At 48.0% G+C, this 142,097-nt stretch overlaps 9 protein-coding genes, 2 long non-coding RNA genes and 4 pseudogenes across 12 annotated transcripts; 5 read left to right on the top strand and 10 right to left on the bottom strand.

Annotated features, from left to right (window-relative positions):
• Positions 1-33,230: 33,230 nt before the first annotated feature.
• On the bottom strand, positions 33,231-34,933 carry LOC100825638 (F-box protein SKIP23). Its single transcript, XM_003575863.4, has one exon. The coding sequence runs from the start codon at positions 34,719-34,721 to the stop codon at positions 33,444-33,446; it is 1,278 nt and encodes a 425-aa protein (XP_003575911.1). The 5' UTR covers positions 34,722-34,933; the 3' UTR covers positions 33,231-33,443.
• Positions 34,934-38,933: 4,000 nt separating this feature from the next.
• LOC104584952 lies at positions 38,934-39,659 on the top strand. The gene has a single exon (XM_010240803.1). It carries the CDS (start codon positions 38,934-38,936, stop codon positions 39,657-39,659), a length of 726 nt encoding a protein of 241 aa, XP_010239105.1.
• Positions 39,660-43,032: 3,373 nt separating this feature from the next.
• Positions 43,033-44,509, top strand: LOC106866685. The gene has a single exon (XM_014902314.2). The coding sequence runs from the start codon at positions 43,068-43,070 to the stop codon at positions 44,379-44,381; it is 1,314 nt and encodes a 437-aa protein (XP_014757800.1). The 5' UTR covers positions 43,033-43,067; the 3' UTR covers positions 44,382-44,509.
• Positions 44,510-51,843: 7,334 nt separating this feature from the next.
• On the bottom strand, positions 51,844-54,733 carry LOC112272527. The gene is made up of 5 exons (XM_024463622.1): positions 54,640-54,733; positions 53,606-53,724; positions 53,325-53,534; positions 52,397-52,672; positions 51,844-52,277 (listed from the first exon to the last, which is right to left on the bottom strand). Exons 2-5 carry the CDS (start codon positions 53,696-53,698, stop codon positions 52,143-52,145), a joined length of 714 nt encoding a protein of 237 aa, XP_024319390.1. The 5' UTR covers positions 53,699-53,724; positions 54,640-54,733; the 3' UTR covers positions 51,844-52,142.
• Positions 54,734-64,624: 9,891 nt separating this feature from the next.
• LOC100825333 lies at positions 64,625-65,546 on the top strand (annotated as a pseudogene).
• A 9,034-nt stretch (positions 65,547-74,580) lies between these two features.
• LOC112272526 lies at positions 74,581-75,695 on the bottom strand. Its single transcript, XR_002966515.1, has 2 exons — positions 75,242-75,695; positions 74,581-75,094 (listed from the first exon to the last, which is right to left on the bottom strand). It is a non-coding gene; the product is annotated as an uncharacterized LOC112272526 (long non-coding RNA).
• Positions 75,696-75,996: 301 nt separating this feature from the next.
• On the top strand, positions 75,997-83,836 carry LOC104584951 (annotated as a pseudogene).
• A 2,450-nt stretch (positions 83,837-86,286) lies between these two features.
• Positions 86,287-87,446, bottom strand: LOC100825028 (annotated as a pseudogene).
• A 3,322-nt stretch (positions 87,447-90,768) lies between these two features.
• On the bottom strand, positions 90,769-93,550 carry LOC100824724 (putative F-box protein At5g55150). The gene is made up of 3 exons (XM_024454558.1): positions 93,481-93,550; positions 93,120-93,211; positions 90,769-92,371 (listed from the first exon to the last, which is right to left on the bottom strand). The coding sequence occupies exons 1-3, from the start codon at positions 93,548-93,550 to the stop codon at positions 91,310-91,312; spliced, it is 1,224 nt and encodes a 407-aa protein (XP_024310326.1). The 3' UTR covers positions 90,769-91,309.
• A 1,195-nt stretch (positions 93,551-94,745) lies between these two features.
• On the bottom strand, positions 94,746-96,837 carry LOC112272525. The gene is made up of 2 exons (XR_002966514.1): positions 96,015-96,837; positions 94,746-95,169 (listed from the first exon to the last, which is right to left on the bottom strand). It is a non-coding gene; the product is annotated as an uncharacterized LOC112272525 (long non-coding RNA).
• A 12,227-nt stretch (positions 96,838-109,064) lies between these two features.
• On the bottom strand, positions 109,065-116,253 carry LOC112268645. The gene is made up of 5 exons (XM_024454557.1): positions 116,069-116,253; positions 115,619-115,980; positions 115,308-115,385; positions 109,350-109,502; positions 109,065-109,091 (listed from the first exon to the last, which is right to left on the bottom strand). Exons 1-5 carry the CDS (start codon positions 116,220-116,222, stop codon positions 109,065-109,067), a joined length of 774 nt encoding a protein of 257 aa, XP_024310325.1. The 5' UTR covers positions 116,223-116,253.
• A 1,619-nt stretch (positions 116,254-117,872) lies between these two features.
• LOC112268644 lies at positions 117,873-119,420 on the bottom strand. Its single transcript, XM_024454556.1, has one exon. It carries the CDS (start codon positions 119,418-119,420, stop codon positions 117,873-117,875), a length of 1,548 nt encoding a protein of 515 aa, XP_024310324.1.
• Positions 119,421-119,914: 494 nt separating this feature from the next.
• Positions 119,915-121,893, top strand: LOC100820842 (hexose carrier protein HEX6). Its single transcript, XM_003577349.4, has one exon. The coding sequence runs from the start codon at positions 120,126-120,128 to the stop codon at positions 121,683-121,685; it is 1,560 nt and encodes a 519-aa protein (XP_003577397.1). The 5' UTR covers positions 119,915-120,125; the 3' UTR covers positions 121,686-121,893.
• A 5,201-nt stretch (positions 121,894-127,094) lies between these two features.
• Positions 127,095-133,253, bottom strand: LOC104584507 (disease resistance protein RPM1). 2 transcript variants are annotated; one of them, XM_024463621.1, is made up of 2 exons: positions 130,503-133,253; positions 127,095-127,441 (listed from the first exon to the last, which is right to left on the bottom strand). In XM_024463621.1, exons 1-2 carry the CDS (start codon positions 132,804-132,806, stop codon positions 127,433-127,435), a joined length of 2,313 nt encoding a protein of 770 aa, XP_024319389.1. In that variant the 5' UTR covers positions 132,807-133,253; the 3' UTR covers positions 127,095-127,432. The 2 variants fall into 2 exon arrangements, with proteins under 2 accessions (XP_024319389.1, XP_010237584.1); XM_010239282.3 differs by lacking the exon at positions 127,095-127,441 and having other exon boundaries at positions 129,979-133,253.
• Positions 133,254-133,306: 53 nt separating this feature from the next.
• Positions 133,307-134,070, bottom strand: LOC100823802 (annotated as a pseudogene).
• Between the last annotated feature and the right edge of the window lie 8,027 nt (positions 134,071-142,097).

The following is a 142,097-nucleotide window of genomic DNA, read 5'->3' as shown; positions in this document are numbered from 1 at the left end:
GTATAATTTTTAAATCAAACCGGTACCGACGAATAGGGAGCCGCCACGTGTCTCGGATTAAAATTAAAAGTTAAATCCTGGTTAGAATAAATGGCACTTTTGCAGAAAAGCCCCTAGAACTTCAAATGCTTGCATCTTTTAAACCCTTTGGCCAAATTTGACAAATTTTACCTTTTTGGAAAGCTCTCAACCTATTGAATCTTTTAGCACTGTCCAATTTCGAATTTGAATAATTTAACCACAGTCAATTACAGAAAGGCTTTTAATGCCATTTAATTCATAACTAATTATTTAGAAATCATTTTTAAGTGAAACCACTGCCCAATATTTTGAAATAAATTAATTGGCTGATGCCAATAAAACCTTGTTTTAGGGTTTAATCCCTAGTTTTTGCATTATGTTTTTTTAAAAAAACCTAATGCATTTGTTTTCATTACCAAGACTTAGGACTAGTTGATCACCGAAATAAAATCAACCCAATCATGTCACATGTTTTGCATTGCATCATGGCATATATCCTCTTTTGATTGTATTGTATGTTTATGTATGCATTGTTTGTATTTGTTTAGTTTTCTCGGAGAGCGAACTGTGTGAGTGCGAAGAGTGTTTGAATATCAACTGCTATCAAGGCAACTTCACTTTGACCATCATCCTATTATTTTATTATGCACTAGCTTTATTAGTTGCATTGTTATGATTATTATTGTATCTATGCTAGCTATGATCTCTTCTAGTAGTATATGATACCCTTGCCATGTCCTTACCACCAATTGCCATCGTAGTAGTAAAATGCTTTGCTATGATATTATACAAGGGTGTTATTATTACAATGTGATATTATTGAATTAAAGTATTGTTTACCTAGTGTATGGCAAAACAAGTAATTCAATGAACCGTCCTGGGTGGGCTGCTTTGAGTATTTGAGATGTATGCGACGTCAGGTCCATTTCTGTGGGTCCATTTCTATGAGTCGTCTCGCCATTCCTATGGGACCGCCTGCGTCGCAAATGTGGGATGCCACCCGGGTTAACCAGAGACTGGACTAGTTTTCTGTTTAGTAGCTTCCAGTACAACCACATGGTATTATGGGCTCTGCCAGGATGGACGTAAGAAATATGAACCTGGATCCGAGGTGACATCGGTATGTAGCCGTGTAGGTTGGAACGCGTCCCTCAGGTGATTTGGGGGAATATGTTTTGAAAATTCCTGTAATCGATGCCGTTGCTACTCTACCCTGAGGACAGCAAGGGATTAACACGTCGGTTTCTTGTGGGTAATGTGTACCACCTCTCGAGAGTGTCAAACTAAGTACTTAGCCGTGTCCCCGGTTATGGACAATTATGAGCCACTAGATATGGGGGCTGTAAGGAAGGTCTCACTCATTCCAATTTCCTAAGAAAATGAATGGTTTGAACTGGGTAGGAGCATTAATGTGTCTACTCAATGTGCTTTAGGTTAATAGGAGCATGGGTGTTTCTACCGCGTGTCCAATAGAATTCAAAACTATTTTTTCAAAATGATAGAATTGAACAATGATGCTTTTATGCAAATAGCCAAACCCCTCTTAGCCAAAATATGCATGTACTTGGTAGGTCCTTTATAACTCTGGTAAACTTGCCAATACATTCAAATGTATTGACCACGTAGTGGCTGCAATTAACAATGCAGGTGGATCCGACGATGAGTGAGGTTCGTCGTTATGTTGTGGGTCATGTGCTTACATTCCAACATGCTCTCACCTTGGAGTAGTTGTGGCCCTTTTATTCTACCCTTTCCGTTGCAGTTTTGAAAACAATGTTTTATGATGTTGAAACAGTATTTGTTTATGCTGGCCAAGGGGTCATGCGAGGTTGTAAGTAATATTTAAATCCTGGATGATGCGATGTAATAAAGTACTTTTGACCTTTGTTTCTGTATATTTCATCATGAAACTGTGTGTGCTAGTGAGTCGATGCAGGGACTAACACAGTAGCACAAAGATCGAACCCTGTATGGGGGCGGTCGCTTCAGATGGTATCAGAGCAATGTGTTGCTTGTAGGAACGTGACCCGGAACTGTGAGTATCGAAAAGAAGAAGAATACAAAGACACTAATCAGGCAAGTTCACTTTGACCATCATCCCATTATTTTATTATGCACTAGTTTTTATTAGTTGCATTGTTAGGATTATTATTGTATCTATACTAGCTATGATCTCTTCTAGTAGTATATGATACCCTTGCCATGTCCTTACCACCAATTGCCATCGTAGTAGTAAAATGCTATGCTATGATAGTATACGAGGGTGGTATTATTACAATGTGATGCTATTGAATTAAAGTATTGTTTTCCTAGTGTATGGCAAAACAAGTAATTCAATGAACCATCCTAGGTGGGCTGCTTTGAGTATTTCAGATGTATGCGACGTCAGGTCCATTTCTATGGGTCCATTTCTATGCGTCGTCTCGCCATTCCTATGGGAGCGCCTGCGTCGCAAATGTGGGATGCCACCCGGGTTAACCAGAGACTAGACTAGTTTTCTGTTTAGTAGCTTCCAGTACAACCACATGGTATTATGGGCTCTGCCAGGATGGACGTAAGAAATATGAACCTGGATCCGAGGTGACATCGGTATGTAGCCGTGTAGGTTGGAACGCGTCCCTCAGGTGATTTGGGGGAATATGTTTTGAAAATTCCTGTAATCGATGCCGTTGCTACTCTACCCTGAGGACAGCAAGGGATTAACACGTCGGTTTCTTGTGGGTAATGTGTACCACCTCTCGAGAGTGTCAAACTAAGTACTTAGCCGTGTCCCCGGTGACGGACAATTATGAGCGAATAGATCTGGGGGGCTGTAAGGAAGGTCTCACTCATTCCAACTTCCTAATAAAATAAATGGTTTGAACTGGGTAGCAGCATTGATGTGTCTACTCAATGTGCCTAGGTTAATAGGAGCATGGGTGTTTCTATCCCGTGTCCAATAGAAATAAAAATATTTGGTTAAAAATGATAGAATGAAAGAATGATGCTTTTATGCAAATAGGCAAACCCCACATTGCCAAATACTGCATATACTTGTTAGGTCTGTTATAACCCTTTAGTGAACTTGCCAATACATTAAATGTATTGACCCCCTAGTGGCTGCAATGTTTAAATGTTGCAGGTGAACTAGGTGAAGAGTGAGGTACGAATTGTTAGGGTTGCGAGTTTACATTCCAACATGTTTCGACCGTGGAGTTGTTATGAGACTCCTGTATCTTCTGCCTTCCGCTGCAAGACTTTATTTTCTTATGAGATAACCATGAGGTTATGCAATATGTAAGCTACTATTAAATTCTGAATCAATGCGATGTAATATACTTTTGACCTTTGTATCTTGATATTACATATAGTCACACCGCCACGTCCGCGCCGCCATCCCCGGCCAAATCTTCGCCGCCCCGTCTGCTCCGTGCATCCCGCAGCCTGCCGCTGGCGTCCCTACAAAGCCCGAGGCCTGTGCATCCTTTTCCCCCTCCCCTCTCCGTCGATTACGCGCCCACGCTGCCCCGATTTCTCACCAAAGTTCGCCGCTGCCGCCGCCGCATTCGCACTCGTCTCTGACGCACCCATGAGTCATTCTCGCTGCCGTTTGCCTCTCCCTATTCCTCTTTTGCTTGCGGTCATTTTGACGCACTCCAACTCCGTTTGGTACACCACAGCTCACCGACGATGTCAACCTGAAGCTCCGCCGCCGCCGCCGCATCTCCGCCGTCCTAGCCGTCACCTCCGGCTGCCCCGAAGCGAACTGACGCCGTCATCCACTCCGCCTCGTCGAGCCGCGCCTCCCTCACGCTTCCCCGAGCCGAAACCCCGCCGGAAAAGCCCACCGCCGCGTCCCTGAGCTCGCCGGAACCCTCGTCGGACACCTAGCGCCGCAGGTAAGCCCCATGATCGATCTCGTCCATCCGATCTTCATCAACGGTTAGGATTAGATCCTTTAAATCGAAGGGGTATGGCTAGATCTCAGCCGTCCGATCCGTTTAAGTGAGATCCAATGGTTGTGTTTTATTTTAAATCCCGAACCGGTACCGGCCAATCACAGCGCAACACGTGTCCCCTATTAAAATGAAAACTTAATCCCGGTTTAAATTAAATGGCAGTTTTGCAGAAAAGCTCCTAGAACTTCAAATGCTCATATCTTTGAAACCACTGGGCCAAATTTGATAAATTTTACCTTTCTGGAAAGCTCTCAACCTGTAGAATCTTTTGGCACTATTTAAATTCAAATTTGATAAATTGTTTCTGCAGCTATTTACAGAATAGGGTTTAATACGATTTAATTCATAACTAATGATTTAAAAATCATTGTGACTTGAAACCAGTGCCCAAATTTTTTTTTAATGCCCTCTGTTCAATTGGGACAGAGACTTAAATTTTTGATTTAATCCTCTGGCTATTTCTTTTAAAAGCCTTGTTTTAAGCTTTGTTTTAGCTTTAATTTGAAAACCCTAACTTGGCTTTTCTTTTTGGTTTAATTTTGATTAGACCTTTTGACCAGAGAATTAAATATTGTATGCCTAAGAAACTGAAACCCTTACTCGACAAATAAAATAAACCAAATCATGTCACATGCTTGCATTGCATCATAGCATACCTTCTTTTGTCGTGATGTGAATTGTGTGTTTATGTATGTGTATGCTTGTCTATTTTAGTTTACTCGGAGAGCGAACTTGTGACTGTGACGAGTGTTTAAACCCCAACTGCTACCAAGGCAAGTTCACTTTGATCATATATTCCCATTACATTTCTTATTTTAAATACTTATGCACTAGTGTTGTGTAGTTTGCATTGATAGGGATATTATTCATATCTATGCTAGCTATATTTTGTCCTAGTAGAGTAGGATACCCGTGCCATTACCCTTCCACCAATTGCCATCATAAGTAGTTGATTTGCTACGCTTTGTTAGTATACGTGGGAGAGAATCTCAATTACCATGAAACTGATATTGTGGAGTATTTTGGAAACCCGGCAAAAACAACTTTAATGAATCATCTTGGGTGGGCGGCTTTGAGTATTTTAGATGTTATGCGACGTCAGGTCCATTTCTATGGGTCCCTCTGAGTCGAGTCCCCGTGGATTCGGGGATGGATCGGCCATGGACGTCTCCTCGTGGATTCGGGGAGCGCTTGCGTCGCAAATGTGGAATGCCACCCGAGGTATCCAGAGACTGGACTAGTTTCCTGTTTAGTAGCTTCCAGTACAACCACATGCTAAATTGGCTCTGGCTTGATGGAGTAAGACATATGATCCTGGATCCGAGGGATTGTGCAGATGTAGCCGTGTAGGTGGAACATAGGTCCCTCAGGTGGTCCGGGTGATTATGGTCTGAAAATTCTCGTAATCGACGTCGTTGCTACTCTACCCTGAGGACAGCAAGGGATTAACCCGTCAGTTTCTTGTGGGGAATGTGTACAACCTCTCGAGAGTGTCAAACTAAGTACTTAGCCGTGCCCCCGGTTACGGACAATTATGAGCAATTAGATTTGGGAGATGTCAGGAAGGTCTCACTCATTCCAATTTCTAAATAAAATGAATGGTTTGAACTTGGGATAGGAGCATTGATGTGTCTACTCAATGTCCTTAGATTAATAGGAGCATCGGTGTCTCTACCCGGTGTCCATTAGTTAACATTATCGTAACGTTCATTTGTAGTAGGGTAAATTATGTTCTGCTTCCATGCAAAAAGCCTGAACTCCACCTTGCCAAATACTACATGTACTTGTTAGGATTGTTATAACTTCCAGGTGAACTTGCTAATACATTCAACGTATTGACCACGTAGTGGCTGCAATTAACAATGCAGGTGAATCAGACGAAGAGTGAGGTTCGTCGTTGTTTGTTTGGGTCACGAGCTTACATTCCAACATGCTCTCACCTTGGAGTAGTTGTGGCTCAATTGCTTCTACCTTTCCGCTGCTTAGTTTTTGAAACTCTATTTTGTAATGCTGACCCAAGAGGTCATGCAAGGTTGTAAGTATAATTAAATTCTGGATGATGCGTTGTAATAAAGTACTTTAACCTTTGTATCTCGATATTTCATCTTGAAACTGTGTGTGCTAGTAAGTCGATCCAGGGACTAGCACGGTAAGCACAGAGATCGAACCCTGTACGGCGGCGGTCACTTCAGCTTTCCAATAAGCGAAAGGCGGAGATCATCCGTTTGGAAAGGGAGCGCCCAATGCCCAAAGTTGCAAGATCCAAGGCTGCTGCTCTTAAAGGAAGGCCCGCCAAGCCTATTCCTCTCAAGAAATGGCCCAAGGAAGTGTTTGCGGATGAAAGGAGAAGGAATCCTTACACCGTTCCTCAAGAAGAGGGTATTGACAACAACTTTCACAACACCTTTCAGACTCGTCTCTTTGAGGAGGTGTACATGGCTCCTGTCAACAAATTCGTGCCTCAATGCATCATCAATGTGCAAGCTATGGAAGAAGACACGGATTACTTTGGAGATGCTCTTGCTATTTGCAACACTTTGAACCTTCTCCCTATCATGAAAGTGAATCCGAAGTTCAATGAGTATCTCGTGGCTCAATTCTATTCCACAGTACACTTAGAAGAGAATGAAGAAGAGAATGTGAGGAGATTGACATGGATGACCCTTGAGTGTCAAGTGAGTGCCACATGGGCGGAGTTTGCTACTCTCCTTGGGTATGATGGTGCTGGACATTGCACTCCTTCCGGTTTTTGTGTCCATGATGCCATCAAACCGGCGGACAAGAAGGTCTTGAAGCCACTCTACATTGAAGGTAGGGTCGTCCCAGGGTCTACAAAGTATTTGAAGCCCACATATGACATCTTGCAACGTATCTATCGTGAGACCATTGCATGCAAGACAGGTAATTCAGATGAGATTCATGGATATGGGGTGGATCTTATGATTCAATCCCATTTGAGAAAGCATGGTGATGAACATTTGGATGTGATGGACTATCTTTGGCATGAGCTCAACTTTGCCATTGTTTCGAGGAGAGTGCCTCCCTATGCTCCATACTTTATGAAGCTGATCCTTGCTAAATCCCGGCCTATGACTGATTTGGAGTACAAGCCTCACCACATCAAAAAATTGAAGAAGAAACATCACCTTGCACTGCGTTTTGGCAGTACGGCTGACACTGATGATGAGGAGGAGGATGACCCCGCTGATTTCGACTATGCTCCCTCCTCTAGTACCTCTCGCCCTCGCAATAAGGAAGGTTGGATGGCCAAGATTCGCAAAGTCTTTTGCATGTGGAAGTCAGTTGAGCAGAAGGTGTACAAGAACTACAAGGACAATCGTCGCATCCTTCACAAGCAAAATGCCATCTTGGAGAAACTTGGAGCCGAGGATGTTTCGTCTGTGTCTGAAGACGACGATTTTGTGACATGGGAGTCAACCCATGGGGATTGGGATAGAGACGATGGTCATATTCTTCGCCGGTTGAAGATGAGTTACCGGCTGGTAGTGAAGAAGAAGAAGATGTTGCTTCCGACGAGGAAGAAGAAGAAGAAGAAGACGACTCCGAGTGATTGTGTTTGCTTCTCTCTCTTGGGACGTTCCTCCCTTTTTGGTGTCTTGATGCCAAAGGGGGAGAGTGTAGTTGAGGGAGTTTACTAGGAGCGTTGGATTTGCATGGGTTTGATAGTCACAAGCTTGCTTATTTGTTGCTTTTGGTTTTATGCTTGTGAACTCGTTTAGTTTTATGTGTGTGGAACATATTGTGAACTACCTTATTTTGGTTTGTGTAAGACTTGATAACTATTCGTGAGTGATGTGATGTAATAGCTAGTCATATGGAATTATGCTTCATGCCTACTTGCTATGGTTGATGGTTTATTTGATATACATCTTGTCTTACTAATCATGTGTGAAGTTTTTATTTGTGCCCTTGTAGCATATGCTCCATCATGTGATCTCATTGCAAAAGGTAAAATCAATTGTTGGGATTTATCTAATGTTATATGCTTCTTGGAAGCATTGCTTTGTGTTGTTGTGGATAAATCCTTGTACGTTCATTCACATCTGTTATGCCTCTATGAGGTATTGCTCTAAATCTTTGAATGAATGAAGCTATATACTCTTTAGAAAGCTTATTGTTATATCTCTAATCCTTTGCAATTGAGTTGTTGGGTTATAAAATTTAGGGGGAGTGTTGATCCTAGTGTATGTGCACTTTGCATGTCAAAAGCAAATTCATTTGGTGCATACACCTAGGGGGAGCCCGTCTATATTTTATATCCCTCTTTGCATCTAGTTTATTGCTTATCTTTATGAAAATCTTTGTGTTGTCATCATTCACCAAAAAGGGGGAGATTGAAAAGGCATTTCTCTCCTAGGTAATTTTGGTGGTGATGACAACGTGTGTTGTGGACTAATCGTGTGTCAAGTATTTCAGATTTGATATCAAATGGCGCAAAACGATTCGATGCCCTCAAGTTGGAAAACGAAGAGTAGTTGACTTTTGGCGGCTTTTTCAGTTATTGAGTCGTCGGAACTCCGTACTATTAAAAGGGAGTCCACATGCGAATGTAATGGGTGAATCGCTTTTCACGTACACAAACAAAACATCTTGCACCCACATAAAGCCTACCTAAAAGTGAGAGAGAACCAACTCTGAATCTAGCTGCTGTGCAGTTGGCTGCCCAGGTCCGGAAGTTCCGGTGGGGTTCCGGTACACCGGAACTTCTGCCCAACCTCTGGACCAGGTCCGCGACGCTACTGGAATCCATTGTGGATTTCCGGAAGTTGAGCCGGAACAGGGCAGGAACTTCCGGTGACCAGCGGAAGTGCCGCCCCTGGAACTCGCAGTGCATAACGGTTAGATTTTGGGGAGTCCAAATAAATACCCCTTCGTCCCCAACGGGTTTCTTACCCGAGCACGAAGCCAAGAACAGCCCCCTCTCTCCCAAGAACTCCAAAAGCTTCATTCTACTAGATCTCTCTTCATAAAGCTTCCCCCTTGTTGATTCTTTGAGGATTGGAGGAGTAGACCTAGATCTAGGGAACCAAGTCACAAAGTTGATTCCCCTTGTTTCTCTTGTGGATTTCATTTCTCTTGGGCATTTGGGAGCCCTAGACAGAAGTGGTTGCCTTGAGCTCCTCCCTTAGGGATTGTGGAGCTTGAGGATTGCATTGGGAGCCTCCAATTGAGTTGTGGAGCTAACCCCGGTCAAGTTTGTAAAGGTTCGGTCTTCACCTTCAAGGAAGCCATTAGTGGAGCTCACTCACCTTTGTGGTGCCGTGAGAGGAGAATAGAGTGAGCTTTTATGGCGCCTCTACCTTGTGTGGTAGAGCACTCCTCCAAATGGAGACGTACACCTACCCCAATCGGTGGAACTCCAGTGAAATCTTCGTCTCTCGTGTGGTATCCTTCTTACCCTTTCCATTCTTGTTATCTAGTTGCTTCGGCTATTGCACTTCATCCTAGGGTTGCATTACCTTTAGAGAATCTAGTAAACCCTAGGTTAACTGTTTGTATCTTTCTAGAAAAGAAAAAGAAAAAGGTTAAAATTTGTTAGTCACCTATTCACCCCCCCCCTCTAGCCGACCATACCGATCTTTCAAATACCCAGCAAGCCCAAGAAAACTGTGTATCTCTGGAATATTCTTCGGTTGTTTCGAATTAAGCACAGACTCAACCTTGGATGGATCCATGGCTACGCCTTCAGCTGAGATAACATGTCCCAAGAAATCCACTTTCTCCAGCCAGAACTCGCACTTATTAAACTTGGCATAAAGCTGATGTGCTCTTAGCCTTTCCAATACCACTCGAAGGTGCTTCTCATGCTCTTCTTCATTTCGTGAGTAGATTAACACATCATCGATGAATACCACTACAAACTTATCTAGGCAGTCCATGAATACTTTGTTCATAAGATTCATGAAGTATGCAGGTGCATTCGTCAACCCAAAGGACATCACCAAGAGCTCGTACAGACCATAGCGGGTAATAAAAGCTGTTTTTGGCACATCTTTTGGTCTAATCTTTAACTGATGGTATCCTGATCTGAGATCTATCTTTGAAAATATAGTCGCTCCCTTCAGTTGATCGAACAAATCATCAATCCTTGGCAAAGGATATTTATTCTTGATAGTCACCTGGTTTAGAGCACGATAATCCACACACATGTGCATGCTTCCATCTTTCTTCTTCACAAACAACACCGGCGCTCCCCAAGGTGAGGTGCTCGGTCTAATGTAGCCCTTTTCTTCTAGTTCTTGGATTTGTTTCTTCATCTCAGCTAGCTCATTAGCCGGCATTCTGTAAGGTCTCTTTGCAATAGGAGCGGTGCCTGGCACTAACTCAATGGCAAACTCAATCTCACGGTCTGGTGGTAGACCGGGCAATTCTTCTGGAAAGACGTCTGGGTACTCATTCACCAGATGAACATCTCCGACCTCTAACTCCTTCATACTATGCAGCGTCGCTTTTGTCTCAGGATGAGATGGGGTATTGGGCTTGAATTCCACCATGGCCCCTATATCATCAGTCAATAATACAGACCCAGCGCCACAGTCTATCTTAGCCTTGTGCTTACTCAGCCAATTCATTCCCAAGATGACATCCAAACCTTTAGAGTCTAACAAGATGAGATTTGCTAGAAATTCTACTCCTTCAATCACTAGGATCACTTTTGGACATCTCAACCCAGCCCTTATAACTCCCCCAAGTGTTTGTACCAATAGTTGCGAACTCATAACCTCAATATGAAAGTTGTGGTTTTTAGCAAAAGACCTTGAAATAAACGAATGGGAAGCTCTAGAATCAAAAAGTACTGAACCATAACATGAGTTGATTGGGAACATACCAATAACGACATCTGGTGCCTCCTGAGCTTCCTCAATAGTAACATGGTTGACTCGACCACGTCCTGCCTGAATTGGTATACGCGATCCACTCCCCGATGTCTGGAGTATACCGCGTCCTCGGCCTGTGGCTGGAGTCTTTGTGGCAGAATCCAAGTTGAACTTCACTGGCGTCAGCCCGGCCTTCCCGTTAGGACATTCCCTCGCGAAGTGCCCTTCTGCCCCACATTTGTAGCAAACACTCGCAGCGGTGTTAGCATGCTGTCCTCCCACTTCAGCTCTAGGAGTCTTGTACATGTTGTGAGGTGCTGAGTTGTTGCTTGGCCTTGAAGGTTTTTGCACACGATAGCCTGGATGCTGGCTTGTTTTCTGGCGAGAGCTACCTGCCCCAGAATAACCTTGTGGTGCACGGCGCTTGCGATGCTCCTCAAGTTCTCTCCTAGAGTTTTCCTGCAGGATAGCTTTGTTGACAAGATGCTGAAAAGTGGGAAAGTCATGGGAGACTAGCCTGTCCTTCAGCCCTGGGTTCAACCCCTTCAAAAACCTTGCTGTCCTATCTGCCTCGGTTGGAATATCAGCCCTTCCATAGCAAGCCAACTGTGTGAACTTGCTCAAATATTCTGTCACAGACATTTTTCCTTGAACCAAAGCTCTAAATTCATCTCTCTTCAACTCCATAATGCCCGCAGGGATGTGAGCAATACGGAAAGCTTCAGAGATGAAGCGACCGCCCCTGTACAGGGTTCGATCTCTGTGCTTACTGTGCTAGTCCCTGGATCGACTCACTAGCACACATAGTTTCATGATGAAATATACAGAAACAAAGGTCAAAAGTACTTTATTACATCGCATCATCCAAGATTTAAATAGTACTTACAACCTCGCATGACCCCTTGGGACAGCATAAACAAATATTGTTTCAACATCATAAAACATTGTTTTCAAAACTGCAGCGGAAAGGGTAGAATAAAAGGGCACAAGTACTCCAAGGTGAGAGCATGTTGGAATGTAAGCACATGACCCACAACATAACGACGAACCTCACTCATCAACGGATCCACCTGCATTGTTAATTGCAGCCACTACGTGGTCAATACATTTGAATGTATTGGCAAGTTCACCAGAGTTATAAAGGACCTACCAAGTACATGCATAATTTGGCTAGGAGAGGTTTGGCTATTTGCATAAAAGCATCATTGTTCAATCCTATCATTTTTAATCAAATAGTTTTGAATTCTATTGGACACGGGGTAGAAACACCCATGCTCCTATTAACCTAGAGCACATTGAGTAGACACATCAATGCTCCTACCCAGTTCAAACCATTCATTTTATTAGGAAATTGGAATGAGTGAGACCTTCCTTACAGCCCCCAGATCTAGTCTCTCATAATTGTCCGTAACCGGGGACACAGCTAAGTACTTATTTTGACACTCTCGAGAGGTTGTACACATTTCCCACAAAAGATCGACGTGTTAATCCCTTGTTGTCCTCAAGGTAGAGTAGCAACGGCATCAACTACAAGAATTTTCAGAACATAATTTCCCAGACCACCCGAGGGACGCGCCCCCACCTACACTGCTACATACCGATGTCACCTCGGATCCGGATTCATATTTCTTACATCCATCCTGGCAGAGCCCATAATACCATGTGGTTGTACTGGAAGTTACTAAACAGGAAACTAGTCCAATCTCTGGTTACCTCGGGTGGCATCCCACATTTGCGACGCAGGCGCTCCCATTGAAATGGCGAGACGACTCGTAGAAATAGACCCATAGAAATGGACTTGACGTCGCATACATCTCAAATACTCAAAGCAGCCCACCTAGGACGGTTCATTAAATTACTTGTTTTGCCATAAACTTGGAAAACCATACTTTAATTCAATAACATCACATTGTAATAATACCAACCCTTTTATACTAACATAGCATAGCATTTTACTACTACGATGGCAATTGGCGGTAAGGACATGGCAAGGGTATCCTATACTACTAGGAGAATCATAGCTAGCATAGATACAATAATAGTCCTAAGAATGCAAGTAATAAAATCTAGTGCATAATAAAATAATAGGACAATGGTCAAAGTGAACTTGCCTTGGTAGCAGTTGGAGTTTAAACACTCGTCACAATCACAAGGTTCGCTCTCCGAGAAAACTATACGAACAAACAAACATACACATACATAAACACACAACTCACATCACGACAAAATAAGATATGCTTTGATGCAATGCAACATGTGACATGATTTGGTTCATTTTGTTTGGGTGATCAACTGATCCAAAGCATTAGCAATTAAAACAAATGCATTAGGTTTAAGAACAAAAAGCAAAAACTAGGGATTAAACCCTAAAACAAGGTTTTATTGGCATCAGCCAATTAATTTAATTTAAAATATTTATTTCTCTGTCCCAATGGACAGAGGACACCAAAACAAAATTTTGGACACTGGTTTCAATTAAAAAGGATTTCTAAATAATTAGTCATGAATTAAAAGGCATTAAACCCTATTCTATAAATTGACTGTGATTCAAATATTCAAATTTAAACAGTGCCAAAAGATTCTATAGGTTGAGAGCTTTCCAGAAAGGTAAAGTTTGTCAAATTGGCCAAAGGGTTTAAAAGATATGATCATTTGAAGTTACATGGGCTTTTCTGCAAAAGTGCCATTTAATTAAACCGGAGATTTATATTTTGATTTTTTCTTTTATTAAACAGTGCCACGTGTCACTATCCTATTGGTGCGTACCGGTTCGCTTAAAACAAAACGTGAGATCTAATCTCAACCGATGGATCTGGATCGGACGGGCGAGGGGAGAGCTAGGGTTTACCGGTGGCGGCGGCGTTCGCCGGAGTTGGAGGAGACGGCGGCGCGGGCACGGGAGCGGCGGCGTGGGGTGATTCCGGCGATGGCTAGGCTCGGGGAAGGGCGGAGACGAAGCGGCACGGCACGGCGAAGACGGTGACGGGGTCAGCGAGGCTCGGGGGCGACGGGACGCTTGCCTAGGACGACGTGAAGGCAGCGGCGGGCGGCAGAGCTTCGGGCGGCGACGGGCACGGGCGGCGGTGCACCAAAGAGGAAACGGCACGCGTCACGATGTGTGAGAGAGAGAGAGAGGAGAAGAGAGGGGTATGCGGCTGTGAGAAAAACTCACCGAGCACGTCAGCGGCGACCCAAAGACGCGGCGGCGTCCGAGCTTCTCTTGCGAGAAATCAGGCAGCCTGGCGGCGAAAATCGAGAGGGAGGGCCGAGGGGAAAGAAGGAGGAGGACGCGGGCTTTAAAAAGACGCGCTCGGGCTGAGGTTTAGGGGACGGAGCAAGGAGATCCCGGCGGGGATGGCGCGGGCGGCACGTATGGAAGGCGCGGGCGTCGTGGTGGCATCTTGGCGGAGACAACCGGCTCGATCGGTCGGGCTAAGCGGGCCGGCCCAGTGGGTCAGTCCGTTCCTTTTTTTTTTTCCTTTTAGCCTTTTCTCTTTTTCTTTTTCTGATTTCTTTGATATCTTTTGATTTTGAACTCCAAATTGATCCAAATAAATTCCAGAAAATTTGTAAAATCATGTTCTATCATGATTCAACTTTTGGGAGTAATTTCCCCTCAAAATAAATTATATAAAAATACATTTGCCCTATAAATGCCTTTAGGGCTATATAACTATTTAAATAAAATAGTTTTTCAACTCCAAATAAATAACCAAAAATTATGGGATAGCTTATTTATGCAATAAACCCCATTTATAGATAAACCTTATTGGTTTTAAGATCCAAAGCTCAAATGGGTGAAACCCTAGGGTTTAAAATGAAATAAAACCTTTTTAAAACCTTTTGAGATTCAAATTTGAATTCAAATATGCAATGTGGCATGATACTCATGGATGCAATGCATATGAAAGGTTTTGGAATTTTGGGATGTTACAAGAGAACTCATTCCACGTGATATTTTGGGCATCCACATGTGCATCACAGTAGTTCTCCCACCAATCTGCAGCCACACCTTTGAGCTGGTGCGCCGCGAACTTGACTCGATCAGCCCCATTGCAATTTGCCAAGTTGAGCTTCCTTTGTATGTCCTTCAACCAGTCATCAGCATCAAGAGGGTCCGCTGAACCTTCAAAGGTAGGTGGCTGCGTCCTCATGAATTCAGCAAGCCTAGACTTATTGCTGTTGTGCCCCTGATTCTGATTACCAACATTGGCTGCCAACTGCTGCAGGATCTGAGTTTGCATCAACATCATTTGCTGCCAGTTAGGTGGTGGTGGTGGTGGTGCGTCTTCTCCTCCATTAGGTTCTGGTTCTTGTTCTTGTTCATGTTCCTCTTCATTCTCAAAGTCCTCCTCAAAGTTTGGATCCTAAAAAGCTGGTCCTCTACCACGACCACGGCCACGGCCACGGCCTCCGCGACCTCGGCCTCGGCCTCCACGTCCTCCGCGGTTGGGATTCATCCTGTGGATCGCTTCAAGGATTAAAATAGACAAGAGGGAAAAAATTCTTAACCCTTAAACAAAGCATAAACAACAAGCGATTGGAAAATCCATAAAACATTTCATTAACTCCAAATAAACCGATGCATACAATTGTAAGATAAAGTAGGAGCTATAACACAAGGGGTCGGTATAGTCTGCTACGACACATAACCATCCAAGAAAATAACTAAAGTTTATTTTTAGCATAGCTCTCTCAAGAGTGGGACACTACAGGCTCTTACTCCTCCAGAAACTGTCACATCTCTAAGGGTAAGGGTAGTCCATGGCTGACACAAAGTGCAGCTCAAAACGGGGCTCCGGTGTCTCCGGTGTGGCTGGTATCACCTCCTCTGGCTCAATCTCCTCCTCCTGGGAGTCCTCCACGGTTGGTGGCTGCACTGCAAGTGGTGTTGGTGGAGCTGGCAATGCAAGGGGCGGTGAAACAATCGCCCGGAGAGTGAGGCGGCGTCTCCTTGGCACAGGAGCACTCCTCGCGGTGCTGCGTCTCCTGTGCTCTAGGTAGTAGTTCCTCCGACGTCGCGCTATAACGCGATCCCTTTCCCTCTGTGCTGCTGCAGTGGCATGAGCTTCTATGGCATGTTGAGCCTGTTCTTGGGCAGCATGAACAGCCACCTCCGCCATGGTATTGTTGGCTTCGATCGCTGCCTGAGCCTGATCGTTGGTGTTGTTGATGGCCTCCTCGGCAGCAGCCTCTGCGTTGTGTGCCGCTGCTTGGGCAGCAACCAAGGCCGTGTTTGCCTCAACAAGCCTCTCCTCCAGAATCTCCATGCGACGACGGTTGTGCTGAAGGCGAGCATGCATGTCACGCAACATACCGGAGGTGGTGAGTAGCCGTCGCTCCAATCCATATGAGTACCTAGTCATGTGAAGGACCATCGAATTGGCGGATCGATGTGCCACGCAGCTCGTCCTGGTATAATCCACCGAGCCTGTGTAGCATCTGATGGATGGCGTTGATGCTAGCATCCTCGAAGTCCTCCCCAGCGGCAATGCTTCGGTGGGGCCCTCTGGGTGGCTCTCGGCGTGGAAACACCCAGATGGTGACTCTGACAAATGCGTCACCCTCCACCGTCCATCGGTCCTCTGCGTGGATCTCAGGGTCTCGGTCGAAGTGCAGGTAGTACAGCATGTCCCGCAACTCTTGACCAAGGAAACCAAGGCTTGCTAAGTCCGTCATCGAGGGATCCATCTACACACATTTGAAATAGGTAAGGAAATCAACAACATTTTTAAAATAACTAAATGACTGGGAAGTAACGGCAAAGAAGCTTAATATTTTTTTTATAAATAGAGTTTTCCCAAAATAAGTCCTTAAGGCTTTTCCATTCTATCTAAGGCCACGATGCTAGGTCGACGTCGGCTCTGATACCACTTCTGTGAGAACCGGGAAACAAACTGCCAGACCTCATGTAACACTAGCCCAGGAATGCTAATGTACATGCGAAATGTATCTCATTGCACGACAGTTCAAAAGTTAATACAAAGTTTGAATAGTAAAATGGCCTCAGCTTACATAAAGCAATGTCTTGGGGCATTATTATTACAAGTCTGAAATAGCAGTGGAAAACAATAAACGACGCGTGGTGCCTCCATCTCAACCACAGGCAGTCGATGTAGCACACGAGGCCTCACTCCTCAGGTTCACCGTAGTAGTCGCCGTCAACGTCGTCTTCTTCATAGTACTCTGTACAACAATGACAACAACAAACCATTGCCATGAGTACATTACGTACTCAGCGTGCCCCCTCTGGGAACCCTGATAACTGCATGTTGGCTTCAAAGGACTATATGGTTCTTTTGAATACAAGCGGTTTTGTTTGAAATACAACTATACTTTTGATGAAGGCGGTTTTGATAAAAACAAGTTTATCTCAAAAGCATTATCCAACAACGTGAGGGTCCTCGACCACTAACCCAAATCCTCAGTTCCAGCAAGAAGTTAGAGAGGGAGGAAGGAAGGGAAAGAAGACAGGTCCCGTATGTCAAGAAAGAATCATGTGCCGTCCATGACCGTGGACACGGCTATTCGAATAGTTTTACACTCTGCAGAGGTTGTACGCTATACCCACACGAGACGATCTCGCCTTGTGCCTAACCAGTTGCGCTACTGGTGAACACACCCCTCAGTGTATCGACAGCGAGACCGTGACGAGGTCTTTTAGCTACCTCCCCCAAAGATGTGACGAGCCCACCGGGTCTGGCGCACGGAATGAGAGTACGTCCCCATCTCCGGTCCCCCCATCTGTGCCGAGGGTTCTCCCATCTCAGGTGACACCCCATTTGCGGTACGGCATCATCGGCACCTAAGGCTGACTAGCTTACTTGACCAAGCCAGAGCCCATATAGCATGTGGTCGCACTATTGTCACAATCTTCAGATTCAAGACTTATTAGGCCTCATCCGCTACGGGCGGCTAATTGCTCCGACACAGGCTAACAATTGCTCCTTCAACCAATGATCCAACTGTCGCCCGCACCAGTTGTATGGTAAGTTTCACCCAGAGTAGGTAGAGAGAGTAGAAGGGGATTCCAAGAAGAGGGAACAACATCCAGCTCAGCGAGCTCAACAACTTTCAACAATGTATCATCGATCCGAAGATCATATAGAATCCTCGAAGAGGCAAAAGAGTGATTCCTAATGAATAATATGAGCAAGGCTAAGCATTTCTACTCTACAAGAATACTATATAAACTACTCCAGGTATCAAAGGAATGCGACAAGCAGATCATGGCCAAGTGTCAATCGACATACTAGCTACAAGAAATAAGTAGCATGCATGTTTATAAAACAATAAAATAACTAACTAATGCCCATTTGAAAACATAGGATAAATATGATCAAAGAGAGGGGGGCATGCCTTCGTTGTCGGGGTAATATTCTTCTCCTTCGTGGCCCTGGTTGTGGTCGTTCCCGTCACTCCCTATTCGTCGTAAAAATAAATCGCCGCCAAATAAATAAACAACTCCAATAAAGAATCCAAAAAAAGAGTCCGAAAGAAAGTGAGATAAACACATGAACCAATTTGGAATGAATAGGGTGATACACGGAGTGTGTCTCCGAGTCGTGGAATAGCAAGAGAGTGTGGAACTAGAGAATCCTTTATGCTGGCTTCCTAGTGTCCTTAACCATAGTATATATAATGATACCCTCCCATATAACCTTAATACACAAGCTTGTATGCTCCAATTTAATCTAAGCACTCGAGAGTACAGCAAGCATGATCTTACCATAAGGAAAAGAGAGTAGAATAGCTACTGCTGTAAGCATGTGAAGCATCCAACAATTTAAACACTAGTTTCTTTCTCAGCTAAGCAAGATGCAAACAGTATGCAAAACTCAATAATTGACACACAGCTCTAAGCATGGAAGAACAGGGTTTCTCTAATATAATTTAAACAGCAGAAAGATGATTTTGAAGCTACAAACACAATTATGCCTTTCTAGCACAAGCACTAGTATAGCAGAATCTATATGGCAAACTGGGCAAGCATGTAACTAAAAGAATAACAACACTGCATTTCTACTACCACAGGAGGTACAGTGACATGTATCAGATTGAGTACAGTAGAGTAAAACTGAATTTGCTAGCACCAAAGCACATACAACCTGCTAACTGTATTAGTCACTGAAAAGCTCATGTATGTGAAACAACAATAGTGCAGCAACTGAACAATTATGCATGCTAGATGAAACAGTGCATCAACTAAACAATTAGTCAACAATTAGTTGATATACAGCAGGGAGAGAGACAAAATATACGACCGAACTAATCCTCAATATGGTATTCGCTGCATAGGAGATAAACTGAGACTGTACAACCACTGTAACAGATTCACAAACAGCCGTATACATCCACTGGATATGAAGGAAAAATCCATACATACATGTAGAAATTCATGCTAATGAAACAAATCAGCTTGCAGCTTCTAACCTGATATGTGCTACTGAACTAGAAACATTAGTATGCTGAAACCTACAGTGAAGTATCTACCAACTACACAAATCTGAAACTTGACGGTAAATAATTACAGAATATGCATTGATGGAAGCATTGAGCAATAGCAAAACAGTTGAGACCAAATTTGGAATAAACTACATGTGCAGGTGCTCCACCATACAATCTGAACTTCATGCTGTAGGTACAGACTGAAAAAAAACTACCAATAAACACACCTGCAGATTTAGAGCTGCCCAATAATCTTGGTGAACAAAACAAGTACGGCTACACAAGGGCCCTAAGTGCTTCTGTAGCCTATCCTAAACAGGTCCAGGGACTAAACCTTCTAAACTAACCCAGTCGCTGACTACAAAAGAAGAGAGGTGAGTTCAGGTGTAGGTGTTCGCCGGAGATAGAATAATCGTGTGTGTAGGGTGATGACAAAAATGAAACGGGAGCACTGCAGCGATCCAGAGGACGGTGATTACCTGTCCAGCGACGGACGGAAGGACTGGCGTCGACGGTGCCCTAGGTTGTGGCAGGATCTGCTTGTAGAGGGGAGGAGAAAAGAACTAGCTGCAGGGCGAGAGGAGATTTAAATAGGGGGAAATGCAGGGGATTGAAGTAGAGCCCTTGATTGGGGAAAAACGGAAGGGGCAGGGATGGAGTCATGGCGCCTGGAGTGATTGCGGTGGCGTTACTGTGCGTGGAGTGGAGGAGGAAGAAGAAGCGTTCAGTTTGCAGTGGTCGTTGGGAAAAAAAATGGAAAGGGGCAAGGCCCAGGAAAGAGGAAAGGAAGAAAAAAAGAGATGGGCTAGAGGATTTCAGCCCATAGTGCAAGAGTTGAGCTTTAATTTGCATAATTCTCAAAATCAATTCCAATGAAAATCTGAATTCAAACTGAAGGCAAAAATCTAAGAAAACGAGTTTGCATCTCCAGTTAGACATGATGAAACTGACAAAATTAATTCAAAGCCCAAAAGACAAAGTAGGGTATTAAGGAATCATATTTCCACCTTTTTTTATGCCAAATTAATTCCCAAACACTTTTGGGATTAATTTCTGCAACTCCAACCAAAGTACTTTATTTACATAGAGTATGATGTAACATCCCTTGCTTATGAAAAAGAAAAAAAAATTGACTCAAAATCAGGATGTTACACAATGCTTTGGATCATAAACCCTAAAAGCTACAAGGTAACTCGTATAATTAAGAATTACAATGAAATTTCTTGAAGACATTTTCTCTGTGATATCATACTTTGCAAAATGAAGTTCTGCTGAGGCTTCAACATAAAGACTGCAATTGGATTGTAGCAGCAACATTGTTACTGGTATCCCTGCACGAACTTGAGTACCTTTAAATTTTTCGAAAAGCTCCTTCAATCGCTAAGCAAAAAGATGAGAAATCATGAGCATTGAATGTATTTGGGCCGGAGATGATCCCCTAAACATGCAGGTCGTCGAACCGCGAGATCTTCATCAGAACGCTAGAGAAATATTCCAAAATTTCAAAAGATAGAACCAACAAAAGCACCATGACATACTAACAGAAACTCAACAGATACGTATAAACGGATCTGCGAGTACATAAACTCAAGATTCACAAAATCTCCAATACATAAACCCAACACTAATCTCACGGGGATTAAAAATCTCTGGCTGCACAGCAATGCCCGTTGAGACACTACCACAACAGAGGAAGAAGCTGAGTACCTTTATTCGTGACGGCATCGCAACCTCCTGATGTGTCAGTGGCCCGATCTTTCGATGAGAGTGGAGATAACTATCGATTTGGGGGATTTTGACCTTGACGATCCGACTATACCGTACTCAACGATACACTCAAGCAATCGTTAAACTAATCTCCGATGGTTATTGATCTTGCCGTAGGCACGATCAACCTGAACAACGAGGTTGGAGTTCCTGCAGTCAATTGAAGCACGATAGGTTCCACTGATGATCTGAACAAGACGGTAAACCTACACGTCTCGCAGATGTATATTGTAGCAAAGTTAAACAATTCAACAAAAACCAATCAAAACCTGACTGAAGGTAGCTATTTATTGTAGGCAAGGAGGAAGACGTGTGCCGCCTCCATGTTTCTTGGCTGTTACGTTGTGTTGGACACCAAGCAGATTGATGCAGATTGATGCTCTCGTTATGGCCTAGAGCCCTAGACCTGGACGCGAGCAAGTCCTCGTATGCATCGCATGCATAGCTTATGGGCCTAGGGCCCACTTAGCCACTTCGTTGGTCTTGTACTAATTGGCCCACCCGCTGGACGCAGCCCATGCCAGCAAGCACACGCCCACACGAAAGCGCTGCAGCCCGTGCAAGCAAGCGCACAGGTCTGATCGATGGCCACGCCCACGCTTGCTAGCTTTTGATTTGAAGCATCGAGAAGTCCAGCTGCTTGCATTTCCAGTACTACCACTTCTGCATGCGTGTACACATACAAGCGTATACGGTGTTCATATGCAAGGTAGACCGTTCCTCTTATTTTCACGCGCGGCTTGTATAGGTCTTCGGTGATACTGCGTATGAAAATTGGAGGTGTCGTATTTTTTTTCCGGATATAAAAATAAAATATTATAAAATTATTAATAAAAACCACCTGAGAATTATATCTACGTGTAGTAAATTCGGTCGTATCCGAGGTATTATGTCCATATCACCTCCGCCATTGCGTTGGTGATCGGAACCAACAATCAGAATCCGTTACTCTTTGGAAGCTCCTCGCTGATGCTAAACTAAAATGCGTCAGCGTCGATTCTTAACTCTAACGCTTCTTATAAGGCTGTCACAGGTAGCATCGGAAGGACACGTCAAGAAGATATTGCTGACATATACCTAGACGCGCTAGACCACACTTCTGACGCTTGGTTTCTACTGACACATCGTTGTTCAGAACGCGTCAGAAGGGAGTTTAGTTGTTGTGACAGTTTGCTTTGCGGAAGCGTCAAGTTTGTTCATGAGGAATTCTCTGACTCGATGTTGTGTCGTTATGTCAGTATACTTCTTGATGCTCACTCACTTCTTGTTCTAGCGCACGTAAGAGAATTGATGGAACTCACATTTTTTTACATGCACGACGCGTAGTGGTTAATTAATTCAAAATAAAGTGACGCTGCAGTTAAGAAAAAACACAAATCAAAACATCAGCTAATACCGTTGCAATGCTAATACATCCCACACAGAAGCTGGTCTGCTCTTGTAGCTGAACTTTGAGATCTTCAATCAGTTTCTTCGCTTCTTGTATCTCCGTTTCGAGATCTTCTATCACCCCGTCCTGGGCAGCAAGATCAAACTCTAGTTTGAGCTTCTCAGCGAACAATCTGTTGTTCAGCTTCTTTACTTCTTCTAGCATGGCTTGCGGCTTCGACTCCACCATCCTACCTTCCTCAATGCATAGGAGGTACTCGAGGAAGATGATCTAGGTCTTGGACGGAGAAGGTGGCGCAGGAAACGGAGTTCCTAAGCCACGACATCATTGATTCAGCACCATCCTTGGTGTATCCACTACGACCCACGAAGGAGAGATTCAAGGAAGAGATTTCGCGAGAGTTTTTTTTTTGCCTTTTCAGTCGCTCTGGCAATTTTATTTCCGTAAGTAGAGGATCAGGCAAATATATAGGTTGCTAGGCAGCCGACGCATTTTAACCCAACAAGAGTCAATGGTGCAAGCTTTTGATGCTCCATAATCTTCTGACCCTTGCAGTAGAAACAGGTGTCAAAGAACAATCGTCACATGAGGTCATTGACTCTTAAGATGACCAATGCTTGCTATTCTGGTTTTTCTTGATAAATTATCACAGAGCTGCAAAGTATCATAATTAAATTTATGGAATATTTTTAGGTAAGATTTCCTAGTGACAGATTCAAGAATGTTTGGCCAATGTTTATGCTCAATCCTGCATCTGCATTTGACAGATGAAAAAATTCACTTTGTCAATGCAATGTTATTCTTAATTTTCTTCAGGGAAGTAAACTTATTCTTATTATTATAGGACCGTACAATTTGAGCATGCTTTTGCGGGTATAGTTACATATTATAGAAAATTATGGTAGATTGCCACCGAACATGAACCTCAAATTGTACTAAATTTAGTAGTCCTTCCGATCCAGAATAAACGTGGCTGATTTAGTACACTTTAGTACAAAGTTGTACTAAAGGAGCGACACTTATTATGTATCGGTTTTGTTCTTTGGAATACTGGTGCATCATAGTTCAGTAAGGTTCAGGTGCAAAATCATGATCAATCGAGAACAGCGGCAAATGCTCGGGCAATCTCGATAGTGACTTGTTGCCTACCCCTTTGATCTCAAAACTGAACAATGTCATCCCCAGGCCTTCTCTATTTCAAAAGCTTTACTGAACAATACATGCTTTGACCACATAACTGAACTAGTCACTGATTTTGTTTCCAACACACACATATCTCAACAATTCACTGAATGTTAATTTTTGCCTAAATGCTCAAAAGTGCATATGCACTTATCGGTGGAGACGGGCGCACAGGCTTCCAAGCCATTCGTTTCCTCCTGGCCCAGCAAAGCCGTGCGATGCGTTTCGGACAGGCCTCTCTGGTCCATGGGATGGGACCCACGGCCAGCCGTTTCCGTTTTCCTAGCGTTCTCTATGACTCTACTCCCATTGGGCTCGATCCCTACCCATTTCCCCACCTCGTCCCGATACCACGCCGCCGCCTCCTCTCTCCCCGGTGTTTCTCGGCGGCGTAGGTTCACGCAGAAGAGAGCGCGAGGGCTTCCCCACGCGGCCGGCCCAGCTAACTCCATTGGCGATTTGATGTGGGGTCGAGGGTTTCCCCGCGCGCCTGCCCGCCAGACAGTCCCAACTACTCCACGGCTTGACCGGCGAGTTGATACGGGGGCGAGGGCTTCCCTGCCCGCGCGCCCACCGGCCCTTGCTAACTGGAACACGCATATGGGGGCAGCACCGCCGCGGCTCGCATATCAAGGCAGGCGCGGCTGCCGTGTAGCAGGCAAAGATGGACTGGTCTAGGTTGGGGGAGAAGTAGAGCACGCAGGCGATGGGGGCATCGGCGAAGGACCGGAGATCAACGCTGTTTGTCCGCGGGCGTCGACGACCTCTGACGTCGTGGTGAGTTCGATTGGCGCGAGGTCACAACCTGCATATTGTTTACGTTGTTCGTAGATGTTCGGGCATCGTGTTTGCTTGTTTTTGAGATGTGTTCGAAAGCCGCATCAAGCTCCACGGGACGGATCCGAGTAGGATGCCGAAATCGAGCGCGGCAACCTGAGAAAGTTTAGTCAGAGTTCATGGTTAGGTTTCTCCTCTCTGCAACGGATTTTCCGTGCAGTTTTAGCTGGTTTATTGGTGGCGATCTAGATCATTGCTCCTGAAGTAGGTTCTCCAGTTATGCGCCTTCTGCAGCAGGTTTTTTTTTGTGTCGTTTTAGCTGGTTTTTTAGGGGCGATCCGTACGTTGCTTCCGAAATAGTCCCCCTCACCCATAGTATGTGCTTGTTGCACGTGATAGGAGTGGGTGGGGGTAGGGGCATGGGGAGTGCAATTAGATGTTGCTTTCTTCAGCAAAACCAGTCCCGCTAAGAGCACATCTAGGTGTGTGTGCGTGTGTGTGCGCGCACGCGCGCGCGTGGGTGCATGTGCCCCGAGTTGTCCATAAGTAGCTGATGCAGATTTAGAACCAGTATGCATTCTTTACACAGCATTTGTTTTCAATCAATTTTTGTTTTCTGTGATTGCCAACTATGTGTGAGAGCTACTGTGTTTCAACATTTTTTTTACACAGCAATCCCTTTTGATGCAGAAATTTTTCGTTAACTAGGTGTCCTAATGTGTACGTGTTTACCTGTCCATGTGTTTATGTCTCTTACACATCAATCCCATTTTTTGCCCCCCGTGTGGCTGTGTATGTGTTTATGCAGCAGAGAGCATGAATTCATTTGAGGATGAGGCAGCCGGGGAAGTGGTTGAAGAAGATAAATCCGGAGATCTAATTCATCGTTGTCGCCGTAGTAGACGGAAATCATTTAAGTTTCAAATTCCGGAGCTTGATAATGTACTAGACGGACAGGTCCATAGTTAATCCCCCACCTTTTCATTTTTTTCATCACAATATGGTTGCCTGAATATAGATGCGTGTATGGTAACCTGGTTTATAGTTTCTTTTGCCCTATATAGTCTCACAGTTGCCTATAAGCTCACACAGTTGCTTTTCGCACTGTAGTTGCATTTTTTTTCCAAAAAAACAATTAAGCTGAAATAGTTGCTTTTTCCAATAGCATGTATAGTTGCTTGATATCGGTGCATAATAGTCGATATAGTTCTTTTTCCTCTGATACATGTGCCCAAAATATAGTTTGCTTTTCCAATAGCTATATAGTTGCTTGATATAGGGGTTCGTAGTAGACGAAATAGTTGCTTTTTATTTTTTTCCCGATTCATGTGCCCACAATATAGGTGTTTTTGTTGTAGCCATATAGGATATAGTTTGCTTTGTTTACTGATATGGTTGCGGATATAGATGTGTCGCCTAGCCTAGATGTTTTCTGCGTCAGGAATCCCCCTCCAAAACACGCATGCAGTTGTTGTTGTCCAACATGAGCTGAACTAAGACGTATCATATTTTGGAGATCCTAGATTATACATGGTATAGAGCTAATGTCAGCGCAGCGGTTCCATGTGGGGGAACATATGTGTTTCAGCAGAGTATTTTGTTGCTTGTGTTTTGTAGATGTTATAGGACCTGTTGTATATTATGGATCTAGTAACCTCCAGGAATAGCAAGCATGTATGATGTATTTTTAGAAAACTGCAGCTGTATTTTTCCTCTTTTTTAGTAGATCTTCCAGTGGAAGTGCAAAGCATATGTCCCTCTAGTTTTATTACGACACTCCTACAAGGTGCATGTCGGCTATGTGCTGCTGGCTAAATCACAACAATTTGTGGATGTTATAGATGTTGCCGGCATGTTGTAGGTCTGGATTTGAGGCAAATTTTGAGCCACTGTCATCGTAGATGCCTAGCCTTTTTTAGATGTTGCTTGCCTAGTGTCGTTCTAGTGGCCCACGGGGTCCCACTGATACGGCACGCGTGGGTCGCCAGTGACAAAGCCCCGCCATGTTGGCCTCCCGGGAAAGGTAGGCCGGGAAGCCTGCCCCAAGGAGACGGTTCTTGGTGAAGACAAACCCAAGGGCTGAAATAGAAGAAGCGTTCGAGAACTCTGGTCCGGGAAGTGAAGGGAACGCCTCCCCGGCAACTAGCCGGGTGCGCTAGTCAGGAAGGGGCTCACCAGCAACCCGCGCTCGAGCATGCAGGCGGGGTCCGCAGAACAGTGAAGACAGGACGCAGCAGACACAATGCATTTAATGCACCGACAGGAGTCACATCGACAGGGATAGTTTTGTTCAGCAAGGCTAGGGCGTCTACTCTACAATTCATATTTTCTACCGTGTACAGTGGCCTAGGCACTGCATGGCTCCCAGCGTGGATCAACGACAGTGTAATTCCTGTGGCGATGACGCGCGTATAGGAGACGTGTCATGCTGCATGCATCGGCACCTGTAGTATGCCCTTGTGTATAAAAGGAGGACCAATGCCACCGGTCAAAGGGTTCCGTTCGGTTCGGTTCTAGTCCAAGTAAGAGTCATATCCAGTAGTAGCAAGGAGTATCACTCCTGTAGGCAGCAAACTCTCTAAGGAGAGCAAGTAGCTCTCCGGGAATCCCCCGGGGCACCCTGTAAAACGTGCACATATTCGTGAATACAACTCCAAGCAGGACGTAGGGTGTTACACCTCCGGGTGGCCCGAACCTGGGTAAATTCATGCGTCGACACATCGTGTCTTTCGTCGCGCAGGCGATCGCTGGAGCAATCGCCTCGCCCTCCACCGAACCAAAAAAGGGGGTGCTTGGCATCCCCGGTGCCGGAGACCCGTGCTCCGACATCTGGCGCGCCAGGTAGGGGGGCATGCAGAGAGCTTCGGGTGACCGCCGGCGTCATCGTCTTCACCACCAGCTTCTCCATCAGCGACATCTTCCACGACTAGCTCGCCATGCTGCCCAAGAAGGCAAACGAGACTCGGGTCGACTTGCGCGACACCCTCGCCATACGCACTCGATCCCACGATGCCGCACGTGCGTCACAAGTTCAAGAGGACCAGGGGTCCCCTCCATGGCAGCAGCAGCAACCGCAGCTGCCACCCCCACCTCCTCGGCCGTCGACGGACAACCGACCGAAGGGGCCTGCGGCGCCTAGCGCCGGAGCCATCCGCGCGAGCGACCTCATCGTCGTACACGCTAGCCAGCTAGCTCACTCGCGGGCTGAGGACGTGTAGCGACAGTTGCACCACGACCACAGCGCGTCGCGTGCGACGCCAACGGAGTCTCGGCCCTCACATCCGAGAGCACCGGGCGACCGGGCGGAGGGCAGCCGGTCGGAGAACCGGCAGCCTCCCGCCCAAACCCCGGCAGAAGCCATCATTGCTGCGTGTGTCATGGTGCGCTACGAGCCACCGCAAGGCACGCTAGCGCATGACGTGTGGAGTGCGGAGCTGGACGCTCGCTGCCCAACAGCCGCAAGGTGAGGGCGGCCAGGCCGGTTCAAGCTGGGGACAGAACCCGGGACGCGGAGATGCGCCCCGTGTCTCGGGGCATGGAGAGCACCCTCCCCCATCGGGAGGACAAGGAGACGAGGATCCCAAGGGATACTCGGAATCGTCGATGTACGCCCGCCAGCAGGAAGATCTCCGCCAGCGCCTGCAGCGCCGGTGTTGGCGCGAGGCAGGGTGCCAGCGTCTAGAGGAGTAGGAAGACACTCCCATGGGTGCCGATGATGGCTGCGCCACGTTCACCCGCGAGCTGCGCCGGGTGACATGGCCCCGCAAGTTCCGAGCGCCAACGCTCGGGACATACGACGGGACTGTGAATCCCAAGGACTTCCTCCTGACCTACACGTTGGGCATGCACACCATCGGTGCCGACGACAAGGTCAGGGCCAGCTGGTTCCCGATGGTCCTCAAAGGATCAGCGAGGACTTGGTTGCTCAACCTGCCCGCCGGGTCCATAGCCTCCTGGGCTGACTTGCGCGTGCAGTTTGTGAACGCGTTCCAGGGCGGCTACAAGCGCTCGGGAACCATGGCGGAACTGCACACGGTAGTGCAGAAACCGGGGGAGACGTTGCGGGACTTCACCAACAGGTTCTCCAACCTCTCGTACTCTATCCCAGAGGCGGAAGCGGCCGCCATCATCAACACGTACGCCATCAACGTCCGCGACCCGAAGATGCGTGACAAGCTGAACACGCACCGGATCCGGACCACAAGGGATCTCTACGCTCTCGCGCACAAGTGCGTGATTGCCGAGGAAGGGCGCTTAGCGCCTGAGCTTGCCACCAAGGCGGCGGCAAACCCACCCGAGGGCTCCAGGAAGAAGGGCTCCCGGAAACGCGGCGGGAAGCAAGTGCTTGCCACGGAACCGGGGGCTACCCAGAGGCCCACCAAGAAGGCGGCGTCGGCGGAAGCATCGGGTAGCACGCCGGCGGTGGCCGCACGCTGCCCCATCCACACCAACGCCACCCACGACGCGCGGGACTGCCGCAATCTCCAGACCATCAAGGAGAAGCGCGAGCGGCGCCACGAGGAGCGCCGCGCTACTGGGGCCTGCTTCAACTGCGGGGACATCGGGCACCTCTCCCGAGACTGCCCGAACAACCCCCGCAACGGAGCGGGCCAGGGCGCAGCCGGCGTCGACAAGGGAGAACATGCGGGGGGTCGCGGTCAAGCCCGCGACGGCAAGGACCGGCCTCCCCGGGGACGCGACAAGCCTCGCGCCGAGCAGCGCGAGGATGACTGCAGCGACGACGCCGACGAGCCCGGTTTCAGGAGCCCCGCGACGACGTCGCCTGCATCCACGGGGGAGCGTACGCTCTCACGTCTCACACTTCTGTGAAGCGGCTTACGCACGAGGTCTGCGCCCTTCTCCCTAGCGTGGAGGCGCAGCAGACGTTGAGGTGGTCGCATGTGCCGATCACCTTCAACTCGAACGATCACCCGATTCGTCATTTGGGATTAGGGGTACTCCCCCTCGTGGTGTCACCGATCATAAACAACGTGACGGTGACCAAGGTATTGGTGGACAACGTGGCGAGCCTCAACCTCCTGTCCGCCAAGCTGGTGGAGAAGCTTCAGCTGCCCCTTGAGCAGATGAAGCCCACTGACCTGTTTCGGGGAATCAACCCCGAAGTGGTGTAGCCCATGGGGCGAATTACGCTCCCGGTGACCTTCGGATCCCGGGAGGCGTTTCGGACTGAGCACATCGTTTTCGATGTAGCTCACACCCCGTTGCCGTACAGCGGGATTATTGGTCGGCCGGCACCGAGCAAGTTCATGGCGGCAACCCATTGCGCCTACGGCGTGATGACGATGCCGTCAACGTACGTCGTACTCTCCATCAAATGCGACCTAAAAGACGCTGCTTGGTGCGTGGGCGAGGTCGTGAAGGCCTCCGCAGTGGCGGATCCCGGCGACTACGACGTCGTCGGGAACGAGGATCCACTTGCGGGTGAACAACCCGCACAGAGGAAGGCACGAGCCGCTCCCGGACAGGACACCGAGGGCAGCTCCAGCTCCAGCCCGCGCGTTAGCAAAGGCGCGAAGCTGAAGGAGGAGGGCACCAAGGTCAAGAAGGTGCCCCTGCATGCCGGCAACGAGGCATGCACCGTCTCCATCGGTGCGAGCCTCGACGACAAATCGTCGCCTTCCTCTGGGAGAACTCTGACGTGTTCGCTTGGGAGCCGTCAGATCTTCCCGGAGACCCCAGGGAGGTGATCGAGCATCGGCTGGTGGTGCGGCCAGACACACGGCCGGTCAAGCAGAAGGTTCGCCGGCAAGCACAGGAACGCAAGGACTTCATTCAGCAGGAAGTGGAGAAGCTCAAGAACGCTGGGCAATCAGAGTAGTGTTGTACCCTACTTGGTTAGCAAATCCTGTTGTAGTCCTTAAGGCTGGAAATAAATTGCGCATGTGTGTAGATTTCACCGATCTCAATCGTGCATGTCCTAAGGACCCCTTCCCTGTACTCCGAATCGATCAAATAGTAGATTCTACAGCAGGTTATGAGTCTTTGTGCTTTCTAGATGCCTTCTCTGGCTACCATCAGATTAAGATGGCGGTCGAAGATGAGGAGACAACAGCGTTTATCACTCCGGTTGGCTGCTACTGTTATACGTGCGTGCCTTTCGGGCTGAAGAACGCGGGCTCAACATTTCAGCGCGCTTTGCGCGAGTGTCTGGGACCCCAGCTAGGCCGGAATATTGAGGCCTACATGGATGATATCGTCGTCAAGTCGCGGCATAGGGACTCGCTCGTCAGCGACCTGCAGGAGACGTTCAACAACCTCCGCAGGATCAAGCTCAAGCTTAAACCCGAGAAGTGCACGTTCGGCGTGGACTCGAGGCACTTGTTGGGCTTCCTGGTGTCTCATCAGGGAATCAAAGCCAACCCAAAGAAGATCAGGGCGATCGAGAAGATGGAGGCACCTCGCAAGGTTAGAGACGTCTAGCGCCTCAACGGGTGCGTTGCGGCGCTCGGGCGTTTCATCTCAAGGCTGGGCGAGCGAGCCCTTCTTTTCTTCAAGGTGATGAAGAAGAAGAACCCAATCAATTGGACCCCGAGGCGGAAGCGGCGTTCCAGGACCTAAAGCAATACCTGAAGTCGCCGCCAGTCCTCGTCGCCCCCAAGCCGGGCGAGCCGCCGCTGCTATACTTGGCAGCAACGGACCAGGGAGTGCGCTCCGTGCTCGTTGCCGAGAGGGAAGAACAAGTCCCGGGGGCTGAGACCGAAGGGTTGGGGGATCCCGGCGAGCCGGGAGAGCCCCGGGCTACCACCTCTGCCCCTGGACCCGAGGGACAGCCCACGCAGGCTGCCTCCCGCAAGCGGCTAGTGCAGCATCCCGTGTACTTCGTCAGCACGGTGTTGCGCGATGCCCGGGTACAGTACCCGCAGGTCCAGAAGCTTCTGCTTGGGATCCTGCTCGCTCCAAGGAAGCTGCGCCATTACTTTCAGGAGCACAGCATCACGGTGGTATCGGGGTTCTGCCTAGAGCAGGCCCTCATCAACCGTGAAGCCACCGGGAGGGTGGCCGAGTGGAGAATGGAGCTGGCGAAGTTCGGGCTGCGTTTCGCAAACACCAAAAGCATCAAGAGCGCCGCTCTCGCCGACTTCGTCACAGAGTGGACATCGACAAGCGTAGAGGAAGAAGAGCCGGAAGAAAGCCTTCTCGGCAGATTGGACGAAGGGTACTGGGTCATGTACTTTGACGGCGTCTTCTGCCTGCAGGGCGCCAATGCCGGAGTGGTGATCGAGTCGTCAACTGGAGATCAGCTCAAGTTCGTAATACAGCTCGACTTCGTCAACTCCACCAACAACACAGCAGAGTACGAGGGGCTGCTGGGCGGGCTGTGCGCGGCGATCGCCCTCGACATCAAGCGCCTGGTTGTTTGCGGGGACTCCCAACTCATGATCAACCAGGTAAATAAGGACTACGACTGCCCTCAAATGGCAGCGTACGTGGAGGAAGTGCGAAAACGGGAGTCCAAGTTCAAGGGACTTTGGTTTGAGCACGTGAAGCGCAAGGACAACTTTGTTGCGGATGAACTGTCCAAATGGGCAACGGAACGCAGCAAGGTGCCTCCTGGGATGTTCTTACAGAGGCAGTTAAAGCCCTCTGTCGATCCCAAGACGGTTGACAGGGAAACCCCTCCGGCAACTCAAGGAGACCCCGCAGCTGCGGGGCACCATGCCACCAAGTTTGTGGCATGCACGAGCCGGAAACCGCCATCCTGGGGGACGGATAGAAAAATTAGCTTCACAAAACGGAAGCATCCACACCATATCACTAATGCACAAACAGTCTCCAGTACATTCTGCATGAAAATCCATGATGGTGTGCGTACAAAAAATGGGTAAAATGCATAAATACACCATAAAAATACACTGCTCCACCCACCAGCCTTCAATCATAAGGGGCACACCCTACGGGAGAACACATCGAGCGCAAACCCGAACAAAAAATTGCAGCAATACGCTCAACAAATCGTCATGGACGGCGCGCACAACACAAGATTCCAAATCATAGAGAACACCCCATGAGGGCAACCCCGATTCCATAGGAGACAGAATCCTCACCGGACGCAGGCTCGAGAGATGCAGAATGGCGCCTAGCTCTGCTGCCTTAGTATCAACACAACCCAGAGAAAAGCAAAAAATCAGTGGCGGGGAAGAGGGGGAGAACTAACAGAACCATGGTATGACTCACCTGGCGTGGACCGCCGAAACCACACAGCGAAAATGCCTTGCCACCGATGTGTGCGTTGTTCTTGTGACGATGATCGTCGTGTAAGCTATCTTGGATTGCTCCGTTATTTTCTGTAACTCTTCTTAATATATTGAAAGCAGCGCTGCTGTCTTTCATCAAAAAAAATACCTTGCCGCCGACAAAGACAGATCCAAAAGGACCTCGCGTGTACTGTGTTTGCCTCGGCGAGATAGAGAGAGATCTGCCAGCGACGAGGGCGAGGTGAATCGCATTACCTCCACCTTTCCCTTCCCCTCTTCAGAACACACGCACGCACGCACGCATACAAGCTACCTACCCTCTCATCTCCCTCCCAAATCCCAATCTATACAAAATGAAGCTGAGGAAAACACACACGAAACTACGGATCTGAACTCCCCCAATCATGGAGCTCCCGTGCATGAAATCAAACAACTGGCACCATTGCTGACAAAAGAACAGAGAAAATCAGAAGCGTACGCACTGAAGTTGCTGGCCCCCAAGAAAATCCCAGCCGCAGCCGGAGAGGCAAGTCGGCGACTCCAGGATTAGGGCAGCCGGACAGGAAGTGTGAGTGTTTTTTTTTTTCCACAAACAGGAAGCAAGAGTTTTTTTTTCCACAACCAATTCGAAAATGCCTATAAAAACAGGAAATTCAAGAAAAGGTAATCTAATCAGTTCAGAAATCACAAAATATCAAGAATTTATCATCATAAACATTACATCCGAACCAAGGAAGGTGTTACACAACGGAGATCCCACCAACAATGGTGTTAGTATCCGAACGAGAGCTTCAATTACTACAAAGAGAGAACATTATTCAAATGGGAGCTATAAACTACTCCAATAGCTCATCTCTCTGCATAACTAACAAAGGGATGGTGTTATCCAAATTGGAGATGGAAAATTGAGCCATGGATGGCCAGATTGCAGATCACCTATGCTGTCAAAGTTCTTAGTTTCAAAATTCCAGATGCCTATGTCTCGCTTGTTATATTTGTTGACACATATATCTTCATAAGAATCATCCGCGAAATAAGCACAATTTGGCTTTAACATAGGATAATCCTTGGTTGAGACGAGTAAACTGGAGTTGAAACCAATAAAGAAAGCATAGTTATCGAAGTGGTTCTTCTTCATCATCGTGAGTTTTTGTTCATCAATATCAACCTTGTAGAGTTCTATTTCATTGGTATATATTTCACCGTATGGGTCGACGACCTCATGAGCAAGCTCCGGAGGAACAACAGATACGGCTACGCTCCGATCGTAAGTATATCTCCACAGCTGCAAGATATCACCTTGCGGAGTCAGAATCACATACTTGGTAGGATCGTCCCATGGTGTGGCCTTTGGAGACACCTTTCTTGTCACCACCGAAGACCCATTCAGATCCAATGTGAAGATGCTGCCATCAAAATGTACGACGTAGAACAGGCCATCATTCTTGTTATAGGTGGCATTGCGGATGGCGTAGTTCAACTCTGGGAATTTGACATCTTGGATCCGCATCCACCGGTCGTCACCGATGCGGGCGAAGGATAGCTGCCCGACTGGCCTGTGCAAGAGCAAGACGATGCACCGGCTGCCGGCGGAAGGGCTGCACGACAGGAACACCCGGTGGTACAGAAAGAGGCGTAGTTTCTGCGGACGATATGCAAAGGGGCGGCGTTGGTTCAATTGCTCGTAGTAGTGGTTGTACATGGGGGCCCCTTGCTCGTCGGAGAAGCTCTCGATGTGGTAGAGCCCCGTGACCGGCGGGAGATCGACCTGGGCGCCCGTGAGCGGGTTGAGCGCCTGGAGGTTGGACATCTCGTCGGCGGCGACGACCCAGCCGTGGGCCGAGCCAACCACGTGGCGGCTGCGGAATGGGGGGTCGGGCAGGCGGACCTTGAACACCACGCCGCTCGAGGGGCTGTAGACCGTGGCGGTGGCGGGGTCGTCGGCGGCGCAGGAGTAGAGAAGGCAAGGGGACGCGTCGGTGATCGGGATCCGGACGCGGCGGACGGCGGAGCAGGCGGAGCGCCACGAGGAGCAGACGGACCCGGCGCTGAAGAGATCCGGGATCTCCAGCGGCTGCATCACGAGGACCAGCAGGTCTTCGGGGAGGCTGGACCAATCTGGGTACTCAGTGGCGGCGGCCATGGCGCTGGCCGCTGAACCAAAGGGGAATAGCAAAAGTGCGTGCTTTTTCCCCCCTGCTCGTCTGGTATCGCTGTGTTTTGGACTTGCGTTTCGCGCTGGACTGTACCACGCAACGCAGAATTAATTTAAAGAAGCTCACGAAGCAGAAGCACACCGAAACTTGTGCGAATTCCACTCCAGCCGGGATTCGGAAAGGTGATTGCATCATTGGAAGAGTAGGAAGAGTATAAAGGATCGGGATGAGTTTTGGTCTCTCGAAAGGTTTTCCTTTTTTTTTTTTCTGTTTTTCGTGAGAAGGCCGGTATATTAAATCAATCAACCGTTACATTCAAGCAAGTTTTTTAAGCCAAACGTCGTTGTCGGCACGCCGTGAGCAAAACTCAATGCTGCCTCTAAACCTCTGAAACTGGCCGAACCTTGCCGATCGAAAAAGAAACCAATAAACTGATACATGCAGATTACCTGCAAAACACAAACTCAAAACTAGATCCACCACTTCAGAAAGAGCAGCGGCCAACCATCCCGTACTCCTCAACGCCACCGGTGACATCGCCGTCAACGAAGTGGACAAGGAGTTGTGAAAAATTTATTCTTGATCCGTACAGTGCCACCACCATCACCATAGCGTCGTTGCCGGTTAAACAAACCCTAACTTTTGAGTACTTAGAGGAGATGGAACGTCGTTGCCTTCCGGCTAAATAGTAATGCAGTCATAAAATGGTAAATAAAAATTGATGGCATAGCAATTCATACAGCTATAAGATAAGTTAATTCTTAGGAGTTGTCAATTGTAGCTAAGAACAATCCGGAAGAATACCGGCAACCGTGCAGCGCCGATGTCGATGAAGTGACCGACCGCAACATTTTCTTTGTCAATTCATCGATGGATTTTTCGGTTCTTGTCAAATTTCTATTTAAAAGTTGTGATGCAAATTTTGAAATCTATTCGGTTGTTGAATTACTCCAGGAAATTTGGATTTCTTTTTGGGAAATAATGGACGTCTTTCTATAAGTTTTTCCATAAATTATTGAAAGTTGTCATAGTAAATTTGAAATTATTTTGAATGTTTTTTAAGTTATGGTTGTAATTTTGGAAGCGGTACTAGCAAAAATTTGAAATGTTTTTTTAATTCTTATCATGACTTTTTAAAGTTAATACTGGTGACGTGGTTATGACTAACCACGTACTCGAGTCGAGTATACCCGTTACGGCCAGCTGGGGGCTCACAAGGAAGCCTACTACAACTCCAGGAGTCTACATGCCAAATCTTGCGACCCAAGATAAGGAGGATTAATTAGAGTATATCTCTCCATTGTAACCGACTTGGACTCCACCATAGACCTGGATTCCTGCATATATATAAAGGACCAGAAGGGGGAGCCAAACTTAGATAGAAGTCGCCTAGACGCACTCGCCAGATCGAATCTGTGCATCTAGCCTCTACGGCACCCCATTGTAATCGAATCTTCAAGACATATCAGATAAGCAGGACATAGGGGTATTACCTCGTCAAGGGCCCTGAACCTAGGTAACTCGTGTTCCCTGTGTCCTTGTTAGCCTACGAGTTCGTCAACACTCGAAATCTTTCCTAGATACAAGTCCATCAATATGTACATTGTCGAAGTCACCCTTTTGTCATTGGCGCCGTCCGTGGAAAAGACGTGTGTTGGAGTCACGATCTGAGCGGTTTTAGATCTAGATAAACCATCATTGACTCAGGCGGAGTCGGTGACCATCGAGTCCTCTACCGCTCACCTCCAAGCCAGCCCCGCAGTCCTCGACAAGCTTGATGCTCGTTTGGATCTCTTGTTCGGCGAGTTCCACGTCCGATCCAGTATCCTTCGACTGCCGGGTCCGACTGCTCTGACTCCGGAGGAGTTGCCTCTTCTTTCTCCCTCAGGGAAAGACTCGTCGACAGGCTCGGCAGGGCCACTCAATGAAGCAGAGCGAGTCTCCTCTGAGACTTACCCTGAATCTGAAGTAGATCCATCTCAGTGTGCGAACAGCCCCGTCCCAAGCGACGCTGGCGACCACTCGGAACAAGGAAGTTGCCATGACAACAATGACTTTTTGGGATCACCCAACGGAACAGAATAGGTTTCCCTTGGAACCTACTCCAATTCTGAAAGCAATCCGCCCCAGTGTGCAGAAAGCCCCGTCCCAGGCGACGTTGGCGACTGCCCAGAGCGGGAAAGCTGCCATAGCAGCAGCGATCTTGCGCCAAAGTGCGCCATCGCTCAAGTTTTTATGACAAATCCTATCGCCCCGAAATTGACTCCTCCGGCTGCAAGTACATCTGCAAATCCACAGGCTGGATGTTCAGCGGCAAAAAAGGCTCGAGTTCAGGCAGCCCTTGAATCGAGAGTCTTCATGAAGGATCACACCGCCGCTGAATTGCAGTTGTATGCCAACTCTCTTGCCAGGGCTCAACGCGACCTAAACAAAGTGAAAGAGGATTTCGTCAAAAAGCAAAAACTTGAAGCTAAGAGGTTGAAGAAACTGGATGAAGATATCCAGGCACACAAAAGAACTCGTTCGGGATCACCTAGCGATTCTGATGGGGGCACCCCTCCTAGAGCTCTCTCCAGAAGAAACGTCTCGCGTCGTGACCACATGACCTGAAACTTGGCTCCAAGCTTCATGCCGGTAGATGGCCATGGCGATATGATACCAGAAACCCCGGAGGCGGCCTTGCTTGCAGTTAATACCTACCTACAAACAATCCAGCCACCCGACAGTGACCCGCGCTCGCGGCTTCACAAGCAGATTCTGGAAGGATTGAATAGTGCAGGGGCTTCTTGTATTAGTCAAGATTTCAACAACCGAAGGCCGCCGCGGGATAGGACTCCATCCCGCCGCCGCGAAGGCGAAATCCAGCACGACCTCGACCCGCCTCCTTGAGGCCGCAGGGAGCGCGACTCACACCCAAGGGAAACACAGGGTTCCCCTCGGGTCACAAACCACGACCGGCGAGATAGGTATCGCGACCGGTCGTCGGACTCTGATCACGAGGCCGAGACATGCGGAGCGCCTTGCTTCAGCCGTCGCATTCTCCAAGCTAGGATGCCCAGGAATTTCAAACCACCGACTGGTCTAGCCAAGTATGACGGCACTCAAGAGCCTAAAACTTGGTTGGAGGACTACGTCACAAGGATTCGCTGCCAAGGCGGTTCTCGTACTACCGCCATGCAGTGCCTGCAGTTGCAACTCAGAGGCCCTGCACGCACGTGGCTGACCAGCTTACCACGAGACGACATTTACTCGTGGGATGACCTCGTCTAAGCTTTCACTCGCAAATTCAGGTCCACGTACAAACGACCCGTCTCCCTCGAGCAACTCCGAGCTTGCATTCAAAAAGAGGGAGAATCCATCCGTTCGTACATCCAGCGTTGGACCAACACCAAACATGCTTCTGAGGAAGTCTCCGATGAGAGCGCCATAGACGCTTTCAAGCGAGGACTCCGACAAGTCGAGCTCAAGGAAGAATTGGGTCGTGTCCGGCCCGCAACCATCAGCTACCTGATGGAAATCGCTAATCGATGGGCCGACGATGAAGACTCAGTTCGCAATGAACGCCACCGATCCCCAGAGGAAGAGGGCGATCGGGGTCATGATCGAAGGAGGAAGCGCAAAAACCGAGTCTTCAAAAAGTCACACCCACCTGATTTCATCGCAGCTGCCTCTCCTTCAGAATTTGGCTCTCGGGAGAACGGGAATCGCGGTGGAGGTTTTCGAGGTGGTGACAAGCGCAAGCAACAATGGCAGAGAAAACGGAACCAACCTACCCTCTCTCAACAATTGGCTTCTCCTTGCCCATTTCACGTCTACAGGGATGAACAAGGCAACATCAAGCCAAGTCACCCTCTAGCCGAGTGCCGGCGTTTCAAGGAGCTACAGGCTGAGTTTGCCAGGACACAACAGTCGGCAGCCAGCGCCGGCTTCTCGCAGCTACCTGGGTCGCATCTGTACCCCAATGAAGGAGTCAATGCGCCTTTGCCGCCTCCCATACCTGGAGCACTAGCCATTGGTGCTCCTCCTCCTCCTCCGCGCCCAGCCAGTTTTGCCGGCGCGGTGCACTCCGTGGCACTTCACCACCCGAAGCACCGACAACGGTCGCCAACTCATATCCGACTCCAGTCGGACACATCTGCATGATTCAAAAAGAAAAACTCACGAATCGGGTCCAGAAGTCCATAACTCGGCAGGTTCATATGGCCGTGAGGTCACCTCCTTCTTCAATGGAGTATCTCGACTGGTCTGAAGTGGAGGTCACATTCTCTAGAGAAGATCACCCACCCTGCATCCCGCAACCTGGGAACACAGCACTGGTGGTCGACACACAGATCAGGGGTTTCATGTTGAACAAAGTATTCATCGATAGTGGAAGTGGGCTAAATATTATCTACGCCGACACCCTACGGAAGATGAATCGTTCAACAACAAAGCTAGCCCCCACGAAGACAACCTTCCACGGGATCATCCCAGGAAAAGCAGCCACTCCACTAAGCAAAGTTAACCTAGACGTGGTGTTCCGCACGCCCGATAACTTCAGACGCGAAAGAATCGACTTCGAAGTGGTCAACTGGCCCTCCCAGTACCACATGGTCTTGAGTCGTGTCGCGCTAGCACGCTTCATGGCAGTCCCGCATTACGCTTACCTTAAGCTTAAAATGCCTGGACCCAACGGCGTGATAACTATCTCTGGAAGTTTCCTGCGGTCTGACCACTGCGACCATGAATTCCATAAAATTTCTGAGTCACTCGCCGCGCAAAACCAGGCTAGCCAGGCCTACCTCTTAACGGACGACGACCAAAATTCTGTCCTTAAGAAAAGAGCCATTGAGGCCACAAGCGGCACAGACTCGAAGGCAGAGGAAGCGCAGGCCCCTTCATCAAAGGAGTCCAACGCTGACTCGGCCAGCAGCCCTACCAAGTAAGGAAGACTGGCTCTTTCGGCTCCCCCCACTTTCAACATCGGGAGCCCCTCTAGCAGGCGCACTAAAACAACGAGAACGCCAAGCCGGCTTCCCAGCCCATGCAGTGTAACTCAGAAAGTTGCCTGCCGAAGAGTGAGTCAGTTCAAGCACATATCAACGAGCTCATCCACGCCTCGACATGGCTATTCAGCCAACTCGACTGTGGGATATGAGAACCAAGAATCTCCCCCTCAGACTCCAATTCAGAGCAGGGGACACAAGAAGCAAGACACGGAACGCCACGCAATCGCGCCAGGCTTCCGTTTGAATTTTTTATTTCTCGCCTGTTTCCTTTTTGTTTTCTCCGCATTTTTAACTACCTTCTTGTACCATCGGTACTCAATAAAATTTATTTATGTTTCTCTACTCAGAGTCCCTTTTTCTTACTTACCCCGATACGGTCGCATCAAGCTCAAAGCTGAGAGATTGACCCTAAACACATCATTGGACGCACCCGACACTCGGGGGCTGCGTCCAATCGACCCTAAACACGTCATTGGACGCACTCGACACTTGGGGGCTGCGTCCAATCGACCCTAAACTTGTCATTGGACACACCCGACACTCACTGGTTATCTCGTGAAGTGCATCTGCGTCCAATCGACCCTAAACACGTCATTGGACGCACCCGACACTCGGGGGCTGCGTCCAATCGACCCTAAACACGTCATTGGACGCACTCGACACTTGGGGGCTGCGTCCAATCGACCCTAAACTTGTCATTGGACACACCCGACACTCACTGGTTATCTCGTGAAGTGCATCAGCAAAGCATTGTTCAACGGTCGGCGATTTCCAAATGTGCAAAATTGGGATCACGTTGTTTCTCAATTGATAAGATCAAAGAAGTTACAGAACAGAGGTGCGACCTCCTTCAAAGATGCTGGAAGCTATTAGTTACAAAGGATTTCAAAGTACTTGGGTCTACACATGACTGCAAACCAGTCATGCACAGACCCGGGGGCTGCTCCCACCGGGAGCGCTGGTCGCGCACCCGGTAAAAATAGCAACTATGCCTATATCTTTAACAGATCAAAAGACTACTCTACTCCAAAGCCATAAGAGTGACCAACTAGCGCGCTGTGTGCTCCATCATGTCATAAATCGGTCCAAGCTGAGCATCGTCTGGAACACTGGAGGGAGTCAGATGCAGGGAATCCAGATTTAATGAGGGGCAGCGGAGCCGAACAAACGAGAGGGCTAGAACAGCCCCCTCCACCAATTGTTCATGCGTAGCCCCCCTCACCACTGCTCCTTCGCAAAATCTCTCGATCAATCCCTTCAGGTCCACTGGAACAGGAAACTCCAGGAACAAGTTATGGTGCACCTCAGTCAAGCAGTGGCTACAGGACTTCAGGCAGACCACAGCTCTTGCAACTCGATCTTGCACTAATGCAAGGGTATAACCCTTGTCGCGGTTAGACCAGAAAGCTAGAGTCATCGAACCAGATCGTGTTATAGCATCAAGACGAGTTTTTACGCGTTCAGCTTCAACATATGGTTCTGGCATCATGTCTGCAAAAGAAGGTACCTCCAAGTCACCCAAGATTCAGTTGATCCAACGTTTTCAAACAGAGGGACTAGTAGTTACCTCGCAAGTCAGAGCTTAGCTTCGGGTTCTCTCCAAGAAGGAAATCTTCTCGGCCAAACGCGGCCCGATTCTCCGACTTAAGCAGGGAGATCTCCTCCCGTGGTTGCGCAAGTTGGTATTCAACATGTCCCAAACGGATATGCATAACCTCGAGTGCATCGGAGGAATCCATCTCTTCCCACGGGACTCAAGTGTTAATCAGCAGGACAAATCCTTTACGCTGGTTATTACGTTAGAGGCCGCACTTGACTATTTATACTCAATTGCGGTCCACTCCCACCGGGAGTACTCGAACTCTGACTTAAATTCGACTTCGGTAAGTCAGAATTCAACTCAGCATCAACGAACAAGTCATATCGTTATATTTCCAAAAAGGGAATAACTTCGCCAAGGAGTCCGGTTGCCACTACGCACAGTCGCACCGAACTTGAGGGCTACTCCCACCGGGAGCGCTGATCGCGCACCCGGTAGAATATTGTTTACAGAAAGAAGTACATGGCTATCTACTCCGAGGTGGGTTCCTCCTCGGCTGCTTCCCACTGCCGGATCATGTGTAGTGCTGCCGCCTGCCCTGCCTCCAGGAATGACCCTATACTCTGGTTGAGAGCAGCCAGCAAGGCAATGACTCGCCAAAAATCCAACTCTGGGCAGTTGACTCACACAAATGCGAGGGCAATCTTGGCACCCTTTATCAGTTGGAGGCGCACCAGTTCCTTCATTTTGTCCTTGCCATAGAACTTCACCATCAGGTTGCCCAATCCGAGAGGCACCTTCTCCCATGGCCATAAGGCCCGATGAGTCGAAGCTAATATGTTACGGCAGGAAGTGAAGTATCTCTTGACTTGTTTGATCCGCTCGATCAATAACATCAAGTCATAGCTCCTTGATTGATCTAGCCAAAAAGGTGACCGATCATGAGCTCGGCGAGTCTGAACTGCAGCATTCACTCTGGCCTTCTCATCATCAGGGTCAAAGCGAATAGCTGCACACAAGACGAGAAAATTATTCTGCAGACTGAAATGAAAGGCAAAGCCACAAAAAGAGACGAAAACCCATACATTGGAGTTGACCCTGTATGATGATTTTTTTTTCTTTGAAGCAAAAACTCTATAGCAAGGTTTGAGACCCTGTATCTATTCTTCTTTTTTGTATTGTATATTAGTGGAATTTCATTGCATTGGGTTCTTTCTGAATAGAAAAAAAGATGAAAATGAAAGAATAGTATGCCATATATCCCACTTGGGCAAAATAAATTTAAAGCACCTTTATCTTATCCTCGTTTGTTCCTTCCTTTAGATAAACACCATGACATGATACACGATACAGTAGAGATGTGCTATGCAATGGACGTTGGTTTATTAGGGGCGACATTCGTACTCAAAAAAGATAACGTCCACCCTTGTAACGGAGCCTGAATATGATTCGTGGCTAGCATTTAAAGTCATTGAGAAAAAAAATCTAGGCAAAAGAGGGGGCTCGGGCGGATGGTGCAGGCCACCAAACATGGCCAGACCTGCATGGCGGATGCGAGCCAGGCTTGATGCGAGCAACCAAACATACCGTGGCGTTGCGTACTTTTTTCTTTTCTTTCGTCTCGTCAGCGATGTATAGTATGTTCAATTCAGCGTGTTCGAGTCGAACTACAAGCAGGCATGTATCCACAAACAAGACAAGAGGATAGAACTCCCTTGCGCTGAGAAAGAAAAAAGCGGTGCGTCGTCTCAAAAAAAAGAAAAAAGAAAAAAAAACGGGTGCGTTGCCGCCGCCCGCCATGGTAAATGCTTCCGGAGTCGCCGCCGACGCCGGTGGAGCCGGGCCCGATTGGGCGGGACTGCTGGAGGATAGTCCTAAAGTTCATGGAGGCGCTGGAGATCCCGGATCTCGTCCGCTCCGACGCAGTCTGGGCCTCGTGGCATACTGCTTACCTCGCCTTCCGCCGCCGCCCCCTCCCCCTCCCGATCTCTCGAAAGCAGCTCCCCTGCCTGCTCTACGCATGCCAGGATTACGCCCCCGACGCTGCCGCCCTATGCTGCTCCTTCACCGGTGATTCCGTCCGAGTCCCCCTCCCTCTGCCCCCGCTCACCCGCCACTCCACCATCGGCTCGGTGCACGGCTGGCTCGTCACCGCCGACGAGGCCTCCAATCTCCGCCTCCTTAACCCCATCACCGGCGCCCAGGCCGCGCTCCCGCCCATCACCGCTATGCACAACGTCGAGAGCTCCGTCGACGCCGACGGCCACCTGATCTACAATGTCTTCGAAAGGGGCGACTCGGAGCCGACCCCGTTCCACGCACACGAGGCGCGCGACTGCATGTACCACCGGGTTACCCTCTCCTGCAGCCCGTCGGCCGGGAGCGCTTGCATCGCGCTCCTCGTGCGCATGTCGATGGGCGAGCTTTCCTACGCCCGACTCGGCGACGAGCAATGGACCTGGATCTCGCCGGACGACCACCAGTGCATGGGCGGCATCAGCTGGGGCTTCATGGACTCTTTCTACAACGAGGAAGAAGGCTTGTTCTATGTTCTTCGTGGCCATAGATCAGTCTTCACCTTAAATCTCAACGGGCCATCACCTGTTTTGAAAAAGATCATGCGCAGAGAGAAGAAACGGAGGATGGACCCTTCCAGCATGTACATCACGCAAGCACCATGGGGTGATATCTTGCAAATATGGAGGTGGAGGGATTACATTGAATCGTCCACACCCGTGGAGGTTCCTGAAGATCCAGATGGTCTCTATGAAAATGACATACACCGGTTTCTGGAGCTCAGGACAACCGAAATAGAGATCTATAAAGTTGACCTCGACAAGCAGAAGCTTGTGAAGATGACAAACTTGGCGCATCATGCATTATTTCTCGGTTACAATGGCACCATGTGTCTTCCTATCAAGGATTTTCCAATGCTGAAATCAAACTGTGTCTACATGACTGATGACTCTTTTGAGTATGTGAGCTTGAAGTATAACTGGCGAGAAATAGGAGTCTGGGACATGGAAAGCAAGAGCTTGCAGAGCTTCGATAATTCTATGTTTTCACATGCATGGCTGAATTGGCCCTCTCCGGTTTGGATAACGCCCTCCCTTTTCTAGTGGAGTGACTTTTAGTCGACGATGCTAACACGGGTGTTCTATCCTCTAGCCTCGGCCTGCTTATTGTCAAGATATTCCTTGTGCTGTGAGTTACCAAGTAAATTAGAAAAATAAGTGAACATTTTTTATTGAGGGAATTTACTGTGAGCTACTGATTAGATGAGTCCAGTTCGCCTAATAAGGTTTTGAGTTCTCTCGATTCCATTCCATTAGCCTCCTGTTAGGGTGTGTTTAGTTCTCCTCACGGGGCTAGCTCGCATGGCATGGGGGCTACAGCAGCTGGGCTGCAGGCTCCCTGGGTGCATCCCCGAGCTGCAGCCCGGTGTTTGGTAATTCGGTGCATCCAGGAGGAGACGGAGTGGTCAGAGGAGGTGCAGAGATGATCGGAGATGCGCCAGTGCCAGAGGACGTCGAGGGAAAAGCAGCCGGTGCTTGGACGGTGACAGAGGTACAGCTGACAGCGTCAGGGAAGACCTGTGGAGGCCGGCCATATGATTGGGCATTCCGTGAAACCTGCATATAACAAGTATGCTTAAAAGTCATCCTAGTGTTGTTTCCCACTTGGACTTTGTATAGGTTATGTACATACATATGGGGTTCCCGCGGGTTGCTCGCTTGCATCCATGTAGTGTGGGCACTAGAAGCATATTGGCACATTTAATCTTTCCACAATCATATCTCATAAGACAACACTCATGTTTATGCACGTCATCACTTCGCCAATACTGTAAGCTAAGTATGGAACTAAAACAACCGTCCATACTCGTTGCACTTAATAATGCATCACCTTACTATATTTATGAAGAACTGCAGTAAGTGTTTTGAACTAATGTCTTTTATGTTTCGACTGTTCCAAGTTCACATTGTGTTGAACAAAAGTCACAAAGTCACATCTCATCCTACATTAGGAAGAGAATAATCCTCTGAAAAATATATCCTTTTCTTTGGTTCATGGTTTGTTCTGCTTATTGACCAAGTCCCGAAGCATATTCTGTGGATGCCTGGAAGCTACAGATAATTTATTCTTCCAGTGTCCTCTTGCTCAGGTGTCGTGGCCTGTTGTCGCCTTGGCGGTGATGCTATGTCCTGGGTGCTGGGCCTAAGTACCAAGTTCAATGCAATTTTCTTCTAAAATTGTAGATGGTTGGTGGATGGTGAAAATTAATAAAAGCAGCCTCATATCTTGGTTTACAACCGCATCTGAGGACACCTTTCAGTTGTTCTCACAAAATTGCATCCTCTTTCTTACATATGAATTTCTGGGCGTTATACTTCATGTGTTGTGCATGATCTAATGGTTCTTCAGACGACGCCGGTGCCGGAGGAGCCAACCCTACCCGACTGGGCGCAGCTTCCGCAGGATCTGCTGGCCACCATCTTCGGGGAGCTAGAAATCCCTGACCTCATCCGCTCAGGCGCCGTCTGCACATCCTGGCACTCCGTGTACTCCGATTTCCGCCGCCTCCGCCTGCCGTCCCCGAAGCAGTCGCCGTGCCTTCTATACTCCAGTGATGCCTGCGGCCCAGATGCTGCCGCGCTATACTGCCCCTCCACCGGCGCCACCTTCCGCATCCCGATGCCGGAGCCCACGCTCCGCCTCCGCAGCCTGTCGACGGTCGGCTCGGGCCACGGCTGGCTCGTGGTGGCCGACGAGATCAGCAACCTCCACCTGCTAAACCCCCTCACCGGCGGCCTCTTAGAGCTCCCGCCCATCACAACATTCCCATCCGTCAAGGGCTCCTTGGACCACAAGGGAAACCTAGCCTACACCATCTACGAGGAAGGTGAGTCGCCATACAGCATCCCCGCGGTAGAGGCTCGGGAGATCATGTACCACCGGGTGGTTCTCTCCTGCAGCCCCTCAGCTGGCAGCGCGTGTATCGTCCTGCTAATGCACATGCAGAGCTCTCATTCGCCAGGATCGGCGACGAGCGGTGGACGGCCATCCCGGCGGACAAGAGCACAGGCCTCCAGTTTCCAGTTGTTAATGCCTCAACAATTGGATGTTTCCAGTTGGCTGCGGCCATTGCTATAGATGGCAACAATTGGATGTTTTCAGTTGCCGTAGGCTTGTTTCAGTCTGAGACAGAGGCTAATTGGATTTGGTTCATGACTCAGTTGTATATCTCACTAGGACATATGACTCCTTTGGCAATATGCACTGATGCATCTAAAGGTCTTAAGAATGCAGTGAAAATTGTGTTTCCACATGCAGAGCGGAGGGAGTGCTTTGGGCATTTGTGGCTCAATTTGGTTAAAAAGTTTCAAGGAAAAGTTTTTGGAAGAATGTGGCCAGCAGTAAGAGCCTATGGGCATGAAACTTTCAAGTACCATATGGATAAGATGTTGTCAGTCTCTGAGGGGGGTTGTCCTGAATTTGGTGTATATTTGAAGACCTACCATTCTTTGTTGTGGTACAGAAGTGGCTTTCATACAGATATCAAAGTTGATCACATCAACAACCACTTGGCAGAAAGTTTTAACAGTTGGATAAGGGATCTGAAGAACTTGCCAGTTCATGAGCTGGTTGACAACATCAGGATAAGAATAATGAATCTGTTCAATATCAGGAGACAAATAGGTGAGAAATTGCATCATGACAAACTACCAACAGTCGTGCAACAGCTTGTATGCAAGAGTAGAGGACTTGGACACTACCATGTTGTTAATGCCTCAACTAACTGTGCTGAGGTTATGAACAAAACGAACACGAGGAGGCATGTGGTGAAGATTGATTTACAGGAGTGCTCCTGTCTTGAGTGGCAAGCAACAGGGAGACCTTGTGAGCATGCTATAGTAGTGTTGTCAGCAAGAGATCACTTGATGATGAGGGATTTTCTGCATGAATATTATTCAGTGGCCAGGTTTAAAGCAGCATATGCAGGAATTGTGGAGCCATTTACAGATGCATCACAATGGCCTGAGGTGGAACTAGAAGCTGATTTGCATGCCCCAAAAATAACTAGAAAAGCTGGCAGGCCTAAACAGAAACGTTTCAAAACTTTCTTTGAGCGTGGTGGTAAACCTGGAACGAAAGGTCAAATGAAAGGAGGAAAAGGGGACACAGAGAAAGAGAAGGAGAAGGCAAAAGAGGAAGAGAGACTGAATACAAACGCAGCCATAGGCATCAAACACAGATGCAAGAAATGTCTAGAAATAGGACATCGTGTTAAATCCCCTCTCTGCGTTTTCACTCCACCGAAACCTAGAAAGTAAGTTTTTCTCCATTTGATCTTTACATTACCTTCTTCCAGGGGACATAAGCCTGCACAGGGAGCTGAAACCTGGGATGAACATGCCCCTCATCTAGAGAAATGCAAGAGTTGTCTAGAACCTGGACATCGTGTTGGGTCTTCTTACTGTATTCTGACTCCATCGAAACCTAAGGGGCAAGTTTTTGTCCATTTAACCATGTTATTTTCCTATCGTAATGTTTGGATTCTGACATTCCTATTTTCCAGGGCTCGTGGAAAAAAGAAGAGTGCTGCAGCCCCAACTGACAATGGCCAAGCTTCAGCCCCAGCTGAAAACGGTCAAGCTCGAGATGCTGAAGAATGGCTAAGCTAAAGAATGGACAGCTCGAGATGCTGAAGAATGGCTAGCTGAAGAATGGACAGCTCCAGATGCTGTTCAAGCTGAAGTTGAAGTCGAAGTTCAACCTGAAGTTGATGTTGGTGTTCAAGCTGAAGCTGATGTTGAAGCTGAAGTTGCTACCCCTTCAAATGCTGTTGAAGATGCTGCTGATGTAGCTGCTGAAGTTGCTGCCCCTTCAAATGCTGCACAAAAGGTGAAACCAGCGAGGGTGAAAAGGCTCGCCAGTAAACCGTCTCCCAGTAAAAGAACCCTTAAAAGGAAGAGAGCAGCATCAAAACTTTATTCAAAAGATGTGTGGCAGCTCTAATTTGGACGAGATTTGTATGAGAACCATTTTGTGTGTTAAACATTCTGATTAGTGTCACGTACTGTTGTAATTGTATTCAGTTAACCATTCAGATTTGTAACTCGATTCATGTTTGAGAGTATTCAAGTATGTTGATATTTGCTGTGAAGGAAGTTCATGTGCTGAGCCACTCAACCACAGAAATGAGGTCAAGAATGGGGCTCAAGCCAACCAAAATGGGGCCAAAATGACCCATTTTGTAACAACCCTCCAAAATTCGAGATTATCTAAAGTTAAAAGTGAATGACAAAATGGAATCTCCTTGCAAAGTTATCAGCACAGCAGATATTTCAAAACCTTATGACAAAGTTAACGTGCTCAACAGCTATTTTTAAATTCCTCAAAACCACACTTAAACCGCCTAATCAACCCACACCGTCACACTTAAATTGCTCAACAGCGCTTTTCATGAAATAATATCCAAATAGAGGAAGTATACCAAGTTTTAAGTTATTTGGATAAAGGGATAAAATGGAAATTTCAAAATGTAACCAGATCTAGAAGAATCAAGTGAGTGTTTCTGAAACGTCCTAGAGAGATGTGCTAGTTTGCACACAAGCTATGATCATAAATATTCGAAATCGTCTGAAAATTTACATGACAGCAAATCTTGCTAAACAATGAACACATGCAAGTTTTCAGGTTTTTCTGATCATTTTTTCATATTATTTTTAATTTCCCAAAATCAATATACCTAAAAAGTCCCAAAAACATGCATGAAAATTCTTAAATCATCAATACTGTAATGTATGAAACTTATATCACCTTCCAATGAATGAAATAAAAGTTTCATACCACAGGAAAAACTGCATTTGACAAGTGTAGCATTCAGTTTTGAATTTCCTACCAAAATTAGGATTGATTGAAAATGTGTACGAAATATAGTTTCATGCCTTCAGAAATTCTCAAATTTGATCAGATGATCTATATAGCACTCACAATAGTCCACAAAAAAAATTCAATCAAAAAATCAATAAACTTGTACACTTTTTTGCCTGTATACGAAAACTGCATTTGAGCCTTATCAGTGGCGGGCACTTATTCACAGCCGTGCCTTCCGTTTTTGCCTGTAGATGAAAACTGTTTTCGTTCTTTATCAGTGGCGGGCGCCACAACTAAGCCTGCCACTGCTGCTCTCGCTGCTCCGTCCCGACAGAGCATCCCGTGAGGCCTCTCTATCCTTGCCCTTTCTTCCCATCTTCCCAGCCCCAACTCAATGGTTCCGAAAATAAAATAAAAAACCGCCTTTTTCACTTCCTGACACACAACTGCGGCTGCTCCTTTCTTTCTCTCCTCACTCATGTGCTTCACAACTAAGCTAGCTTCCTTCTTCTTCAACCGTAGCCAGCCATTCTCCCCCAAATCCTCCAAACCCTAGCCGAATCCCCATTCCCGATTCGAGCTCTAGCTCGCCGCCGGCCACATTGATGGAGCAAGAAGAGCTAGCTCGAGCTTTCGGGCATCTTAGCCTAGCCGACGCACCTACCCCGAGCCCCATTCCTCCGCCGAAGGCCGGAGAAGCGGCCCCGATCCTTCAAGCGCGCGAAGCTGGAACCCCGCCCTTTGAAGTGCCCGCGCCGCCGCTCTTCAACGCCGCGGCCATCCTCACGCCAGGCCTCGTCATCGCCGCCGGCATCGTCGCGCCTACGCTGCGCTTCGCCGCGGGGCTCCTCGGTCCTCTGGTGCTGCCGGAGCCAGCTCCACCGGGTGCCTCAGCCGGGGCTATGGTTGTAGGGGCTGCTCCATCGACGGCTCTCTCGGCGGCGAGCCGAGGGGCTGCGCTCGGCCAACCTAGGCGGGGCCCACGACGCGCCCACGTCATTGTTTGGGGCGTCGTCGCCGGCTATGCCCCAATGCACGGATACGGTCTTTGTGTCCAGCGCAGCTATAGGGGCGTTCCTTATGACCGTGGTCGGCTCCCTTATCCGCCGCGAATGGCCTCGGTTCACCTATGTTGCAGGAGCGACAAGGGCGCAACTGGCCGTTGACGAGGGCGTTGCCATTGCTGCGAGGATCGACGGTGTTCGTGAAGGAGAGCCCGGTCGTGAAGCGCGCCTGGCAATGCTGGGAGGCCCGATGGATGTGTACCTAGCTTTCCGTTTGATTGTGGGCTCTCTGGTCATTGCCGTGGCAATTGCTTGGTTCCGCGGCGCGCTCTGATCGGCCAAAGAAGATGAAGATGGCGTAGGGGGCACGGGCACACCGCACCGTAGTGCAAGCACTGCCTTGGATAGCACAAGGCAGCGTCCCCTGTATATTTTGGATGCGGCTGACTAGAAAAACATGTTAGCTGACTAGATATTTTGGTTTGAGCCTCTTGTTAATTTCACAAGGTGAAATGAGGCAGCAAATCAAACTCCTCTAATATTCGCTATTTCAACCTATGTCAAGAACTTTAGCTATGTCAAGCACTATCAAGAACTGAATTATTAGAAATGAAACTTCTGTTATGTCAAGCTCTTATTCGGGATCTCTCTATTTGGGCATAGCCATATCAGTTTGCTGCATTACACCGTAACTGTGGAGAGTCAAACACTTATTCAATCTCACTTTTCTGCATTACACCATTACTACATTACATCAAATCTTGCCCCCCTTCAATCTACCTCTTATTCTGAAATCAGAGTTCTACATGAAGGGGTTCCTAACAACTAGAATCAAAGCTAACATAACGATACAAGCATAAAACATCTTTGCCACTTGAATTTCTTCCCTCTTCAACTCAACAATTTTGCTCAGCTGCTTATTAATGCTCCTCACCTCTTCCAAAAACAACAATTCTGCCTTGCCATTGTTCTCATCTGCCCTCTTCATCCTCTGCTCTTCCATCTCATGCCCTTGCAGCTTCCCTTCCATTTGAAGCTTCTCAACATAGGAATCCATCCACATGAAAAAGCTACGTTGTCTCAGGAACTACAAAAACATCAAACATGGACATAAAAAACTAGGCATCAACCTCGGCCTCCATCAATTTCAGCCCAATTTCAGCCCCAAATAGTGCAAACCCTAGAATTCTAAAATCCCAAATTACCTTCCCTGGTTGTGGCCGGCTCTAACATTTGACGAATTCGCGCCCGAAATTGCCCGTCTCACGTTTCTTGCACGTCAGGCGGACTAGCGGCTCCACCCGTGGGCAATCGGGGCACCTGGTCAGGGGAACCTCCCCATACCACGGCCACGGGCTGCTAGGATGGAGAGGGAGAGGCTCGACCTGGACATCCTTTTCCCCCAAGAATGTCGGCATATTTCGGGCTAAATCAACCTCGCGACGGCGTCGCCCACGAGGGGACAGTGGCGGGTGCGGGGAGCCTGCGGAGCGTGGGCTGGGGCCAGACCGGGGGGTGGGGGGGTGGGGCGGCGTCTACCTAGGACTAGGTCAGCTTCCGGGTGGAGCAGCGGATCTGGAGACTGCAAGCGGAGCAATGGGGGCAACGGAGAAGCGGCGGCCCGGCGGTCGATCGGGACAGAGGAAGCAGAGGAGAGCGTCGGGGAACGGGGAACGGGGGCACTGGCCACCCCTTTTATTTTCTCCTTGTGGGACCCGCAAATAACGGTCAACAACTTACATGTCGGGACCACAAAAAATAGTCAACTTCTGACAGGTGGGTCCCACGCCCAACGGTTGAGTTATGACAGGTGGGACCCGCATACTTACTTACAATCCCTGGACAACCTCTTAGAACACCCGGATTTGACTTGTTGCACTAACACCCCAGTGGTGCAGTTTGTGACCGCTCGTGCCCTCCAATGGTTCCATTTGTAGAGAGTGTCGTTTCGCGCTTTTTTGTGTAACCGTGAGCTTCAATGGTTTGAAAAAGCAATTATCTCATTGTAATGAAATGTGCTGTGTTTGAAAGAGAGAGCTCAACAGCCTGCAGATCTTCACAATCCTTGCAATTGTTCTCCTTACAGAATTGTTCATCCAATAGAACCGGAAGATCTGCAAAAGACTTGATCTGCACAAAAGGACAATGAGAACCTCCTGTCAACATTTCTTACTTGCTAGAATACTCTTGCATCAGATATCCACCTATACAATGTTGGCTAGACGGAAAATCTACTGCATATGACATACCTTTGTTGTTTGAGGTGAACCAGCATCAAGTTTATGGAAAAGTGTGGTATATAGGTATCCATCAGAAGACTTCCCACAACCACAGCTCATTTGCGCTTCAAACTTGATCCCAAATAGTTTATGTGTTGGGCATATGCAATCTCCGCACGTGATTGGGTTTACTACCTGCCTTTCTGTCACCTTGTTGAAACTAAACCGCGAAGAAGTTTCTGACATATGCGATCCAATGAGAATTGTGGCCACAATCTCAGAAGCAAAAAATTTCCTAACCTGTAACTGGAATTGATTCACCAGGTTTATCCTTAGGAAAATACAATGAAGTGCATGCATAGTCAAATAGAACGGAAGCAAGAATGCAGATGTTTTTAACTCAACACTGTACACGTGATGTAAAAAATCAAACAACAAGAAACAATGCTGTTGGTAGCACTTGTGTGTATATAGGGAGTTACGGCAGGGACCAAAATGTAAAAAGCCTACTCAGTATTTACCTAACTGAGAATGAATGGAAGGTGTGTTGGTTCTTCAGAATTCTAGACTCCTCGTTCTTCTTTGGTGTTGGTACGGTAGAAACAGAGCAAACAACAAATGCCATAACTTACACATCAAGGAACATAAAAACAACATAACTAAATTTGCCCATTCTAGCCTAGTGCATGTACTTGGTATCAATATTCAGCATGCATACAGAACAAGTAACAAGAAAAAACTAATTAATTCTAGTAAGAACAACAAGTGTTTCCTTCTGTGAAGTCCAATAACAACAGGTCCATGCTTTATTGAAAACATCACAAAGCTCCACAATCACAACAAAGTAAGAAATGAACACATGAAAATGAAATAAATTGAAGGTAACAGTAGGACCGAACCATATTACAGACTCTGCTTTCAGGTGGCAAATACATTGGATGGTAATGAAGGTATATACCTTTTCATAAAAACTGGTGCAAGCTGCAAGTCCACAGAGAAGGGTCTTCATGTAATTCAGTAGAATATTCGTTAGGTAGTGTTCATTTTTCTCCCAGGACGAGAAGATTTCATAAAATATCTGAGCCATGCAGGGGTTGTCAACAGACGGGGCCCATACAAGTGGCTCCGTTAGAAACTTATCTCTGAAGTGTCTCAGATTGCATAATGACTGCACGGACAAGTGGTAAATTATAAGCAGATAGATGAAATACGACACAACCACACGCAAGTTTATGTTACCTGTATGATGAGGCTAAAGTTAAACAGGTCTTTGTCAGCCCCGTGTTTGTTGAAAACAATAACACTTTCTTGACAGCTGGAGGTGCTTGCCATTTCATCAACAGATTGGTCAGAAGTTCCTGTATTATCAGACAGTTGGTAAGAAAGTATTTGTGACGTTGTAGATCATATTTTACAATTCTAAAACGGGGGGATATGGAAAAAGGAACATATTTGATATTTCGAACAAGTATTTTCCAGGAAGTTAGACTGAATTGAAATTTATTTTTGGACCTGGGTGCAAAGTGACTGATATCAAACAACCTGAATTGAAAATTCCTAAGGATTAAATCCTACAAAAGTTTCTCAGATTCAAAGAGGCCCAAGTGCCTAAGACAGACAGGCTACGGCAAAATCTCTCCCTGATTCTTCCAATACTTAGGTGGGTGATATATAGTCTGTTATGACAACAAAGAACAAAGCTCCTGAAAGATTCAATGCCACGTAAGTTCAAGAATTCATTGTGCTATCTGCAAAACAGGAATACATTCAACATAGTTATAATACTAGAAAAACATGCAGTCGCTGAGCAGATATGTACACCATAGTGGTAATACTAGAAAATCGTGTAATCTCAGAATAGATCTCAAGATGTAAGGCATGCATGCTGCTCACGTTCCTATCGTAATTCTAATATCACATACTAACAATAGCATTACTGTTTTTCATTTAATTTATATACCGTTCCAGCAGTATATTTTGAGCTGGATGAAGTGGCTAGGGAAAGTCTACGTCGCAGAGCCATGCACGACCATCATCAAAAAAAAAGAAAAGGGGAGAGCCCAGCTCCCACGGAGCTCGCGGCTCGCCGAGGCCCGAAGCACCTCGGCATACAAGGATGAGGGCCTTAGGCCGCATGCCCTTCCGCCGGCCCAAGACGCGCAAGGAAGAGAGGGGCCCCAGCCCCCCAAGACCGCAGGCGGCCCGCAGCCCAGCTACCTCTCTAGCCCAAAAAAAAGAAAAAAAAAAGAAAAAAAAGGAGCGGATGCACGCACCATTTTCGGCCGAAGGGCCGACGCCTGCGCCCGCTCCAAGCACGCCCCCCGCGCGCGCCAGGAACGCTCGGACCACGCCCACGCCGCGTGCGGCCTGCCACGCCGAACCTGCTCGGTCAAGAACGCCGGACAAGCCATCGATGGAAGTCGACGCGGCCACACGGCCCGAACGAACCGCCCCCGGCGCGTCGCGAGGCTACGCCGAGCGCACTCCGAGCGCACGCCGCGGCCACGCTCACATCGTCCCCGGCGTACCAAGCCCGTCGCCCGCCGGCCCTGTGCGCGTCAAGGCGGCGCCCGTGCCACTCCCGGCGCGCCGTGACGGTCGCTCATTGATGCCGTGCGCATCATGACCACGCCCGCACCCCCTCGTCCGCGCCCCGAGGGAGCCTTCATCTGCAGACAACTGCGTTCCAACAACGCCACGGACGCGCCCTGTGCACCAAGCTCGCACCGGCCGAGTGTTCCGAGAAATGGCCGAAGTCGCTGCCTCCCTCGTCTTGGTCCCCCCTTCGCTCGCCCTCGAGGCCCCCGCAACGCCAAACGACGACGTGAATGGACGGCGGCCATGGCTCACCTCGACAAGGGCAGTGGAGCACCCGGGCGCCGCCTCTCCGTGGATCGAATTGAAGACAACGCCGGCACCGTTCAAAGCCCGAAGCCCGCCGAAACCGTGTCCCCCACAAAGGCTCAATCACCCTCGACACCTTCGGAGACAAGATGAACTGGCTAAACGCCCTCGACAGGCACCTACGAGCCACCGGTCTCGCCTCCGTCCTCGGGTGCCGCCGAAGCGCGTCTTCGGCATCGGAGGAGAGGAAAGCAAGAGTGGGCAATGCCCCCTTGCGCCCCCGGCCTCGTTTTTATAGCCCAAGGCGTGCCTCGACGTCCGGACCCAACGGCTCGCCGGTCGGCTCGGTCATAGCAAGAAGACAAGGGTCGGCCGACCGGGAAACAAAGGGTACAGAGCTAAAGGTGAAAAGAAGAAAAGGAGGAGGCGCAAAGGAGGAGGTCCCGGGCGGGGACCCGCGTCCAAGCCATCCTAGCCGCGCCGCGTGAGCGCCGGTGTCATCCCGGTGACGGCGTCGTCGACCGAAGGGGAAAGGAGGACAAGCCTCTTTCCCATCCCGTACGAAGGAAGACGATGGGCAGGAACCGTCGGATCTAGGGTTCGGGGGAAACCCCGTCCGCCCGATCGACTAGCCACTGGCCCCAACCGGTACGCGGGCCAAATGGGCCAAGAAGGCCTCGGCCCAACATCGCGCCGATAAAAAAAAAAAGAAAGCCTCCCAGGCTCGGTCGGGCGCAGCCCGCACGCCCAGGAGGCCCGTTAGGCCGAGCGCGGTCCAGAAAACCCCCTGCACGCGGTTAGGCAACCGGGGGAGACTTTTTTACGAAGACGCCCTCCGGAACGCGGAAATTCTCAGACCACCCCCTGGTGGTGTGAGAGTTTCGCGACGGAGCCCTCGAAGAGCCAAAAATTCACAGAAAAACTCTTGCGACCAAATTATCTTGCAGAAGGAGCCCCACGGCCTTAAAATTTTGCAGGAGACCCCGGAAGTGTCTGTTTCTTCAAAAATAGACCCCGTGACCGGCGAAGCCTCATAAGCGAACCCACCTAGGCTTGGTTTCTCACCAAGAAACTAGCCTAGCCGGTGGTTCATCGCACCGAAGACTCTAAGGCCGTAATTTTCCGCAGGAAAAATCCCTAGGAGCCTTTGGGATGCGTCAAAATTCACAAAGCCGCAAATTTTGTGCTACAAGGCACACCTAGGTCTATCTTCCTCCTCGAGGAAGGTTACCAAGCCAGTGGCTCGCCCTGAGGAGAACCGCACTCAATGCATCAAATGAAGAGCTTCGGCATGCCAGCATCATTGGAGTTGACCCGAAGGCATTCCCAACACCTCCGGCTCAAGGGGGCTACAGTTGTAATATAATAAAATCCTTACATGAGCCGGGCCGCGATCCTACGTGGCGACGACCAAGTCAACAAATCCCGGAGACCGGTCAAATCGCCAACAAGGCCTAGCCATGCCAACTAAGCGCCGGTCAAAGGAGTCAAAGAGTCAAGCTCCCCATGCCATGGTCAAAGGAGCTAGAGTAAGGGCCAAGAAAGCTCTAGGAGCAAAGTTACCACCTTACCCTCATTTTCCCTCTCCTTCAAGGGTAGCCATGTTCTTTTGTCATGGACCCGTAGGCTATAAATACCCCCCCATGGAGGCATGTATCACTCACTCTCTATTGGAATAAGATCAAAGGGGAGAGGGCTAGAGCAACTCAAGGAGCCCGCTCTCGAGTGGTTGGGTCGAGCCTAGTCTCGACTCGATCTCAAGGACGCGACTTGAGAAGCCTAGTTTCGAGGTTCCGGGCCATCTAGTACGACCTCAACTCGAAGTAGAGGGATCGGGTTAGAGTCTTGAGGGTATCCCAACCTCGCTACTTGGGAAGACGAGTTCGGCCCAGGTCCGAGGCGGCCCCTAGAGACCTCTCGATATAGGTGACTTGGGAAGACGAGTTCGGCCCAAGCGCTTGGTTAACGACCCCCTCGAAGCCTCTCCTAACATAGGACTAAGTCGTGCCCGCAGGGTCGACCGAACCTATTCAAAAAATATCGACGTGTCAACTTGTCCAAGTGTACGGCGACCTTCGCTATAAGGCCGGCGTACACTCCCTACATACTATTCTCGCATTTGTGCCATCGTGCATTGGCACTCCGTACTCCTGTCGTTTTTTAAAACAACAACACAACCCAATAGGGTTTTGAACATAAAAAGGGTTTATTGCATTAATGAGCTACCCCATAGTCTTTAGTATTTAAATTGGAGTTGAAAAACTATTTTACTTTATTAATTATAAATCAATAAAGGCAAATATACAGGCAAAACTATTTGAAATATTTGTATTTTGAAGGAAATAGAGTCCCAGAGGCTAAAGCATTTGAGGATTTGGTTTTACAATTTTTTCTAGATTTTAATTCGAGTTCAAAATCAAAAGTTACAAAGGAAATCAAGTCCCCACGCGCGCCCGAGCCGCTGACAGGTGGGCCCCGCCTGTCAGGGCCGTCTTCTCCAACGGACAAGCGCCCGTAAATCTTGCCGCGCCGATCCCGCGGGGCAATCAACGCCGCGCCATCGCCTCCGTGCTCTCCTCGCCTTTCCTTCCGCGTCATTATAAAGCGCAGGCGTCCCTCTCTGTTTCCCCTCTGCTTGCCCACCCTATCTCGTGCCCACACTGCCCTAATTTCTTGCCAGAGTAGCCTCGGACGCCGCCGCAAATTTGGGTCGTCGCCGGTGACCAAAAGGTCGACAGCCGCCACCACCATACCTATCTCCTTTCTGTCTCCTTTGTGCACATTTTGACGCGCTTGCTTTTGTTTTTGGAGCTCCGCATCACGCAGTTCGCCGGAGACCGAAGCTTCGCCGCCGTCGCCGTCGTCTCATCGTCCTAGGCATCGACTCCATCCACGTAGAGGGGTGCCGTCGCCACCATCTTCACCGCCGCGACGAGCCGCACCTCACCGGCCACCTCCCGAAGCCTGAAGACCTCAGGAACGCCGACGCTGCCACCTCCCATCGCCGTCGCCGCCGTCGGAACCCTAGCCGCCGCCACCGGTAAATCCCGACCCATCTCGTCCGTCCGATCTCACCCAACGGGCGTAGATTAGATCACTTATTTCACCCAACCGGTATCTAATCTGGACCGCACGATCTCTTTAAGTCAGATCCGACGGTTGCGTTTTAATTTAACCCCGAACCGGTATCAACGAATCACAGCTCGACACATGTCACCCTTTTTCAAATAAAAGTTATTCCCCGGACAAATTAAATGGTTCTTTTGCAGAAAAGCCACTGTAACTTCAAATCATCATAACTTTTTACCTGTTAATCCAAAAATTACAAATAATACCTTTCTGGAATCCTCTTGAGGAGTAGAATCTTTGGGCACTGTTTAAATCCTGTTTAGTTTAACTGGAACTGGACCAAATTACAGAATGGCTTTTAATGTTTATTAATTCATGTTAATTATTTTGAAAACCCCTTTTACATGAAACCAACTCTCAGAATTTTATTTTTGTACCCTCTGTCCAATAGGACCAGAGAAATAAAATTTGGAATTATTTTGTTGTCTCATCTTTTTAGAACCTTGTTTTATTCTTTTAAAACCTTTATTTGGGAACCCTACTTTTAATTCGTTGTAATAAATTATTTTTCTTAATCACTTTTGACCAAAAAATTAATATTGTGGTTCATGATAATCTGAGATCACATCTTGTTGAATAAAACCTACCAACCCATGTCACATGTTTGCATTGCATCATGGCATGTGCTTTTGCTTGTATGGTTTGTTTATGTATGTATTTGTTTGCTTCGTTTAGTTTACTCGGAGTACCAACCTTGTGATTGTGAGGAGTGCGTGAACACCAACTTTGATCAAGGCAAGTTCACTTTGACCATCAATCCCATTATCTTTCTTATGTAAATCCTTATGCATTAGTGTTGTTGTATGTCGTCGCACGGGGCTCCGACACCAGGGGCGTGCGGTCACGCCCCCTTTTTAGGTTCGGCAGGGGCGTCGGGGATCGCTCCGGCGATCGCCGACATGGCCGATGGGCCTACGCAACCTGCAAGGTAATGTACACCAGATGCATGCAAGCTAAGAACACATGCACACACGTTTTTTCCCCAGGTTCGGGCCACCCGGAGGTGTAAAACCCTACGTCCTGCCTGTCTGAACTGGTATTGCCTATGGATCAAGTGTTTGCACGTTGCCGGGGAGAGGGTCCCCGGGCGTTCTCTTTCTGGCTAAGTGCTCTTCACTGCTTTAGGGTACTGCTAATGGCTAAGTGTGAGTCCGTTTCCCCGTCAGATTGTGAAACCGTGGAACCGTCGAACCCTTTGACCGTCGGCGGGGGTCCTCCTTTTATACTGAAGGGGATACCATAGGTGCCGCAGTGCATGCATCACAAGTGTCGATCAAGGAGACATGCAACTCCCCCTCGGTGAGCTGGTAGCGTGCATGGGTGCCAACTCCGCTGCTAGGGGTCTAAGACCCTAAAGGTAGGATTGGACAGCCACTGTTCAGCTTATTTGGACGGGTAAGGCCCATCCTGTCGGCTCATTTAATGCACCGTGCGCCTCATTCCTTGCCCTGGTGAGACTGAGCGCCCGCCGACCGCCACGCGCCCGCGTGGCGTTGTTGCTCTGCCCGCTGGGCCCCACCCTCGCAGCAGGAGCCTGCACCCGGGAACTCCTCCTCCCGTTAAGTCGCTCCTCGAAAAGCGCCCAGGCCAAACACACCCGGGAACCCCCTCCTGGGAAGCGGCTTCCCGGGAGGTGTCCAGGCGGGAATATTCCCTGAAGCCCCGCTAGCCCTTCCGGGCTGGTAACTTGCCGGGCTGCTCGTGGCTGCTGCCCGGGACGAGATCCTCCCGAGAACTCAGAGACGGGGCCCACGCGTCACGCAACGGTGGTACTCCGGGTGCCACTGGTGCGACATTGTAGATCGCATTGATAGGATTATTATTGTATCTATACTAGCTATATTTGTCCTAGTACTATAGGTTACCTGTGCCATTACCTCTCCACCAATAACCATCGTGTGTAGACTTACTCTTAGCCATGCTATGATAGTATATGTGGGAGGGAATCTCAAATACCATGAAAATGATATTGTAAAGTATTTTGGAAACATGGCTAAAACAACTTCAATAAATCATCATGGGTGGGCTGCTTTGAGTTTTTGAGTTGTATGCGGCGTCGGGTCTATTTCTGTGGGTCCATGTCTATGAGTTGTCTCTCCATGTCTATGGGAGCGTCTGCGTCGCAAATGTGGAATGCCACCTAGGGTAACCAGAGACTGGACTAGTTTCCTGTTTAGTAGCTTTCAGTACAACCACATGCTAAATGGGCTCTGGCTTGATGGAGTAAGTCGTATGAACCTGGATCCGAGGTGACATCAGTATGAAGCCGTGTAGGTGGGGGCGCGTCCCTCAAGTGGTCTGGGGGATTACTTCTGAAAATTCTCATAATCGATGCCACTGCTACTCTACCCTTAGGACAACAAGGGATTAACACGTCGGTTTCTTGTGGGTAAAGTGTACAACCTCTTGAGAGTGTCAAACTAAGTACTTAGCCCTGTCCCCAGTTACGAACAATTATGAGAAACTAGATTTGGAAGCTGTAAGGAAGGGTGTTGAACCCTTTGGATAATTGTTCGGCCAACTGTTTCTTCAATTCCTTTAATTCATCCACGGCCATCTTATACGGTCTCTTGGCTATGGGTCCATTTCCAGGCATTAACTTAACGAGGAACTCCACATCACGGTCCGGTGGCATGCGTGGCAACTCCTTCGGGAAAACATCCGGGTATTCCTTCACTATGGGTACCTCTTCCAGGCTAACCCCCTTAAGAGAATTGACCTTAGGTCTCTTAAGCTCATAGGTTGACTTGTATCGGATTCTTCTCTTCTCCGGGGTTTTAAGCATGACGGTTCTATTGGCATAGTCCACCAGACCCTCATATAATGCCATCCAGTCCATTCCCAGGATTATATCCAGGCCTCGTGTCCAGTGGCACCCAGAGTGCCACCGTTGCAAGACGCGCGGGTCACATCGCTGGGTTTCCGGAAAGATCTCACCCCGGGCGGCGACGCGCAGGCTGCCCGGCAAGCTACCAGCCCGGAAGGGCTAGCGAGGCTTCGGGGAATAATCCTGCCTGGGCACCTCCTGGGAAGGCACTTGCCGGGAGGAGGCGTTCCCGGGCACAGGTTTCTGCCGCGAGGGCGAGGCCGAGCGAACAGAGCAGCAGCGCCACGTGGGCGCACGGCAGGCGCCCAGTGTGTAGTTTCGTCAGGACAAGGAGTGGAGCGCACGGCGCATTTAATGACCCGACAGGAGGGGGGTTATCCGTCTAGTCAGGCAAACAGTGGCTGCTCAGGGCTAGCTTTTAGGCCTTAGACCCCTAGCCGCGGGGTTGGTGCTCATGCATGCATGCCAGCGCACCGAGGAGGAGCTGCCCAAGCTTCCTGCTCGCCACTTGTAATCCATGCACCGTGGCACCTGTGGTATCCCCTTGGTTATAAAAGGAGGACCCCCGCTAACGGTCAAAGGGTTCTACCAACTCATAGTTCGGTACTAGCACTAGCCCAGAGTAGCAAAGAGCACTTAGCCAAAAAAAGAGCATCCGGGGACCCTTCCTCGGCAACTTGTAAACACTCGATCTTTGGATAATACAAGTTCAGACAAGCAGGACGTAGGGTTTTACACCTCCGGGTGGCCCAAACCTAGGTAAAAAGCGTTTCCGTGTTCACTGCCGAACCTAAAAGGGGGTGCCCGCACATCCCCGGTGTCGGAGCCCCGTGCGACGACACCTCGGGAATCTATTACTATGAGGTCAGAGGGAAAGATGTGTCTCCCAATTCCTAGGGGCGGTAAACGACATCTTTGGGTCGCTACCATCAGTCCTCCAGGTGAGCTTATTTTCATGAGTCTATCCATGGTTCTAACAGGTAGTTTACCTCTATCTACCAACACCCTTGCTATGAATGAATGAGATGCTCCAGTGTTGAATAATACGAGTACTTCAAAAGTATTAATGCGGAAGGTGCCAATTATGATACCTGGTTCATCAGTTATCTCTTCCACATTCACGTGATTCATGTGGCCCTTCTGGAACGGGTTGGGCTTGTTTCCTATGCCCTTGAGATTCTCCGAGCAGTTGGTTGCATAGGGCCATACCTGCTAAACGGCTGCAAATATTATGTTCCGAGAGCTAAACCGCCTCGTATCCCTATGGAGCCGAACGGCAAGGATAGGTTGGTACCCACCTACGGTAGTAGCCAGGACTTTCCGAAGTGATCAGGAGTGATTTTTTACCCGCGTAGGTGGGTGCCTCACCTCTCTTTCAAGCACTGTTCTCAACTCTGTGTACGTATTGTTCTATCTCTCTCCTAAACACTGCTCTCAATATTGTGTACATGTTGTTCTCTGGCCCAAGTATTGTCTCAACACTGTGTACACGGTGCTTAATTAGACATTGCTGTTTTTGTCTCACCGTTCAGTTAGCTACGCTGGCAACGGCTGGAGCACACTCGCAGGAACAGAAACGGCTGCAGGTTCGGCGGGCTGCACTCGGGATACTTTAGAGCGTGTCCTGTGAGCTGGTTCCTTCCATCGGCCCCCATGTGAACAGAACCAATAGCGCGTGGGCCTGCACCTAAGTGAACAGTGACCTACCAAAACCTGTTGTATTCACTGTATGTAGTAGTGGGGCCATACCTGCTAAACGGCTGCAAATATTATGTTCGGAGAGCTAAACCGCCTCGTATCCCTATGGAGCAGAACGGTGAGGATAGCTTGGTACCCACGTACGATAGTAGCCAAGACTTTCCGCAGTGATCGGGAGTGCTTTTTTTACCCGCGTAGGTGGGTGCCTCACCTATCCTAGTCCTTGAAGCTTAGTAGCGCACGTGGGTGTACATTAGGACCTGATGGTGGGGCATCAAGGACACCGAATAGTGATCAGCTGATCACATGCCCAGCGCTCGCGCAGTGTTCACGTAGGTTGCTGTAGCTCGATGGGAAATGTGGGGCCATAATTTGATGCCACGCCGATCTGTGATGCTGCCCGCCGGCCCTCCATGGCCCACGCGTCACTCTTTCTTCTGAACTGGCTGAAGCACAGCTTCCATGCACCACACCGGCCGTTATGAATCCTATTCTCAACACCGTTCTTTCTCTCCCATGCTCTGTTCTCTCTCTTTCAAGCACCGTTTCAACTCCGTGTACGTATCGTTCTCTCCTAAACACTGCTCTCAATACTGTGTACGTGTTGTTCTCTGCCCCAAGTATTGTCTCAACACTGTGTACGCCGTGTTTAGACATTGCTTTTTTTTGGGTCTCACCGTTCAGTTAGCTACACGGGCAACGGCTGGAGCACACTCGCAGGAACAGAAACAGCTGCAGATTCAGTGGGTTCCACTCGGGATACTTTAGAGCGTGTCTTGTGAGATGGTTCCTTCCATCAGCTCCCATGTGAACAGAACCAGTAACGCGTGGGCCTGCACCTGAGTGAACAGTGTCCTACCAAAGCCTGTTGTAGTCACTGTACGTACTAGTGGGGCCACACCTGCTAAACGGCTGTAAATATTATGTTCGGAGAGCTGAACCGCCTCGTATTTCTATGGAGCCGAACGGTGAGGATAGCTTGGTACCCACCTACAGCAGTAGCCAGGATTTTCCGCAGTGATCGGTAGTGATTTTTTACCCGCGTAGGTGGGTGCCTCACCTATCCTTGCCCTTGAAGCTTAGTAGCGCACATGGGTGTACATTAGGACCTGATGGTGGGGCATTAAGGACACCGAACAGTGATCATCTGATCACATGCGTAGCGCTCGTGAAGTGTTCACGTAGGTTGTTGTTGCTCGATGGGAAATGTGGGGCCATAATTTGATGCCACGCCGATCTGTGATGCTGCCCGCCTGCCCCCCACGGCCCACGCGTCACTCTTCTAGACAGGCTGAAGCACCACTTCGCCCTTGCAAAGCAACTTCCATGCACCACATCGGCCGATATGAATCCTGTTCTCAACACTGTTCTTTCTCTCCCATGCTCTGTTCTCTCTCTCTCAAGCACTGTTCTCATCTCTGTGTACGTATTGTTTTTTCTCTCCTAAACACTGCTCTCAATATTGTGTACATGTTGTTTTCTGCTCCAAGTATTGTCTCAATATTGTGTATGCAGTGTTTTGACATTGCTTTTCTTTTGTCTCACCATTCAGTTGGCTACACGGGCAACGGCTGGAGCACACTCGCAGGAATAGAAACAGCTGCAGGTTCGGTGGGCTCCACTCGGGAGACTTTAGAGCGCACGGACCTGCACCTAAGTGAACATTGATCTACCAAAGCCTGTCGTAGTGCATAGTGGGGCCATACCTGCTAAACAGCTGCAAATATTATGTTTGGAGAGCTAAACCGCCCCGTATCCCTATGGAGCCGAATGGTGAGGATAGCTTGCTACCCACCTACGGTATCCTATTGCAGCCAGAAGATGCCAGGGAGGAGATCAACGGCTGGATCACGGAGGCGACAAAGAAGCTCATCACCTCCGTCCTGCTGCCGGGATCAATGCACGGCGACACAAGGCTCGTGCTGGCCAACGCGATCTACTTCAACGGTAAGTGGAAGGACGCGTTCAGCAAGAACCGCACCAAGGACCGCAAGTTCCACCGCCTCGACGGCCTTTCATGGTCGCCGGGACAAGCAAGGAGACCACTGCTGCTTCGTTCCCCTAGGAGGAAGACGAAGCAGAGGCGGAGTACTTCGTTGCGTGCCATGACGGGTTTAAGGTGCTCAAGCTCCCGTACAAGGCGAAGAACAACGACAGCGGAGGAGGAGCGTGGTACTCTCGATGTGCGTGTTCCTCCCAGACGCGCGCGACGGCCTGTGTGGCCTCGTCGACAGAATGGCGTCAGGTGGTCCTGGCTTCCTGTTGGGCCACTTGCCCAGCGGGCGGCGGGAGAAGGTGTGCAAGGTCTGCCTGCCAAAGTTCAAGCTCTCCTTCTTCTGCAACATGAAGAGAGCTCTCGAGACCTTGGGTGTCCCGGCGGCGTTTACCGAACAGGCTGATTTTTCTGACATGGTTGAGAAGGTGGCGAAAAAGGACTCTGGCAAGGTCCACGACGTGCCGCTGTGCATGGCGGACGTTTTCCAAAAGGCGGTCGTCGAGGTGGACGAGGAAGGCACCGTGGCGGCCTCCTCCACTGCCGTCCGCTTTCAGTTGTATTGCGCCAGTCCGCCGCCCGTGGATTTCATCGCCGACCATCCGTTCTCGTTCTTCATAGTGGAGGAGGTGTCCGGCGCGGTGGTCTTTACGGGCCAAGTCCTTGACCCTTCTGAGACATCAGAGTAATATTAACAGGATTGTCCTTCAAGGATAGTAAAAAGGAAGCACCGGCCGACTCCAATTGGGATAAAACCTGTTGGAACTTGGAACAGATGTTACAGATATACTCCCTCCTAGCTACTGTTCCCAATCATTCAGCTTTCGACTTAGGTTACTCGTGACGCTTATCAAATACTCTTTCCGTTTCATAATTCTTGTCAAAATATTACTCCATTCGTTTCATAATTCTTGTCCCAAATTTGCTAAAAAAAATTGATGTATCTATTCCTAAAAGTGTCTAGATACATGTAATATTTCGACAAGAATTATGAAACGAGGGAGTACATGTATCTAAACGCTTTTTAGAAATAGATATATCCATTTTTGAGCAAATTTGAGACAAGAATTATGTAGCAAGTTAGTCTAGATCATGGCCCGAGCATCGTGGCCTAGCAAGTTAGTTCTCTAAATTTATTAATTTCTCCGTCCAACAAAAAATGTCTCAAATTTGTCAAACTTTGGATGTATCTAGACATGGCTTGGTGTACAGATGCGTTCAAATTTGGTCAAAATTGAGACATCCTTTGTTGGACGTACATCGCACGTCGATCGGGGAGGATGAGATTGAGGCGGATCAGGGCGAGGGGGAGAGGGATCGGGCAGGATGAGCTTGAGGCGGATCAATCGACTGAGACAGGGACACCGTGCGAGGGGGAGAGTGGTCGGGCCTTGTGGGACGAGATAGCCAGGACGTACCACTACCACAGACAAGAATATCCCTGTCGGCCAAGAACCGACAGGAAAAATATGATTTTCCGACAGGAATAGAACTCCTGTGGGTCGCCCGACAGGAATAGATGGCAGGGATATCTATATAGGGATAGTCGAAAATGTCTGTGTGTTGGCCGACAGGAGATAACTTCCTATCGGCTACTCCCGTCAGCCACCGACAGGAATATAATCCGTCGCCAGGTCCAGGCTCGTCATCTCAAGGGATTTTCCTATCAGGTATTCCCGTCAGTCACCGACAGGGATAGAATATGTCATCAGGTCTCTCGTCAGGTTGAGAAATTTTCCTGTCGGAGTCACACACAGGGATATGTGTTTTTGAGTTTTTTTTAACTATTTAATGAAAATGGTGTATTTCTGCTTAATAGCCAATTCAATACAATTTGTACAGCAGAAATACTCGTCGGGCCTAACTGACAGGAAAATGGACAGGCTGACAGTAAAATGGACTTCCTTTTGGGTTTAAAAAATTGCAATATTTCAATGCAATTAAATTCATCCAATGTACTGGTTGTATGCAACGACAATAATTACAATGCAATTCATTCAGGTAATCATAAGCAGTGCCTGATATCATCACCAAGAAGGTTACAACGCAATTCAATCCAAGCATACATAATACACAATATTATATACAGAATACATCTCCATCCAAGCTGATGTTGACAGAATATAAGATACCTAAGGACCCATATTGACATTGATGATGTTTAGATGAGCAAAACTCTTGTTGGCTCTCGAATAAAATAAATGTAAACCTTCTCGATATTTCCTCTTTTTCCTGCATACAAAGAAGGGACATTCGTGTAGTATTAGTGCAGCTGTAAAGTAAGGAGCAATGGACTGACAGGAACAATAGTATGACTACATTGAGAGGCTATAAAGACGGCAAAAATCAATTACAAACATCAGACTTTAAGTACAACATTGGCAAGGATCAATCTCTAGCTACTCCTGGGCCATTTCTAACAAAAATACAAAGGTTGATCAAAATGCAAACAATGGAACAAACAATAGATGCCAATACCATCAACAGCAGCAGAGGATTTGTTAACATTAATTTCAGATCAAGTTCTCGTTCAAAGACAAAACAATAAGTAAAAATCACAGCCATAATTGAAACTTGAAAGAGGGGAAAATAAAGGGTTGAAGAAGAAAGAGGGAACTGACCAAGCCGTCGACCGCCGCTAGGAGGCTACAAATCGGCGGGAGGTGGCTGGCAGTGACAATCCAGCTAGCAGCGGCCCAATCTGTTAAATGATGGCTTAGCTTGCTAATGAACTTCTTAACAAAGCCTCGATTTAAATTGACCAGATGGGTACAACCTGAAAAAGGAAAATAGAGGCTTACCAATAGCAAATAAGTATAAAGCACTACTGCCACATTGTGATACATCATACAATAAGTAATATGAGTGCCTGGAAAGAATGCAAAATTAGAGGCAAGTCATAACAGTGAAATTTGATCTGTTAATTTGATCAAGGGGTGAAGTCTGACTAACACTTGCTGTGTTGCTCTTTTCACGTGCCATTTTCAGATTCCTGTATTCAAATAGCAATAAATTAGAAGTAGAGAATCGCATGTCCAGCAAGAGTCAAGACTAATCGATTTATCAAACTTGCAAGATCTGTAATTAATAATGCACAAACTAATCGATTCATCAAACTTGCAAGATCTGTAATTAATAATGCACAAACTAATCGATTCATCAAACTTGCAAGATCTGTAATTAATAATGCACAAACTAATCGATTCATCAAACTTGCAGGCTCTGTGAGGCTTTCCTACTAACTTAGTTGCCAGATGTGAGATTATGACTTGCAAATCAGAAGCTCCAATACAAAAAGAAAAATACGAACAACTTACCAGCGTTGGGGGCCGTCAAGCTTGAGTGTCCGATGGAGGCAGCCGCCAGCGGCCAGCAGACCTTGGGAGCAAGTGGGCGTCAAGCCGGCGTCGGGGGCGAGTTGAAGATAAAGGATCACCATGCGGGTGCCCAGCCCCTGCAAATCCCACGCCATCACAATCAGGGCGGTGTGGGAGGACGCGGCGGCCGGTGGGGAGGCGGATCCGGGGAGGCGTGGGGAAGCCCAGGGCATGCAGGGAGCGGGGAGGTGCCGGGCTTGCCCGAAGCAGGGAGGCAGGCCAGCGGAGGAGGGGGAGCAGCGGCGGAGGAGCGGGGAGCTGCCGCGAAGCTCACACGGGGCTGCGCGTTGCCAAGCCCGCAGATCTAAGGTGGGGAGGAGCTAGGGTGGCGCGAGGAAGGGAGGAGGTCACGGCACGGCGAGGGGAGGCAGGGGCACGCGAAGGCGCAGGAGAGGCGTGCGGGGGCGCAACGGCGCAGGAGAGTGCGAGGGGCTGGGTGCGGGGGAAAGAGGGGGGATGGCGGCGGCTCGGGAGGGAGAGAGATAGTGCGAGCGAGGTGGGTGTCTAGGGTTAAGTGGGGAAGCGACTGTCGGTCCGTAACTGCCCAACAAGAAACTAAATTGTTGTGTGTTTGGGAAGTAAACCGACAGAGTAGAAATACAAAATGAAAGATTACATTTTTTTTTTCTATAAAGACCATGTAGGATATTATTTCATATATGAGACTAAATCAAACCAATTTTTGCTAGTTCATTGATTTATAATTTTTGGAATAATATTTTTGGTAATTCTTTTATACACTATTTTCATTAAATAGTTTCAAAAAAATCAAAAACACATTATTTGTCCAAATGGTATCAAATATAAATTACATTAGAACCTTTTATGCAATGCTTATGTTACGATATAGAGCAAAATCGTATTATATCTAACGATAAAAAAAATGCTAACAGTTATTCGATAGAAGAAATGAACTCTAAATTTGACCTACCTTGAACCATTTAAGGCAACGTATGATCATATCGCACATTTAGTGTTTATATTTTGATTCCAAACTTGTTAGGGTGTAACATGAGTCCTCGCTCGGTAACGCCCAATTTGGAGCTCATTTGGTGAGTCAAAAGTTTCAAAAACATTTTCAATTCCTATTCCTGTCGGTAGCCAACCCACGGGAAAATACATATTTCCGTCGGCTAGAAAAAAATCCTGACGGGAATAGAAGATTTCCCTGGCAACGCGACGAAAAAACCGATAGGAGGAGCTTATATTCCTGTCAATGTATAGTTGCCCGACAGGAATATATGTTCATCCCGTGTGTGGGCTTCAAAACCGACAGGAATATACATTTTCTTGTGTGTTTCTAGCCGACCGACACGAAAATGTTTTGTTCTCCTGTGTGCCATGTAACTCCTGACAAGAAATATTTATATTCCTGTCGGCCGGCTGCGGGCCTGACAGGAATAGAAGTCGCCCGACAGGGATATATCGGTTTGTGGTAGTGTACGACGCTCAAGACAATCACCACCAATTTCAATTTAATAGATAGTAATAGATAGTAATATATACCAAAAATATTGATGATACATTCCAAATTAAATCGTACGTGTATACGCGACGTGCTTGATCACGTTTCGTACGTGTCAAATACGCTGCATATATAAACAGCAGTACTATTTGTTCATTGTACACCCCTGCCCTGTACACGTCTTGTTTTTGTTACGTGACATCCATCGGCCAGATAGCTCAGCTAGGGCACGCACGATGGACACGGAGGATGTACACATTCATGTTCCTCCCTGGGCCCCGGCTACAAGCAAGATAGTCACTGAGAAGGATATCACTCTCAAATGTCCCTAAGACAACAAATATAATTCCAGGTTCTATTTGCACTGCATCACATTTCCTTTGAATTGTTGATTAATTGATTAATACTCATTGTTCTGTTTATTTCGATTGAATGTAAAATTATGTTGTTGGTTTTTTTATAAACATGAATTTTCACATGCATATGTTTAAGCGGCTGTGGCAACGCATGGGCATTGTGCTAGTTTCGTTACTATTCCTTAACTGGCAGTTGCGTCCGTGGTAGGCTCGTACGTCGTCCGACTCTTCGACCCGCAGGCACCCGCGCTTCCCTTTGTGCGCTTCCCCTCGTGGGCTTCCCTTCGCGGAATTTACAAGGTATGCCACCGCCTAAGTCTTTCAGCCCGCACGCCCCTCCTCCCTCTGCTCGCGCCGCCGTCTCCTCCCCTGGGTGCGCCGCCGCCCCTCCTCCCTTTGCTCGCGCCCCCGCCATCCTCCTTCTAGCATCTAGCCGCCGCCATTGCTCCCTCTACTCGCACCCCTCCCATCCTCCTCATCCAGCCGTCACTGTCAGCGGCGGCCTCCAACCGCCGCCCTGTCCCCAGTCCCCACCAGCAAGCTCGCCGCCTCCTCCTCGCTCCTCGCCGCCCTGTTGTATCTCTAGCAGAACAAACCACCGAGCCAAAGCCCTGTGGAAACCCTAGGACGAGGAGAAGGTGCGCAGCCATGGACACCTCTGAGGGCGCACCCGCCACATCGGCACATCCCGGACGCGGGTGGAGACCGACCAGGCGTCCATACTCCGATGGACCGCCTGCCTAGCTTCCTCCATCCTCCGACCGACGAGCGTCCGCCTCCATGCTCTAACCTCTCTCCATCGCGTTCCCCTTCGTCCCAAGTGTTTCTCTTGCTTCCAATCTACCTTCTTTGTCTCAGGGGGCAACTGCTGTTGTCGAACTGCCCCTTGCAGCAGCAGGCGACTACCTCCTCCATCGCCCTGCAGCCTGCCATCTCCGCTGAGCTATTCCGCTTCTCTGCGCTGCAGCAGAGCAGCCGACGAGCAGTTTAGCGGGGAGGGCGTTGTACTTTTGATTTGCCATTTATTTTCAAAAGTGTATAGATGCATGTTTTTAGGATTGGCTCGAGCAGTTTAGCGGGGAGAAGAAAACATGTCCTTACATTGCAAGTTGGTTGATTTCATGTTTTCTACCTTTCCAGCACCTCTCCTGATGCTTTAATGTTGTGCACACCAGATGCTTGTCAAAATGACAAGATGGATGTTGCTGCAGGGACAAGGAAATATGTCCATAGCAAATGGACTATTTGCATTTGTATGTCTGATATATAGGTTGATCTGATGCGTGATTCATTCTTGGAATGCAGAGCCAGGCAATGACTCGCCGCTCAACACGCAGGCGCCCGCGCTATGGTACAGACTCGACTCAATCAACTATTTACATCAACTGCAATTGACTGAATTTACACCATCTTTACAATTTTGTGTTGTTTCAAACTATCTCACTCCAAGTTTTGTTAGTTTTGGTATGACATGGCTGCAGTGAAGAGAGGTAAAAAAGGCTTATTGACATGTGCTGAGGAGAAGGTATACAATTGTGCCCGAGATAATTATCTGAATGTTGGGTCCTGGCAGTTCACATTTAAGATAATGATAGTAATAATAATGTCATTCTTGCTCAAAGCAGGGTTGTAGCTTTAATATTTAGGCATTCTAGCAGGGCCTTGGTCATTATTGCATATCTTAGACTGTCCTCACCTGTGCTCTTCCTATCGTGAGTCAACCAATGCTTTTGTAGAGAAATTTTACTATGGGTTTCTCCTACCTATAGTGAGTCAACCGATGCTTTCGTAGAGAAATTTTACCTATGAAAATTTACTTATACTTTCATTAAGGTTTAAATTTTCTACATAGATTTTGATGAGAGACAATAAAGTCTTCAACCGCCTGTTCTGGATACATATATCTTCTCTACATGTTTTCTCTCTACAGCGCTAAAATTCTTAGTGGAGTTCTCTAAGCTTGGTACAGCGGATCGAGTAGATATTTGAAGGAATCAAGATCCAATTTTATCTGATAAATATTAGTTTGAAGCTTTAATTTGTTGTCACATTAAGTTATAACTTGTCTACATGCTCATTCTAGATTCAGCGTCCCATTTTTTCTAAGATTAGCATGCTATACTTGTTGAATCCATTAAGCTGACTCTCTTCATATTGTCAAATTATCTTGCTCAAGTACATCAACATGTCAAATTTGGTGATGGTAGCTTTGTGTATCCCCATGTTCTGCGTTCCACGACTCGGTTTGAGTATTCATATAGCTAAATAGATTATTTCAGTAACTTCCTTTGTGTTCCACCTCTATTTGAGTCTCCTTATTCATGCATTTTTGTCATTCAGTAGGTTGTTACGTATTTGCTTACGTGCAATTCATTGCGGGCAGGACTGCAGGGTGAATAGGCGACTAACAAATTTTTCTTTTTTTCCTTTTCTTTTCTTGAAAGATACAAACACTTAGGGTTTACTAGATTCTCTAAAGGGAAAGCAACCCTAGTATGAAGTGCAATTGCCGAAGCAAAGGATTGACAATGAAGTAAAACAAATAAGTAAAAGGGCAAGAGTGATACCACATGGGAAGACGAAGATTTCACCGGAGTTTCACCTATTGGGATCAGTGTACGTCTCCGTTTGGAAGAGTGCTCTACCACAAAGAAAAAGAAAAAAAAAAGACGCCACGAAAGCTCACTATATTCTCCAACTCACCACACCACAAAGGTGGGATAAGCTCTCACAACACCACAAAGGCGAGGTGAGTTCCACTAATGGCTTCCTTCAAGGCGAACACCGAACCTTTACAAATAAGGAGAAGGGCACAAATCCACAACTAAATTGGAGGCTCCTTCCCAAATCCTCAAGCACCTCCTCACAAGATTGGAGTGCTTCAAGAGACACCTTCCGGCTAGAGATTCCAAAATCCCAAGAGTAACAAAATCCACCAAGGAAAACGAGGAGAATCAACTTTTGATTTGGTGAAACCCTAGATCTAGCTCTTCTCAACCCTTCCTCAAAGTATTAGCTACAGGGAAGCACTAGGGAGAGAGATCTCGAGATTTGAAGCTTTGGAGGTGAAGAACGCTTGAGGAATAGAGCTTAGAACCGTTGGGGACGATGACCCCCTTTTATAGGGATCCCCGATTTCTGCCCGTTATGTGCAATTTCTGCACAGAGCGGTACTACCGCTGTCTCAAGCGGTACTACCACGAGCGGTAGTGCAGCACCGGTACCGTACCAGTGCTGCTATATGTCAGTAGCGTTTTGCTACCTCATATCACTGGTGCGATACCGGGGCGGTACTACCGCGACCGGTACTACTGGCCTGGGATGACCGGTACTGCCGCCTCAAGAATAGGTTTTAGCTAATCTTCACCGGTGGGATTGAGGCTATCTGGTGGGTGCAATTTGGTGGTTGTGTGTACGTGAAATTGATTCACCCAAGCCTTCTTATAATACGGATTTTCCTACGACTCAATATAAATAAAAAGCCGTAAATCTTTCTACGCTTCTTTCCTTTGAGGGAAACGAACTACTTTGCTTGATTTTATATAATTTCTGAAAACACTTAGTATACAGTTAGTCCACATATTAAGTTGTCATTAACACGAAAACTCATTAGGGATCGAAATGCCCTTTCAAGGAGTACTATATATTGCTAGCAGTATTTTCGGATTTTTTTTTTACTTCTCCATCGACCATCATGTACCCAATGTATCTTATCCTGGAAATAGTCAAAAAAAAATTAGGAGATTGTGGAGCTCCAACCTGCGGACCCATCGTCCCGTTCTATTTTTATTTATTTTACACTGGAAAATGATCTGAGCCACCGATTGAAAAATAGTATAATCTTTTATTTGAGGTGAACCCTTGCCTCCAATTTGTCATGTCATGTGCTGAGACTGCTATTAGAAATTAATTTTGTGTATAGTAAGGATAAGCTGGCATAAACTTATATCCATAACCTACATATGAATAATCGGGCGACTCTTCGGTTATACTCATAGACATACATCTGGATCAGGTATCCACCGTAGCAACGCACGGGCGCTAGTAATAGATAATAATAGACTTGTTAGATATGTACTAGTGTGGTGCCCGTGCGTTGCATTGGAGAGATAAATATCCTATCTCTTAATAAGAAGAATAGCAAACATGAAAAGATTGACGTGTAGTCACCATATTCACATAACAAGGCATTGCTTTTAGTGGATGTACAATCGCTGCCCATTGCCACAGATACATAGAGCCACTCTGCTGCTTGTTTTGAAAGCAGGACCAGTTTATGGATGCTCCTTTGGTTTCCCTGTCCAACATCTGTATACTTTGGGGTACTTCTAGACACGTATACGACTGATCCATCTTCGTTCTACCCATGTTTGCATTGCATTTGTGCAGTCTATATACTCACAATTAACATTTATGACGAATGAAATTATTATATAGTACTCCGTACATAGAATTTACTATACGACTTGAAGTATGAACTCTAGGGTGCACTGCATTTGTGCTGTCTATATACTCAAAATTAACATGTGACAAATGAAATTATTTACACCTTGAAGTATGAACTCTACGGGGAGTACCTTGAAGTTAACATTTGTGTTGTCTATAGAACAGTCAGGAGCAAGACAACGGTTTTACAAAGATCGCTCAAAGTATTTATTTATTTCTGAAAATAGCAAACATATGCTGGGACCTGGTGGGAAGAAGAGAAACGAATCATACAAACAATTGATTTAGTATACCTTTTGGCCTTTCTGTTCCTTCACGTCAGATCACTCGTCATCTAATACAAACCTTCACCAGTTATCAATATCAGTGACAAATATACGAGAACTCATCAGGGACAGAATGAATCGGTTAGACTTGCATAGGTTTCGTTCAAATGGCTGTAGTTCAAAGCCATAAAAGTTATATGAGCTTTAAGAACATCATGAACACAGGAACATAGCTAGGCAAGACACTCTACGACAAACAATGTAGTAATATTTTTTTTTCTTGCCTTGTGCCTGTAGAACCTCTGCTCCTTTCCTTCCAGCAGCATTCTAGAGAAAACGGATGATGTTAAAATATACATAATTTCGAATCACCGCCTACTTGCCTCCACGAAGAGTGGCTAAACAAATTAATTAAACACGCCTGAACACATTAGTCCTGTGATTAGATTAGTTTCAGAATTGTGTTGCATGTACCTGAAATCAAGGGGAGTAAAGGTACGGAAATTCTATAGCCTCTCCTCCTCGTCCGCGTAGAAGAGCGGCGGCAGCCTCCCCTCCCCCATCGGGGTCAGCGACCCTGATCAACCGCACCTTCCCCTTCCCCGCTTCCTCCTGCTTCACGCGACCCCGGACCGCCGCCGCGACGACCCTCCCCCTCCTCCGCGCGGAGCATGCCGCCGGCTGCCTGGCCGCCGCGAAGTCCGGGAGGTTAGGCATGCGAGCCTGAGTGAATTGCTCTCCTGCTTAGGTTTTGCTTCGATGTGCAGAGAAGAGAACAAGGGAGAGGAGGTGTTGAGGGAGAAGGCAGGGGCTCTCGTTGAGGGAGAAGGCAATGTTGGTTGCTGGAGATAATTGCGGGATTGAAAATCATCGGGAGAGATGGAGTTAATCACGGCAGTGATCACGCGTGGGGATAACGCGCGGTTGTTGTTTTCGCGGGCGGTTCGCGGACGGGTGAGACGACGTACGAGCCTACAACCGACACAATTATCACGGACGCAACTGTAAATTAAGAAATAGTAAAGATAAAGATATACCCAAAATATTGGTGATACATTCCAAATTAATTCCTACGTGTATACGTGACGTGTTTAATCACGTTTCGTACGTGTCAAATTCACTGCATATATAAAGAGCATTACTCTTTGTTCATTGTACACCCCTGCCCGTACACGTCTTTTTCATTACGTGGCATCCATCAGGCAGAGCCCTCAGCTAGGGCACGCACGATGGACACGGAGGCGAGCCGCCCTAGCAAGAAGGCGCGCGGGGCCGTCGACTCCGCCGGCGGCGGCGTGGCTGCTCTCGCGCTCCGCTTGTCCAAGCAGCTTGCCGAGCACGATGGCAGCAAGAACGTCGCGTTCTCGCCGCTGTCCATCTACGCTGCGCTGGGCCTGGCCGCGGTCGGCGCCCGTGGCACCACCCTGGACGAGCTCCTCGCCCTGCTCGGCGCCGCGTTGCGCCACGAGGTCGCGGAGCACATGCGCGCCAGCGGAGCACGCCCTCGCCGCTGACGACCCGTCCGGCCCACTGACCGTCACGTTCGCCTGCGGCATCTGGTGCCACAAGGATCTGCAGCTCAAGCCGGCCTACCGCCAGGCCGCCGTCAAGTCCTAAAGGTAGAGGCGCGCGCCGTCGACTTCGTCGAAAAGGTCAGACACGTTCGCGAATCCATCGATCTAATCTAATCTGTAGTTCTATACCATATCCAATTTGGTTGGCCAATTTAATTACGTAGATCTGTTCCGTCCTCTCCTGATCCAGTGATCCCTGCCTGTAACGTGTATGATGTATAATGTATTGTAGGCAGAAGATGCGAGGGAAGAGATCAACGGCTGGATCGCGGAGGCCACGAAGAATCTCATCACCTCCGTCCTGCCGCCGGGATCAGTGCACGGCGACACAAGGCTCGTTCTCGCCAACGCCATCTACTTCAACAGCAAGTGGAATGGTGCCTTCAGCAAGAGCCGCACCAAGGACCGCAAGTTCCACCGCCTCGACGGCACCGTGGTCCAGGTGCCTTTCATGGCCGCCGACGCCGCCGGGAGATGGAACAAGACCACTAGTTCTCCTTCGTCCCCCTGCAAAAAAAGAAGCAGAAGCAGAGTACTTAATTGCGTGCCATCACGGGTTCAAGGTGCTCAAGCTCCCGTACAAAAGCGGAGGAGGAAGAGGAGGAGCATGGAAAAGTGGTCCACATGAAAATTGTGCGCGTCGTCGAGACGAACAACTTTGCTTTTGGAGACGTCTCAATCCGAGGTCGTCTGTGGGCCCCACAGGCAGAATAACGATCGGGACAGAAGAGTTCGTGTTGGATTCGGACTCGGTTTAGGGTCGCGAATTTTCCCTTATAAATAGAGGACGTCCTAGCTAGGGTTTAAGCAAGGACGTGAGGGAACTCAGAGCTTTGGATCTAGATCAATTCTTGGAGAGTTCTTGGATGCATGGTTGCATCTTTTGTAATCGATTGACATCGTTGCAATAAAGAGATTCGTTGGCGGTGTCATCTCTGTTCTTCTCAGATCTTCGTGGATTCTTCGTGCTAGATCTTTCTAACACTTTGCTGCAGGTTTATCACGAGTTCGTAATACTTTTCTGCAGGTTTACCACGAGATCAAGGAAGATCGTGATTACTTCATCTTTCTTGTTATTCCTCGAAATTGGTTTTAGATTAATCCTCGTAACTTTCTGTTAGCTGTTACTATTTTGATCATATCGTTTGATTGGTACATCCGATTGAGCTGATTCTTGTTGCGTTGGTTAGATAATTCCAATACCTTTTTTTTGCGTACTCATACGTATTTTTTGGTTCATCCAATCAAAAGTTACGGCTGTTTTACTATCACAGACAGAAAGGTGATTTAGGGTTTGAACTTTCGGAAAAAGTTTTAATTTGCTTCCGCGCAATCATTCACCCCTCTGTGATTGCCTATCTCGATCTCACAATTGGTATCAGAGTTAGGTCTCTCTAATTTATCTTAACCAGTTGATTAGACTTGCTAGATATGGATAGGTATTCGACCAAACCCTGTGTGTTCGATGGTGTTGATTTTTAGTTTTGGAAGGCGAAGATGAAGGCATACATCATGGCACAAAGCTATGCCATATGGGAGAAGGTCGCCAAGCCCTATGAGCTTCCTGCGGACAATGCGATCACACCAAAAAACTTGGTCCACGTGGAGAACAACTACAAGGCGAGGAACTACATCATCCAAGGTCTACAACGAAGTGACTTCGACCGTGTCGCTCACCTTGCATCCGCTCATGAGGTATGAAACGCACTTTGTAGTTATCATGAAGGATCAAACTCTGTTAAGGAGATGCGTCAGGACATGTACAAAAAAGAGTACATGAGATTTGAGATGAATACAGGTAAATCTTTGGATGAATTCTTTGCACGCTTTAATAAGATTCTCAGCAACTTACGTACATTAGGTGTTACTTATACTGATGCTGAGGCTTCTAGGCAACTTTTGAGTGCATTAGATATGTCCATATGGGAGATGAAAGTTACATCTATTAGAAAATCTATTGTCATGAGCACACTTACACTTGATATTCTGTACTCAAAATTGAAAACTCATGAATTAGATATTCTTGCTAGGAGAACCGGTTCCAAATCAATTGCACTTGTTACTAACCCTGGCAGCTCTAATGATGGTACTTCTACATATTGCTATGCTATGTCTTTTTTGTCTCAACTAACTGACGAACAGCTAGAGCAATACCCAGAGGAAGAATTGGCACTCCTCACCTCTCGTTTTACAGGTGCCCTGCAAAATGTTCGTTCAAGGAAGAGAGGTGGGAACAATGCTCCAAGGTGCTTTGAATGTGGTGATCCAAATCACTTTCGCCAAAATTGTCCTAAATTCTTATCCAAGATGGCGAAAGAAGAAAATGGGGAGGACAAGAAAAAGAAGCGCCCCTTCAACATCAAGAATAAAAAGAGGGGCGACCTTGCTCGAGCGGTGGCTCACAGTATTTTCTCTGTAATCAATGAATATGGTGAACCATGCTTGAGTGATGTGGATATCGAGTCTAATGAAGATGATGCATCCAAAGGCAAGCGCGACATTAATGGGATGTGTCTTATGGCTAGCAATAAGAGTGCTACCTCCCGTGACGACTACGACAGTGACAGCAACAATGAGGTAGAACTCTGTTATGATGAATTACTTAAAAGTGCTAGTAAATTGAGTTCCTTGCTTGATCATGCTACTAAAAGAATTAAGAAATATGACTTGAAAATTGCATCCTTGAATTCTGAAATTACTAAACTTAAGTCTATGATTCCTGATGATGATTCCTGCAAGTCTTGTGATTCTATATATTCTGAGCTTACCTTTTTGGGTTCTATTCATGATGATACTCTTGATAAGCTTAGAGTTGCATTAGAAAACAATGAGAAACCTATTGTGCATAAACGTAAACAAATTAATGATGCTAGCATGGATACTTCTGATTTGACAGATTCAATTTCTTGTAATAATTGTCGTATTTTTGAATTGAAGTTGAAAGATGCAAATGCTAGGGCTTCTCATGTTGAAAGTGCTTTACACATCCATGAGGTTTCTTTGTGCGGTAATTATAAAAGTGGAAAACAAATCGTGGATAGTGCTTGTGATAATTGTATTGCTCTGTCTCACCAAGTTAATTATTTACAAGCATCTTTGCAGAAATTTTCTAGTGGGCACAAAAATCTGAATATGATCTTAGATAAGTCTAAAGTGAGTAAGAACAAGACCGGACTTGGTTTTAATGCATATGCTCATTTTAATGCTAATCCACCCACTATAGTTAAGTCACTAAGCAATGGAATTTTTGAAACAACTAACAAGCCAACCAATGTGATTTTTAGATCAGTTGGCATCATGTCTAATGATACTCCAACAAGTGCAAATGTAGGTCATACATCACATGCTAAACCTGAAAATAGGTACACTTGCACTTATTGTAATAAACCTGGACATGTTGTAGGTTCTTGTTTTAGACTAGCTAGAGTAATTAAAAAGGAAAGAAAACAAGCTAGATCTAATTCCTTCCAGGCACATTATGCTCATGATAAAACTAGTACTCTCCGTTATGTGCCTAGGGTGAATGTTTCACCTTCCGTTTCAACTTGCACGAGACACGTACAATCTGTCCCAATTTATAAGGAAACTCGTGCTTTGCCTACTCGTCGTGTATCTCAGTACTGGATACCTAAAAGTTTTTTATCTAACCCCAGTACGGAGATCTCGGCATGTGTTTGTTATTTGTAGGCACTTCACTTGAGGAAGGGGAACATATAGCTAGTGGATTCCAGTTGTTCTCGTCACATGACCGGTGATAAAATTGGTTCTCCTCCCTCACACGTGCATCTCGGGATAAAAGTATAATTTATGGAGATGTTTGTACCTCTACTGTTGTGGCGAAAGTCCTCTTATTCGTAATGCAGGAACATATGTTCAGGGGGAGGAAATATTTTTAGAGGTCATACCCTTATTGGTGCACGTTGGGTATTATGTTATTTTTCGCAACAAGGCTAGGTTTGAAGCTTCTGCACGCGCATCACATCTACAAGTTGTCAAAAAGATTTTCAGGTATCTACACACCCTATGTTTTGGTATTAGGCTTCTACTTGCTCTAGTATTATATTGCGTGCATGTACAGATGCTGATTTGGAGGTTGTAGAATTGATAGAAAGAGTACATCTGATACATGCTTATATTTGGTGATTTTTTAGTACTTTGGTCTTCTAAGAAATAAAGTTTTGTTGCACAATCTACTGCTGAAAGTGAATATGTAGCTGTTGCTTGCTGTTGCTTACAGATTTTATGGATAATAGCTATAATGAAAGGTTATGGGGTTACTTTAGAAAGTGTACCACTTTATTGTGATAACACTAGTGCTATATGTATTGCTAAAAACCCGGTGCAACATTCAAGAACTAAGCACATAGATATAAGATATCATTTTCTTAGAGATCATGTTGAAAAAGAAAATGTTGTGCTCAACTTTATAAATACTGAACGTCAATTGGCAGACATTTTTACTAAACCATTGGATTCTTCTCGGTTTGCTTTTCTTCGAGGTGAACTTGGAGTAATCAAACCATACGGGATGGTTTGAGGGGGAGTTTGTTCTTCGTGTACGATATGTAAAATATCTTTTCAGTTGCTTATTTTTCGTTCTTTTATCTTTAATAAATAAAAAAATCTGAAAAAGTAATGAGCATTGTATTCCATCCTGAAATGACATTTTTGCAACCACGTTTATGTTTTGAGGACATTGTCATTTTATATGTATGCTCGTATGAAGTAGTTTATCACATGACTTTCTAATACGAATGATAATTTGAAGTAAATCTTGTCATGGTTAAACTTTGTTAGCTATTTTGGTCTTGGATACTTAATTACTAGCAATGATGAAAATATAATGATATCAAGGTTCCAAATATACAAAGACACATGGTGTCAAGCAATTTTTACTAAATAAATATGCCAATGTCGCACTACATCTTCACGAAACTGCTTACCATTGCACTTTGGTATGAACTTGGAAGTTGCTGTGTTTATTGAAACCTTTGTCTTAAGCTTCTGATTGCTTACCATTTGCCTTAAGCTTCTGATTGTTAATCATTGCACTTTGAACATAGGCTTGGCATGGTGTTTTAAGTATAGGCTTGACAAGGTTGAATTGACTTGGTATATAAATTTAATAAAAATAAATATTATGCTTTTATAAAGTGCTATGTTTAATGTAATGTGCTGGAAGCTATTTTGTATTCAAGTATTGATGTAGTTGACAAGGGGAGACCATGTGTTGCAATAAATCGTAACAATACTTGATTGTTACTCATGTGTAGATTACATCAAAGAAAATGTCGAGTACAACTACTTTTTACATGACTTGGATGCACAATTATCATGTTCATGATGTTTCATAATGCTCATTACAACAAAGAAAATGAAATGTGACAAAAAAAACACAAAAAAAATCGCTTTTAGTTTAAAGAACAATTTTTTAAGCGGGGGAAATATTTTTGTGGTTTTGATGAAATTCATTGTCAAAGGGGGAGAGATTTCAACACATATGCATACCATATTTTATCTTTATTGATGTTTCTCCAACTTTTTGAGGTTTTTCATTTTCTTTTCAAAACCTTGAAAATCTGAGAGTTAAGTGAATGTGTATGCCAATCAATGTTCAATGTCTAGTGTTGTTAAGGAGATGTTGCCAATGTTTTCATCAAGGGGGAGATTATGAAATCATAGGTGATGTGTAACATTGGCAAGTGTTTTAGATGAAACATTGATGTGGATACTTTGAATAATATGGATATTTATGTGATGACATGTATCTTGTTTGGACTTAGTGTTTTGCTAGTGATATGCTGATCCATTAGTTTCTTATGTGAAAACATGGCGTGAGTTGTGTGAAACTTACCCTGAGACAAGTCGTGGACTTGTGCTTGTACTGGTTATTTATGTGTTCGCTTTCAGGTGTTGCCGGAGCTAGAGGAACGTGGTCGATGACGGGATCGAGGGACGAAGCTTGGGAGAAGCTAAGGTCGAGGATCAAGGTCATGCGGAACGTTCGTGCAAAGGAACAATGAAAGTGAAGGCTACGATGATCCGGGAAGGCATCGGTTTGTCGTACGTTGTTTATACCGGAGATGTACGATATTGGAGATATTCGACACGTGATGGTCGAGTTTTGAAGACATCACAAGAAAAGTTGATGGCATGGAGTGGCATCGATGTGACGACATGTAGGTCCAGCCGTGGCTGGATGAGAGCTGTTTAAAGATTAAATAGTAGCGTCATCAAGATGGCGTCGGATGGAAAAGTGGTCCACAAGAAAGTTGTGCGCGTCATCGAGACGAACAACTTTGCTTTTGAAGTCGTCTCAATCCGCGGTCGTAGAAGAGTTCGTGTTGGATTCGGACTCGGTTTAGGGTCGTAAATTTTCCCTTATAAATAGAGGGCGTCCTAGCTAGGGTTTAAGCAAGGACGTGAGGGAACTCAGAGCTTTGGATCTAGATCAATTCTTGGAGAGTTCTTGGATGCATGGTTGCATCTTTTGTAATCGTTCGACATCGTTGCAATAAAGAGATTCGTTGGCGGTGTCATCTCTGTTCTTTTCGGATCTTCGTGGATTCTTCGTGCTAGATCTTTCTAACACTTTGCTGCAGGTTTATCACGAGTTCGTAATACTTTTCTGCAGGTTTACCACGAGATCAAGGAAGATCGTGATTACTTCATCTTTCTTGTTATTTCTCGAAATTGGTTTTAAATTAATTCTCGTAACTTTCTGTTAGGTGTTACTATTTTGATCATATCGTTTGATTGGTACGTCCGATTGAGCTGATTCTTGTTGCGTTGGTTAGATAATTTCAATACCTTTTTTTTGCGTACTCATACGTATTTTTTGGTTCATCCAATCAAAAGTTACGGCTCTTTTACTATCACAAACAGAAAGGTGATTTAGGGTTTGAACTTTCGGGAAAAATTTTAATTTGCTTCCGCGCAATCATTCAACCCCCCCCCCCCTCTGATTGCCTATCTCGATCTCACAGCGGTACTACTCGATGTGCGTGTTCCTCCCGGACGAACGTGACGGCCTGCGTGCGCTCGTCGCAAGATGGCGTCCGGCGGCCCGGGCTTCCTGTTCGGCCACTTGCCCAGCCCGTTGAGCGATCAGAAGGTGCGCAAGCTCCCGCTGCCCAAGTTCAAGCTTTCCTTCTTGTGCAGCATGAAGGGGGCGCTCCAGAGCTTGGGTCACCGGGAAGCGTTCAGCGAACGGGCTGATTTCTCCGACATGGTTGAGGAGGAGGAGGAGGATGTTGACGTGCCGCTTTGTGTGGAGGAGGTGTTCCACAAGGCGGTCGTCGAGGTGGACGAGGAAGGCACCATGGCGGCCGCCTCCACTGCCGCCCGCTTTGTGTTCTCCTGCTTCGGATATAAAACGCCGACGCCCGTGGATTTCGTCGCCGACCATCCCTTCTTATTCTTCATAGTGGAGGAGATGTCCGGCGCGGTGGTCTTTGCGGGCCACGTCCTTGACCCTTCTGAGACCTCGGAGTAACATAACATGATTGTCCTCCAAGCACCCGCCGACTCCAATCGGAGTAATCCGGCCCGTTGGAACTTGGAACAGATGTTAAATATATTCTGCCGCCTAGATCATTCAGTTTTCGTCCATGATCACTCAGGCCGCCTAGCAAGTTACTTCCTCCGTTCCTAAATACTTGTTGTGGTTTTAGTAAATTTGCACTAAAACCACGACAAGTATTTAGGAACGGGGGGAGTAGTATAGATCGTGTCGTGCCGCATCGTGGCCTAGCAAGTTCGTGTTTTTAGCTGCCTAGCAAGTTAATTAGTTCTATAAATTTTATTATGAATACCCGGCACTTTCAATCAATGAAATGTACTTGTGCTTGCCAATATTCGACATGGTATCAGATTTTCTCTACATACTTTTTGTGCACCGGCGAAGATTTTGGGATTAACACTTCGACGTACGCATGCAGTTGAAGCTTGTAATTAATCTACAAAAAAATCCATGTTAATTTTCTGTAACATGTTCTAGTGTCCATGAAAATGTTGATGGATAATTCGAAGCTATTGGAAGATGCTTATGGAGCTATTTCAAATAGTTAGTGACGGGATTTTTTTTAAAGGATAATGAAATTATATTAGTGGAGCACAGTGTACATGTCCGAAGTCTTAACTAAAAGGTAATCTCTTCACAAGAAAGTAAGATTTTTTTCCATGTAGAATTCATTTTAATTTTAAAATTTATTATTTAATTTTATTCATTAAAGCACTGATTGTAAGATATGACACAGATAGATACTCCATCATATATTATGTTTTATTATCTTCTCTAAATGACGTGAAATGCATAAAAAAAGACACTCTACAATTTTATATGTTTTATTATCTTCTCTAAATGACCTGAAATGCATAAAAAAAGACACTCTGCAATTTTATATCTCGGAAGAGGCACCAGCTCGGCATGCGCCCTCTACATTAATTTTGGTGTCTTACTTCAGGGGATGACTAGTTTACGGTCATTATCCGGGAGGTCCGACCTTACCTTGCTTAATGTCGTGAAATGCGTGAGGAAACAATTTTCTCTGCGATTGTATATGTCCTATACGACTCACCAGCTAGACGTGCACCTTCGACATTTTGGTATCATACTAATTTCTGGGGATGCCTAGTTCATTCACTAATCTGGAAGGCTTGGCCTAGCCTTGGTTGTTGGAAGGCACGCATGAAGTGAAAAACGAACTCCTAAACATCTAGAAACCTCTGCATGCATTAACTCGAAAGCGACATCTAAGTAACCCATAACCCACCTTAAAAAGACAAAACTTTCTTTTGGGCAAATTTTTAAAATTCAGGTCACAGTTTCATACTTGAAAATCCATGACAATTTCTCTAGCGAGTATAAAAAAATTAAGACAGACTTTCAAAATTTCAATAGACTTTCATCTTTTAGAGGAACAAACTTTCAAAATTTCGAAAGAAACTTCTTTTTTTCTGAAGGAACTTTTAAAAGTTTGGGAAAGAGCTTTATCTTTTCCAAATTCTTGCAACAAACTGCCAACAATTTCGAGAGGTCGAGATTGGGGAGTGGGCAGCCGTTGCTTTCACGAGGCTGTCCCTCTTCGAAGAATGTCGTTTCGACTTCGAGGGGTTGAGAATTCGACCATGAGATGGTTTCTGCCGCTTTCAAAGAATGACCATTCTGCGTAGGGAATTGGTCACAATTCGGAAAGGCTCAACTAGCAGCTCAATGGCACATGCATATATGCGCAAAGCTCATGAACAATCCTTGGAACATCAGAGTTTCAGAAGTCAGAACACGACAGGTGTTCACAAACTTATTACAGTGCTGGACCTACTTGTGCCCGGGATATGACCCGCTGCCCAATGTGCATGCCAATTAATGTCAGCTCAAGCAAAAAGTTAAGGTGCCATTCCACATGGAGATCACAATCCTGGCTGTTTGGAGTATTTGGAAAACAAGGAATGACTTCATCTTCAATGAGAAAACTCCAAGCTTATATAGATGTAGACACAACTTCAAAGAAGAGCTTAATCTTGTACTACCTTCGATCCTAAATTTTTGTCTCAAATTTTTCCAAATATTGATGTATCTATTCATAATTAAAAAGTGTCTTGATACATGTAATATTTCAACAACAATTTAGGATCGGAGGTAGTATTTCATAGGGCAAAAAGAAAAACTTATGCCCATTTTGCCAATTGGCTCCAAAACTTTAGATAGCTCTGGTTTCTTTCTTTTTTTCTTTTTCAATCATCCACATGTACAGTCAGTTTTTTATTTAATACTATATGACTGTAGGCTAATCGCCTACGGTCTTTTCCCTAAAAGAACCTTATTACAGGCAGAGAGATCTTTTATTTTCGTAGAAAGAGAACAGGCGGAGCGATGCAATGTACTACTACTGGATACTCCGTAGTAACTTGAGAACGAGACTGTGTCACTGTGATGCCCAGGAGTCAGGAGATCGACGAGGTGAGCAATGAAATCCACCCATCCTCCACCGCTCCTTTGGCCGGGTCCACAGCCACAGGGCCAGCGAGGCTGGCCATCATGCTCATGGGGACGCCGCTCGCGCACCTCTTGCCCTTGAGGAGCCCCGCCGCGGCGAGAAGCAGGTGGCCCTGGCGGCCTGGGCGATACTGGCCACCACCTTCCCCTTGGCAGCGAGCTTTCGTCGGGCACGCCGCGTCCACGCCGGCCAGCGCCCTGAACGGCACGTTCGCCTCGTAGTCGTCCACGTACGTAGTCCTGCCTGCATCCATGATCCATCATCAAGTTCTAACCGACAACATCGGCATGAATCGACGGCATCAAGACCGCCTCGGCTTCCGTGCTGAGACGCGCCACGAAGCGGCCGCCGGGCACGAGGAGCGCGTCGTAGCACGACGGGTCCGCTGCGGCTGTGGAGAAGTCGACGGTGACGCGGAAGAAGCGGTGGCCTGGGAGCTCCGTGTAGAGGACTAGAGGTCGTTGCCGAGGAATTCGTGGACGGCGGTGAGGCAGGAGTCGCCGGGGGCCGCGTTGTGGACGGCGACCCCGAGGGCGCCTGGCCGCCAGGCACAGCCAGGCACTCGTATTCGCGGGCCCAGTCCGCGGTCACCGCGAAGTTGTGCCCGCCCTTCTCGTCGCTCGCGAACGCCCCGTGGTCGTAGATCGCCGTGACGCACGCCTCGCACTTGCGTTTCGTCAAGCACGCCGCGTCCACGCCGGCCAGCGCCATGAGCGGCACGTTCGCCTCGTGGTCGTCCACGTAGTCCTGCATCCATCAGCAAGATCGAACCGACGGCATGTCGGCATCGGCATGAACCGTCGGCATCAAGACCGCCTCGGCTTCCGCGCTGAGCCGCTCCACGAAGCGGCCGCCGAGCACGACGTCCGTGGAGAAGTCGACGGCGACGGGGGAGGAAGCGGTGGCCCGGGAGCTCCATGTAGATAGAGGTCGTGGCCGAGGAGGCGAGGAATTCGTGGACGGCGGTGAGGCAGGCGCGTCGCCGGGGCCCACGGTGTGGACAGCGACGCCGAGGGCGGCGGCCAGCGCGTAGAAGGGCACCGCCGCCTCCTAGTCCTGCATGCAGTCGCCGCACAGCATCAAGACCTTCCTCTTGGGCGGTTCCATTGCTGAGAGTACGCATGAGAGTGCAGGAACATTGCCGTGTGGTGATCTGATCTATCCACCGGACAGTCTGTACATGGCGGATGGGAAGCTCGTAAGCCGTGACAGTCTAAATATGGATTTTTGGCTCCCGAGATCCAGAGCTCCATATAGTTCAAACATCATGGAAATCATGCTTTTAAGTTTCAAAAAAATCTGAATTTTTTTTGTAGTGTTAGTATAGATGTATACCACATATATGTACATTTTCGTGTAAAAATTCATTGATTTGTGGTCTGTTTAAAAATACCAAATCTGTGGAGCTCATGTATAACAGCGCTATGTCGGCTTTGCTCGTCACAATAACAAGTGGCTCATATATGACTTTGAGGCTATTGTGGTAAGTGACTTGTGATTCTTGGATCTGTTCCTCGCATTATTTCTTGTAGCCATTTGAACTCAACTTCTCGATTTGTTCATGCAAATATCACACATGCAGGCAGAAGATACTTGGGAGCATTTGCTAGAACGTTTCAAGAGTTTGAGGGCTCCAGCCTGAAGTTCTATTTTTCGAGGCCATCAAGTAGATTGATCTGTAGATTTTGCCGAATGCAAACCCCGTCATGCTGATTAGACCCAAAATTTGATCTTTTTCTTGTCACCGTTTGGATTGGTCACTCGAACATCGAATAATAGATAAACTCTTCAGGGATGGTGTAAATTGTTCTTTGGTTCGGAACCCAGAAGAAAGGCTGTGTGGTGATTGACTTTGGAATAGATGGATACATTGTAATAGCATGACAACACTTGTAGCGCCACACTGTAATGGCACGAGGCCAGTTTCTCTTGGCCATCAGATCTACGAAAGAGTTGGGATAAGTGAGAACATTTTGATATCAGAGATATGGAAAACTGAAACTTGGCATGAGATCACAGTAGGATGAATTTGAAAGAGAAATCTTAGAGAGGATTGAACCGAAAAAAGAGGTGCCAAAATTGTGGACTACAGTATTTTTGTTTTATGCCACAGCAGCAGCAGAACATCAGTTCTTTTTCATGCCATTATGACCATATCAAGGACGAACGGTGTCTCTGTAATCTCCTGGCACCTGTGTCTCACTTTTGTTTCGTATCCAGTATCTCCCGGCACTACTAGTTCACTCCAACAAATGTTTACCGCCTCTACCACCCCTTATATGCAATCTGTAAAGTACACCAAAAGGTCATTGAAGGCTTCAAATACCAGCGAGATGTCCGAGGTGCTGACGGGAGGCCCATTGCACAGTTCCCTGCCCTAGACTGGGGTGACACTCAAAATCTCAATCAAGGTTATTAATGGCCAGCTCCACCAAATCTGTGGAGCTGGGGTTGTTCCAAACAGTGGGTAACTCGGAATGTCCTACGGAGTATGATTCTTTGAGATAACATAATGCCGTTATCTTTTGCAGACCATCACAGTTCTCAACCACAATTAGGTGTTGGCTGCCAGAGGTGAAATCAGGGGACACCACCTTCGCTACGGTTGTTGAACGTACAATCCCGTACCCTGAAGAAATGAGAGGAAGGAAGAGGAAGACCACCTTCAGCCATGAAACATTCACCGGAATTTTTCGATTTTCAAAGGCCACCGTAAAATCCGTTACACGCTCCTGACCGAAATTTCCTATACAGAGATTTCACAGCGACATCATCATTCTCCTCAATCAAAGAGCACTGATAAAATTCAGAACAACACTATCGTGTCTCAAACCAGAAAACAACAACATTATCGTGCACAAAAATGTCAAAAAAAGAAAAGAAAAAGGTAAACCATCTCGTTTAGTGGAATTCAGAGCTGATGGTTGTTTCATTTTCCTCAATAATTCCATACTGAAACAAGGCTAGGATTCTGCTGGAACACAACAATTATGGTACCAAGGATGCTCCTAAAACCTAACGATGGACCCCTTACCAATTGACCTTTCTATCCCCGCACACTATGCCTCTTACGGTCGTCTCGCAATTTAACTGTTAGCCTGGTAGGTAAGCAAATAGAGATGAACAAGCACAGTATATCTAACATATACTCCCTTCGATCCATAAAAAGTGTCGTCATTTAGTACAAAATTGGCGGCACTTTTTATGAATCAGAGGGAGTATTTTTTTTTCGAAAAGGAGAGACACCTCTCAGCTTCTGCATTGATCAATCACAGCCATATATCTAACATATGTACGTAAACAAAAAACACAATGAACAAATCTATGATCTAGGGCAGACTTAACGATCCCTGGTAGTAACAAAGAACTATCACCTGAACAATATTGTTTTGCTCCAGTAAACATGATATGCCTGACACAATAAAGCCAAAATTCACGGATAAATGCAGGTGAGTCGTGATACTTAATGAGAAAGTCAGAAAGCTGATCCAAGTTTTAGGTACAGGAATTACTATAATGTAGTGTTGGGTTTACCTGACAGTTGAGCAAATTACTATAAGAAGGTAAATTTTTATCTTTCTACCAAATCAACATTTGTCCCTTCTTACTTTGTTAGGAAGGTCCCTAGTCAGAGGGGGTATATGCATCTCGTCACATTTCATCAGGAAAATTGTCAGAAAAAATTACTAAGCATATTGAGTTATCTGACCCAAGACAGTTTGCTTTACTTCTGTCCAAAAATTCAACCGACATTACTTCTACATTGTTAATGCAAAAGAAAAGGCTTGTAGGCTAAGATTGAGAGATGCAAACGCAAGAAGAAATAAGCATGGCCACTGATCTAATACAAAATAAGAGAATCAGAGAGGTGATATCATGTGAACAATACAATCAAGAATCAGAGGTTTCAGTAATAGCATTAGGTACTTCAACGAACAGACAACTGCAACCAAGAATCTAACTACTGTTACAATTGCAGAAGTTACCAGCTGGCTATTCCATCCTCAACATTCCTTTGTGTGCTGAAACCTGGCATCTCTTCCATGTTAGACCAGTCCCTTCTTCAACCACCTTCATCTCACAAGTGGAAAACGGGAAACGGCTAAAAAAAGATGAGGCTTCAGGAAAGCAAGAGCGAACAGTACTGATCAACTCCTGAACCTAAAGCAATAGTGAAGCAGGAAAGAGGAACTGACACAAGATCATACATTCGTATCACAACTGTTGAACACCAGCTTTACATCTTCCAGATTTCAAAACAATTTATCATATTTTAATTTGAACACATGTTGCATCTTCTTAAATGGCACTTTTTTCTTTTCTGAGAAACCTTCTTCCCAGTACTGTCAAACATTCAACTTATAGAAAAGTACGGCTACATAAACAAAGTGCAAGAAGGTAGAAATGAACGCATGTTCAGAGATAACAATTCATTTGAAAACATACAACATAACCAATCTTGCTATCAGGGAGCAAAGTACCACAATGCAAATAAGGTAGAGATCAATGTAGGTTCAGAGATAATAGTTCATTCATATTCTAGAAAAAGAGATAATAATTCATTCACAAACATACAACACAACAAATCTTGCTATCAGGGAGCAAATCAAATCCTCTCCCTACAAAAGGGAGGGCACTATCCAGATGGGCGTCGGCCAATTCAACCAGGGAGGTGAAGTGCCACCAAGGTTATGCAAATTCTGGTTTTGAATGCTCCACACACCGATTTCCCGCTTGCTGGATTTGCAGCACATGATATATTCAAATGAATCATTGGTAATGTAGGCACAGTTTGGCCTCAACCAGGGAAAATCCTTGATTGGGAGGCACATTGAACCATTATAACCGAGGAAAAGGGCATGATCTCCCACACTGTCCACCTTCACTAGCTTCTGTCCATGGGCATCAACCTTGTAGAGCCGCAGCTCAGTCGTGTTGAGCTCCGCTCGTGGGTCATCGTCCTCCCACTCTCAAGGCGTGGGCGGACAGAGATATTTCCTGAATCTCCACGCTTGCAAGAGGTCGCCCCATGGCGTCTGGACAAGGTAAGAACTGAAAGGCTGATCAAACTTGGACCCGGGGATGATCTTGGTTGCCACCGGAGAAGGCCCGTTCAGATCCAAGGTGTGCATGGAACCATCGTAGCTCAGGACGTAGAACAGGCCGTCAGCCGCGTTGTAGGCGGCATTGCTGTGGAAGTTGCGCCTCTGGAGGCCCGTGCACTCGGCCAATGCCGTCCACCGCTCGTCGCCGACCCTGGCGAAGGAGAGCTCGGCGAGCGGCATGTGGATGAGGAGAACGACACACGCGCTGCCAGCGGAGGGGCTGCAGGAGAGAACTGCCCGGTGGTACATGGTCTCCCGCGCCTCGACCGCGGGGAGGCTGAACGGGTCTTCCTCCGCGGGTGCACTGAAGTCGGTGAAGGTGTAGGCGAGGTCTCCCTCGTCGTCCAAGGAGCTCTCGACGCCTCGCATCTCCGTGATGGGCGGGAGCGCGACGTGGCCGCCGGTGATTGGGTTGAGGAGGTGGAGGTTGCTGACCTCGTCGGCGGCCACCGGCCAGCCGTGCCCCGATCCGGCCAGCTGCAGGCTGCCGAAGCGGAGGGGGGGCTCAGGAGTCCTGAAGGTGGCGCTGGTGGAAGGGAAGTGCAGAGAGGCCGCGTCGGGTCCGCAGGCGGCGCTCGCGTATAGAAGGCACGGGGGTTGCTTCGGGGACGGGAGGCGGAGGCGGCGGAAGGTGGAGTACGCGGAGTGCCATGACGTGCAGACGGCGCCTGAGTGGAGGAGGTCGAGGATCTCTAGCTCCCCAAAGATTGTGGTTAGTAGATCCGGTGGAAGCTGCGTCCAATCTGGGGAGGCGGAGCGCGGGCGTTGGCAGAGGGGAATTGGGGTCGCTCTCTGCCTCAGAACAGACTGGGCCGGCAAGGGTGAGCCGGAAACGGGTTCGGGGTATTTGGCCCTTCGGCCCAGCCAGAAACAGGGTACTCCGCCGCCAAAGTTCCCGGTGACCCCTCTCTGTCTAGCCCCACGGTCCTAGCCACACACGTGTCCCCTATTTTTTTTAATCACTCTGGCATAATTGGCTCCCTTCCTTAAACTAGGAACAGTTTCCTTCCTCACCCCCTAAAGCCACACACCCCCGTGTCCTTCTTTCCACAGCCGATCCAAAATTCCTAGGAGCCCATGGCCAGCAGTATCTCCTCCTCGCGCGCCTGGGCTCGCCCTCGCCCGCATCCTTTCGCCGCCGCGCGCCTTCTGGAGCAGACGGAGAGATGGGTCCGGCCGGGGCCTCCGCCGCTTGCCGCTGCAGCGGGAGGGAGAGGGGGCTAGGCCGCCTCCCCGCGCCATGGACGGGCCGGATCGGGCCGCACTCTACCCCGCCGGCGTCGGATCTGGCCGCCCCGCCCCCAGCGCATCGGCCGGCCTTGCCGCGCCGCTTCAGCCATCGATTTGGCCGCCGCCGTCAAGGAGTGTACGTGGGGTTCGTCTTTGGATGGATGGATTCACCCGTGGACTCGATTTCTGGTTTTTTCTTTGAATCGAGAATTTTTCGTGTACAAGATGTACTGTTATGTGCTCATGTACCACGGTGATTTTTCGTGTACACGGTCTTTGATACGACGAGGCACTTAAAATTTGTTAAGGTACAACAATCATGTCTTTGATACGACGAGGTACTTAAAATTTGTTAAGATAGATATGATGTACCATGAATACTCGACAAAGTACTAATTTTTTATAAATGTTCGTAATGTGTTTTTACAATCATGAGTTAATGTACGCAGAATTTACACACGATGTACTCAGTTTTGATGAATGTGTACACGACGAACCTAGTCATGTACACGTCATAATCTGTCACGGTACTATAAACTGATAAAGTAGTTATCGTGCATCAAAATGTACTCACAAACGAACCGGTACGAAAGCTGAAAGAAAAATATTATAGCACATCGCATGCAAAAAAGTCAGAGAGAAGAGAGCGAAGACCAAAAGTTGTCAGAAAACACCTGTTAAATCTCTACTTTTTACTTAAAACATATCATGTAACTAGGAGAGAGAGAGAGGAGGGGAGGGGCAAATGTTTATGTGTGGCCACGACCGTGAGGCTAGAGCCTCCCGTGTCACAGCCTCCGACATACCGGGGCAAAACCACGATGAAACCCGCAGGTTCACAAGTAATGCAGTGGTTGCTCCTGAGCAATTCTCCATAGTTGACAATGTGTCAGTGGTTGACACACTAGTGGTGAGAGATCTTATGGACCGGGCTCAGCAATTTTTGAAGATTGTTTCTGCCTCCCGAGAGATTTTATGAAGATCTCCATTGTGCACTGTGGCTGAAACACGAATGCGGTTGCCCACGAACTTGCTCGGCAAGCTAAATTCACACCGATCGGTTCTTGGTTTGCCCCACCCCCACCCCCACCCCACCCCACCCGCCCCCCGCATTATCACTCTCTTGCTCAATGATGATGTAACCCTTGTTACCACTCATCAACAAATTAAGAGGGCTTGTGGTGTCAAAAGAAAAAAAAATGCAGTGTTCGGCATACGCAATCTGCACACTCTATGTGGTGTATGCTTCCGTATTTAACCAAGTCTCCTGTTGTGCTAATTTAAATTTCTCTACGCTGACACTTGTGCTAATTTAAGGAGTACTAGCTGAGTGCCCGTGTGTTGCAACGGAGACACAGATATTTCAGCGATCAAGGTTGTGTCAAATAGTATAGGTTAAGCATTTTCAATGAGCCACTTTTTTTTCAGAACATAGTTGACAAACTGTTTCATTTTGCTACTCCCTCCGATACTAAATTCTTGTCGAAATATTACATGTATCTAGACGTCTTTTAAGAGTAGATACATCCATATTTGAAGAAATTTGAGACAAGAATTTATGATCAGAGGGAGTATTAAATAACAAAGTGCCTGACAGAACAACTCATTGATGACATAGCAAATGGTGCTACATTGTAAAAAAAATGTCAATACATTTCTCATATGCCTCCTTTAGTGATATATGTAATACGTACATTTCTTGTGTGTATGCAATGCGGTCATTTCAAACAACATTGTAGTACAACAGAGCAAGTTGAGATAGGGCACATGACGGCAGAACTGATCACCTCTATATCATTTGGGTGGTCGAGTTCCTTCCAAACAACAACCTCCATCTAAAATAATGCAGCGAGAAGCAATTTCAGATTCTCCAAAGCCCATGAGTAAAAATATATGCACCATAAGGAAACAGCATTAGGGGCACACTTGCATTGATTTGCAATGCATGTGGTGGTGGTAGCTTTGTGAAGTGTCTCAACATAACTTGAATACAACCGAATTTCAGGACAGTGATGCTAATTCTGTGAATATCTATAAGAGTCAAACATCTAATGGTCTATGTAGCAGGTTATAAAATATGAATCAACCATGCACACAAAGAACATTTAAATCTTATACCTACAGATACATGAGGCAAAATTGGCAAGAATTAACTAAACCAGAACAAAATACACAATGTTCAGCATTGATGGTTCACCTGTCTACATCACTACATGATACTTGCATCCCACATTGCAGGATGCATATAGCAATTACCATTTCTCAATCTCACACACACAATTGAATACCCGTAGCTAGTTTACTTCGTGCTGCGCTGACAGCTCTGCTACTGTCAGCATTCTGATCTTGACGCAAAGCTTCTCTCTTCGATCCTCAACATTCGCAAACAGCTATTTTGTTTGCATTCTCAACTCCCACATATAATCAGCATGTGCTTGCAGTCTCTGCCTCATTTCGGATAACTCATTATCCTGCTGAATAAATGCCTTTCTTGCCTGTCCAAAAACACTCTTGAGCACACTTGACATTTCAGTAAGACAAATGTAGCAACCAAAAAAAAAGCACACAAAGTAAGCCCCCAATTTCTAAAATAAGACATACATGCCCCCAACTTTTCCAAGATTACTTTTTTCCGTTGAATGCAAGCAACTGCATCTACGAAAAACTTAAAATAGTATTTTCTTCATGAAGAATAACATATTCTTTTGAGGTAGCATGCCTAACGGAATTACTAATAGATCAACAACGTGGTTGCCTGTGGAACCAGCAACATACCACTTCTGTAGGCTGTAGCTCTCAAATAGTACAATAGACCAATCAATTATCATACATGAAACCACTGAATTTTGCAGAGAAGACAACTAATTAGATATAAATATATTTTTCATATGTAAGCAAAATAATTATCATAAGAAAGCTCTGAGCTGTGAAGCACTGAAGCTCATCCAAGCCTAGATGAAAAACAGAAACTCCAAAGCCTACAAACTGTAATTATAAAAGAGAATCTGATTAAATATACATCTGTATTCAATGATCTGTTCTCAGATGGGATAAAGACCTGACAGAAATCCATCATAATTTTCAGCATCACATCCTCTGTTTGTAAGTTTTGAACTACAAAGGTCAGTAGCAGAAGCTCGATGGAGTTCGCTTGTGAAGACACTTCGCAACACCGAAAAACAAATCCTATCTAGTGAGTGGCAGATTCACTATTAGTGTCAAATCCGATGTTTGCATAAAGCATATATAGCCGTTTTCCTCAGAAAATTAAATGCATCGTATAAACAATTGCCTTTTGTCGCTGATTGCGGACGGGCAGAGGAGCGATGCGGGATCTTACTTGTTTGGATGTTCGCTGAAGGTGGCGCTTGTGGAGAGAGAGGGGGGCTCGGACCCCTCGCTTCCGCCTCCTCGAACCGCTGGCCGGCCCGTCCCTTGCCGCCGCACATGACGCCGGCTTCCGAGCTCTCGACCTTCCCTCCTCCTACGGCGCCCCACGGTCAGACCTCGTCGCCGAGCTCCTCAACAGCGGGGAATGACGTCGGAGTTCGTAGTCTACCCGTGCCTCTCTATTCGTGTGGGGGAGAGGGGCGGCGGCCGAGGCGAGGGTGGGGATGGGGGCACGTGTAGGGTATGGCGGGGGAGGTTAGAGGCGATGGAAATTCGAGCAATCGAGGATTAGAGGAAGGTTTTCCCGTACGGGGACGTGAGGGAGAACGGTTGTTTTACGGGGCTTGTTCCGGGCGTGAGCGATAGGTAGGCCTGGCAATGGTTGGATAAGTAAACTGAATCCAAACCAAACCTATCTGGATAACTTTTGCCATCCAAGTTCAAACTAACCCACTCAGAATGGCCTTTCAACCAAACTAAACCGAACTAGATGCTATCTCCACCTGAACCGAACTAAACCAGAGAAAGGAACTTCGGTTTCAACCCATTCTTCGTTGTGGGTGGAGACTAGTCATCACCCGTGCCATGTGGATCTTGGCCATCTCAAACTGAATCGATCTCCAGCTGCACCGCAAACCTAGCCACCGCGCTCACGAACGGCCGCCGTGATGGCCGCACCTCCTCTCGCCGGCACTGGTCGTCATCCTCTCGCACCAGCCCGTTCAGCGCGCGCCGCCGCCGGCGAGCCAGAGGACGCGGCAGAGATCAGCAAGCCCCCGGCAGGGCCCATCAGCGTCAACCCCATGAACCATGCCCCGCAGGCCCCCGCACCACTGCCGCGCAGCCGTCGCCCACGGCGTCGGGATCCCCGAGCCGCGCCTCGACGGCCGCGAACACGTGCCCGGCCCGCGTCCCCGTCTTCTCTCTGCGTGCCCGGCCCGCGCTCCCATGTCCTCGCGGCACGGCCGGCCGAGGCGCAAGACGAGCTCATGGCCGGCACCTTGGATCTCCCCCGCGACAGCATCCGCTCCTCTCTGCGCACTGCCGCCACTGCGCCTGCAGTTCGCCGACGACAAACCCCAATCCGGCGGAGCGCAGAAGGGTCGGAGCCCGAGGAGGTGGTCGGCGCGGGTCTCGAGCGTGAGAAGCGCCGGGCGGCATCGCCGTCCTCATCTTCCCCTTCCCCTCCTCGCGGCCACAACGAGCAGCCAGAACTGCTAGTACAAACTATCTTCAGGAACCGGATAATACCCACGGGCTAAACCATTTTAAACCGAATCGTTTTAAGCCCAGAACCAACTGTTTCAAACTGTTTCTGTTTCACAACCAAAACTAAACCAATCCATTCGGTCGCTCAGCCTATTTGCACCCGAACCAGGTCGGCCCAAACAAAAAACCAAACTGTTCAAACCGGTTAAATCAAAACCATTGCCAGGCCTAGCGATAGGACGTACGAGGGACAACCGAGAACACAGACTGGAAATTAAAGAATAGTCTGTTACTATCTATTAAATTGGAGTTGGTGATACTGTCTATTAAATTGGAGTTGGTGGTGATGGTATGGTCGTCGTCACTGTAGGTTAATTTCGTTAAAATTACAACCAATATGTCATTGCCCGTTATTTTTTTCCTGCAGTTTTTTTCACGATTTTTCCTACTCCGTCTTACAACCGATGCCACCACACCTGCATGCCGACCTCGACGGTGCCATGAGTTGCCTACACAAAAAATAAAAATAAATAGTTTGTGATTTTGTTGACCTGTAGCAACGCGCGGACACACCTATTTTTTTCCTGCAGTTTTTTTCACGATTTTTTCTACTTCGTCTTACAACCGACGCCACCACACCCGCATGCCGACCTTGACAGCTCCATGAGTTGCCTACACAGAAAATAAAAATAAATAGTTTGTGATTTTGTTGACCCGTAGGAACGCGCGGGCAAAGGTGCTAGTAAAATAAAGATAAAGAAAAGATGTGAAACGCTAGCGTCTCCTCAGCCGCCCCAAGGCGACCCAGCTCGCCGCAAGAGAAAACCGCTCCCTCGCCCACGCCCTCGCCGCCGCCCTCGCCGTCTGCCGGCAGCGGCGGGACATGCACGAAACGGTTCCCCTCCCCCTCTCGCGTGCTTCCTTCCTCGCCCACTCCCTCACCGCTGCTGGGTCCTGCACGCAACGGCCGGGGCTGCCGGCGGCGGCGGGGCCTGCTCGCGCCGCCTTGCGCCTGTCCTCTCTCGCTCCTCCGTCCCCTCGCGTCTCCCATCCCGCCGCTGCTTGCGCAGATCAAGCACCGCGGGCTGCCTGCGCAGATCCAGCGCCGCCACCTGCTGCGGACGGGGCTTGCGAGCAACTCCCAGCGACCGGCTTCCGTATTCTCTGTGGCGCCCCCTTGCTGTTGTCCTCGCTCCTCGCCTGGTGGTGTTGATTAAGTCTCTCTCTCTCTCTATCCAAAGCCGGGTTCCAAGTTCTTGTATCTTTTTTTGGCTGTCTTCGTTCCCTCGTAGCGAGCCTCCCTTCTCCGGGGCTTCCTCCCCAAGAGGGCGAGTTGGGCAGCAGCCGAGGTCTCGGTGCTCCTTATCTCTTTTTGAGGTCCTCCCTTCTTCCGGGCTTCCTTCCCCTGAAGGGCGAGCGGAGTTCTTCGGCTAAGCGGCAACCATATAGCTCCATTCGGTTGTCTTGATGAAGGTTGGAGATGGCGAGCTACTTTTATGTCAATACACGTCCAACAATCCTTGGTGGCGCACCTCATTGACTCTTTATCTTGTGCGAGTTTCTTGTTTTTCTTCATGTTCTCTCTCTCTACAACCCTCCTGCTCGAAAAAAAAATTATGTATGTATTTTGTGACGTGGTATCCAAGGGCGAAACCAGGAAAAATTTATATGGAGGGACGACTAAAGTGTAAAACATCGATGTTCTCAAAAATTGCCAAAGATACAAAACAAATGTAGTAACAATTTTTTTTTTGCATTATATTCAGAATTTGCCAAAAAAAATGAAACAAATGCAGTAGCAAAATATTTTTCATTGATTCTACTGCCATTCATTGTTGAGAACGAAAATATATACAATTGTTGAATTGCAATAACGGAAGAAAAATATACAAACAAGAACAATAGAAGATAGAGGAACTAACATGTTTCAGCTACACCCTTATCCCAAAGAAGATTAATCCTATGGGGGCCAATGACTATAGACCCATCTCCTTCATGAATTGTTGTCTAAAATTACTTACAAAGCTCATTGCTGATAGACTGCAGAAATGGATCCTACAAATTGTTCACACCAATCAATATGGTTTCATCAAAGGGAGGTCCGTTCAAGATTGCCTTGCGTGGGCTTTTGAATATCTTCACCAATGTCGATCCCCGAAGCCCCGCCCATGCCGCGCCGGGGCTTCATACCGAGGCCCAAGAGAAAAAAGAATCTCCGCCCTCCTTCTCTGCCGCTAGCCCCTCCCTCCGTCGCTCGCCCCTGCCTCCGCCTCCTCTCTTCCCCTCCTTTCCAACTCAACCCCCAAGGCCTCGCCAGAATTCCCATTTGCTAGGGTTTGTTCACAAGGGGCCCACTACTACAAAACAGTGTATATGTGACGAGTCATCAGTGACGGGGGCGCCCGTCACTGATGACTCTCATCAGTCACGGGCTCATCAGTGACAGTCGCGTGCTCGGCCGTCACTGATGACCCCTCATCAGTGACGGGCGTACAAAACCCGTCATGGATGACCCATCATCAGTGGCGCGCGTACCACGTCCGTCACTGATGAACCCTCATTAGTGACGGGCACGGAAAGCCCATCACTAACGGCCAAATATGAAAAATTTATAAAAATCACAAAAACGCACATCAGTGGCGGGCTTTACATCTAGGCCCACCACTGATGACCATTTGGGCCCAGCCCAACCAGATGGCCTTTAGGGTTGGGGGGACATCCCTATTAAAGCCAGTTCCTTCTCTCCCCGTCCCCATCTCTCCTCCCAGCCGCCGCATATCTCCCTCCACGATTCTCCTCCTACCACCCGAGGCACCGCCCTTCCTCCCTCCCCGATTCTCTTTGTCTCCGGCGACCTGATTCCCCTCCCTCCCAGCCGCCGGCCATGCTGGATCGAATCCCTCTGTTCTCCCTTTTCTCCCTTCTCCCCTCCCGATTGAATCCACCGGCCACCCTCCCCGCCGGACTCCTGCCCCCGGCCCCGCACGCCTCGCCGCCGGCCCCGCTACTCGCCCCGTGCGCCCCACCCTCGGCCACGCTCGCCCCCGCCGCGGGCCACGCTGTAGGTAGATCTCAAGATCCCCCTCTCTCAATCTCACCCCTCTCTCTTTCTCTCTCTCTCTCTCTCTCTCTCTCTCTCTCTCTCTCTGTTGCAGACCCGCTCGGATCCGGCCTCCAAAGGGATCCCTGCCGCCGGATCCGCTGATCCCGAGCAGGCCCGCCACCGGATCTGCCGTCCAAGACCTCCCGCGCCGTCGGATCCGCCGCCCCCGAGCCCGCCTACCGCCGGAACCGCCTCTATCGTCCTTGGTACGTGCGGTATTCTTCCCCCCTCTTGCTTCTCTCCCTCTCTCTTACTCTCGGTTCTTTCTAATGTTCAGCCCCTCTCTCTCTACTCTCATAGATTTGATCATGGCTGGCCCGACGAGCAAGTTTGGATGCAAATTGTTTGGTGTTTTGTTTCGGTATACAAACTTCTAGTATCTACGATCTGTAAGCATATACAGATTTCTTGTGGTGTCGAACATACTGCTTGCATCTATATACATATTTGTTGTGATTAATTGCTTTTTCTGATTTGTAATTCGGTGAATTGATGAACGTGCGGGCTTGGGGCCTGCCTTTTTTTAAGATCACGAAATGCATATTAGTGTCGGTCGGGGAGGGATGCCCGCCACTGATGTTCATACTATCACTCACGGGTGTTGAGACTGTCACTCATGACATGCTCATCACTGGCATCCAATTAGTGGCAGGTGCCCTGACCGTCACCGGTAGCGTTTTAAGCCCGTTACTGATGTCCTATTTTGTAGTAGTGGCCACGTAATGAAAGTCGTTGGCGACACGATATATGCGATGCCGCTTGCCCAGATTGGTCGCTGGTGCCGCAGGACGTGCTCGTCGACATCTTCTTGGAGTTGGAGATGCCCGATCTCCTCCACGCAGGTGCCGTCTGCACATCTTGGCACTTGGTGTACACCAGCTTCCGAAGGGTCCATTAGAGCAACTCTAGCAGATACCGAATATGGTGTTGAATTAGCAAATAACCGCCACTTTTCGGTTGTGGGTGCCAAAAAAGACCAGAACCAGCAATCCACCGCGCCCAACCCCGGCTGCCGTGCCGTCCACAGACCACCTGCTTCCCCTGCGCCCGACCCCAGCCAGAGGTCCTGGCCCAATCCTGGCCAGACTCGGGGCCGGCAAGCCGTTTTCCCGAGCTCCGGTGGACGCCGCCGAGGTCGCAGCCGCCGCTCTGAAGTCTGGACCTTGCCACTGGCCGCCTCCCTCGTCCCTGGCCGCCCCCGACAACGCCCATCCAGAGCTCCATCCGATAAATCGTTCCCCTGAATCGGCTCATTGATTGATGAGGATTAAATTCAGGCTTTAATTTGAGAAATAACGGTTTGTAATTTGGATATTGGATGGAGATTTAACCAGGCACATGCACATGGTTCTTGCATGTTCTCGTTGTGCAAGAGGAGGAAGATGAACATGAGTTGGGTTGGGTTGGGCTAGATGGGCCAGGCGTCGAAATTCAGTTTTACAAATTAGGAATTCGGTATTTGGCCCTCACGTGTCAAATTGAAACCGAAAAACACGAAATCTGTAGATTGAACACACGTTTTTTCGGTTCAGAAAATTCGGTAACCGCTATAGTTGCTCACTTGCTCTTACTCCGAACTGCTTTTTTTTATAGGTTTTGCACCGGGCCTCTATTTTCTAGGGTACGACCCTGCTAACTGGGCCAAAGGGCCCATTACCCGAAACCCGTTTCTGGCTTGGACGAAATTTGCCTACTTGTGAGGCCACCTTAGCGGCTTAGCCGTCGCACGGTCTGATCCTCAGCCATCGCCGGCGCCGGCGCCGGCGCAGCCACCACCATGGAATCCTCCACCTCTAGGCCAGATTGGACGCAGCTTCCGCCGGATCTACTAACCACCATCTTCGGGGAGCTCGAGATCCCCGACCTCCTCCGCTCAGTCGACGTCTGTAGGTCGTGGCACTCCGCGTACTCCGCCTTCCGCCGCCTCCGCCTCCCGTCCCCGAAGCAATCCCCGTGCCTGCTCTATTCCTCCGACGCCTCCGGCCCCGACGCCGCCGCGCTCTACTGCCCCGCCACCGGCGCCACCTTCCGCGTCCTGACGCCGGAGGCCCGCATCCGCAGCCTTTGGCCTATCGGCTCGGCGGACGGCTGGCTGGTCGCGGCGGACGAGATCGGGAGTCTCCACCTACTGAACCCCCTTAGCGGCGGCCGGGTAGATCTGCCGCCGGTCACGGCGATGTACCATGTCGAGGCCTCTTTGGACGAGGAGGGCGGCCTCGTCTACGACGTCGACGAGAATAATCCCCGATTCCCGGAACCCACGCGCGTGCTGGCGCTCGAGATCCGGGACTGCATGTACTACCGAGCGGTGCTCTCCTGCAGTCCTTCCGCCGGCGCCGCGTGCGTCGTCCTGCTCGTGCACATGCCCGACGGCGAGCTCTCGTACACCAGGCCCGGCGACGAGCGGTGGACTCGGGTCTCGCCGGGCGACGGCACCGGCCTCCAGTGGCGCAGCCGGTATTGCAACGCCGTCTACAGCAAGGAGGACAGTCTCTTCTACGTGGTGCGGCTGGATGAGTCCGTGCAAACTTTGGATCTCAACGGGCCTTCCCCCGTCGCAAGGACCATCTTGCGCGGCCGCAACTTCATGACTGAGGTACCTCACAGGTACCTCGTCCCCTCGCCGTGGGGCGACCTCCTGCATATCTGGAGGAACCGGATGGAGGTGGACTCGAGTGACTATTTGCCATCAACGGACGACGAGGAGGAACCGGAACCAAAGGTACGTGACGACGACGACAAGGACCCGCTTGTGGGGCTGATCACCACAGATATACAGCTCTACAGGTCTGGCCTCCATCGCAGAAGCTGGAGAGCCTGGCGAGCTTGGGAGATCATGCTCTATTCCTGGGTTACAATACCTCCTTGTGCCTTCCTGTCAAGGATATCCTGGGACTCAAGCCCAACCGCGCCTACATCACAGATGATTTCTTGGAGTACGTCTCTTACTATACAAAAAACAAGCCAGAAGTGGGCGTCTGGAACATCACAAGCCAGAGTATGGAGGGCTTTCGTGATGCCACCCATGCCGAAGATCCTTGGTTGAATTGGCCTGCACCCATTTAGATTGGGCCGATGGATTTTCTAAACCGTTAAAAGTATAGAAAATCTAAATGTAGGCGGAAACGGATGAGTTGCACGAATGAAATCGTTGTATGTGCGTCCAATTGCCAAATTACACCGTCAGGGGGGTAAGTGCAAAATTTCCCGTCGCCCAATACTTAACATCATCATGAACGGACTGTTCTAATAAGAGTTTGGTTATGTAGCAGTGGGTCCCACAAGCACTTGCCACGCGGCATGACATGCGGGCCCTGAACAAGTTGCACTAGACTCCATTAGTCCTCTCTTCCTCTTCTTCCTCGTCTCTGAGCTCGAGCCCGCCAAGAGAGTGCCAAAGGCAGCGGCGCTGTTCTTGTGGAAGACGCGGACGGCGGTCCGTTTGGGAGCGGCATTGCCGTGGGCAAGACCAGATCCGGTACCCTCGGCCCACCACCACAATCAATTTCATTTTTTTTTTGGCTTGAATCGAGTCCAATGTCGCTGATTTCATTCCCCTTTCCTAGGGTTTGTGTGTGGGGGGCTTGATTATACCATCAATTGAGAGATGGAATCACCAGAGGAAGCTCGTATTGAGTAAGTTTATTTCTCTTTCATTCATTTCTTGCCGATTTAATTTCGTTCAGGCATTTTTGGTTGCAGGGCGGGGGCGGGGGGGGGGGGGGGGGAGGAAGAAATTGATTTGGTTCCGTCGCTGGTAGGAATGAACGACCCCGCGACGGCAAGGAGACAGTGAGAGTGAGGTTTCGTCCTTGCGTTGCGAAGCTAGACGACGGCCATGTGAAGGATTGAGAGGAGCGTCGTTGATTTGAGAATCAAGGTGGATGGCATCAGTGTTCAAGATTTCATACGGGAGTTGGGTAAGAGAGTGGTTTGGGGTTCAAGGCAAGAGGTGGAATTATGTACCTATGTGGAGAGGCAGAGGGGGCAGGAATACCGGAGAATCACCACAAAACCGCAGCTTGTTGAAGCGATCGTAGCTGGTCGGAGAGCAAATGGGGATCCTGAACAAACAATTTATGCGGAGCTAATTGATGGCTGTGAAGAATCACCTGTAGGATTAGTTCGGTCGCAAGCTGCAGATATCCTGCTTGACGCAGCATTTCTTGCAGACAGTCAACTTGTTAGGAATCTGGCTGATTTCGGTCCGAACAATATGAATGGGCCATCTGTTGATTATAGTCAAATCGATATTGATGAGCCAACAGATTTTGCTCCTCAAATTTTCTGCGAGAGAAAATGGGCCAAACTTCTTGGCATTCCATTGACTGACGAAGAACAAACGTTGCCGCCGCCCCCACCTCAACTGCATGTGCCCCCGGAGCAACGTGGTGATGACGAAGATGAAGTTGCCAGGCTGTTTGAAAAAGGTGGAGATGCAATAGACGACATACATGAAGAAGAGATGCTCATGGTGCATGATGAAGATAATCCTGATATATCAGTGGGCACGTTTTGGTCTAGTATGGAGGAATTGACGATGGCTTTCAGGTCATATGTTCTGAAGAAAGAGTTTCAAGGTGGGACTGCATGGACTGACAAGAATAGGTTCACTGCGAAATGCAGGGGTAAGGATGGCAATATGTTGCCTTGTCGATGGTATATGTCTGCGAGAAGGCAACCAGATGGGAGGCTAATCAGGGTCAATCGGATGCCACACCAACACACATGTATGTCATCGTCAAGGAAAGTTACAAAAATGACTTCTCAAGCCTGGATTGCAGAAAAGGCGAAGCCCATTCTGAGCAAAAAACCATTCACAACTGCAAAAACACTTCAAGACGACTTGGAAAGGGATTACAAATGCACAATGAGCTACAGCACTGTGTGGAAAGGGAAACAAAGAGCCATGAAGGAGCTGTTTGGTGACTGGGGCAATGCATTCAGAATGTTGTACAACTTTAGAGCCGAAATGCATTTGAGGTCACCTGGCAGTGTATGTGAGATAGACACCTATGTACAAGATGATGGCAAGGTATTCTTTTCTAGGTTCTTCATGGCCTTGAAGCCTTGTCTAGATGGTTTTAAAGAAGGGTGCCGTCCATACTTGAGCATAGACTCCACTGCATTGAATGGGAAATGGAATGGGCAGTTGGCTGCGGCCATTGCTATAGATGGCAACAATTGGATGTTTCCAGTTGCCGTAGGCTTGTTTCAGTCTGAGACAGAGGCTAATTGGACTTGGTTCATGACTCAGTTGTATATCTCACTAGGACATATGACTCCTTTGGCAATATGCACTGATACATCTAAAGGTTTTGAGAATGCAGTGAAAATTGTGTTTTCACATGCAGAGCGGAGGGAGTGTTTTGGCCATTTGTGGCTCAATTTGGTTAAAAAGTTTTAAGGAAAAGTTTTTAGAAGAATGTGGCCAGCAGCAAGAGCCTATGGGCATGAAACTTTGAAGTACCATATGGATAAGATGTTGTCAGTCTCTAAGGGGGGTTGTCCTGAATTTGGTGTATATTTGAAGACCTACCATTTTTGTTGTGGTACAGAAGTGGCTTTAATATAGATATCAAAGTTGATCACATCAACAACCACTTGGCAGAAAGTTTTAACAGTTGGATAAGGGATCTGAAGGACTTGCCTGTTCATGAGCTGGTTGACAACATCAGAATAAGAATAATGAATCTGTTCAATATCAGGAGACAAATAGGTGAGAAATTGCATCATGACAAACTACCAACAGTCGTACAACAACTTGTATGCAAGAGTAGAGGACTTGGACACTACCATGTTGTTAATGCCTCAACTAATTGTGCTGAGGTTATGAACAAAACGAACACGAGGAGGCATGTGGTGAAGATTGATTTACACGAGTGCTCCTGTCTTGAGTGGCAAGCAACAGGGAAACCTTGTGAGCATGCTATAGTAGTGTTGTCAGCGAGAGATCATTTGATGATGGGGGATTTTCTGCATGAATATTATTCAGTGGCCAGGTTTAAAGCAGCATATGCAGGAATTGTGGAGCCATTTACAGATGCATCACAATGACCTGAGGTGGAACTAGGAGCTGATTTGCATTTCCCAAAAATAACTAGAAAAGCTGGCAGGCCTAAACAGAACCGTTTCAAAACTTTCTTTGAGCGTGGTGGTAAACCTAGAACGAAAGGTCAAATGAAAGGAGGAAAAGGGGACACAGAGAAAGAGAATGAGAAGGCAAAAGAGGAAGAGAGACTGAATACAAAGGCAGCCATAGGCATGCAAAAAATGTCTAGAAATAGGACATCGTGTTAAATCCCCTCTCTGCGTTTTCACTCCACCGAAACCTAGAAAGTAAGTTTTTCTCCATTTGACTATGTTTTTCTATTGCTATCATAATTTCAAATGATCTTGACATTACCTTCTTCCAGGGGACATAAGCCTGCACAGGGAGCTGAAACCTGGGATGAAGATGCCCCTCATCTAGATAAATGCAAGAGTTGTCTAGAACCTGGACATCGTGCTGGGTCTTCTCACTGTATTCTGACTCCATCGAAACCTAAGGGGCAAGTTTTTGTCCATTTAACCATGTTATTTTCCTATCGTAAAATTTGGATTCTGACATTCCTATTTTCCAGGGCTCGTGGAAGAAAGAAGAGTGCTGCAGCCCCAGCTGACAATGGCCAAGCTTCAGCCCCAGCTGAAAATGGTCAAGCTCGAGATGCTGAAGAATGGCTAGCTAAAGAATGCACAGCTCGAGATGCTAAAGAATGGCTAGCTGAAGAATGGACAGCTCCAGATGTTGTTCAAGCTGAAGTTGATGTCGAAGTTCAGCCTGAAGTTGATGTTGGTGTTCAAGCTGAAGCTGACGTTGAAGCTGAAGTTGCTGCCCCTTCAAATGCTGCTGAAAATGCTGCTGATGTAGTTGCTGAAGTTGCTGCCCCTTCAAATGCTGCACAAAAGGTGAAACCAGCGAGGGTGAAAAGGCTCGCCAGTAAACCGTCTCCCAGTAAAAGGATCCTTAAAAGGAAGAGAGTAGCATCAAAACTTTATTCAAAAGATGTGTGGCAGCTCTAATTTGGACTAGATTTGTATGAGAACCATTTAGTGTGTTAAACAATCCGATTAGTGTCAAGTACTGTTGTAATTGTATTCAGTTAACCATTCAGATTTGTAACTGGATTCATGTTTGAGAGTATTCAAGTATGTTGGTATTCGCTGTGAAGGAAGTTCATGTGCTGAGCCACTTAACCGCAGAAATGAAGTCAAGAATGGGGCTCAAGCCTACCAAAATGGGGCCAAAATGACCCATTTTGTCGCAACCCTCCAAAATTTGAGATTATCTAAAGTTAAAAGTGAATGACAAAATGGAATCTCCTTGCAAAGTTATCAGCACGGCAGAAATTTCAAAACCTTATGACAAAGTTAACTTGCTCAACAACGCTTTTTAAATTCCTCAAAACCACACTTAAACCGCCTAGTCAACCCACACCGTCACACTTAAATTGCTCAACAACGCTTTTCATGAAATAATATCCAAATAGAGGAAGTATACCAAGTTTTAAGTTATTTGGATAAAGGGATAAAATGGAAATTTCAAAATGTAACCAGATCTAGAAGAATCAAGTGAGTATTTCTGAAACATCCTAGAGAGATGTGCTAGATTGCACACAAGCTATGATCATAAATATTCGAAATCGTCTAAAAATTTACATGACAGCAAATCTTGCTAAACAATGAACACATGCAAGTTTTCAGATTTTTCTGATCATTTTTTCATATTATTTTTAATTTCCCAAAATCAATATACCTAAAAAGTCCCAAAAACATGCATGAAAAGTCTTAAATCATGAATATTGTAATGTATGAAACTTATATCACCTTCCAATGAATGAAATAAAAGTTTCATACCACAGGGAAAACTGCATTTGACAAGTGTAGCATTCAGTTTTGAATTTCCTATGGTTGTAGGGGCTGCTCCATCGACGACTCTCTCGGCGGCGAGCCATGGGGCTGCGCTCGACCGACCTAGGTGGGGCCCACGACGCGCCCACATCACTGTTTGGGGCGTCGTCGCCGGCTATGCCCCAATGCATGTAACTGCTGCTGTCGATTCAAGCACGGATACGGTCTTTGTGTCCAGCGCAGCTATAGGGGCGTTCCTTATGACCGTGGTCGGCTCCCTTGTCCGCCGCGAATGGCCTCGGTTCACCTATTTTGCAAGAACGACAAGGGCGCAACTGGCCATTGATGAGGGCATTGCCATTGCTGCGAGGATCGACGGTGTTCGTGAAGGAGAGCCCGGTCGTGAAGCGCGCCTGGCAATGCTAGGAGGCCCGATGGATGTGCACCTAGCTTTCCGTTTGATTGTGGGCTCTCTGGTCATTGCCGTGGCCATTGCTTGGTTCCACGGCGCGCTCTGATCGGCCAAAGAAGATGAAGATGGCGTAGGGGGCGCGGGCACACCGCACCCTAGTGCAAGCACAGCCTTGGATAGCACAAGGCAGCGTCCCCTGTATATTTTGGATATTTTGGTTTGAGCCTCTTGTTAATTTCACAAGGTGAAATGAGGCAGCAAATCAATCCCCTCTAATATTCGCTATTTCAACCTATGTCAAGAACTTTAGCTATGTCAAGCACTATCAAGAACTGAATTATTAGAAATGAAACTTCTGTTATGTCAAGCTCTTATTCGGGATCTCTCTATTCGGGCATAGCCATATCAGTTTGCTGCATTACAGCGTAACTATGGAGAGTCAAACACTTATTCAATCTCACTTTTCTGCATTACACCATTACTACATTACATCAAATCTTGCCCCCCTTCAATCTACCTCTTATTCTGAAATCAGAGTTCTACATGAAGGGGTTCCTAACAACTAGAATCAAAGCTAACATAACGATACAAGCATAAAAAATCTTTGCCACTTGAATTTGTTCCCTCTTCAACTCAACAATTTTGCTCAGCTGCTTATTAATGCTCCTCACCTCTTCCAAAAACAACAATTCTGCCTTGCCATTGTTCTCATCTGCCCTCTCCATCCTCTGCTCTTCCATCTCATGCCCTTGCAGCTTCCCTTCGATTTGAAGCTTCTCAACATAGGAATCCATCCACATGAAAAAGCTACATTGTCTCAGGAACTACAAAAACATCAAACATGGACATAAAAAAACTAGGCATCAACCTCGGCCTCCATCAATTTCAGCCCAATTTCAGCCCCAAATTGTGCAAACCCTAGAATTCTAAAATCCCAAATTATATCAAAATTGAATGAGAAACCACATGCAATTACCTTCCCTGGTTGTGGCCGGCTCTCACATTTGACGAATTCGCGCCCGAAATTGCCCGTCTCACGTTTCTTGCACGTCAGGCGGACTAGTGGCTCCACCCGTGGGCAATCGGGGCACCTGGTCAAGGGAACCTCCCCATACCACGGCCACGGGCTGCTAGGAGAGGGAGAGCTCGACCTGGACATCCTTTTCCCCCAAGAATGTCGGCGGATTTCGGGCTAAATCGACCTCGCGACGGCGTCGCCCACGAGGGGACAGTGGCGGGTGCGGGGAGCCTGCGGAGCGTGGGCTGGGGCCAGACCGGGGGGGGGGGGGGGTTGGGGCGGCGTCTACCTGGGACTAGGTCAGCTTCCGGGTGGAGCAGCGGATCTGGAGACTGCAAGCGGAGCAACGGGGGCAACGGAGAAGCGGCGGCCCGGCGGTCGGTCGGGACAGAGGAAGCAGAGGAGAGCGTCGGGGAATGGGGTACGGGGGCACTAGCCACCCCTTTTATTTTCTCCTTGTGGGACCCGCAAATAACGGTCAACAACTTACATGTCGGGACCACAAAAAACAGTCAACTTCTGACAAGTGGGTCCCACGCCCAACGGTTGAGTTATGACAGGTGGGACCCGCATACTTACTTACAATCCTCGGACAGCCTCTTAGAACACCCGGATTTGACTTGTTGCATTAACACCCCAGTGGTGCAGTTTGTGACCACTCGCGCCCTCCAATGGTTCCATTTGTAGAGAGTGTCGTTTCGCGCTTTCTTTGTGTAACCGTGAGCTTCAATGGTTTGAAAAAGCAATTATCTCTCCCTTGCTGGACCTTTCCGGACCTTTCGGTTTCAGCTCCATGAAACTGAACTTGTTCTATTGTGAACTGGGGTCGTAAAAGGTTTATTATTCATTTGACTATATGTCAGTTTTTGCCTATTCATGGCAGCCAGTGTAGTCTTGCTTGCGATGAGGTTGCCAAGTTTGGTACATGATGATTCAGACACATTCTGTCTAACCCAATTCAGTTCACAAACTGTCTTGTGAACTACCCCCTCCGTTTCATAATTCTTGTTTCAAATTTGTCAAAAAATGGATGCATCTATTCCTAAAAAGCGTGTAGATATATGTAATATTTTGACAAAAATTATAGAATGGAGGAAGTACCTAGCTAGTTACACAGTTGGTACATCAGCTAAAGCTGATTTGTTTAGCTTTTCTATCTAAGATCGGCAGCAATCGGTAGGGTGCTTGGTTGTTGGTACATCAGCTGGCCTTTTGCTTTTGAGTTAGCTTCAGCAATTGTAGGGTGCTTGGTTGTTGGATTTGTAACGGTGTATGTAATAGGCTGCCTAGATTTTCTGGCCGTCTCATGTTTATTCAGATTAAACACTTCACAGTCAGTTGAGGCTTGTAGTCACAGACCCCAGTACGTAGCAAATATTATTATGGATTTCTCGGAAATATCTGGAACTCCAACCTCAGACCTGTCAAATGTTGAAAACATAGGAAATAGAGGCCATTTTGAACAAAGGACAGGGATACATTGTCGGAGGGATGACCCCGGGTAGGGTCATGATGACACAACATCAACCAGGATGATAGAGGCTGTTCTAAGCCGGGATAAAGAAAGTCAGGTCGGCTTAGGAAATCTTGCCTGCATCTCCAGGTTTGGCTAACGCTAAGCCGACATACCTAGCTTATGTCGGCCCGGCGGTGCTATGCTGCCCAGCTCACAGGATCAGGATGAGCACGGGAGTCTCGGCAGGAGCCGAGATCCCTCAACGGTCTTATCCTAGCTACGCGGCTGGAGGAAAAGCAAGCTCATCATCATAACGGGAAAGCGATCAGCGCCTGCACCAGGACGTCAGAGGACCATGCGCTGGAAGCACCGAAAGGAGATTCCCTGGCAGAGTTGGTAAGAAAAAGTAGTCTTGTTCCCCACCGCGCGAGTTGAGGGAACGAGGCCACGTGCCGGCGGGGCCCCCGGATGATGACAGACAATCCCGGCCCACATGGCAGTGAGCCAGGAGGCGCCCATAAATAGACCCTCACCCCTGGGTGAGGGAGAGGGCTCCTTGAGAGATAGAGGCTTTTTCCTGTTCTTCCTCTTCTTCTTCTTTTTCCCCAAGAATACAGCTCAAGGAGCGCCATTGTAAAGCCTATCAATCTCGGCTAATACATTTAGGCAGGAGTAAGAGTCTTACCTCGATAAGAGGGCTCCGAACCTAGGTAAATTGGGGTGCTTTTGTGTGTTTTGTGCGTGTTCTTCTTCACGTCCTCCCCCCTCCGGATCCCCCATCGTCCATCGGCCCCAATTCAAGCCATCCCATGGCATCTGCCGTGACACCACCACGACAGTTGGCGCCCACCGTGGGGCACGCAGTGGCGCTGGTTGGGGTTACCATCCGGACGGGAAGTTTCCTCGCCACCAGGGAGCGCGTCGTCTCCGGTTTGGTCCAGAGATTCGGTTCTCTGGGCTTCGTCGACAACAACGCAGGCTGCTTCAACGGCGCACCGTTTCCCTGCTCGGGCCGCTTCATCGATTTTGGCATGCACGAGGTTTATGTGGCCACTGACCGCCCTTGCAGGTACCCAGAACAGGTGTTGGTGGCCGGAGATCCCCCTGCTCTCGGCATGCTGAGCGGCCGACATGCCGACCTTTCCGTTGACCGCGTGGAGGTCATGGTGGCAGCACATGCCGCCAACGCTGGCAAGGGCACCGCTGAGAGTGGCGCGGTCCCAAGCAGATCCGGCAGAACGGCGAAATTCCCCTTGGAGAAGCGGGACAATGTCGCGACACAAGCCGGCACATCAGCTTTGCCGCCGAAGTCGACTCACCTTCAGGCCTCCATCAAGCGGCTGACCACGCCGATAGCATCGAACACCAACCCGGCTCAGCTGCAGGCAGACTCGGAGGCGGAAAGACAAAGGCTGCTAAAGGAGGCAGTCGACGTTGCCAGCGCCCGACAGCAACTCGAGATCTCGCTTCGTGAGTATAACAAAGCTCATGGTCTTAGTTCCACTGCGTTTACTAACCCGAGCAGAGTCGGTGAGGTGCGTAACCATGGAAAGAACTTGAATGCCGAGATGACAAGAGATGGCAAGGGTGCGCCTATAGTGTCGGCAAGTTTTGTCTCGGCGCTAAAGCCGAAATACAATACCCCTGTCAAGAATCTCCGGGCAGCCGAGGCTGCAGCCGAAGAATTGCCGAATCTCACGGGAGAGGCACTTCGGCAGCAGCAACTGCGCGTAAAAGAACTGCTCCAAACAACAAACGAGCAGAACGAGGCATACATGAGGTTGCATGGCAAAGCCGGCGGATCGCAAGTCGGTCACTCGGCAGTAGATGCCGGCGGCAAGGCCGACAAGCAAACATCTTCGCCTGGTGGCAAACGAGTCAAAAGTGTCAACTCGGGCCGGGACAAGCGTCTTGAAGGCGGTGACCCAGCTCTGGCCGACAGGCAGCTAGTAAGAGGAGTTGATGACAGCCAAAGTGGTCTACGTCCCAGCGGCAATCGCCGAGATCAACCGGAACGTTATTCGTTCGATCACGAACGTCGGCCTCGGGGGCCGGCACCCAATACTGCTGCAAGACAGCAGGGTGTCGGACGCAATCTACTATTTCAAGAGGAGGATCGCCGATACGATCGTTACAATGATGGGTACTCGGCCTTGGCCGACGAGGGTTATATCAGGCGAGAACGTGACAGTCTCGGGCCGCTAGGAGGCAGGGTCGGAAACAGGCAGGTGTCATCTCTGGACGCTCGACATAGGCTTGACCGGATATATTTGTCGGAGTTACTGGAAGAACAAGGTCCTCCAGGACCGCGTTGCTTTGCGAACCGAATCATGAGGGAAAGACCAACCCCAGGTTTTCAGCTGCCCAGGGGTACGAGAAAGTATGACGGCAGTACGAAGCCGGAGGACTGGTTAGAAGACTATGTCAGCCGGAGGACTGGTTAGAAGACTATGTCACGGCAGTGAACGTGGCAGGCGGCAATCGCAGATGGACGGTGCGTTACGTGCCACAGATGCTTGTGGGGCCGGCAAGGATATGGCTGAACAACATGGCTTGTTTTGTTTCTCTCAGTTTTTCTCAAAGGTTGGCGCACGCGTGCGATATGCCTAAATTGCCCCCGCTCGTCTCCTCGTTGCCCGCATGCAAATTAATGCCCCCGCACGATCTCTCTCCTTTATTCTCTCGCGCATGCAACTTCTTCTCTCTCTCTCTCTCTTTCCTTTAACCTCTCGTCTTCTGCCCCGCATGCAACGGGCGCTCTCTCCAGTCCCCTTCCCTTCCCAGTTCACTCAATCTCCTTCCTCCTTTCCCATTCTCTCCAACCTTTCCTGTACCACCGTTGCTTGCAGAGAGAGAAGTAGAGGGGCAGCAGCCATGGCAGACAAGCATAAGCTTGCTGGGGAGGAGATGTGCGTTGGTGTCGTGCAGCCGGCAGCCCTTTACCTGCGCGCGGCTGATATGTACGCGCGTGCGGCCAAATTCTGAGTGCGAGCCGCCGACTTGTCCGTGCGAGCCGCCGGCGTGGACGACCAACACGCAGCCGACGAGGATGACCAACGCGCAACTGAGGAGGGGCGAGCCGTCACCGTGGAGGACCAACGGATGGCCGACGAGTTCAAGCCTGCTAGTAACGCGCGCGGCATCACCAGCGTCAAGTCGCGTGGCCCCCTGCTAGGCGAGCACGGGCATGACCGCGACAGTGCTGCCACGTTCCTCCACTGGCCACTTCTCTTTGATAGCTGGCAACACCTTGTTCACGAGGTAATCACGGCTAACATCCTTGGTCACCGCCAAGGGCTTAGTTAGCATTGTACCACGAGGTCTGTTCACACTCGTCCTTTGAGCCGGTTCACAATATGTGAAAGGCCATGTGCCTATCTTGCCATCAAAAATAACAGTCCCATCCACACCAAACTCGGCCTAGTCACGACTGATATAAGCATGACCTTGTCGATGAAGTGCTTGCTCTGAGTGGTTCTTTCTGGTTCTTCCTCGTCCGGTGCCAAGATGTAATTCTGTGTCGGCCGTGTACGATAAAACCATTTCTCGTCTATGTATACATAGTTATACAACCCTTGAAAAGTTGGTACAAGCGGCAACATGGGGTCTAGCATAGACAAGCAGAAACGAACCCTGGCCTTTTTATTTTCTTCGGTGAGAGTTGGCTTCACAGCATTGGTGTGTCGTCTCCATTTACCCTCTTTCACCCGTCTCCAGACGGTGGTTGTCGACACACGCAGTTCATGAGCTGCATCTTTGTAAGTAGTCCTTTTTGCAAGAGGAATTTGTTTGATGCTGTCGTAGTCTATATCTATACTCTTTCTGCCACAGTTCTTCGACTTTCTAGAATTGAGTCCATGTACACCACCCTCCTGTCCCCTTTGCCATATCCTCTGCACGGTTCTCAATGATATCCCAATTTCTTGGTGAACCTGTTTAATCACACCGTGACACAGTCTATTCGAAGCTGTTCTTCGTAGGATCATGGCATAAACATTTTGCCTCACTTCATTGCTGTGATCTTTCCTTCGGGTCACATTGCTGGCTTCACCTACGTACAGATGTGCCATACGTATGTTTAGATAACTACAAACTGAACAAATCGAATCACTTGGTGTGCATGTGCATTAAAACTGGAAGTAGTAGAAGGCTTACTCGCTTCGAAGCCTTCTTCTCCTTGGTCTGCATGGCCATGGCCATCAATATCTTCATGATCATGGCTGGCTCCTTGGTCTGCATGGCCATCAACATCCTCATCATGGCTGACACCATCTGGAGCACCTGGTCCGAAACCCTCATGCGCATGGCCGCGGCCGGCGAGCCCGTAGACAAAGCGCAAGCGGCCGGAGAGGCCGAGACTGCCGCGACCACGACCGCGGCCGGCGAGAACGTGCGTGCCGCGCTCGCCAGCTTGTCCTTAGCCGACATTGCCGGTGCCGCCGCCCGCATGTACATGGCCGGCTTGCACGTGCTCGTCGAAGCTGAGGTTGCCGCCGCCAGCTTGTTGCACCCCGCCCATGGCTAGCGAGACCATGAGGTGTGTCGAGGCTGAGGTTGCCTCTGCTGCAACCAGGCACGACATGCCCGAGGCCGGTGAGCCCGAGCCTGGGATGCCCGCGGCCGCCGTGCCTGGGTGTGGCGTTATTGCTGCCAGCGAGGCTAAGCGTTGCGCCGCCGAGTGTGCCGCACCGTTCGCTGGAGACGCTGAGAGTGCCACGCCCGTGCCCAACGCCCACGTTCCTTGATCCTCCTTCTCCATCGCCCATGACACAATCAGAAGCACCCAATCCTCCTCCATGTTCTTGGCCGGTTGCTTCAGGCTCATCCTCTGTTCGTGTAAAAAAAATGGAAACAGATTCAACACAACAAGAATGCATCGGTGAAGAAAAATGAAAACATTTAGCAAGAGAACACACCTCCGTCGCTGACCCACTTCAGGTCGTAGTTGAGGTCGATCACAGGTCCGGAATAATCCTCAATCTCATCCCAAAGAAGTGCAGGTTGGTTTAGGTCTATGTTTGCCATGGAACTGAAGCATGGATTTGGACAAAATGAAGTAAACGGGGGCATTTGAAGGCATTTATAGGACTAAATGGAGTAGTTCAAAATCTTGAAATTTCAATATGACGGCAAACATTCACCGCCAAATTTTTTAGCAGCTAAAGAGTCCAGATTTTGGAATAGTTAGCCGTCAGAATTTACCCACGAGGTGAATGCGCGCATGCATGCATGCAGGTGTGCATGCGGCTCTCTGCAATAAATGCGACCAGCGAATGTGAAGAGGTGTCCAGCGCAAAAGAATAAAGAATGCGAAGAGGTGTGCATGCGCGCAGGCCAGCCATGGACAAAATTGTCCAAAAGCTTTGAGAAATAGAGGGAGCAGTACACAACTTACTTTTCCCCACCGCTCTTCGAGACTCCCGAAACTTCTCGTTTCCCTTGTTCGCCCTCCGTCGGTTGGAGACGCCTGCCCTCCTTCCTCTCTCCTCCACCGGCGCCGCCGACCGGAGTGGGAGGGGGAGGAGGGTATGTGCGATGTACAGTGGCGTGATGCCGTCGGTCGTCTGGAGGTTGCTGGTTTGGAGCTCCGGTGGCAACAAGCTCGGGATTGAAGACGGTGAGGCTCTCACCCGCAAGATCGCTGGTGATGGCCTTCCCGTTCTTCTTCCTCAGCAAGATGGCCTAGCAAATAAGCTCCCTGCAGATCTGCTGCTCCGAGCTTTTCCTCTCTAGATCGCCGCCGTGGTGGTGGGGGTGTGGTGAGGAGAAGGCCTCGCAGTAGTTTTCTCAGATCTGTTCTTCCCCTCTTTTTTCTTTGGTGTTTGTGCATCTCCGAGTTCTTGGTTGTCGCCGGTACTGGGAGATGCAGTGTTGGTTTTGTGCCCGTGGTTCCACCTGCCGACTGCGCGTGGAGTTGCTGTGACTCGGCGCCCGGCGATGCTGCTCGTCGATCTTGTCGAGGCCGGAATCCAGGTTTGGCTGCAGTGGACTTCGTGGCCTGTTGCGCTTCTGCTATGCTCCAGTTTGTTATTTGCGTCCATGGAGAGCTGGCTATTGTTGTTTGCTTCTGTCGGAATAACAAGGAAATCGAGCTAGTTGATGAGTCCTCCGATGAGCATCATATGATAGCTACCTCCATCCTTTGGCCTTTAGAGCAAGAAGCTGTTGAGGATGAGTGCTACTCTACTTGGTGTTTGTCTTGCGCCGTGGATCCAAGGCAAGATAATAAGCAAGCAGAAGGCGATGACTCTCATCCATCTGAGTCGATTCACCGATGGCGGATGAGAGCGCCATCGTCTGATCCTCAGGTTTGATGGAAGAGATTGCAATTTGGGCTCGGTGAAGCTCCCTGCTGATCTACAGCCCAATTGTCCTCAACCTCAAGTGCTTTTGTCCGCACGATTGCTGGGAGAGCCGCCGGCTCTACGGCTGGCACGCACGTGGGAGTTCCCTGAAAACTGCTGCTGTGGTTGTGCACCGGATTTCTCACCTGGTCCGCCATCAGTTCCCTGAAAACTGCTGCTGTGGTTGTGCACCGGATTTCTCACCTGACCCGCCATCAGACTCGCTGGTTGTTTTCTTCGTCATCTGAAGTTTTTTTTTTTCTTGGCTTCATGTGGTGCAATATGACACTACCTTTGTAAACTTTTTTGTAGGTGCTTAATAAATATATATCTAGTTTATGTTTAAAAAAAAAAGTCTAGTACACAGTTGGTCCTACTAAAGAGAGGGCGTGATCCAAACGGGAGCCGGCAATGAACCGGGCCAATACTCCGCCCTCGGCTGACGACGCCGCAGCTCCTCCGGCCACGCGGCAGCGCCATGCCCCCTCATCCTCCTCTTCTCGAAGCTCCACACGCCCATGTCGATCGGCAGCGTGGCGCCGTACGCGTTCGAGTCGGCCGTGAGGTAGGCACAGTTGGGCTCGAACGCCGGGAAGTCCTTGGTGGGCAGGCACACCCCGGAGTTGTTCCCGACGAACAGCGCGTGCTCCCGGCCGATCCCCCGCAGCTTCACCAGCTTCTGCCTCCCCTCGTCCACCCTGAACACCACCACCTCGCTCGTCGCAATCCCCAGCTTCTTCTTCTTCCTCTTGCCCGCCGCAGTCCCCAGACAGGTGCTAGTGGTGCTAGGCGTCTCGTCATCCGTGTCAGCATCGTGGTCGCCTATCTCGTTGATATTGCCGGTGTCGGCGTCGTCTTCGCTGCAGTCTAGGCGGTCTTGGAAGACCAGCTTCCGGCGGACGGAGTCCTGGAAGGTGTGCCGGTGCTCGAGGGGCCCGTGCGTGTGGTGCCAGATCCTCCACACCTGCAGGAGCCCTCCTCCGCCGCCATTGACGTCCCGCGGCGCTACGGCGAGGTACTTGACGTCGCTTGACACCACCGACACTTCACGCATGATCTTCCTCACCTCCGGCAAACGCCTGCCGCCGCCATGGCCATGGAGATCGACGTTGTAGACGGACCCGTCGCGGCGCAGCGCGTAGAACAGTCCTCTGCTTCGGTGGTACACGACGTCGCTGAAGCAGCGGCGGTGCTGGCCGACCAGGGGCCCGACGCCGGAGAGCGGCGTCCAGCGGGCGTCCCCGGGGCGCGCGAAGGCGAGCATCTCGTTCAGCATGTGAACGACCATGACGAGTGGTGTCCTGTCGTCGTCCGAGCCGATGGCCACGCGGCGGAACGCCCAGTCTTTGGCGCGCACGGGCAGCCCGCCGGGCCCCGTCGAATCACCCTGCGCGTCGAAGAAGGCGTCCAGGCCCGGGAGCGTCCTGACGGGCGGGAGCAAGGCGCGGGCGCCCGTGAGAGGGTTGAGGAGGAACGGGTCGCCGGCTTCGTCCGTGGTGAAGACCCAGGCGCCGGAGGCGGAGAAGACGAATCCGGGTCCGCCCCGTTCTTCCGAGTGGAAGAAGGGGACGCGGAATTTGGCGTTGGTGGAGGGGCAGTACATGTACATTGCGCCTCCGTCGGAGCCGTTGTCGGCGGCGTAGAGCATGCACGGGCCCTGCGCCGGGGATGGGAGGCGGAGGGTTCGGAATGCCGCGTAGGCGGCGCGCCAGGTGGTGCAGACGGCGCCGGAGCGGACGAGGCTCGGGACGTCTAGGGAGGACATGATGACGACGAGTAGGAGGTCCTCTGGTAGGCCGGACCAGTGATCGTCATCGTCGGCGCCGGCGCCGGCGTCCGATGCGGCGAGTAGCGTCTGTTGGTTGTTGTTCTTCGTTGCTCTGCTCCTGATGGAGACGGCGGCAGAGGAGAAGGCAGCACCCATTAGTCGATCGGGTCGGCGAGGCGTGCGCCTGTGGCACGTTCTTATGATACTAGCCAGACGGTCCTCCGAGTCGTGCTCGTCGACGGTGGAACCCGAGTCCGTCTTGCTGTCCGATCGAATTCAGTTTTACGAGCGCCAATCTAAATTAGTTTCTCATTGAGAAATTTGGATTTTTGCTGGCGACGTCTGATAATGATACATACGCTACTAATTACGGGCGTCTGCTGGCGACGTCTGATAATGATACATACGCTACTAATTACGAACGTGATAATGATTTAATTGGTTAAGTTAGTTTAACGGTGACGTCTACTAGCTTGTTGAGTGCAAATTATCGTTCACGCGATTGGACACGAACGTACGTGCTGGCCGTAATTCTGTATCCACAAGCCACACCAGCACGTGCTAAGCTAGTTGATTGCTACACTGCCAGAAAAGTCAAGTAGTCAACCATCTTGTGTGGAAGATCTGTGCTGTGCTAGCGGCGGCCTGATAATCAAAACAAGCAAATCAGGAAGCATGGCCCGTGGAGCTAAGCTCCAAACAGAAGGGGCACATCAAGCTTCGCGCAGTCTTTGACTAAGCTTAAGCATCCTTCCTGGTCCTGGAAGAACGACGATAAGATCATCGATGGATCCATCATCACATTGAGCTAGTAGCTAGCACCAAGCCACCAAGCTCCTAGTTCCCACTCTACTCGACAACATGGCCGTCGGTTTCGTCGCCGGCGGCGGCGAGGGCCAGCGGCACCAGTACGCCGGCCGGGTCACGGCGTTCGTGGCGCTGTCCTGCCTCACGGCGGCGGTGGGCGGCGCCATCTTCGGCTACGACATCGGGACAGCAGGCGGGGTTTCATCCATGGATCCCTTCCTGCGGGACTTCTTCCCGGACGTGCACCACCGGATGCAAACGAACTCAGCCAACCATGGCGGCAGCAGCAGCAACTACTGCAAGTTCGACAGCCAGCTTCTCACGCTCTTCACCTCCTCGCTCTACATCTCGGGGCTCCTCACAGCCGTCCTCGTCGCCTCCTGGTTCACGGAGCGGCACGGGCGGCGCCCGTCCATGATCCTCGGCGGCGTCGCCTACCTCTTCGGCGCGGCCGTCAGCGGCGGCGCCGCCAACGTCTCGATGGCCATCCTCGGCCGCGCCCTGCTCGGCGTCGGGCTCGGCTTCGCCAACCAGGCCGTGCCGCTCTACCTGTCAGAGATGGCGCCCGCGCGGCACAGGGGCGCCTTCAGCAACGGGTTCCAGTTCAGCCTCTGCCTCGGCGCGCTCTTCGCCACGGTCGTCAACTACGGCGCCGAGAAGATCGAGGCCGGCTGGGGCTGGCGGCTGTCTCTCTCCCTGGCCGCCTTCCCCGCCCTGCTGCTCACAGTCGGCGCCTTCTTCCTGCCCGAGACGCCCAACAGCCTCGTCCAACAAGGGAAGAAAGACATCAGCGAGGTGAGATCGCTGCTGCAGAGAATCAGAGGCGTCGACGCCGTGGACGAAGAGCTGGACGACATCGTGGCCGCGAACGACGCCATGGCTAACGGCGACAGCAACGGGCTGCGCGTGTTCCTGACGCGGCGGCAGTACAGGCCGCAGCTGGCCATGGCGGTGCTGATCCCGTCCTTGACGCAGCTGACGGGGATCAACGCCATCGGGTTCTACCTGCCGGCGCTGCTGCGCACCATCGGCATGCGCGAGAGCGCCGCGCTGCTCGCAACCGTCGCCATGGTGGTCGTCTCCTCGGCCTCCACCCTCGCCTCCATGTTCCTGGTCGACCGCTTCGGGCGCCGCACGCTGCTGATCGTGGGGGGCGTCCAGATGCTCGTCTCCGAGGTGCTCATCGGGGCAGTCATGGCGGCCAAGCTCGGCGACCAGGGCGCGCTCAGCAGGACTTACGCGGTCGTCCTCATCGTCCTCATTGGTGTCTACTCCACTGGTTTCGGCTGGTCATGGGGCCCGCTGAGCTGGCTGGTGCCGAGCGAGATCTTCCCGCTGGAGGTGCGGTCCGCGGGGCAGAGCGTCACAGTGGCGTCCGGGTTCGTGTTCACCATCTTCGTCGCGCAGTGCTTCCTCGCCATGCTCTGCAGGATGAAGGCGGGGATCTTCTTCTTCTTCGCCGGCTGGATCGCCGCCATGACGGCGTTCGCCTACTTCTTCTTGCCGGAGACCAAGGGGATACCGATCGAGCAGATTGGGATGGTCTGGGGAAAGCATTGGTTCTGGAAGCGGGTTGTGGGCGTCGATCATGTACAGGCTGCTGACAAGCTCTGAAACTGTTTCTCAGTAGAGATTTCAGTAATCAGTCCCCTCCAAGGAATTTCAGTTATTGTGTAGTACTCCATTTACACGTCCCTACGTTCCAGGAGATTATATTTTAGTTTTTTTAATATTCAATTGTAAACATATTGGTATAGATTTGTATTGTAAATGATGATATTTTTATCGGAGTTTATAATGAGCAAACGTTCGTTCTTTAGTCTTTCGGAGCGAACGCTCTACTGACCATCCGACTAGAAAAACTGTACATGGGACCACGTCTCGTGTCTCGTACGGATGACAAGTTTACCCTTTTGTACCGAAAGAATAGATAGCGAACGTTCATTTTCTATTCCCTCTTTTTTATTATTATCTGGTAAAACATGGTCAAACAGAGGAGCACAGCACCACTGCTGATTACTCCAAGAAGATATTTTCAATTGCTTATGCCACAGGGAGATCTGTGATCTGGTCCACAGGCAGAACCAATCTGCTAATTGGTTCTGGAAGACGGTTGGGGGCGTCGATGAAGTGCAGGCTGCTGACAAGCTCTGAACTGTTTCTCAGGGTGTGTTCTTTCGGAGGAGAAATTTCAGTAATCAGTCTGTGCCTCTGAAGAATTTCAGTTGTTGTATATGCATACACGTCGTTCCGACAAATGAATGCATTTATCTTATCCTAAGTTAAACTTTGAGAGTTTAATCATGTATATTGGTAAAAACACCTACTACACCAATTAAATACACTATGAAAATATATTTCATGCTCAACGTGTTGGTACAGATGTCGTAGGTACTCGTTCCTAAATATAAGAAGTCTTAGTTTTTGTTTTTCCTTATGTAAATACCTGACCGTACACATAATTTTTTTATACTAGCACAAAGCCCTGTGCGTTGCTACCAAAGAACAAAAGAAATAGAAAAACATGCTAGATTAATTTTTCAAAAATGGTGTCTTCTGCACGTAAGTTGCTACGGATTGAGAGCAACTCTAGCAGTTACCGAACTTTCTGATCGAACAAACGTTAATTCAGTTTACCAAAACACTTTTTGTGATATCATTTCATATTCCATAATTTTTAGCCCATATAAAAAATATGTTAGTATGTTTGATGTGCTGCGAGGAAGCCTCCCGTGTGCGAGATCGGGAGACGAGGCGTGCGAGCACGACGGGCCGTGTGGGAGGAGGAGACGGATCAGGGAAGGAGGCGTTGCGAGTGCATGACGCATCGGGACGGGCTTTCTCAAGAACCCTGCGAGCCCACTGTGCCTGGTCCGTTGCGGCCTCAGCCCGGCACGATAATAAATGGGCCGTGCCGGCCCGCGACCAGCCTCGGGCCGTGCCTGGGCCTTGACCTTGAGCCCATGGCCCGGCCGGGCCCATTTAACTTTTTATTTTTATTTTTTACAATTCAACAGCAACCCATCTCATATTTTTCTAGCCCATCCTGTCTCTCCTTCCTCTTTCGGGCCCTTTTGCTCTTTCTTCTGGCCCGGTGCTCCCCGGTCCATCCCCTGCTCTTCTCTCATCGTGATCGACCCAGTTCCTGAGTCCCGATACATATGGAAGACGAAGGGAATCCCGTCTCCCCATCGATCTAGAGCTGGCGGTGGTCTCAAGGGAGAAGATTAGAGGAGAAATCGGGGATGCAGAGGGAGAGGACGAATCGGGGGATGCGGCAGCACCGGCGAGGGACCTCACCAAGCTCCGGCAGCGGTGGAGCTCAACGGAGGAGACGACGGTGGTGGAGCTCGACGGAGGAGGCCTTCCTTCCTCTTTCTTCTGGCCTAGTGCTCCCTCGGTCCGTCCCCTGCTCTTATCTCGTCCCGATCGCCATTGCTCGAGTTCGCATTGGACTGTGATGAGGACGCAGAGGGGGGGGGGGGGCGAGGAGATTGGAGAGATCAGGATTGAGAGATTTGATTTTGGGGGTGACGAGGATATTGGAGAGATCGGGATTGAGTTCGTGTTTGACTGTGACGAGGAGGCAGAGGGGGGGCGATGAAGAGACGAAGAGTTCAGGATTTGCGAGGGGCGGACGTACGGGCAACCGCCCGCGGTCCTCACCACCAACTGCAATTTAATATATTGGTATAGATTAATACAACTGCTGTCCGGGACTCCCCTGCAGTTTTCGGTCAAAAAAAATGAAGTCTTACATTCGTTATAATTCAAATTTCTTTAATGGTCTATTTAATAAAATTGATTTGAAGTTCTACATGTTGGAGAACTTTTTATAAACTTGTTCAAATTTGAAGAAGTTTAGCTAGGACAAACCTATAACTTCTTGTATCTAGGAACCAAGAGAATATTAAACAATCAAAATCCTATGATCCAAAACCTCTTGCAAGAGAACAAAATTCTAAGAACTTGGATTATCTATAATTTATGTATTGTTCAAATTAGAGATATACGATGGGTTAATCGTAAGATACTGCAAAATCCAATTAAAAAAAGTAATTGCATTGCGGGCACAACAACATGGCATGCCACACGCGGGTTTAGTTCCGTCACAATTTTGACAAATGCAGTGAAGTGATCCTTGAATTTGCCATGTGGGTTTCTTTTACCCAAAACCGTGTAACATGACCATAGTTTCCCTCGATGATACAATACGGTGGCTAAAAACTTGCAGGAAACATCTCTGATTTTCCTCGGTTGCTCGCTTCAAAGCCAAGTAAGAATCCTTACAGAAATTCACATTTAAAGCTCGGTGTTATCTCTGCACACATTCATGCTCTGTTCGGTTCCATTAATACCTGCAGGGATCGACAGGGATCTTGGGGAAGTTGAACTAAAATTTGACTGATCCCGTTGATCCCCACCGGGTTGGGCATAACCGAATTAGCTCTAAGGGATCTGAAAGCGGGATTCCTCGCCTATGGGACATAGATGCGTTGGGGCTTCGGTGTGAGAAGACAGGAGAGAATGAAGGGATTTTGTGCAAAAGTTTGACCACTATGTGTTGTGACTACGTGGTAAACTGTGCTGTTGTTCCACGACTTTTATTGAAATGAACCCGTATGGCAATTTCAAGGTCCTCATCGTTGCATTTTTAGTTAAAGATGATTTTGTATGAAACTGAACGTGCGTGCCAAATTGTTACACCAGCCATGCAATTACCACCTGAAAAAATATTTGGATCAACGGTTGTGATTGAAAATTGGACCTCGATGTCTGCTCTCGTCCACAGCTGTCAAAGTGCGTTCATCAACATCCATGACAATTTTTTTCTTGTGCAAAACTGGATAAAGTCGATGCATGCTAAGAAATGCCCCAGCCTGCTGCTCAAATTGGACATCTCCAAAGCTTTCGATATGGTTTCTTGGAAATTTTTGTTTCAAGCTGCTTCAATTCAGAGGTTTCCCATCAAGATGGTGCAATTGGAATGCAATTCTCCAGCCATCCTCTTCCACTAAAATTTGCTTTAACCAAGATTTGTCACCTTCAATCTCCCACTGTAGGGGGCTCAGCCAAGGTGACCCGCTATCGCCTCTCCTTTTCGTGCTGGTTACGGATTGTCTAGCTAGATTATTCATGGAGGCGAGCAGATTAAAATTTTCGTCCCATTCCCAATGCACCCTACTACCAGATCAACCATTTATGCCGACGATGTCATGCTCTTCATCCGGCCTTTTGTGCCTGAAGCCACAGCTGCTGCTTCCTTGCTGCACCTATTTGGTGATGCTATTGTGTTCCATCTTAATCTTGCCAAAAACAATTTGTTCCCCGTCCTCTGAAGGCCTCGATCTTATGCCGATCTCTCAGATTTTTCCCTATGAAATGCCTTGTCTCTTGAAAGAAGATTTGTGCCCCTAAAATTTTGGTGGACTTGGGATTCACTGTCTTCAGCTGCACGCCACATCGCTTCGTGTTCGATGGCTCTGGAAGAATTGGGGCTGCTGCGCCCCTAAGCATATTTTCAGCCAGGACAAAGAGGCGAGATCGCTCTTCAATGCTTGTGTTCATATTGAGATTGATAATGGTCAAAACACTCTTTCTGGTCTGACCCTTGGTGTGATGGTCTCCCCTTCTTGATGCCTTCGCTGACCTTTTCGCTCACTCCAAGCAGACGAACTGCTCTGTTGCTGCTGCCCTAAACAACTCTGCCTGGATCTGAGCCATTAAAGATGATCCGTCTCCTCAGGTCCTTGGTCAGTTCCTCGCCTTATGGGACAAATTGCAGCAGCTAATTCTCAGGGATGTCGATGAGAGCCTGATTTGGAAGTTCACTTCTTCTGGTGAGTACTCTGTTGCGAGCGCATACCATCATCAATTCATTGGCAGAATCAGGGCGCCGGAGTTCAAACTGATTTGGAGAACCAGGATCCCTCCCAAGATTAAGATCACGGCTCGCTTGTCTTGGCAGATGTCTCACCGCGGATCACTTGGCAGCCCGTAGTATCCAACATAATCCAACATGTTAGCTTTGTTTCTGCCACCCAGAGATGGCCATCCATATTTTCTCGACTTGCACCTTCTCAAAGCAGGTGTGGAGCCTCTTACAGCATCGCCTCTCGCTTGCTCCTCTGATTGCCAATGCTTCGCCGGCCTGTTTGTTGCTTCAGTGGTGGAGCTCATTGACTGACTCACTCATATCTAATACCGACAAAGAGAACCTAAACGGACTGATCATGATCTCTTGGTGGTTGATCTGGATGGAAATAAATAACCGTGTCTTCAATGCTACCGCAATGATTCCCACCAAAATCGCCGATGCAATCTATATGATGAAGTGAGGTTTTTTCTAAGCTGCCGGCATCAAGGCTGTCCTAAGACTATGATGAATAAAATCTGTTGGTTTCACTCGCCCTCTTTATGCTTTCTTCTAATTTTTTCTGCACGAAATCGTTTTGGTAGATTCCAACTCTTAATTAATTGAATTGGCGGAGCGGTTTTCATAAAAAAATAAAATTTTGGACCGCAGGTTTCGACCGCTGAATGTGCCTCTTGAATCGACGAGGGACGCATAGCACATTGAGCTAGCTAAGCTATCCATTCTTCTTCTGAACGGCGCGTGGGTTGCAGGCGGCTATTCGCCGCATCTCCGGCAACCCCATCTTCGATGACGAACTATCCTCTGCTGGCCTGTTCTCCGGCCAATCTCCCTCCTCCAGAGCCAACACCTCCTCCGTTGACCCGTTGAAAACTCACCATTATTGGGCAGGCAGGGTTGAACCACGCTTACGTCTTCCCCGTCAGCCATCACCGCCCCGCCAATATGCTCCATTGGCGCTTGTGTTGACCGTTGCCACCGTGGTCTGTCCAATCAACCTCGACGTCTGTTGTCCTCAGCTGCAGGCAATCTCCACTGCCGGTGCCTCGCGTTACTTCCTGTCCTAAATTTTCTCTGCAACCGTCTACGAAGCAACAACGCCCCCTTTGTACAGATCTACAGATCTGGAAAGGCTTTTTTTTTCTCTCTGCATATCATCTGCATCTCCGGCGAGCCTCCGACCACCACATCCGCGAGCCTCTTTAACCACCATCCGGACTGCCAGATCTTGTCAACATCAAGTTTCCAATTGATTTTTTTATGGTGCATCCAAACAGAGTTCATTGCCATGTTATGATTCCTCTGGCAACCAAACATAAAAATTAGAATTTGAGTCCGATTCTAATTTCAGTTAGATCTGAATTGGGGTTGCAATTCCACAAACCCAATTCAGTTCCAACATCCAAACATCGCCTTTCTCTTCCGTTTGTACAGGGTGTTCATACAAAGCTCAATCTCTACGGATATAGTGGGCAGAGAGCTTCACTCATATCAGGTAATCATCCTGGCTTTAAATGTTTACCCTTAGTTTATCATTAAGACAATATATGCCATGAACTCTCTTTTATAAAGGCTGTTCTTACTGTCTTTACGAATATTTGGGGGCAGAGGATTGACTCAAATCTGGCAAACAACTTGGTTTCATCTGTAGTTTAATGTGATGGAGCACTTAATTTGGAAATGCAATTGGCTATCCTAGGGTCCCACAGATGTACATTTCAACAATTGTGGTTAGAAAGGGATCTCGCTGACTTTATGTTGTCGTTCTTTAAGTGTTTCTAGCAATACTTCTGTGCAATTAGTGTCTTGATAGTCTTTGGCTCATTACATGCATTGTATTTGCTCTGTATTACTGCTCTAAAGGCAGACGCATAGGTCGCAGCTAATCCCTGGAAGAATTGAAGTGTGAATTCAGTTTCTCCTCCATATAAGTTCATATTAGAGTACTTCTTTGTAAAATCCCAACTAGAGTACTTATAACAATCACCATTGTGTAGGTAAATTGGTCAACCTCCAACATTGAAATCACTCTGTACTTTGATTATTTTTGATGGTCCAGTATTACTAGAAAAATATAACACATTCTAGAAACATATGCACGAACCTTGGAGGTCTCATATAGACTTGTAAGTTGCAACTATTGTCATTGTCCGAGCATGCTTTGCCAGATTAAAAAGGATAAGCCTATTTTGCAAAAGCTTATTGTGCTTACATATATTTCTAATACTCCCACCGATCCATATTACTTGTCTCAAATTTGCTCAAATATGGATGTATCTATGTTTAAAAAGCATCTACATACATGTAATATTTCGACAAGTAATATGGATCGGAGGGAGTAGATCTTTTGTAAACGTAGATTTTTAACCCATCGTTCATCTACACTCCGCAGGTATATTCACTATTGTTGGATCATAGATTCTCTCATCTACCATAGACTGGTCATTGTGAGATATAGAAATGTTCCCTTACATATAACCATTTTTTTCTGTTCTGATACGCCACCCACATTAAGGACATACTCCGTATTATGTACAACCTATGATTGAATCTACCACAATCTTAACATCCTTTTAGCTACATCCTCTTCCTATCACAAGCTTATATATTATTTCTACTTTCTACATTGTTGACACCAAATTGGACACATTGCAATGCTGTTAAATGTCACCTATGAAGTATATACTATTTAATGGCTTTCACAGTAATATTTTTAAAATATTATGTATAACATTAGATAAATAACTATAATTACATTTCTGAAAGAATAGAGGTTGGCCGCGCAAGTGCGTGGGCCACTTGTCACGTTCCTTCAAAAAATCCTACAGCCCTAAGAGGTCTTGAAGAAGATAAACCAAATTCATTTTACTCGACAATAACAAATGCTTTAAAAATAGAGTAAATATCACAAAACCCCTAGTTTCTGACAAACTGTATCACAATACTACACCTTTTGGTTTTTTTATCACTTAACCCATATTCTTGGACTAAACCGTCTCGCAAAACCCTAAATCTCGCTGTCAACGACGCTAACAGGGAAACTGACGGGCGGTGGCGGCCTCGCCTCCGACCGGGACGACGAGCGGGCGGCGCGGCTGGGCAGCAGGGCGGCTGGGTGGGGCTGCAGGTGCGTCTGGGCTGTGGGCCTGGTTTGGGCTGGAATGCTCCCACCATGGACAACGCAGGGGAGCAGAACGCTCATGGGAGAAACTCGCCGGCGGCGTCCAATGCGGCAGAGCTCTACGGGGGTGGATCCAAAGGGGGAAAATAGGGGGAAAGAAGGAGAAGCTCACCATGAACTCGTAGGCGGGGTCGGTCGGGGAAGAGGAAGCCGGTTGAGGCGAGTCGACGGCGAGGCGCGGCCGGCGGAGGAGGAGCTCGGTGCGCGGGCGCTCGGGGCAGCCGGGGATGAGGGCGAGTGCGCCAGAGGGATCTTGGAGACGGCACGCTGCTTTTGCTGGCGTCGTCTTGGCGCGGGAACGGGTCATCTCAGAGGGGTCAGGGTGGCGCGTGCGGGGCCGGAGAGCAGCAGGAGGAGGCGGGAACGCTCGCCGGTGAAAATGGCAGAGCGGCGGTGCTTGGATAATGGTGATGGGGGCAGGGCAGGTGTTACTAAGGTAAGTAAGATTTCGCTTCAGAGGCCGACAGGTGGCCCCCCCATGGCAGTTTCCCTATTAGCAGCGTTGACAGCAAAATTACGGGTTTTGCGATACGGATTAGTCGAAAAATACGGGTTAAGTGAAAAGAAAACGAAAAGGTGTACTTCTGTGATATAGTTCGTCAGAAACTAGGGGTTTTGTGATATTTACTCTAAAAAATAATTATAGACTTCTCTGCACAACATGTTGCTTGTTATGGCAAAGTAACAGGCAGAATGATGTAATTTTGTGGGCCATTTCTTATGTCAAAGTGTACATGCGTCCTGTAGCAGTCTAAATACTGTGGAATCCAGTTTCTTAAATATAAAAAGCTTGTTATGTATCGTAATTAGGAAAAAGTGATTCTACTGACCAGAAACAAACTGGAAGAAGCTTCTCTGCAATACGTTTGCGCAGTTAATAGTTTACATATAAGCGTGCCAAAAATTTAAATCACTTAGTTTGAGGGGAACAGCAGATGGATCAGCAAGGAATCTGAGTTGCTGCTGACCACAAAGGGAAAGCATTGCACGTGGGAAAAGCACCAGAGTGGGGAAGATAGTGGGAGGAGAAAAGAAAAGAAACTCTTAGGTGCTACCCAAACTGTTGAATGATCTGGATAGATGGAATGTGTTTGACCCTAAAAAAATCATCACCACGATCCCCCAATCTACCAAGAAAAGAGCTTGGCATGCCCACCAATCTCAACCTCTGCAATGTAGCAAGTGACTGGAACCCAACAGGAATTGCTGTGAGCTTTGCACATGACATGATCCACACTTCTTGGACACATGGCATGGCTCCTTCGTCAACAGCCCACTCCTCCAGTTCCTCAAGTTCAGTTATGATAAAGATTCTCAGCTTTAAAAAACCTGAACAGCAGCATCTCATTACTTTCCCCTTGTATGCATTGTTCAGCTGGAGGAACAGAAGATTAGGCAATCGAACAAGAACTGAAAGAGGGTCATCTTGCAGCTGTGAGAAACTCAAACGCAGCTTTGTAAGGTTGATTAGTTGAGGGAACCAATCCGGCAATGCCTGCAAAGATCCAGCTAGGTGCAACTTCTGTAGACATGAAGAAGGTTTCAACATTGCAAGGTCAAGTGGCCTGGTGCCATCGCTAGGGAAGATGGATAGGTATGATAGTTCCTTCATATTGTTGACAGAAGAGCATAGCTCTTTGGCATCTTCACTGTTTAAATCCTTTATAGAAAGCTTCTTAAGCTGGGTAAGGCTTGCAATCTCACAGACCACAGCTGTGCTTGCCTGCAAACCAGTCAACATCTGGAGTTTGTCAAGCTGGGCAAGTCCAATAGGGACATGGATGCTTTGGTCATTTTGTTTCATCTCTAGATGTCGTAGATTTTCCAAATATTTGATTTGAAACGTGATTTTCTTTATCCGAGTCCTCCTGATATCAAGAGTTTGCAAATGATAGAGCTTGTGCAATGTTTTTGGGAGCTTCTTCAACTTCGTTCCCCTTAATCCAAGGTATCTCAAATGAAGTAGGCCTCCTATCTCTTTCGGAAGTTTTAGCACATTACCATCTTCAAGATCCAAAATTCTTACCAGCCCAAAGTTCCTTGCTATAACTTTGCCTTTAATTGCAGTTGGTGCACTGTTGCTGAACATGAAAACAGACCGCAACCTTTTCTTGTGTTCATTACTGAATGATACATTAGATGTTTGCAATGATATGCGCCGAGCACTAACGCTTGGAACTTTATCAGTGCAGATGATGGAATATCTCTCATTTTCAGACATTGAGATGGCAAGATCGTGAAGAAGATCATGGACTCTGCAAGCTTTTACTCTCCCGCTGCTGCTTGCTGTTGCCACTTCTATCATGCTTCTGTTGATGAGCTCCATGAGGTACTTCTCTGCAGTCATTTCAAGAGTCTCATCATATTTTTCCTTCACAAACCCTTCGGCAATCCATAATCGAACTAGTTTCTTTCGGGAGATCTGTGAGTCATATGGGATGACAGAGAGTAGCATAAAACATGGCTTCAAAGGGTCTGGGAGGTCCCTATAACTTAAGAGGAGAGTTTGCTGAATTCCCATTTGACCGTTGCTTAGGTCCTTCTGAATGCTTGCCAGGACACTTTTCCACTCGGTATCTGTTTGTTCTTTCCCGGACATCATACTCCCTGCAGCAACAATAGCAAGGGGTAAACCAACGCACTTCTTCACAATGTCCTTGGCGGTTTCCTTTAGACCATCCGGACATATCCCATCTTGCAAGAATGCCTTCTTACAGAACAGTTTCCATGAATCTTCAAATGACAATGGCTGAAGCCGATGGACATTGCTCTTTGCGCCTACGACAGAGCCAGCCACAACGGCATTACGGGTCGTCAGAAGCACGCGGCTCCCGCTACAGTTTCTGGGCAGAACCAGCTTGATGATGTCCCAGAGCCCTCTGTCCCAGACATCATCAAACACCAGCAGGAAGCTCTTACCGTCAAGGCCGCTCAAGAGCAATTCTTGGAGCTGCCTCTCGCCGAGAGAGCTCGCCTCCGCAGAGGGGATCCCCGTCAGCCCCTTGACCATCTCACAGAGGACACCGCGTAGCTCCATCGTTTTCGACACGTAGATCCATGAGCAGCAGTTAAAATGCTTCTTCACATCTGGGTTGTTGTACATTCTCTTGGCCAGTGTGGTCTTCCCAACACCTCCCATGCCCACCAAGGATTCAACAGTTAGCTCCAAGCCCCCATCCAAGATATGTTGAAGCAACACATCCAGATCTCTATCCAGACCAACAATATCTCTGTCATGAACCAGAGGACTTGAGGCTAAAAGGCCATGAATCCATTTATCGGTTGACTCTCTAGGCCTTTCAACTGCATACTCCAACCGGCGACGGGAGATGTCGCTCAGCTGAGCACGGATACGCCTGATCCGAGCCCCGACGTCGTGCCGTGATCTCAGCTTATCAAGAACACCTCGTACCTGGCCAGCGTCGAAGATGTCGACGGCGTCCTCCGAGTCGAGCATGATGTCCCTCATCTGGTCGATCCATGCTTCCGTGGCCACGCTGCTGCCATCAGTGCTGCAGACCTCCATCTCGTGGAGGAAGAGCTGCATGCTGTGGAGCTCATCACGGAGCCAGCCAACGTCGCGGCCGACGGCCCAGAGGCTCCGGCCATGGGCGGTCACTCTGCTGCTAAGCAGGGAGCCTATGCCATGGATCAAGGAAGCAAGCACAGGTTCGGCCATGGAAATGGTAGGTGGGCTTGCTTTCTGTTGTTGAGGAAAGGAGGAGGAAGCTCTGTTTACTACTATTGCTGATTGAAAAGTCAATATAGGAAAAGTTGGCAGTGCTGTACTACTGATTGCTGATTAGAAGACATTTTCAATCGCTTATGCCAAACGACAAATGAGCAGCCTCGACCTGGAGCTCTATAGGATCCACGTGCTTTCTTTTCTAAAGTAAATAAAGAGCAAAAACAGGTTAATTGTTATGAAACGAGAGCCAATCCAAGGCAGACAGAGTATGGGTCATCTTTCAGAAAGTAAACTACTCCGTGGCTGGCAGCCATGTCCTCCGGTACCTCACTTTAGCAAGCTAGGCTACAGGACACTTTGGACTGAACCGTAAATTGTGTACGTAAACGATTACTGCAAGTCTACACAAGAGCAAATTATTAAGTTTTTCTCGCAAAAAAGAGCAAATTATTGAGTTTTCCTTCAGTAAAACTACATTCCTAGAAGCACTTTCAGTGCTTCTCGCCCACCTGCACTTCCTCGACACCCACAACCCTCTTCCAGAACCAGTGCAGATCCCACACCTTCCCAATCTGCTCAATGGGCATCCCCTTCGTCTCTGGCAAGAAGTAAGCGAAGGCTGTCATGACGGCGATCCACCCAGCGAAGAAGAAGAACAGCCACGCCTTCATCTGGCACAGCATGGCGAGGAAGCACTGCGCGATGAAGACTGTGAACACGAAGCCCGAGGCCACGGTGACGCTCTGCCCGGCTGACCGGACCTCCAGCGGGAAGATCTCGCTCGGCACCAGCCACGTCAGCGGGCCCCAGGACCAGCTGTACCCGGCCACGTAGACGCCGATGAGGACGAACAGCGCCAGCGCGTACTGCCGGCTGAGCCCGCCCTCGTCGCCGAGCTTCGTGGCCATGATGCCGCCGATTAGCGCCTGGGAGAGGAACATCTGGACGCCGCCGGCGAGGAGGAGCGCTAGCCGGCCGAAGCGGTCGATGAAGAACATGAATGCGAGCGTCGATGCTGTGAAGACGATGACAGTCACGACGGTGCACAGCAGCGACGCGCTCTCGCCCATGCCGATGGTGCGCAGCAGCTCCGGCGCGTAGAACGGAACCCGACGGCGTTGATCCCCGTCAGCTGCGTGAACGCCGGTATCAGGATGGCCATGGCTAGCTGCGGCCTGTACCGTCGCCGCGTGCTTGCTGCGGCTGCGATGATGTCATTGGGCTCGTCGTCGACAGCCAGTTTGGAGAAAAGAGAAAAGAGTAATTAATTTATTTTTTTTGGTCCATGTACCTGCAAGTTTGGCATCATTTGCACTGCACCAAAACTACAATTTAGTATCAGTGTCAAATTGGACCTATGTGGCAAATTTGGCTTTTGGCATGCCGTGAAAGCCCTTAAGTATATAAATCTTATGTCTCTGATTTTAGAACTAAAAATATGATGAATAGATATACGTATCGGACAAAATCTAATATGAGTGAATTATACTCTCTTCGTCCGGATTTATAAGACCTGCATTGAGAATTTTGTGCCAAACTTTGATGAACAATTATTTAAAAAAATGTAGGTATATAAACATTATACTATTGATGGAGTTTCTCAATACGAATATAACGATATCTATTTTGGGTCGCAATAATGCGTATTACCAAGTTATATTTCACCAAAGTCACTTATAAAATCCTGTGCGGGTCTTATAAACCAGTATGGCAGGGAATCTAAAGAGGTACGAAATGGAAAAGTTCTCAACACACGTACAAAAAAATAATACAACAACGATCATCAGGTCTAGCCCGTGCGAAAAGCGCCACCATGCTAGTTTCCACAATGTTAATGTTAATAGTTAAAAGAACAAAATATTTCCACAATCTGGTCACTCCCTTTCGCTTTGACTTGAGACAGGACCTAATCAGTGGCAGCTTAGGAAATGGACTACTAGCACTCTCTTCAGATATCTGATGCAAAATTTTCATTATGTGGACGCCGGAATGACAAAATTATCCAGATTGGGGTCATTTACAGAATTGTATTATCCATTATTCTAGATTTACTCTGTCGCGTAAGACTATGTGCTGTCGCGAGAAAATGAATGTTACGGTAGCAAAATTCTACGGCAGTCAAAGTATTTGCAAATTGGAGTGGCAACGTGAATGCCCTTTTGAGGAACTAGTTAAGTTAACCTTCTATCTAAAATATTCAAGTTTTACGAGTTCCGTGATGCTTAAAGGAATAATGTTGAAAGACTATAAGAATTTTCTACCCCCCTAAGATTAAGATGGGCTTGGCTTAATGGGGATCCTCTTCACCGGCCTTGGCAGGATTTGGACTTCCCTTTGACTGACGCTGATTGGGAGCTTTTCTCGGCCTTGACTTCCATTTCGGTTGGCGACGGGCATATGATTTTGTTCCGGAAGGATGCGTGGTTACAGGGATCTCGCATTATGGATCGTGCCCCGGATCTTTTTGCTTTCGCTTACAGAAGGAATAGGACGCTTTCACAATCTCTTGAGAATTATTGCTCGATCAGAGATATTAGAGGTGATCTTTCGGGGGAGGCGCTCCGCCAGCTTGTGGATATTTTCCATGTCATCAACTCTACGCAGATTGACCCAGGTACTACTGATCATATCACTTGGCAGGTCAACAACTCAAGGGTCTACTCAGCTGGCTCAGCTTATCATGCTCAATTCCATGATCTTGTGAGGCAGCCCCACAAGAAGTTGTTCTGGAATTGTCGAGTGCCAGAAAAATACAAGTTCTTCGGGTGGTTTCTTGTGCATGACAGAATCCCAATATCCGATGTGCTTGAGAAAAAGGGTTTCGAAAACGACAACTGGTACCCCCATTTTCCATCATGCCTGAGACCCCGTTTCATCTTTGCATGTGTGCAGCTTCGCGCGCCAGGTCCGGAGGTTCTGCATTAACTGTTCTAATCCGGTGACGTGGGATGCACCTTCCTTGATCAAGGATTGGTGGTGCGCCAGGATGGACGCCATTGCTGTCAATCGCCTGAAGGCGGAGGTCAAGGGGGCCACTGCCCTCTTCTTGCTGGCACTATGGAATATCTGGAAGGAGAGGAATAACCGAATCTTCAAAGCTTCTCGGCACCCAACAGCGGCTGTTGTTGATCTCATCCAGGATGACGCTAGATTATGGAGAGAGGCAGACAACTTAGGGCTAGGCGCCCTTCTATCTGCAAATGATGATGTTCCTTAGATTGTTGTGTCTGTTTTTTGTTCCCCACGTTTTTCCTTTTTTAATCTTGTATTTACTTCTTGGTTGAGTTCTTCTCGACCACTTTGGCAATGAAAAACACGTTGTGCTCTTTTCATCAAAAGAAAACTCTAACAACTAGTTTGGCACCCATCATTTGGGCCTAGAATTCTGGAAGTTATTTTGAATTTTAGAAACGAACTTGTTTGGTTGGCACGGAGTTGGTACATGAATTCAATCTCAAATTTCATGGAATTGCACTATAACTAACCCCAAATCCTTTTCAAAAGCCATCATTTCTCTAGCACTGTCTCTCACTCTACAGATTCATGTGGTAGACAAACATGATTTTTAAACAAGAAATTCAAATCCAGTGAAATGAAACGATGGTTGCCAAATGGGCTGTAAGAATAGTTCCCTGGCTTTGATACCACACATTTTTTTTATTCTCAACCATAGACAACCGGCATACTCCCTTGGTTTGGGTTCCACGCGGAATTTTATGCTAAATTTTGACCACAAATTACATTTGTAATATGAGATTGTTGCGGCACAAAAAATATATTGTTGGATTCGTATTGAAAACTCTTTCTAATGGTATAATTTTTATGTACATATAAACTAAATATAATTTGAATAATTGTTGATCAAAGTGTGGCACGAACTTCAATAGGAACCTTATAAACGCAAACGGAGGGTATAATAGCCTAGTGAAAACTGTTGTACTCACAATAGAGGAAATTGCACAAACCACTCAACTTTGGTCGACTTGTTGCGCAAAACACCCACTCAATGTATTTTTTGTGCAGAACACCTACTATTGGTCTAATCTGTTGCACATAGGTCATAATCGGAGTTTTAGCGCGTTAACCAAGTTTCTGACCAGTGGGGCCCTCCCGTCAGTGCCAACTTGGCAGCTGGGGCTTGCCAGCGTGGAACGGGTCGGGTTTCTTAGCCGGTCGGCTATGGTTGAGTGGATGTTCTGCGAAAAAATACGCCGAGTGGGTGTTTTGAGCAACAAATCGACCAAAGTTGAGTGATTTGTGCAATTTCCTCGCTCACAACACGGCGAACAAAAATAACTGAGCTTCTGCACGCTGCGGCGGTTATCGGACCACAAACCTGACCTGTCTGCCTGGCCCCACCCCACAAATCCGTATCACCCACGAGAACCGAAAGTGGTGAGCCCAAGTAACCGCCGTTGACGATTCTACGTGGCAGCGAGCAGACGGTAACTGCAGCCCGTTCCCGTGTCCGTCTCCTCACCCAATTCGACTTCGCACCCCAACGCCCGGTTGTATAAAGCCACCGCCCAGACTCTTTTTTTTATATAATTAAGGAGCTCAGCTCCCGATTTCATTAATGAAACCGCAATAGTATGTGTGACATAGAGGTCCAACATAAAAAAAACATTACAATAAGATGGGCATTATGAACCAATACTCCAGCAAACCATAAAGGTTCTAATAGAAAATATAAAAGGCACTGGGTCGACGACATGTAGATACAAGCACTTCGATGATTTCTTTCTTTTGAAGTTGTGCATCAGCTTGTATCTCTCATCGTCGCCTCCCTCCAAGCGCTATGAGCATGAGACACATCAGCCGCGACCTTGGATAGCCTGGATGCGCCATCCCTGAGCTTATCACGGTCGCTTCCTTTTGTAGCCTAGCCCAGAAATTAATCCAGTGACAAGCATAAAACAGAATATTAGTAGGTTCTTTAAGTACTAATTCCTTAAAATAAGAATCATTCCGACATCTCCAGATTCTCCAGCAGAGGGCAGCGACGCCAACAGTCACAAGCCCTCGCTGGCGCCCCCTAAACTGTAACATCCAGACATCCAACAGATCCTTAACTGAACTAGGGGTATTACCACTGCCAGAAGAGCAACACATTATCTTCCAGCACACCCTAGCTACTGAGCATTCAAATACAAGATGATCAATAGTCTCCTGGGCACCACAAAATTCACAATTTGCCGAGCCTACCCAGCCCCGTTTTGCTAAATTATCACTTGTCAATATGCTATACTTGCATATTAACCACAAAAAACTTTATTTGCCACTACTGTATATATGGTATTCTGACCCGTTTATCCTTAAGCATATTATAAAGAGATTTAATAGAAAACTGCCCACTATTAGTTAGTTTCCAAATACATCTATCATGTTCCTCATTTAGACAGACACCTAGAAACAACATTCTCAGTTGTGTCCACATTTTTAACGTTTCCTCACAAAAGGATCTCTTGAAGCTAATGCATTGCCATTGAGATTTATAGACTGCAGAAACTGAGATGAATTGCTTATTAGTTAAGTTATAAAGCCTAGGGAACTTTGAACACAGAGGAGCATCCCCAATCCAATGTTCTTCCCAAAAACAAGTTCTATCTCCATTACACACTTGTTTTCTACAACAATTAATGAAAATATTCTTTACTTGCATAAGCCCTTGCCAAAAGTGTGATTGGCCTCTTTTCTGTTCACAAGTGAATAAAAGCTGCTTCTTAATATATTTACTTCTAATCATATCCTGCCAAACCCCATCTTCATTTTCAAGCTTCCATAACCATTTACATAACAAGCTAATATTCTTAATGTCTAGATCAGTTACACCCAAACCCCCTTGGTCTCTCGGTTGACAGATTTCAGGCCAATTAGCCAGATGATACTTCTTAATCCCTTGATCCTCTTGCCAAAGGAGTCTAGCTCTAAAAAAAGTCAATTCTTTTCATAACACCTTTTGGAATCCTAAACAAAGAGAGCATATAGCCGGGAGCATTGCTTAAACCAGCCTCCACTAGTGTAAGCCTCCCACCTGGTGATAGAATTTTTCCTTGCCAGCAACTTAATTTACCTTCTACTTTATCCTCTATACTTTTCCAATCACTGTTACTAAGACGTTTATCTTTAATGGGAATACCCAAATATTTAAAAGGCATTTTCCCTAATTGACATGTAAAAATCAGAGAGTATTCTTCTTGATTAACCATTGCTTCCCCTAAACAATATACTTCACTTTTATGGAAGTTGATTTTCAAGCCAGTCAAATGTTCAAAAATACATAAAATGAATTTTAAATTCCTAGCACTCTCTAGATCATCCTCAAAGCAAAAAATGGTGTCATCAGCATATTGTAAGATAATCATACCATCATCAATTAAATCAGACGCAAGACCCTAAATTAAACCTTGTTCTTGGGCCCTTTTAACCAGAATTGCAAGAGTATCAGCAGCTATGTTAAAAAGAATTGGGGATAAAGGATCCCCTTGCCTTAATCCCTTTTTAGTTTTAAAATAAGGACCAATTATGTCATTAACCATGATAGCTACTTTACCATCACTAATAATGCTCATTACCCAGTCTATGTATTTAGAAGGAAAGCCCTTCATGCCTAGAATATGAAACATGAAAGTCCAATTTATTTTATCATAAGCCTTCTCGAAGTCTACCTTGAAAAGGACACCAGATTTCTTATGTCTATGAATATCATCTAGGCATTCATGCAAAAGAACTACGTTATCAAGTATGTATCTCCCTTTTATGAAAACAGCCTGAATCTCATCTATCACTTTATCAGCCACTAAGGCAGTTCTATTATGCACAGCTTTAGTGAAAATTTTGTACATTACATTCGATAAGCATACAGGTCTAAACATTTGGATCTTATTTGCTCTAGCCCCCTTAGGCAATAAGGTAATAACTCCATAATTAAATCTAGAAATGTCTAGCATTCCTTTACTAAAATATTTAAACATTCTTAACAAGTCATGACAAACAATCGGCCAAAATTTCTGATAAAATTCTATGGGGAAACCATCTGGCCCACTTGCTTTATTATGGGCCATACCAAAAACTACCTTCTTAATTTCCTCCAAAGTAAAATCACAACTTAATATTTCTCTATCTTGGTCATTTAGCACACACTCTACCGATTGTGACAAAGAGATAGGTAGTAATTTAAGTGGACCAAACAAATTTTTATAAAAGTTAGTAGCATAGGCCAGAATATTCTGGTCTCCTTTTATCACCCCTTCATCCTGTTCTAACTCAAATATTTTGTTCTTTCTCTTCCTCCCACTGGCTTTTGCCATGAAATAAGAGGTATTGTTATCTCCTTGCAATAGATCTTTTTCCTTAGACCTTTGCATCCATCTAATCTCATTTTCTTTCACCATGTGATTAAACTCTTGTTGTAGAGCATTCCTACAATGATAATCCTCTAAAGACAATCCTAGAATTTCACTTTTCCTATCAATGTCTTCAATTTTATCACTAATCACCTTTTTGTTTTTTTCTAAAATATACTTCATAATTAAAATTCTACCCTTTCAATACCTGCCTACCTTTTCTTAATTTTTTCTTGACTATATCTGCTATGGTTTTACCAAAATATCTTTGTTGCCAAACCTTGGCAACCACTTCATATATATCAGGTCTAATTAACCAACTAAGTTCAAAACGAAAAGGCCTATTAATTGAAGGAACAACTTGCCCATTATTTACCACAAGAGGGGCATGATCAGAAATACTCCTCACCAAAGATTTAACAGTTGCTAATGGAAAGGTTCTTTCCCACTCTAAACTAACAAGAACTCTATCTAGCTGCTGCTTCAGGGCATTAAACTGATTATTAGACCAAGTGAATCTAGGACCAGCTATTTCTACTTTCTTCAAACCCCAATGTTCTATTATGGCATTAAACAAAAAGGACTACTTAAAAAATTTACTGGATTTATTTCTTTCACTCCCTTTCCTTACAATATTGAAATCTCCCCATCACAATAGGGCAAGTATTATTATTTACCACCTAACTAATTCAAATAAGAAACGTTTTTTATCTCTGACATGCGCAGCACCATACACATTAATTAAATTTCACTTAAAACCAGTATTTCTATGCATAACAACCATACTCGCGTAAAACTCCCCTTTTTCTACATCTCCTACCTCTAACCTTTCATCATCCATCCCCATTGGTAAAATACCTGAAGCAGCCCTAGAAGGAGCCGCCGCCCAGACTGCCCCGACGGCTCTGTTCCCCTTTCCCTTTCCTCCGACCGCTCGCGTCTTCCGTATGGTGGATCGGGATGATGAGGAAGGCACGGAGCCCATGCGCAAGGCCGTGAAGGTCCTGGCCGGCCTCCGTGGCAGGATACTGAACCGGTGGCCAGACTGGGGGCCGGAAGCGGAGCCATCGCTGCAGCCGCCGCCGTCGTTGTGGGGGACGGTGCGACGGGCAAATGGAGGGAGGCGGCGGGCGGCGGGCCCGGAGAAGCTGCTCGCTCGCATGGGGTCCTTCGCGTCCACCTCCACCGGCGGCGGGATGGAGGAGGACGTCGACAGGGAGGGGAAATTGAAGGTGGCCAAGGACGAGGTAACCACCGGTGCGGCGCCGTCGGAAATGTCGAGCCCCGACACGCCTCTGGACTTCGCCGCCGCCGGAGGATCCGACGCGGACGCGTCCTCGAGTGGGGAGAGCGGCGGCGACAAGGGGTGCGCGCGGGCAGCGGCGACCGCACGGGTCAGTCTATGGCAGATAAAGTTGAATTGCCGGAGGGGAAGAAGACTCGGATCAGCGATCGGGATAATAACCGGGACGAGAAAGGTTGTCTGCTGTTTGATCTCAACGAAGATGCTCCGCTGGATGAAAACTGATGGTCAGAGAGCGAGGATGAACTTGGAGAGGCCAATTCGATCGTGCTAGGGAGCTCCCCCGGGGCAAAACTGAACCCAAACTGCATGCATCTGTCGTTCTTGTTCGCTAGGGAATTGAGGATTTGGTGAGAGGGGTAATATGTCAGCTACTCCATTGGGTTTTTCAGGTTAATTGGCTAATTCAAAATTCAGCCTGATGTAACTGTTCTTTGTACTGCGCGCACCAGGGGCGGACGCACCGGAATTGAGGATCATTTTGACATGTGGCCATTATAGTATGGATGGAATCAAAAGACGCCATATTTTGACATACCTTTTGTGTAATCTGCATAGTTCGAGGTCCCAGTACTATTGGTTCGACTGCTTATTATGACATGTGCGAAATCTTTTGTCCAGTGATACCTGAAC

This window comes from Brachypodium distachyon, chromosome 4, assembly GCF_000005505.3.
Source record: "Brachypodium distachyon strain Bd21 chromosome 4, Brachypodium_distachyon_v3.0, whole genome shotgun sequence".
Classification (NCBI taxonomy): Eukaryota; Viridiplantae; Streptophyta; class Magnoliopsida; order Poales; family Poaceae; genus Brachypodium; species Brachypodium distachyon.
Note: the sequence above shows the minus strand (reverse complement) of the source record. Positions and strands in the feature narration are given on the sequence as shown.

Excerpts from the sequence above, each read along its gene's own strand:
- LOC100824724 (XM_024454558.1), bottom strand. The coding sequence starts at position 93,550 with ATGGAGAATTGCTCAGGAGCAACCACTGCATTACTTGTGAACCTGCGG. Across the intron at positions 93,212-93,480 it reads TTCATCGTGGTTTTGCCCCG|TTTATAGTACCGTGACAGAT; the intron begins GTATGTCGGAGG and ends CTACTTTATCAG. Across the intron at positions 92,372-93,119 it reads ACATCGTGTGTAAATTCTGC|GACCGTGGGGCTAGACAGAG; the intron begins GTACATTAACTC and ends GTGTGTGGCTAG.
- LOC100820842 (XM_003577349.4), top strand. The coding sequence starts at position 120,126 with ATGGCCGTCGGTTTCGTCGCCGGCGGCGGCGAGGGCCAGCGGCACCAG.
- LOC106866685 (XM_014902314.2), top strand. The coding sequence starts at position 43,068 with ATGCTTCCGGAGTCGCCGCCGACGCCGGTGGAGCCGGGCCCGATTGGG.
- LOC104584507 (XM_010239282.3), bottom strand. The coding sequence starts at position 132,806 with ATGGCCGAACCTGTGCTTGCTTCCTTGATCCATGGCATAGGCTCCCTG.
- LOC100825638 (XM_003575863.4), bottom strand. The coding sequence starts at position 34,721 with ATGGCCGCCGCCACTGAGTACCCAGATTGGTCCAGCCTCCCCGAAGAC.
- LOC112268645 (XM_024454557.1), bottom strand. The coding sequence starts at position 116,222 with ATGCCCCCGTTTACTTCATTTTGTCCAAATCCATGCTTCAGTTCCATG. Across the intron at positions 109,503-115,307 it reads AGAAGAAGGCTTCGAAGCGA|TTCCTGAGACAATGTAGCTT; the intron begins GTAAGCCTTCTA and ends ATGTTTTTGTAG. Across the intron at positions 109,092-109,349 it reads AATTGTTGTTTTTGGAAGAG|CAAACTGATATGGCTATGCC; the intron begins GTGAGGAGCATT and ends GCTGTAATGCAG.
- LOC104584952 (XM_010240803.1), top strand. The coding sequence starts at position 38,934 with ATGGCCGTGAGGTCACCTCCTTCTTCAATGGAGTATCTCGACTGGTCT.
- LOC112268644 (XM_024454556.1), bottom strand. The coding sequence starts at position 119,420 with ATGGGTGCTGCCTTCTCCTCTGCCGCCGTCTCCATCAGGAGCAGAGCA.
- LOC112272527 (XM_024463622.1), bottom strand. The coding sequence starts at position 53,698 with ATGGCAAGCACCTCCAGCTGTCAAGAAAGTGTTATTGTTTTCAACAAA. Across the intron at positions 52,673-53,324 it reads GCACCAGTTTTTATGAAAAG|TTACAGGTTAGGAAATTTTT; the intron begins GTATATACCTTC and ends AATCAATTCCAG. Across the intron at positions 52,278-52,396 it reads GTTCACCTCAAACAACAAAG|ATCAAGTCTTTTGCAGATCT; the intron begins GTATGTCATATG and ends CCTTTTGTGCAG.